The sequence below is a fragment of the Ranitomeya variabilis genome, chromosome 5 (assembly GCF_051348905.1).
Source record: "Ranitomeya variabilis isolate aRanVar5 chromosome 5, aRanVar5.hap1, whole genome shotgun sequence".
Lineage (NCBI taxonomy): Eukaryota > Metazoa > Chordata > Amphibia > Anura > Dendrobatidae > Ranitomeya > Ranitomeya variabilis.
Genome location: NC_135236.1, coordinates 362,792,207 through 362,936,385, shown reverse-complemented (window position 1 = coordinate 362,936,385; position 144,179 = coordinate 362,792,207). Strand labels below are relative to the sequence as shown.

General features: G+C 43.3%; 2 protein-coding genes across 2 annotated transcripts; one reads left to right on the top strand and one right to left on the bottom strand.

Annotated features, from left to right (window-relative positions):
- The first annotated feature begins 20,360 nt into the window (after positions 1-20,360).
- Positions 20,361-25,938, top strand: LOC143776019 (uncharacterized). Its single transcript, XM_077264900.1, has 2 exons — positions 20,361-25,601; positions 25,807-25,938. Exon 1 carries the CDS (start codon positions 20,395-20,397, stop codon positions 25,330-25,332), a length of 4,938 nt encoding a protein of 1,645 aa, XP_077121015.1. The 5' UTR covers positions 20,361-20,394; the 3' UTR covers positions 25,333-25,601; positions 25,807-25,938.
- A 28,212-nt stretch (positions 25,939-54,150) lies between these two features.
- TRABD (TraB domain containing) lies at positions 54,151-122,325 on the bottom strand. Its single transcript, XM_077264898.1, has 10 exons — positions 122,034-122,325; positions 101,918-101,992; positions 92,500-92,575; positions 84,119-84,285; positions 77,859-77,999; positions 74,095-74,205; positions 73,230-73,369; positions 71,098-71,270; positions 57,281-57,392; positions 54,151-55,506 (listed from the first exon to the last, which is right to left on the bottom strand). Exons 2-10 carry the CDS (start codon positions 101,939-101,941, stop codon positions 55,326-55,328), a joined length of 1,125 nt encoding a protein of 374 aa, XP_077121013.1. The 5' UTR covers positions 101,942-101,992; positions 122,034-122,325; the 3' UTR covers positions 54,151-55,325.
- Between the last annotated feature and the right edge of the window lie 21,854 nt (positions 122,326-144,179).

The window sequence follows — 144,179 nt, the reverse complement described above, 5'->3', positions numbered from 1 at the left end:
TATAAGGGCTGATTTTTTTGCTTGGCAAACTGACAATTATATAAATATCAAATTGGTGTAGACACAACATTTTGAATGCTTTTTAATGATTTTTAGGGAGGTGTGGTGACCAAAATAACTACCATTTTGATATTTTTGTCTTTACTTAATTTATCGTATGGGTTAATTCATTTTTTATTTTGATGGATCAGAGTTTTATGAATGTAAATATGTTTTTTTATTATATAATTATTTTTATCACAGAAAACTGGGTGATTTGAGTATTTATAGTAAATATAATTTATATACTTTTATTATTACTTTATGTTTTAGCTTCTTGGGGAGTTAAGTTTTTGATCGTTCGTTATATATACTGCAATACCGTAGTATTGCAGTATGTAGTGTTAACCCCTTTACCATCTTAGATGTATAGTTACGTCTGAGGTGGCCTCCGATTGCTGCATGCTCCGATGATGAGCCCTCAACTTTTCCGCCACATGTCAGCTGATTTCATTACCTAGGGACATCTCTCCTGCTAACCCTAAGTGCTGGAGTTTCTCAGTTTCACTGGGCACTGGCAAATTAAATGTCCCTTACCTCCACAATACATAAAAACGTTCCTCCACTGTCATTCCTGTACAGAAAGCATAGTGTGCTCAACCTGCATTGGTTCCGAAGGCGGTGGTGACAGTGATAAAGGAGCCTGGATGTTCAGAGCCAGCCTGGGAGGTCCTCTGGCACTTGTTCCTCTGAAGCTTGTTCCAGAGCTCGCTCATGAAAACGGAGATCAATCCTGGAGGCCAGGTGTATCATGGCATCTAGCGAGGATAGTAAACATTTACCAGCCAGCTTATTCTTAATTTGACTGGAATTACCCTACCAAAAAGTTGCCACCAAATTCTTTTTCCAAGCCAGCTCCACTGCTAAAGTATGAAAGCACAAGGAATACTTAGCTATGGAATTTGTGTTCTTCCTTAGATTCAGCAGAGATGAGGCAGCAGAGGAGGTATGGCCCGGAACCTCAAAAACCACATGGAACATCTCTAGGAACCTATCAAAATTTGGGGTCTCCGGACCACCATGCTACCAAATAGGATTTGCCCAGGCCAGGTCTTGACTAGACAGCAAAGATACCATAAATGCTATCTTAGTCTGGCTCACAGGAAAGAGATGAGTGTGGAGTGCAAAGAGGATTTTACACTGGTTAATGAAACCGAAGCTCTTATTTGGGCCTCCATCAAACTGGGACAGGAGTGGAAGCTGGACCCACCAGAAACTAGAGCAACATGCGGATCCCTCATAGAGGTTGAGAAACCAGAAGGGGGCTGGCCGGACATGTTGGCAGCAGACATAGTGGTGGACAGGCCCTGCAGCTGGGTTGCTACCACATTGATGGGCTGCATCAACTGGTCCTGATGCTCCCGCCGAGAGCTCACAAACTTCCTACAATAGCACTTGTACTGTCTTCTTGGGATCTTCTGGGTTCAGACGTGTCAACGGGGTCCATGATCCAAAGGTACTGTAACGCTGGTGGGTGAGGACCCACTGCACCATGGACCAGGCTTACCCTGGATTGGCGTGACTAATTGACTACTTGCTTTCACTAAGGCTTCTGGTGGTGAGGATAGGCTTGGCTGCAGGCAGTCACCTGGAACGACTCCATGGCAGTCTCTGGGTCTGCGTTAGCTGACCAGAGGGTCAGAGGCACTGGTGCATGGTAGAGAAGGGCAAAGACTAAACGTGACCACAGTCTGAGGTTAGGTAGAAAATCTATAAGATGCGCACTCTACGCTTAAGTGTTGGTGCTAGCTGAACTGGGATCAGGACCTGTAACTCAGAGTATTGGTTAACAGCCACACTCATGAGGATTGCCTCAAGATTTACATTTTATTCTTCTGCATAAAGTTCACCACAGTGGTAAGTACCAATACAGTGAAAAGAAAAAAACCATTTCAAGTGATTTCTTTATAACGTTTCGACCCAAGCCCGGGTCTTTCTCAAATTCGCTAGAAGTAAAAACAAAAAATTTCAGTCTAACAGATAAACACCTAGGTGTTTACAAAATCCACAGACAATATTTAAAAAAAAATGTTACAACAATAACAATCTGTACATATAAACTAATAGACATCCCCTATACCTAATAAGCAAGCATAAAAGGAAACAAAAATACTCAAAGGATAATTATGTCAGTGACAAAGGGTCAGTATGAGCAAATGTCATTAAGACAATATATATTTTTAATATATATTTTTCTCATTAAAGGAGCAAAAATGGAAAAAATGAAAAAACAAAAGAATGGAATAAGTAAAAAAAAAAATGAAAGAAAAAAATAGAAAAAATGAAAAAATAAAGTGAAAAAAAAACAGTGAAAAGTGAAAAAGGTGCAAAAATTAAAAAATGAAAAAATAATGAAAAATGGTGAAAAAATAATGAAAGAAATAATGAAAAAAATTGAAAAAATATATTGAAAAAATATTGAAAAATATTGAAAAATATATTAATAATGAAAAAATATTAACGAAAACATAAAATAAATGAAAAAAAAGTGAACAATAATAATAATATATAGAATAGAAAATGAGAATAAACCTGAAAGTACAATGAAAAAATAATAAATTAATAATAATATTAATAATAATAATAAATGATAAAAATAATAAATAATAAAAATAACATACAAATAAAAATTAAACAAAAATTAAGCAAAATTAAAAGTTGTATAACAAAACTATTTATTACAAGTGCACACAGGTAAAGTGAAAACATTTGAATAGCAAGGCACATTGACCAGTCCTGATCTCCGCTACGCATGCAGTTCTGCTCCAGGTCTGAAATGCAAAACAGGTAGATACACAGTCTTAGGGCTTGTTTCCACATGCGAGAATCACGTCCGTGTCTCGCATGTAGAAACCAAGCTCTGGCGCCGGCACTCAGGAGCGGAGCTGTGCGGCTCCATGTGTTCCTATGCGGCCGCACACTCTGCTCCGGAGTGCAGACACCAGAGCTTGGTTTCTACATGCGAGACACGGACGTGATTCTCGCATGTGGAAACAAGCCCTAACTCACGCTACCAGCGCGTGGCAATATCAATGAGGGGCACCTGAACAGGTGCCAAACTATTTATAATACAGTTTTTAGGTAACACTGTCCATTTCAACTGCAAAGAAAATATCAACATAACATATTCCCAATATTACCTTCACGCAGGTGAATGTATTTTTCATGATGCTTCCAAGAGAGGTCCTGGTGTGTACAGCTTCCTGACTGGAGAAGTTCGTAGGTGTCAACCGGTGACTCCATGGGAAACTGTTCATCATCAAAAGTCTGTGTAGCCCGGGTCTGCATTCCTCTTTCAGTGGCTACACGGGTATGAATTTGCTGTTCTAGGCACCTTTTTACATGCATGGCGTAGTATCCCCTTTCTCCATTGTGCCGGATAAAAGTCACCTTGTCTCCGGGAAACAAATCACCGTCAGGGTGTCCTCTTAGGACATGTGACTCGACATCTCTGTGGTTGACAAATAGCACTTTATGTCCTCCTTACTCTCTTATAAATCCCCATCCTCTGCCCAAATTAAAGGTTACAACAGTTCCAGATCTTATTGGTCCTCTTTCAGTCAGGTTACAGTCACGAAATCTGGCTTTAGCTATCATGTTACGTTCCTCCATTGCTTCCCATCTAGCTCTGCGTTGTCTCTCCTCTGTGGCCAGTTTCAATATCTGCTGTCTGCAGTAGTTTTCTGTTTCAGCTATTTTAAAGGGAACCTGTCACCCCCAAAATCGAAGGTGAGCTAAGCCCACCGGCATCAGGGGCTTATCTACAGCATTCTGCAATGCTGTAAATAAGCCCCCGATGTATCCTGAAAGATGAGAAATAGGTTAGATTATACTCCCGCTGCGGTCCGGTCCGATGGGCGTCGCGGTCCGGTCCAGGGCCTCCCATCTTCTTACGATGATGTCCTCTTCTTGTCTTCATGCTGCGGCTCCGGCACAGGCGTACTTTGTCTGCCCTGTTGAGGGCAGAGCAAAGTACTGCAGTGCGCAGGCGCCGGGAAAGGTCAGAGAGGCCCGGCGCCTGCGCACTGCAATATTTTGCTTTGCCCTCAACAGGGCAGACAAAGTACGCCTGCGCCAGACCCGTAGCGTGAACACAAGAAGAGGACGTCATCCTATGAAGATGGGAGGCCCCGGACCGCGACGCCCATCGGATCGTACCGCCCATCCGCCCAGGTGAGTATAACCTAACCTCTTTTTCTCATCTTTCAGGTGACATCAGGGGCTTATCTACAGCATTACAGAATGCTGTAGATAAGCCCCTGATGCTGGTGGGCTTAGCTCACCTTCGATTTTGGGGGTGACAGGTTCCCTTTAACACTATTAACTGCGGATTGGGTCTCTATTGGGAATCCCATTAAATCTGTTTTGGGGTGCCTCCAATGAATAGTCTCTTTAGGCCTGCATACTTTCAAGGGCGATGGTTCAGGTACCATTGGCTCAGTAAGTGCATCTCCCATGTCAAGCATACGATCCCAGGTTACTATGACTTATTGACTGGTCAGGTGATACAGTCGGCGGGGGTACTAGGGGTCCCACCAGGGTGTCTTCAGCTTTCGGGGCAGTTTGCATACCTGTCTCGCCAATGCTGGTGTCCTTTTCCATTTCCGCTGGGGCCTGGATCGCAGGTTGCACGGCCTGGTGCTGCGGCGTTGTCATCTCCGTTGGCAGCGTCTCGCTTTCCGGCTCCGCTAAGGTCACAGGTGCGGGCTTAAGGGGATTTGTAAAGTCTATGTTCGTGACGCCATCTGTGATTTTTGGTCAGTTGGGGCCGATGCTGCTTAAAGGGGTCCTTTCCACAGGTGAAGCGGAGTCCCCAGGGCTCCCAAGGTGTATAGCACAGATGGTGTGGTGGATGGTATAGTAAAGAACCAGGACACAGGTTTGAAGTCTTTACCTGGTTTACTGATGGTAGCAGTCAGTCTCAGTCCAGGGTACCAAGTGCAGGGGTAGCTGTGGTCCAGCCGGCTTGGAGGCAATGGAGGGTCCCTCTCCCAGGTGAGGTCTGTAAGCCTTTCCTATTTGCACTAGTTGGTGAGGTCCCTGCTGCTTGTAGCTTACTGGAAAGGTCCCCTCTCTCCTGTCCTGAGACAGATGTCTGTACGAGAGGCAGTGCGAGCCATTTTATAGGGTCTCTATCATGACCCAGGCTCTCAGGTTACTGCTTCACCTCACACTTGGTGTGGGCAATTAACATACAGTCTTATGCCCTTGGGTTCTGCCGTGCGTCCTGGAGAACAACATGACCTCGGGCTCCCGGTTTCTGCGCTCTGGCTCTGAGGGTGCCCGGTCGCAGTTCCCCTCTGAGCCGTTTTCCACTCCTTTGCTCCTTCCCTCAATAGCTCCACCACATTCCAACCCATCGAGCTCTCATCCTTCCCTGAAGCTGCATCTCAGTCCTGGCAGCACGGCTCCGTAGTCTGCTCTCTCAGACTTCCTTCTCTCTTCAGTGTCGCTCAACTACTGCCTCACTCCTCCTCCAGACCAGAATACTTAAAGCTGAGGGAAGCTCCCCTGAATCTGGGTCCTGAGCTCCCCCTTCTGGCCTGGATTCAGAACGTGTTGTGTGTGGGTGCCTTACCTGGTAAAGAGAATCCCCCTTGCCTCCAAGCATGGTATTACCCTCCCCGAAAGGATAGCAACATCACTGTAACAACCGGTTACCTGGGGTGTTACAATAGCAATTCCTGAGCTGTCCCTATTCAAAGATGCTGCTTCTTTGACAACGGCAGCAGAGGCAGCAGCTCCCACTCAGCTCTCCTAAGCCAAAAGTCCATAGGTGGGCACCTGTGAAGTCCTTATACCCCTTACTGCTGCCCGACAGTTCACTGACAGTTCTATTCCCCTCCAGGTGAATAGCATGCACCCAACAGGGGAGCACCTCCTGCCATGGGCAAACCTGCCTGGACACTGCCCTGGGGACAGAAACGTCATGTCCCTTTGAGGCTGCTGACCCAGTCTGTTTAGTTAACCACTTCTATACCTACCCTAACAATACAACAGGGGGAATACAATACAGGTTATACATTAAGATAACATGTTATCACAATACAAACAGCACATGAATTCAATATACACAGATGACATAAAACATGACAGGCAAATCACCCAGAGTAAAAAAAAGAGGGGAGGTAAATGAGGTTCCCCGCCACTTCCTTACACCACTGCAGCACACTGAGTCTGTTAATTGCATGCCACTGGAGAATGCTGTGTCTGTCCGACAAATATGTGTGTGGCAAATGTTTGTCTATCTGATAATTGCAATGTAATGTACACGGCACTTCTGAGATTGGTTGCCTAAATTCAATCCTGTCCCGTAATTGAATGCATTATTTTGAAGTGCCAAATATATTTTTCAAACAGTGAAACTTAATTCCAATGGGCAGTCCAGAGAGGCAAAATGTTTTGGTCTATAGGTCAAACCTTCATCAGTCAAATGGAAAGTAAATACAGTCATGGACGAAAGTGTTGCCACCTTTGAAATTGTTCCAGAAAATTGAGTATTTCTTCTAGAAAATTATTGCAATTATACTTTTTATTATACGCATGTTTATTTCCTTTGAGTATATTGGGGAAAAAATAGAGACAAAAAGACAAATTTGATATAATTTTACAAACCCCCTAAAATGGGACTGACAAAAATATTGACACCCTCAACTTAATATTTGGTTGCACACCCTTTAGAATTAACAACTTCAATCAAACGCATCCTATAACTATCAACAATTTTTTTTCAACTGTCAACTGGAATTTTGGACCACTCCTCTTTTGCAAACTGCTCCAGGTCTCTCGTATTTGAAGGGAGGGCACCTTCTCCAAACAGCAATTTTAAGATCTCTCCACAGGTGTTCAATAAGATTTAGATCTGGACTCTTTTCTGGCTACTTCAGAAATCTCCAGTGATCTGTTTCCATCCATTTATGCTTGCGAGCAGGGACCTCACTCCTAATGTCACTGTTTAAATTGTCTTAACTCGTACCGAATTTATTGTTTGTACATGTCCCCGCTTAATTGTAAAGTGCTGCGAAATATGTTGGTGCTATATAAATAAAAATTATTATTATTATTTATGGGTCCTTCTTGAAGTATGTTTGGGGTCACTGTCCTGCTAAAAGACCCTTGACCCAGGATGCAAATCCAGCTTTCTGACGCTGGGCACTACATTGCAACCCAAAATCTGTTTATAATTTTCAGATTTCATGATGTCTTGCAAAAACAGCAAAACAACTCCAAAAAATCTTTGAACTTCGACTATATTTGACTGTAGGTGCTGTGTTCCTTTCTTTATAGGCCTCGTTTCATTTTCAGTAAACAGTAGAATCATGCGCTTTACCGAAAAACTCTATCTTGGTCTCATCTGTCCACAAGACAAGTATTTTCAGGACTTTTGCTACAATAATAGTGGTGTATCATGAGCGTGGGGCACGTGTTTGATGAGGGGAGGCAGTTTGTAGAGCGCGGCGTGCTTGTAAACAGTAATTTTTTTTTCTCTAATTTTTAGTGTGCACATTGCGGCTAGCCAATCAGGGCACAGGAAACATCCACAATGTCCTGACACAATGGCTTGTGTCATTAGCTGTGGAAATCACATGTCCCTCTCCATATAAAGAGCGGACATCTTGTTTTAGTGCCACTTTGACACTAGCAGCGCAGAGAGGCTGCTCCTCACACTGGCGTTGTTAGCAGCTAGATTTTAGATAGTTAGCTAGGCGGTTGTTTCTTACTCAGATAGTTTAGCTAGGTTTTGCCCTGTGTGGCTGTGAAATCAACCTTCCAGCAATATTTGTTTTGTCATTACTGAGGTCTATAGACAGACAGCAGGGCACGTCATTAAAGTGTTTTGTGCTCCGTGCATGAGTAGACCATTCTAAATCTTATTTTTTTCACTAGCTAAATGTGAAACAGCATGCCATATCCCACTTTGTCATTTAGTACGGTGACATTGTTTTGTGATTTGAGCTGTTGTGCGTGAAGAAATATTTTTGAGGGTCAGTTGCTCCCGCGATTCACCATGCCGTATCTCATCTTGTTATTTAGTGGCAGTGAAATTCCACAGTGTGCGTAGCTCATGCATATTAAACAAATATTATTTTTTTTCTGTTGCTAAATGTGATACAGATCGCCTTATGCCACGTTGTCATTTTGTGGCGGTGATATGAAGCTGTCCGCAGACGTAATGCACATTTTAAAAAATTATTTTCTTCTATTGCAAAACGTTATACAGACTTCCGTATTCCACGTTGACATTTTGTTGCAGTGATATGAAGCTGTCTGCAGACCTCATGCACATTCATTATTTTTTCTGTTGCTAAATGTGATACAGCCCGCTATATCAACCTTGTCATTTAGTGGCGTTGAAATTGTTCTGTATGCAGAGAGGTTGCAAATTAAATTATTTTTTTTTACAAACGTGATACAGCAGCCAAGATCTGAGTTTTAAATTGTTTTGAGACAATCTTCTAGATTATGTGCATCCTTGGCAAACAATTTCTCACAGGCATCTTTTATGCCTAGCTTGAGATGCGCATCTATTACACCTATCTTCTGATGAGCATCAAACATGTTGGGTAGATGAGTAATAGTTGTAGGCTGGATCCTGGATCTCGTACTTCCCGTAGCCGCCCTGTTATTGATCCTCTTGTCAGATCAGTTCATCTAGCGACAGGCCAGCCATATTTGTCCAGCAAACCTGCACTTTACAAGCAGCAACTGTAGGAAAGAGGGCGTTCCAACGCCATGGACAATTTTCTAGATTATACAGGCCTCAACCACACTAAAAATATTTTTTTTTTTGTTACTAACGTGATACAGAAGGGGAGATCTCAGTTTGAAATTGTTTTGAGTAACTAGTCAATGTTATACAGGCCTAATCGACAGGCCAAAAGAAATTCTTCTGTTACTAACGTAATACAGTAGGAGACATCTCACTTAGAAATTGTTTGTAGCATCTAGTCAATGATAAACAGGCCTCACCCACACACCTCCCAAAATGTGTCAGTTACTAATGTCATACAGTCGGGGACATCTAATTAAAAATTTTTTTGAAGCATATCTTCTTTGTCATCCAGCCCTCATCCACACTTAACCCCTTAATGACAGCCAATACATCTTTTAACTGACCTGAGATATAAGAGAATAGCGTCCCCATACAGGTGACAAGCCAGCAGCTGTTGGCAATACACTATAGCTAACAACTTGATGTATCAGCAACGATCAGTGTTTGCACCATCCAAATCTGTTTAACCCCTTAGATGCTGCTGCCAATAGTGACTACGTCATAAATGGTTAACAGAGTGTGGGGGCTTCCTCTTTATCCACATTGGTGCCCTCAGAACATGATTTTGTGGTCCTGATGTTTGCCATGGCAATTCATGACCAAATAGTGGCCTTAGATTCTGATAGCTGTAGTATTCTGTTCAGACGTTAGAGGCATTTAGGTGGTAAAAATACACATTTTCATTTCTGTCATACCAGTTTGCATTAATTCCTGTAAAGCACCTGAAGGGTTAATAAACTACCTGACAGCAGTTTTCAATATGTCAGGGATGCTGTTTTTAAAATGGTATCACGTTTGGGGGTTTCCCAATATGTGAGACCCCTAAAGTCACTTCAAACATGGATAAGTCCCTAAAAAAATAAATTTTGTAAATTTCCTTGAAAAAATGAAAAATTGCTGCTACATTTTTAAACTTCCTAAAATGCTAACAAAATAAAATAGCATTTTACAAATGGTGCTGATGTAAAGCCAACATGTGGGAAATGTTATTTATTAATGGTTTGCTGTGGTATGACCATCTGGATTAAAGGGATAATGATTCAAATTTTTAAAATTGCTAATTTTTAACATTTTTCTAAAATTTTTGATATTTTTTATAAACACAACATATTGACCTAAATTTACCATTATCATAAAGTATAATGTGTCACGAAAAAACAATCTCAAAATCACTGGGATTTGTTGAAGCATTGCAGAGTTATTACCAGATAAAGTGACACTGGTCAGATTTTAAAAATTTGTCTCCGTCACTAAGGGGACAAATCTTTCTTCTGTTACTAACGTTAAACAGTAGGGGACATCTACCTATGAAATTGTTTGGAGTATGTAGTCAATGTTATATAGGCCTCTTCAACAGGCCAAAAAATATTCTTCTGTTACTAACATAATACAGCAGGTGACATCTCACTTAGAAATTGTTTGTAGCATCTAGTCAATGTTGTAAAGACCTCATCCACAGGCCCCCCAAAATTTAGCCGGTTACTAACATCATATAGTAGGGGACATCTCACTTTAAAATTTTTAGGAGCAGATCTAATTTGTCATAAAGGCCTCATCCACACTGATACAACTCTTTCTTCTGTGAGTAACATGATTCATCGCACCATATTTCACCTTCTAATTTTGTGCCGCTAAAATTCATCAGCTGTGTGCAGAGGTTGTGCAGAGTAAAAAATCTAATTTTTAGTAGCTAATAGTGTGCTCCTAGCATACTATCTGAGCAACATGACTGGGAAAAAGTGATGTCGTGGTGGAAGGGGGATTAGGCTTAGTGTTTGAGGTGCAAGTGTTAACAGGGTCGAACTGGCCCACCGCAACACCAGTGAAATGCCCGGTGGGCCCCTGGGCCTCAGATAGGAAGAGGAAGAAAACATTTTTTTAGGGACGCAGGCCCTTTAAAACGAAAGGAGGCAGAGGCACACGCAGGCGCATGCACACAGTCCCGACCCCCCGCCAGGACCAGGGCCCATGGCACCACACAGCGAACCCAGGTAAGCACTGGGGGCCCTGGGCGAATGGGACAGGACACAGCATGGGGTCAGCGAGTTGGGAGAGCCCGGTGCCAGCGCTGGCATCAGGGCCTCCCCTTCTAATACTCACCTCTCCTCGTTCCGGCAGCTGCAGTGCCTTCAGCGCCCTCTGACTCTGCGATGTCTCAGGGCAGAGAGTGCAATGACGTCATCACTGCATGCTCAGCCTCTCTGTCCTGAGCGTTGCAGAATTGGGAGAGATGCTGAGTGTATGGGACCTGCGGTGGGAACGGGAAAGGCAAGTACTTGATTTTTTTTTTCTTTATGTATGCAGCATTACATGGGCCCCATAATATGCTGCATGGAGGAGCATGGGGGCCCATAATATGAGAAGAAAAAAATATATATACCAGCTCACCCATCAATGCAATAGCTGAGCTTCAGGAGCACGGACCCACTGTGTCCAAGCATGTATAATCCTAAGAAGAAGAATGTCCAGCTCCACCGAATCCGTGAAGATAAAGTTTCTTTATTCACAAAACTTGTAACATAGAGGATACAAACTTCAGCACAGACCGAATAAGTGTGAATCTCAACGCGTTTCTGGACACCAAGCTCCCTTAATCATGACATTCCAAGTAACACATGTCACACTTAAATACCCCTAGACCGGTGAACACACCGGTAAAATGGGTAATTGATGTAACTAGTTTGGGGTGTGGGCGTGAACTAGACAAATATAAAATTACAAGACATGATAATCTATGCAAACAACATAGGCATAAAAAATCAGCAGCAACGAAAACAGCAATATTCCAAATACAGTAATCATTATACAATTAAAACGAGAAATTCCACAATGAAATTTGTAAAGGATAAAATGTGATGTTCAAAGATAAAAAAAAAAATTATGACTGAACAACAATTCTAGAAGAACAAGCAATTATGCCTGCCATGGATTAAAAACCAGTTATTGTAAACTAGTCGGTAACAAATATTTTAATTAACTATGAAAGTTGGAAAGTTGGAGAAATACCCTTAAAAACAACAGGAGCAAGATATTCATTTGTATTTGAAGCCACAGACAACAGGCGCAGCATATGTGCTTTTTTTAGCGCTAAAATACCAAATGCTCACCGTTTAACATATATGCCTGGCTTGTTTTTTTATATAACAAAACAGTGCAAAAATTATTTGTTACCAGAGAGAATAACGCAAGCATGTGAAAAGTAACTGAAAAGCTAGGAACGGAGAGGACATAAATGACAGCAGTATGCGAGACAACGAAGTGTTCCAAATTTGATATAGATAGAAGCCAGTGTACAACTTCTGCCTAGACCAACTTAATTAATTTACACAACTCCATATATGCAAATTGCCTCTTCTGAGAAAGAGAGGACTTAACTCTATAGCGCCACCTGTTGGAAGTAGCGATCCTACACCGTGTCTGCGAATTGAGATACTGATTTGGCTTTTATCCTAAGTCATATTGCACGACTCGTTAAAGGGTTGATTGTGACTTGTAGGATCGCTACTTCCAACAGGTGGCGCTATAGAGTTAAGTCCTCTTTTTCTCAGAAGAGGCAATTTGCATATTTAATTTCCCAGAGGAGCATTGCACGGCGAATAAGCCTCCTTACCTTGACAAGCCAGCTGGTATGTCACTCTCCATAAGGAGAAACGTCACAACTCCATACTAATGCCTGGTGAACATCACAAGAGAGAACAGAGACAAATACCAGGCTCCGAGATGGAGCCTTGTAAAAGCCGCATAGAGAAACACCGGTGCAGGAATTTTTGCTCTGGTGAGTATGTGACTTTATGATAGTTTAAGTGCCACGTTGACTAATAAAGATGTCACTGGGTTAAGCAGGGGGAAGATCTGCTATTGAAGTGGTTGGCCCGACTAGCTTGCGGTTATATACAGTTATATGAAAAAGTTTGGGCACCCCTATTAATCTTAAGCTTAATGTTTTATAAAAATAGTTTTTTTTGCAACAGCTATTTCAGTTTCATATATCTAATAACTGTTGGACACAGTAATGTTTCTGCCTTGAAATGAGGTTTATTGTACTAACAGAAAATGTGCAATCTGTATTCAAACAAAATTTGACAGGTGCATAAGTATGGGCACCCTTATTTTCTTGTTTTAAATACTTCTACCTACTTTTTACTGACTTACTAAAGCACTTTTTTTGGTTTTGTAACCTCATTGAGCTTTGAACTTCATAGCCAGGTGTATGCAATCATGAGAAAAGCTACTTAAAGTGGCCACTTGCAAGTTGTTCTCCTGCTTGAATCTCCTCTGAAGAGTGGCATCATGGGCTCCTCAAAACAACTGTCAAATGATCTGAAAACAAAGATTATTCAACATAGTTGTTCAGGGGAAGGATACAAAAAGCTGTCTCAGAGATTTAGCCTGTCAATTTCCACTGGGAGGAACATAGTAAGGAAATGGAAGAACACAGGTACAGTTCTTGTTAAGGCCAGAAGTGGCAGGCCAAGAAAAACATCAGAAAGGCAGAGAAGAAGAATGGTGAGATCAGTCAAGGACAATCCTTAGACCACCTCCAGAGAGCTGCAGCCTCAACTTGCTGCAGATGGTGTCACTGTGCATCGGTCAACTATACAACGCACTTTGCACAAGGAGAAGCTGTATGGGAGAGTGATGCGAAAGAAGCCGTTTCTGCAAGCACGCCACAAACAGAGTCGGCTGAGGTATGCAAAAGCACATTTGGAGAAGCCAATTTCTTTTTGGAAGAAGGTCCTGTGGACTCATGAAACCAAGATTGAGTTGTTTGGTCATACAAAAAGGCGTTATGCATGGCAGCAAAAAAACACAGCATTCCAAGAAAAACACTTGCTACCCACAGTAAAATTTGGTGGAGGTTCCATCATGCTTTGGGGCTGTGTGGCCAATGCGGGCACCGGGAATCTTGTTAAAGTTGAGGGATGCATGGATTCCTCTCAGTATTAGCAGATTCTTGACAATAATGTTCATGAATCAGTGATAAAGTTGAAGTTACGCAGGGGATGGATCTTTCAGCAAGACAATGATCCAAAACACCACTCCAAATCTACTCAGGCATTCATGCAGAGGAACAATTACACTGTTCTGGAATGGCCATCCCAGTCCCCAGACCTGAATATCATTGAACATCTGTGGGATCATTTGAAGAGGGCTGTCCATGCTCGGCGACCATCAAACTTAACTGAACTGGAATTGTTTTGTAAAGAGGAAAGGTCAAAAATACCTTCATCCAGGATCCAGGAACTCATTAAAAGCTACAGGAAGTGACTAGAGGCTGTTATTTTTGAAAAAGGAGGATCTACTAAATATTAATGTCACTTTTCTGGTGAGGTGCCCATACTTATGCACCTGTCAAATTTTGTTTGAATGCAGATTGCACATTTTCTGTTAGTATAGTAAACCTCAATTCAAGGCAGAAACATTACTGTGTCCAACAGTTATTAGATATATGAAACTGAAATAGCTGTTGCAAAAAAAACAATTTTTATAAAACATTAAGCTTAAGATTAATAGGGGTGCCCAAACTTTTTCATATAACTGTATGTGAACTCAATATACTGAGCAAGGCATGCCAAGTGAAAACCGGGATTTACTACTAAATGTCAGGTAAAAAACTCTCAATTTTTATGTTCTTGAAATAATATGTTGTTTTCATTCAAGATAATTCATAAGATGTGGGTGAAAAATAAGATGGAGAAATACCCATCATCAAGTATGAAAAAAGTAAAGGTTAATAAAATAACATCATATTTTTTCTTTTGTTTAAACCTGCTGGAATCCTAGTATTTAATTTTAACATCCACCAAGCTTCCCTACTTCTCAATATGGTCTCAACATCACCCCTTCTTTTTGGCTTAAATATTTTTTCTATGGCATATACTTTTAGCGATTCTAGATTACCACAATGAAAGTCTAGTCCAGTGTTTCTAAACTCCAGTCCTCAAGACCCCACAGCAGGTCATGTTTTCAGGACTTCCTTACTATTGCATAGGTGATAATTTAATCACCTGCTCAAGGATTAATTCCATCGCCTATGCAATACTAAGGAAATCCTGAAAACATGACCTGTTGTGGGGTCTTGAGGACTGGAGTTGAGAAACACTGGTCTAGGAAGTGCTTCGAAACTTGTAATATGTTCCTATCAGAGCTATCGTTTTCCACATCATGGATCTTCTTTGGACCCATAATATGTTGCATGGAGGAGCAGGGGGGCCCATAATATGCTGCATGGAAGAGCAGAGGGGCCCATAATGTGTTGTATGGAGGAGCAGGGGGCCCATAATACTGTATGGAAGAGCATTATATGGGGCTCATAATACTGTATGGCGGACTATGAGGTGTCCATAATACTGTATGAAGGACTATGAGGTGCCCATAATACTGTATGGTGGACCGTTTGGTTGCCCATAATACGGTATGGCTGACTATGTGGTGCCCACAATACTGTATAGCGAACTATGAGGTGCCCGCAATACTGTATGGGTGACTATTTGGTTGCCCATAATACTACATGGCGGACTATGAGGTGCCCATAATACTGCATGGCGGACTATGTGGTCCCCATAATACTGTGTGGCGGACTATGTGGTGCCCATAATACTGTATGGCGGACTATGTGGTGCCCATAATACTGTATGGCGGACTATGTGGTGCCCATAATACTGTATGAAGGACTATGAGGTGACCATAATACTGTATGGCGGACTATGTGGTGCCTATAATCAGGGCCGTATTTGCCACTAGGCACTTGAGGGCACGTGCCTAGGGCGGCAGGATGCGGGGGGGCGCACTTGAGCAAGGTGTTTTTTTTTTTTATAAAGTCCGGGGTCAAGCACCCGCCCCTCCCTGACGACTTCATACTCACCCTCCTCCAGCGGTGCCTGCTGCAACTCCGTCTCAGCGCCGGCAGCTCGTCCTGTCCTCAGCGGTCACGTGGTACCGCTCATTAAGGTGATGAATATGGACGCATATTCATCACCTTAATGAGCGGTACCACGTGACCGCTCATACAGGAAGGAAGACGCTACGGGGACAGAGATGCCAGGAAGTTCAGCGCCGCACGGTGAGGATAGAGGAGGATAGAGGACGGGGGGAGGATGGAAGAAGATGGAGGAGGACAGGGCAGGATGATAGAGGAGTCATGTTTACGGGGTGGGAGGATGGGGAAGCCATGCATACAGGGTGGGAGGATGGGGGAGCCATGCATACAGGGTGGGAGGATGGGGGAGCCATGCATACAGGGTGGGAGGATGGGGGGCCAAGCATACAAGGTGGGAGGATAGGGGAGCCGTGCACACAGGGTGAGAGGATGGGGGAGCCGTGCACACAGGGTGGGAGGATGGGGGAGCCGTGCACACAGGGTGGGAGGATGGGGGAGCCGTGCACACAGGGTGGGAGGATGGGGGAGCCGTGCACACAGGGTGGGAGGATGGGGGAGCTGTGCACACAGGGTGGGAGGATGGGGGGAGCCATGCACACAGGGTGGGAGGATGGGGGGAGCCATGCACACAGGGTAGGAGGATGGGGGGAGCCATGCACACAGGGTAGGAGGATGGGGGAGCCGAGCCATGCATAAAGGGTGGGGGAGCCATGCACACAGGGTGGGAGGATGGGGGAGCCGAGCCATGCATACAGGGTGGGGGAGCCATGCATACAGGATGGGAGGATGAGGGAGCCATGCATACAGGATGGGAAGATGGAGGAGCCATGCATACAGGGTGGGAGGATGGGGGAGCCATGCATACAGGATGGGAGGATGGGAGAATGGGGGAGCCATGCATACAGGGTGGGAGGATGGGGGAGCCGAGCCATGCATACAGGATGGGAGGATGGAGGAGCTGAGCCATGCATACAAGATGGTAGGATGGGGGAGCCATGCATACAGGGTGGGAGGGTAGGGGAGCCATGCATGCAGGGTGGGAGGATGGGGGAGCCATGCATACAGAATGGGGAACCATGCACACAGGGTGGGAGGATGGGGAGCCATGCACACAGGGTGGGAGGATGGGGGAGCCGAGCATACAGGATGGGAGAGCCATGCATACAGGATGGGAGAATGGGGGAGCCATGCATACAGTGTGGGAGAATGGGGGAGCTGAGCCATGCATACAGGACGGGAGGATGGAGGAGCCGAGCCATGCATACAAGATGGTAGGATGGGGGAGCCGTGCATACAGAATGGGAGGATGGGGGAGCCATGCATACAGGGTGGGAGGATGGGGGAGCTGAGCCATGCATACAGGATGGGAGGATGGGGGAGCCATGCATACAGGATGCGAGGATGGAGGAGCCATGCATACAGGATGGGAGAATGGGGGAGCCATGCATACAGGGTGGGAGGATGGGGGAGCCATGCATACAGGGTGGGAGGATGTGGGAGGATGGGGGAGCCAAGCCATGCATACATGATGGGAGGATACAGGAGCCGAGCCATGTATACAAGATGGTAGCATGGGGGAGCCATGCATACAGGGTGGAAGGATGGGGGAGCCGTGCATACAGGGTGGGAGGATGGGAGAGCCATGCACACAGGATGGGGGAGCCATGCATACAAGATGGGAGGATGGGGGAGCCATGCATACAGGATGGGGGAACCATGCATACAGAGTGGGAGGATGGGGAGCCGAGCCATGCATACAGGATGGGAGTATGGGGGAGCGGAGCCATGTATACAAGATGGGAGTATGGGGGAGCCGAGCCATGCATACAAGATGGGAGTATGGGGGAGCCGAGCCATGCATACAAGATGGGAGGATGGGGGACATGTATGAGGAAACACTACTGGGGAATGGGGGCATGTATGAGGAAACAGTATGGGGGAATAGGGGGCATGTGTGAGGAAACAATATGGGGGGATGGGTGCAGACAGTATGGAGAGCGAACGAGGGAATGTGTGTGGACACAGTATGAGTAGCGATGTGAAAAATGGATGTGGACAGAGTACGGGGAGAGAGGGTGATGGGATGTGTGCAGACAAAGTATGGGGAGTCAGGTGAGCAGGCAGTATAGAAAGTGAGGGGGTGAATATATGAGGAGACAGGATGGTGAACAGGGGGATGTGAGAGGAGACAGTATGAGGAGGGAGGGGAATACTGTGAGGAGACAGTATGGGGGAAGAAAAGTGAGTGGGCACAGAATAGAAACTGAGTAGTGGGGGCGTAGCATGGAGGGACAGTGTAAGGGCACAGCCAGGAGAGGACAGTATACCAAGGAGGGGGAGTGTGATGAGACAGTACAGTATAAATACTGAGCCCTATAGGGGGACACAGTGTGAGAGGACAATGTGAAGAGGGGGGGTCGGTATGGAAAGGAGAGGTTAGTGTGAAGAGCATGTACCATAAGAGGGACAGTGTGGGGGTCATATTTTGTGCAGACAATATAGTGAGGGGCAATTTTTTATTCAGGAGCATTATAATGACACTTGCATCTTTAAGGGCGTCATGTGGAGATTTTCTGCAAAAGAGCGGAGAAGGTGGAAGTCTGCAGAGATGGCTGTGGATGAGAAAACTCATCATGGGGTCTGGACAAGATGAAGAAAAGAAGAACGGCTCCAGAGGCAACGTCATCTATAAGGTACCTGGATGTAAATGTTATTTGTGATACTACCTAACTCATGTTTTTATTTATGTTAGGAGCATTAAAGTGGATGTTCAGGTTTGTAATGAGTCTGCAGTCATTCTTTGTGACTGCAGACTTCTGAATTCTCAGTGCGCACTGCACGCTGTCAGGATTCTCTCATGCTGGGGATTTACATTAATGTAGTCACATTGTTCTGTCCTTTCTAAAAGAAGGACACAAGGTTTAGCACTAGTTCTGGTTTTGCTGTGTTATAGCACCACCCAGTGGTGGATAAATTTATAACCTGTGTTTTTCATGTAATAATAGAGTGTTGCATTGTGGGTTTCAGCAAGGCATTCTGGGATGGGGAAATTCCCATTCTCTCTCTGTGCATCTCCCTGGACACACGCGTTATCTGCTGTTGGAACTACCTCACTTACTTCTAATCCTTGTTAAGTTTATCCGGTAAGGTCATTACCCCTGTTCCTACAATGTAGTGTAGTACAGTGTGTGATTAACTGTATAGCAGCCAGTACACAGGAAATGTGGTTACCAGGAATCTGCTGTATGTAGTTATGTAGAAGTTGCACCATACTGTATGTTTCCCTGTTAGTTGTAGTTGTGTTATCGTTTAGCCCAATACTTATACATATCATTTGTATTATTCTAGTTTTACCGCGCTCATGTTTACCAATAAACAAGTTAGACTACAGAGGACAGTCTGCTTATTTGGGAGACAGAAGTGGTTTATGCCGTATGTCGGATCACACACCGTATCAACGTGTATGAAGACAGAACAGTAAAACGGAAGCTGGGCGCCGGGATTACAGTAAAGGGAGGCTAGACGCCAGCGAAAGCAAATACCACCTACGCAGCCGCTTGTACCACACCGCACTACCTGCAGATACCGCAGCGGCCGCCATACAGTCACAAGTACCGAGAGTGCAGCCCACCAAGCACCACACGTCTCAGTCCACGCCGAAGTCACCCCTACCCGCTCTGAGACGTCCTACAGCCTGCAAACGGACATAAAATGTCTGCAAGTCAAACATCTTCACTCAAGACGAGATCCCAAACAAGCCGCTCTAGCAAGTCTTCCTCGAAAAGGTCTGCCACCCTCGCCCGAGCAGAAGCTGAGGCGGCGAAAGTGAGATCCTCCTTCGCTGCACAAGAGATGCAGTTAAAGTTAAGACAAGCAGACCAAGAAGCAGAAAGAGCCCGCCAAGAAGCAGAAAGAGCCCGCCTGCAAGCAGAGCAAGAAGCAGAAAGCCCGCCAAGAAGCAGAGCAAGAAGCAGAAAGAGCCCGCCTGCAAGCGACCTTAGAAAGGCTTTCCGCTGAAAAAGAAGCAGCAGCCGCAATAGCCAAAGCTGAGTTTTTAGAAGCCGTGGAGTTTCCTGAATCCGAGCGAGGCAGCGACATACGCGGACCAGACCTTGATCATCAGGACCCTGCTCAACGCGTCTCAGAATATGTCCGCCAACATTCCAAAGTGGAAGACAACTCTGATCCGTTACACCAACCAGCCTATACAGATTACCAGAGATCCTTCCTCCGAACACCGTACTGGAAGCAGGAAAGTATACTGCGAAACGACATTGATCACCACTACCGTCCTACGGAACAGAAGGTACGGCCTCCGCCCAGACTGACAGGGACACCCTTCGCCACTGAACGGGTTTATACAGACTTTCCTATGCCAGAAGCTCCTACCAGGTATGAGGATGCACCACAAACACCGCATAACAACAGCACACCAGCTCACGTCGGCACAGACTCAGCCACTATGAACTTTGCAAGGTTCTTTACCCGCCGGGAGCTGGTGACCAAGGGACTTGTAAAGTTCACTGATCGAGCTGAAAGCTACAGAGCATGGCGAGCCTCTTTTCAGAATGCCATCAGAGACTTGCATCTTTCCAGTAGTGAAGAGTTAGATCTACTGTTTAAGTGGCTTGGGAGCGAGTCAGCTGAACATGCCAAAAGAATCAGGAACATTAACATAAAGTACCCACACACAGGACTTCGTATGGTGTGGGAGAGACTCGAAGAATGTTATGGGTCAATAGAAGCTATAGAAAATGCTTTGTATAAAAGAATTGATGATTTCCCCAAGATAGCAAATAAGGGTTATCAAAAGCTCAGGGAACTGAGCGACTTGTTAATGGAGGTACATGCTGCTCAGGCAGAAGGTGATCTACCAGGGTTGGCATTCCTGGACACTGCCAGAGGTGTCAACCCGATTGTCCAAAAGCTCCCTTACAACTTACAAGAAAAGTGGGTCAGTCACGGGTCCCGTTACAAACAGGCTCATAAGGTACCATTTCCTCCCTTTGGGGTGTTTGTAGACTTTGTCGCTCAGCAGGCTAAAGTTAGAAATGACCCTAGTTTCGATTTCACTATGTCATGTACCGCTGCCTCTGGTGTAAAACCCAGTAAAACACCAGTGGCAGTCCACAAAACTAATGTTACCTCCACAGGTTTTCATTACAGGGCAAGTAAGTCCTCTCCAGAAGAGGACAAACCGCAGGATCTCAGCAAATACTGCCCCCTACACAAGAAACCTCATCCTCTACTAAAATGTAGAGCCTTCAGGGAGAAGTCTCTAGAAGACCGTAAGAGTTTCCTAAAGGAAAACAAGATATGCTTCAGATGCTGCGCGACAACCTCACACTTCGCCAAGAACTGTGAATCCAGTGTGAAATGCACAGAATGTAGTAGTGTGGAACACAACACGGCCTTACATCCTGGACCACCCTCAGGGGTATCGTCGCAAGTAGAAGAGTCTGCCGAAAAACAGATGGACACTGACATGGACACCCCAGTGGTCACTTCTCGGTGCACAGAGATCTGCAAGGAACTCGTAGCAGGAAGATCCTGCTCAAAGATCTGTCTTGTCAGAGTATTCCCAGCGAGCCAACGGGATAAGGCGATCAAGGTATATGCAATCTTGGATGATCAGAGCAACAGGTCTCTAGCTAAGTCCTTTCTCTTCGACACCTTCAACATTGCTGGTCCCGGCTCTCCGTACTCCTTGAAGACATGTGCAGGTACTGTCGAGACGGCGGGGAGGAGAGCAACTGGATTCAAAGTAGAGTCTATAGACGGTCAAACCTGCTTATCCTTGCCATCAATACTGGAGTGCAACCAGATTCCAGACAACAGGTCTGAGATACCTACACCAGAGGTAGCAGCTCATCACACCCACTTGAGATGTATAGCTCACCTGATACCAGAGCTTGACCAAGGAGCTCCTATCGTCTTACTTCTCGGAAGAGACATACTACGGGTCCACAAGGCTAGAGGGCAGATCAACGGCCCACAAAACGCCCCATATGCTCAGAGACTTGACCTAGGATGGGTCATTGTGGGAGATGTCTGTTTGGGTGGAGCACACAGGCCGACATCAGTCAATAGCATGCTCACCAATACCCTCGAGAATGGACGCCCATCTCTCTTCCAGCCATGCGAGAACAGTTTCCTGATTAAAGAATTGCCACACCACACCCCTCCACCTTGTCCGTTAGCTGATCCTTCCTGTGAAGACCATGCGTGCGACGGTGAGCAAGATCATATAGGGTGCACAGTTTTCCACAGAACAAGAGAAGACAACCAGGTAGCAATGTCCATAGAGGACAGACTGTTCTTGGATATCATGGAGCGAGAGATAGTAAGAGATGAATCAAAGAGTTGGGTCGCACCTTTACCATTCAAACCACAGAGGCAACGCTTACCCAACAACAGAGAACTTGTCTACAGTCGATTTGTCTCCCTTACGCGCAAACTGCAGAAGGCACCAGAAACAAAACAACACTTCTTTACCTTCATGGAGAGAATATTCCAGAGTGGCCACGCGGAAATTGCACCTATACTTCAAGATTCCGAGGAATGTTGGTACTTACCTATTTTCGGCGTGTATCATCCGAAGAAACCAGGTCAGATAAGAGTGGTATTTGACTCAAGTGCCAGATACGAAGGTGTTTCTTTAAACGACGTCTTCCTGTCCTGTCCAGACCTCAACAACAGACTTCTGGGAGTACTTCTTCGTTTCCGCAAAGACGCAGTAGCATTTATGGCTGACATACAACAGATGTTTCACTGCTTCCTTGTTAAAGAAGAACACAGAAACTACTTGAGGTTCTTCTGGTACCACAATAATGACCCCTACAAGGACATCGTGGAATATCGTATGAAGGTTCACATTTTCGGGAACAGCCCTTCCCCTGCTGTCGCTATCTATGGCCTTAGACATTCAGCCAGAGAAGGTGAAGCGAAGTATGGATCGGATGTAAGATCTTTTGTGGAAAAGGATTTCTACGTAGATGACTGCCTGAAATCCACACCCACAGAGGAGTCGGCAGTCAGCCTCCTGAAAAGGGCACAAGAAATGCTCGCTTCATCCAATTTGAGGTTGCACAAAATTGCTTCCAACAGCCAGAAACTAATGGCAGCTTTTCCCTCTCAAGATTACTCAACCGATTTAAAAGACTTGGATTTAAGCACGGATTCCCTTCCCATGCAGCGGAGCCTGGGTCTACTCTGGGATTTAAAAAAGGATGCATTCACCTTCCAGATCAGCGAAGAAGAGAAACCCTTCACGCGTAGAGGCGTCCTGTCCGTTGTGAACAGCTTGTACGATCCTCTGGGATTTGTAACCCCTGTAACTATCCAAGGTAAAATGATGTTGAGAGACTTCACCCAAGAGACATCCGATTGGGATGATCCGCTTCCCAGCGATAAAAGAGAACTGTGGGAAAGATGGAAAAATTCTTTAGAAGCCCTGTCGAGTCTCTACGTGGCACGGCCATATGCTTCTGTGCCTTCATCAGAAATCGAGGTGCAAAGGCTTTGTATCTTCTGCGATGCTTCAACCAAGGCAATTGCAGCAGTGGCGTATTTGAAAACAACTGACATCAACGTACAATGCCACGTAAGGCTTGTTATGAGCCGGACAAAATTGGCCCCACTCCGTGAACACACAGTACCCAGACTGGAACTCTGTGCAGCTGTGCTGGCAGTAGAGTTAGCTGAGCTTATCTCAACAGAAATGGACCTGGAAATCAAAGAAGTTGAGTTCTACACTGACAGCAAGGTAGTGCTGGGGTACATTTGTAATGAAACTCGTCGCTTCTATGTCTATGTCAGCAATCGGGTGCTAAGGATCAGGAGATCCACCGAACCTAAACAGTGGCACTATGTGTCCACGCACCACAATCCGGCGGACCACGCAACCAGATCCGTTGAAGCAAGACAACTTAAGGACACAACCTGGTTCACCGGTCCTACATTCTTATACCGTTCGACGCCATATGTGGACGAGTCAAACATCTTTGAATTGGTGGATCCAGAGGCAGATGAGGAAATCCGTCCTCAGGTATCCGTTCTACGTACGGTGACTAAAGACAATCACCTCAAATCCCACCGCTTCAACAGGTTCTCAACTTGGGACTCACTTGTTCGTGCCCTTGTTTGTTTAATTCATGTGGCTCGATCCTACAAGTCAACGTCACCCGCCATCCAGAAACCTTGCAAAGGTTGGCACCACTGCAAGTGTGCCTTTACCGTTCCAAGCATGGAAAATGCCAAGAACGTCATAATTCGTACCATACAACGTGAATGTTACGCCAAAGAAATAGATAACCTCAATAAAAGCCAACCCGTTTCCAGAGATAGTGTCTTGAAGAAGCTTGATCCAATCATTGACCAGGATGGGCTGTTAAGAATTGGAGGTCGTCTTCAAGAAGCTGAAGTGGAATTTGGGGAGAAGCACCCTATAATAATTCCTGGACATCATCATGTCACGACCCTGCTTGTGCAACACCACCACGTCTTGGTGAAACATCAGGGACGACTGTTTACTGAAGGAAATCTACGAACTGCTGGACTATGGATAGTCGGAGCAAAGCGATGCGTGAGTAAACTCATTTACAATTGTGTGATTTGTCGCAAACTCCGTGGCGGGACTCAAAAGCCGAAGATGGCCAATCTCCCACCAGACAGACTTAGTACAGAACCTCCCTTTACCAACGTCGGACTGGACGTATTCGGACCATGGTCTGTGGTTGCACGGAACACTAGAAGAGTCCAGGCCAATGCCAAACGTTGGGCTGTTATGTTCACCTGTATGTCCATTAGAGCAGTCCACATTGAAGTAATTGAGTCCATGGACACTTCAGGGTTTATAAATGCACTCCGACGTTTCATCGCCATCAGAGGTCCCGTGAAGCACATACGCTCCGATAGAGGTACCAACTTTGTAGGAGCAGTGAAAGAACTTCAAATTCCTTCCAACCTAGACACCACCGGTGTGGAAAGATACCTGAGTGAGCAGGGATGTACCTGGACTTTCAATCTACCACACTCTTCTCACATGGGAGGTGCTTGGGAGAGGATGATAGGAATAGCACGCAGAATCCTTGACTCCATTTTCTTGCAGGCAGGTAGTGCAAGACTCACACATGAAAGTTTGACCACATTCCTAGCAGAAGTTTCGGCCATCATTAATGCCAGACCGTTGACTTCACTTTCTAGTGACTCTGAGGATCCGACCATTCTCACTCCTGCCATGTTACTTACTCAGAAAGCCAGCGTTCTCAGCGCTCCACCTGGAGAATTTAGCAACAAGGACCTCTACAGACGACAATGGAGACAAGTCCAAAGTCTCTCCAATACCTTCTGGGACAGATGGAGGAAGCAGTACCTCTCCACCTTACAACCAAGGAAGAAGTGGCAGACCGACAAACCAAACATCAAAACTGGTGATGTCGTTCTCATGAAAGACAGCCAGTCACACCGTAATGAGTGGCCACTAGGCCTCATCACTAAAGTATTCCCAAGCAAAGATGGGAAGATCCGCAAGGTCGAGGTCAAAGTAGGCAAGTCTGGGGAAAGCAAACTATTCCTCAGACCAGTGGCGGAACTTGTCTTACTGTTTTCGCCAAAAGAACCTGTAGGTGGCATCGGTTGATGCCAAGCGGGGAGTGTTCTGTCCTTTCTAAAAGAAGGACACAAGGTTTAGCACTAGTTCTGGTTTTGCTGTGTTATAGCACCACCCAGTGGTGGATAAATTTATAACCTGTGTTTTTCATGTAATAATAGAGTGTTGCATTGTGGGTTTCAGCAAGGCATTCTGGGATGGGGAAATTCCCATTCTCTCTCTGTGCATCTCCCTGGACACACGCGTTATCTGCTGTTGGAACTACCTCACTTACTTCTAATCCTTGTTAAGTTTATCCGGTAAGGTCATTACCCCTGTTCCTACAATGTAGTGTAGTACAGTGTGTGATTAACTGTATAGCAGCCAGTACACAGGAAATGTGGTTACCAGGAATCTGCTGTATGTAGTTATGTAGAAGTTGCACCATACTGTATGTTTCCCTGTTAGTTGTAGTTGTGTTATCGTTTAGCCCAATACTTATACATATCATTTGTATTATTCTAGTTTTACCGCGCTCATGTTTACCAATAAACAAGTTAGACTACAGAGGACAGTCTGCTTATTTGGGAGACAGAAGTGGTTTATGCCGTATGTCGGATCACACACCGTATCAACGTGTATGAAGACAGAACACACATGCTGACTGTTCATTTTCATTTACGGAGGCCACATATGTCTAGAGTGAGGCCGGGCACATCTAGTCAGAATGTGGTGAGAAGTATACAAATCACATGCTTGTGCTAACATGACTGTCCACCGGCAAGGGAGAATCCTAAAAGTGTGCAGTGCATGCGTTGAGAATTCAGAAGCTGCGATGTCAGGATTCAGCGCTGCAGGTTCCAGTAGTCGTCACATGGACACTTCACTCATATGCGATTTTCATACTTGTGGTCCTGTGACAACGAGCTTCTCTTCTGCTTCTCTCTGTTTTTCACTGATCATTGAGAGCATTAGGGAGAGGAGCTCGTTGGTACATGACTAAGTGTGCAAATCACATATGTCCTGTGGGGGGGAGGGCACCAAAATGAATTCTTGCCCCTGGTGCCAGAAACCCTAGATACACCTCTGCCAGTATGCCACTGCGAGCGGTGATTACTAGTGTTGAGCATTCCGATGCTGCAAGTATCGGGTATCGGCCGATACTTGCTGTATCGGAATTCCGATACCGGGATTCCGATACTCTTGTGGTATCGGGTATCGGGTATCGCAACAACATTAATGTTAAAATGTGTAAAAGAGAGAATTAAAATAAAAAATATCGCTATACTCACCTCTCCGACGCAGCCGGGACTTCAGCGAGGGAACCGGCAGCGTTGTTTGTTTAAAATTCGCGCTATTACTTGGTTACATGAATTCCCGGCTTGTGATTGGTCAGGTCGGCCATGTTGCCGGGACGCGGACCAATCACAGCAAGCCGTGACGAAATTACGTCACGGCTTGCTGTGATTGGTCCGCGTCCCGGCAATATGGCCGCCCTGACCAATCACAAGCCGTGACGTCACGGGAGGCTGGACACGCGCCCATTTTAAAGTGAGCGCGTGTCCAGCCTCCCGTGACGTCACGGCTTGTGATTGGTCAGGGCGGCCATATTGCCGGGACGCGGACCAATCACAGCAAGCCGTGACGTAATTTCGTCACGGCTTGCTGTGATTGGTCCGCGTCCCGGCAACATGGCCGACCTGACCAATCACAAGCCGGGAATTCACGTAACCAAGTAATAGCGCGAATTTTAAACAAACAACGCTGCCGGTTCCCTCGCTGAAGTCCCGGCTGCGTCGGACAGGTGAGTATAGCGATATTTTTTATTTTAATTCTTTCTTTTACACATTTATATGGTTCCCAGGGCCTGAAGGAGAGTTTCCTCTCCTTCAGACCCTGGGAACCATCAGGAATACCGTCCGATACATGAGTCCCATTGACTTGTATTGGTATCGGGTATCGGTATCGGATTGGATCCGATATTTTGCCGGTATCGGCCGATACTTTCCGATACCGATACTTTCAAGTATCGGACGGTATCGCTCAACACTAGTGATTACCGTGTCCGGTGGAGGGAGGTCTGTGCACAGGGAGTGAGGCAGGGAGTGAGGGTGTGCACAGAGAGAATGGAAACCCTGAGACTGCCCGTCCAAGTCTACGCCGTAGCCTGGAGCCTCATTATCATAGGAATATGTCAGTTAATAAATTGTTTTCCTAAAGCTTTATAGTGTAGTTTTAAATCAGAGAGGGATGGTTAGGGATAAGCTAGGAAGGTGCAGGGACAGGTAGTGATGGCTACTTGCGAACATGTGCGGCACTTGTGGTTTTGCACTTGCGGTGATACAAAAAAGACTGTTGGCAGGGTTTTTTTTCCATTGCTGCTAGTACCGCATTTGCCGGATCGCGGCAAAACCACAAGTGCCGCACATGTCCGCAAGTCCCATAGGGAATGAATGAGGCTGAACACAGTGTTGCCGTAAGTGATCCGTTACATGGCAGATGCGGAAAAACTGCTGGATCTGCTGCAAAAGGCGACTTTCACATCAGCGATTTATGGCAAAGTCACTGCCGATAGTGTCATACTCACCAAAGGGGGAGGCAGCACAAAGTGCCTAGGGCAGCAGAAACTATAAGTACGGCCCTGCCTATAATACTGTATGGCGGACTATGTGGTTGCCTATAATACTGAAAGGCAGACTATGTGGTGCCCATAATACTGTATGGCGGACTATTTGGTTACCTATAATACTGTATGGCGGACTATGTGGTGCCCATAATACTGTATGGCGGACTATGTGGTGCCCATAATACTGTATGGCGGACTATGTGGTGCCCATAATATTGTATGGCGGACTATGTGGTGCCCATAATACTGTATGGCGGACTATGTGGTTGCCCATAATACTGTATGGCGGACTATGAGGTGCCCACAATACTGTATGGCGGACTATTTGGTTGCCCATAATACTGTATGGAGAACTGTGTGGTTGCCCATAATACTGTATGGCGGACTATGAGGTGCCCACAATACTGTATGGCGGACTATTTGGTTACCTATAATACTGTATGGAGGACTATGAGGTGCCCATAATACTGTATGGCGGACTATGTGGTGCCCATAATACTGTATGGCGGACTATGTGGTGCCCATAATATTGTATGGCGGACTATGTGGTGCCCATAATACTGTATGGCAGACTGTGTGGTTGCCCATAATACTGTATGGCGGACTATGAGGTGCCCACAATACTGTATGGCGGACTATTTGGTTGCCCATAATACTGTATGGAGAACTGTGTGGTTGCCCATAATACTGTATGGCGGACTATGAGGTGCCCACAATACTGTATGGCGGACTATTTGGTTACCTATAATACTGTATGGAGGACTATGAGGTGCCCATAATACTGTATGGCGGACTATGTGGTGCCCATAATACTGTATGGCGGACTATGTGGTGCCCATAATATTGTATGGCGGACTATGAGGTGCCCACAATACTGTATGGCGGACTATTTGGTTGCCCATAATACTGTATGGAGAACTGTGTGGTTGCCCATAATACTGTATGGCGGACTATGAGGTGCCCACAATACTGTATGGCGGACTATTTGGTTGCCCATAATACTGTATGGAGAACTGTGTGGTTGCCCATAATACTGTATGGAGGACTATGTGGTGCTCATAATACTGTATGGCGGATTATGTGGTGCCCATACAGTTAGGTCCATATATATTTGGACAGAGACAACATTATTCTAATTTTGGTTCTAGACATTACCACAATAAATTTTAAACAAAACGATTCAGATGCAGTTGAAGTTCAGACTTTCAGCTTTCATTTGAGGGTATCCACATTAAAATTGGATGAAGGGTTTAGGAGTTTCAGCTCCTTAATATGTGCCACCCTGTTTTTAAAGGGACCAAAAGTAATTGGACAGATTAAATAATTGTAAATAAAATGTTCATTTCTAGTACTTGGTTGAAAATCCTTTGTTGGCAATGACTGCCTGAAGTCTTGAACTCATGGACATCACCAGACGCTGTGTTTCCTCCTTTTTGATGCTCGTCCAGGCCTTCACTGCAGTGGTTTTCAGTTGCTGTTTGTTTATGGGCCTTTCTGTCTGAAGTTTAGTCTATAACAAGTGAAATGCATGCTCAATTGGGTTCAGATCAGGTGACTGACTTGGCCATTCAAGAATATTCCACTTCTTTGCTTTAATAAACTCCTGAGTTGCTTTGGCTTTATGTTTTGGGCCATTGTCCATCTGTAGTATGAAACGACGACCAACCAGTTTGGCTGCATTTGGCTGGATCTGAGCACACAGTATGGCTCTGAATACCTCAGAATTCATTCGGCTGCTTCTGTCCTGTGTCACATCATCAATAAACACTAGTGACCCAGTGCCACTGGCAGCCATGCATGCCCAAGCCATCACATTGCCTCTGCAGTGTTTTACAGATGATGTGGTATGCTTTGGATCATGAGCTGTACCACGCCTTTGCCATACTTTTCTCTTTCCATCATTCTGGTAGAGGTTGATCTTGGTTTCATCTGTCCAAAGAATGTTCTTCCAGAACTGTGCCGGCTTTTTTAGATGTTTTTTAGCAAAGTCCAGTATAGCCTTTTTATTCTTGATGCTTATGAGTGGCTTGCACCGTGCAGTGAACCCTCTGTATTTACTTTCATGCAGTCTTCTCTTTATGGTAGATTTGGATATTGATACGCCAACCTCCTGGAGAGTGTTGATCTCTTGGTTGGCTGTTGTGAAGGGGTTTCTCTTCACCATGGAGATTATTCTGCGATCATCCACCACTGTTGTCTTCTGTGGGCGCCCAGGTCTTTTTGCATTGATGAGTTCACCAGTGCTTTCTTTCTTTCTCAGGATGTATCAAACTGTAGATTTTGCCACTCCTAATATTGTAGCAATTTCTCGGATGGGTTTTTTCTGTTTTCACAGCAAAACCTTCCAAATGCAAGCACCACACCTCAAATCAACTCCAGGCCTTTTATCTGCTTAATTCAGAATGACATAATGAAGGGATTGCCCACAACTGTCCATGAAATAGCCTTGGAGTCAATTGTCCAATTACTTTTGGTCCCTTTAAAAACAGGGTGGCACATTTTAAGGAGCTGAAACTCCTAAACCCTTCATCCAATTTTAATGTGGATACCCTCAAATGAAAGCTGAAAGTCTGAACTTCAACTGCATCTGAATTGTTTTGTTTAAAATTCATTGTGGTAATGTCTATAACCAAAATTAGAAAAAGGTTGTCTCTGTCCAAATATATATGGACCTAACTGTATATTGTACTATACCTGTATTTTTATCTGTGCATCAGGAATCGTGGCATGTGTTAAAGGGGCCCATTGATACGCTGTCGCCCGAGGTCTACAAAAACCTGAAGCTGACCCTGGTGACAACACACATCAAGATGAATGTTGGCTGCAGCTGTGACAGGGCGCTCTGCTCTGTGACAGGCCATGTGTCAACGTCACATAGCAGTTTTGTTAAAGGACTCCTGCAGCCTTTGGTCCTTCAATGTTAATACTATGTGACGTCAGCACGCGGCCTGTAGGAGCAGAATGCCCTGTCACAGCGGCAATCGGCAGTCATTTTAATGACCACGCTGGAAATGAAACCACAAGAGGACGCTGGGGAGCGCAAGAAGATGAAAATCCCCCTCTGTGATTGGGCAAGGTAGTGGCCATAGGGGTGGATATAGGGGCCCAGGGAGGGGACATGATTAAAGTGGATTAAAGGGGCTCACGATGAGGGCATTATTGCTGGAAGAGGCCCAGGATAGGGACCTTTCTTATTAAAGTGGACCTTGGGGTCCAGAATGGGGACATTAAATAACGGGGTGACATAATTACTGTATGGAGGTCAGGATGAGGAACATACATTATTAGTTTATGGTGGCAAGTGGGGACAATTACTGTAGGGGCCAATCAGGGGACATTATTACTGCTGTAATTTACTTTTCAGGTTACAGTCTTCCATGGGGGTGAACAAATGGGGGTCCTGTTGTTTTCTGCAGAGACGAGTTCTTCCTGGAAGAAGTGATGACAGTCTGCACTGGACTTCAACTACAAACGTCACCGGTGAGTGTTATTTGTACACTTACACCAGTGTTCCCCAACTCCGGTCCTCAAGAGCCACCAACAGGTCATGTTTTGAGGATTTCCTTAGTATTGCTCAGGTCATTGAATGCTTTCCTGTCCAGGTGATGCAGTTATCACCTGAGCAACACTAAGGAAATCCTGAAAACATGACCTGTTGGTGGCTCTTGAGTACTGGACTTGGGGAACACTGACTTACACTATATACTGTGTACAGAGCTCCTGTGTATAATGTCACTAGTGATCACCAGTGGCGTAACTACAAAGTTATGGGCCCCGGTGCGAACTTCCAAATGGGGCCCCCCCGCCATAAAATTCAATGTAACCCCCATAGAATACAATGCAGCCCCCCTCATAGTATAATGCAGCCCCTCCATACAGGGGCAGTGAGAAAGACACGAGCAAATGGTGACGAGGGGGCAGGGGAGAGGGCACAAGGGGGCAAGGAAGACAGGCACAAGGGGACACATGGGGGCTAGGAGGCAGGGGAGAAGGTTACAAGGGGACTAGTGGGCAAGGGAGAATGACACAAAGGGACAATTAAGACTGACACAAGGGGCACACGGGGACAAGTGGACAAGGGAGACTGGCACACGGGGACACAGGGACTAGTGGGCAAGGGAGACTGACACACGGGGAATAGTGGGCAAGGGAGACTGATACAAGGGGACACACGGGGACAAGCACAAGGGGACAAGGGAGACAGGCACAAGGGGACACACAGGGACTAGTGGGCAAGAGACTGACACAAGGGGACAAGGGATACAAGCACAAGGGGACACACAGGGACAAGTGGGAAAGGGAGACTGACACACAGGGACTAGTGGGCAAAGGAGACTGACAAGCACAAGGGGACAAAGGAGACAGGCACAAGCACAAGGGGACATAGGAGACAGGCACATGGGGACACACAGGGACTAATGGGCAAGGGAGACTGGCACATGGGGACACAAGCATAAGGGAGACAGGCTCAAGGGGACACACGGCCCCCTGACCTGCCAGAGCCGCTTGCAGCTGTGACCGTGGTAGTTACGCCGCTGCCTCACACACACACATACTACAGATATCACACACACACTACAGATATCACACACACACACACACCATACTACAGATATCACACACACACATCAGTTATCACACACACACACACACACACACACACTACAGATATCACACACACACACACACACACACTACAGATATCACACACACACTACAGATATCACACACACACACTACAGATATCACACACACACAGACATACTACATATATCACACACACTACAGATATCACACACACACACACACACACACACACACACATCATACTACAGATATCACACACACATACTACAGTTATCACACACACACACACACTACAGTTATCACACACACACACACACTACAGATATCACACACACACACACTACAGATATCACACACACACACACTACAGATATCACACACACACACACACACACACACACACCAGAGATACCAGCTCATATACACAACTCACAATCTCCTCTCTGGTACAGGGGTGGCTGATGTAAACCGGCTGCAGCTCCTCAGCTTCTCCTGACTAAAGCGGCTCTGTCCCGCGCCTCCCCCCTGCTCTCGCCTTCTGTCCCGGGGTTATTTTGGCTTTCTCTTAAATACGATCTCATTCACACGTACATGAGATGTATGAGGGGGGAAAAATACAGACTGAGAAGCTGTCTCATCGTGATGACTGGAGCTGCTTCCTGTCTCTCATGTACCCCGGATGCCCCCTTCCCCTAGATACGCCTTGGACTGTTGCCGTGCAGGAGGAATCTCCTGCACTGCAACATGGTGTTGGGTGCCAGCACAGCCCGCACAGTGGTCTATCCAGCACAGCCCGCACAGTGGTCTATCCAGCACAGCCCGCACAGTGGTATATCCAGCACAGCCCGCACAGTGGTATATACAGCACAGCCCGCACAGTGGTATATACAGCACAGCCCGCACAGTGGTATATACAGCACAGCCCGCATCTCTCGCGCCCCCCCCCCCCCGAGAATGCCCCCACAGTCCAGTAAAAAAAACAAACAACAAAACACTCTCCTTACCTTTCCTCTTGCCAGCGGTGCTTCCTGCTCCGGTCTCAGGCTCGGCTGCAGTCTGCCCGGGACACAGCAGGTGTGCGATGATATGACGTCATCGCGCACCCGCAGTGTCAGAGGCAGAGCGGGGAATGATGGGAGGGGGAGCGTCTGTAGACGCTCTCTCCTCCGTCATTGCATTCAACTGTACCGGCGTCATAGACGCCGGTATAGTTGAATGCGACGGCAGGGGGGGCGAGTCGGCGGTGGCGGATCGAGCGGCCCATGACTGGCACCGGCTCTTCTGGTATTTGCCAGAAGTGCCCGATGGCCAGTCCGGCCCTGCTCTGACCTGCCGGCCCCAGGCCCCTGACCTGGTCGCAATGGTGACCGCTGCAACCGCGGTAGTTACGCCCCTGTCCATACTGTACAATGGCCGCACATAGTGCTCCATACTGTACAATGGCCACACATAGTGCTCTATACTGTACAATGGCCACACATGATGCTCCATACTGTACAATGGCCACACATAGTGCTCTATACTGTACAATGGCCACACATGATGCTCCATACTGTACAATGGCCACACATGATATTGTCTACAGTATAATGGCCACACATAGTTACTCCTACACACGCGGCTGAGCTCCGTACACATTGCACATGCGGCTCCCCTCCGTACACCTCGTACACACCCGGCTCCGCTCCGTACACCTTGCACTCACGGCTCCGCTCCGTATACCTCGTACACACATGGCTCCGCTCCGTACACCTCATACGCACACGGCTCCGCTTCATATACCTCATACACACACGGTTCCGCTCCGTACACCTCGTACACACATGCGGCTCCGGTCCATACACCTCGTACACACCCGGCTCCGCACCATACACCTCATACACACACGGCTCTGCTCCTTACACCGCATACACACTCAGCTCCGCTCCGTACACCTCATACACACCCAGCTCCGCTCCGTACACCTCGTACACACCCAGCTCCGCTCCGTACACCTCGTACACACCCGGCTCCGCTCCGTACACCTCATACACACCCAGCTCCGCCTTGTACACCTCATACACACACGACTCCACTCCGTACACCTCATACACACATGGTTCCGCTCTGTACACCTCATACACACACTGCTCTGCTACATCCACACAAACCCCTCCTGACCTCACACAAAAGCTTACCCTCCTCCAGCACGATGACAACCAGCACTGCACTACTGTCCTGCACTACACGGAAGCCCTTGATCATGTGACCCCGACTACTCTCCTCCTGTGACCTCATCACAGGTCCTGTGTGCACAGAGCAGCTGCAGCCATAGTTGTGGTGTGCGGCTCTCTGCGGTGGAGGGGCTCTGCTGCGGGACAAGTGCAGTCCTACCCGTGATCGCGCATGCACTGAGAGAGTGCACGCGCACCAGGGCCTGTAAAGAAGATTTATTTAAAGGGCCGGCAGCCCATTTTGCAGCTCAGAGTTCTTAGGGGCCCGCCCAGTCTGCTGGACTGGGCGGGCCCCTAAGCACTGCGGGCCCCGTCGCAATTGCGACCCCTGCGACCGCGGTAGTTACGCCCCTGGTGATCACGGTATTATCTGTACACTGACACTATATACAAAGCTGCTCCTGTGTGTAATGTCACTGATGATCCCTGTATTACCTGTACACTATATACAGAGCTCCTGTGTATAAGGTCACTGGTGGTCACTGTATTGTCTGTACACTGACACCATATACAGAGCTTCTGTGTATAATGTCACTGGTGATCACTGTATTACCTGTACACTAGACTGTGTTCCAAATTATTATGCAAATTGCATTTAGGTGTCATAAAGATTTAATTGTTTTGTTTTTCAAATAAACTCATGGATGGTATGTGTCTCAGGGCTCAATGGATCACTAAGATCAATCTTAAACACGTGATAATTAGTTTTCCAGGTGATTTTAATTAAAGGAAAACTACTTAAAAATGATGTTCTACATCATAATGGCCGCATTATTAAACAGGCCACAGTTTTCAAGTAACATGGGATAGAAAAAGGATCTCTCTACTGCCGAAAAGCATCAAATAGTGTAATAGATCAAGGGATGAAAACATTAGATATTTCCCAAAAACTTAAGCGTGATCATCGTACTGTTAAGAGATTTGTGGCTGAATCTGAGCACAGACGTGTTCGTGCTGGTAAAGGCATAATGAGGAAGGTTTCTGCCAGACAAATTCATTGTATTAAGAGAGCAGCTGCCAAAATACCATTACAAAGCAGAAAACAGTTATTTAAAGCTGCTGGTGCCTCTGGAGTCCCTCAAACCTCAAGGTCTAGGATCCTTCAAAGGCTTGCTGTGGTGCTGTAATAATTATAGGGGATAACTCAGGAGACTCTTTGCGTGGAACAAGACAACTACAGGACACAGTTTTATAAGTGGTAAAGTCTATATTATCACATGGTGATTCAAACAGGTGCAGAGAGAAACTCAAGTCCACAACACTTGGTGCAAATATCAAATGCAGCTCAGCAGTCTATAGGAAACTTCAGAGGAAAGTGCAATCACGCAGAAAGTCTATAAAGCACAATTATTCTTGAGGATACTTGACATGAATAAGTCCTTGCTTAGTCCAAACACAGATAGATATGCTTATAAGGCAGTTCAAATAATATCTTAGCTCAACCAGGGAGGTCTAGGTTATAGTCTCAGGTTCTTGCAGAGCAGAAACAGCTTACATGTCCAGCAAATTCAGATGGAAGCAAACACGAGCAGCAGATGAAGGAGGATTACTGGAACTGGTGTATGCAGCAGGAACTCAGAGCAGAGTAGCAGGATAACCCCACAGGTTCACAGGAGCAGGTATATAGCCAGGGAGTCACCAGAGGTCCAGGAGCTGGATGCAAGGCAGAATACTCTAGCACAGACTGAAGGCTGGGGTGGAGTTTTATAGCAGGAAGACACAGTGCACATGAGACCAAAGACGCCATCTTGGAAAAGGGCAGTAATGCACAAAAGGTAATAAAAAATGTTCAGAGTCCTGACAGGTGCATAAACCTACTATTAGGCCACCCCTAAACATTATTCACAAGCAGAAATGGTTGGAGTGGGCCCAGACATACATGAAGACTAAATTTCAAGCAAACAGTCTTGTTTACTGATGAGTGTGAAGCAACTCTGGTCTAGATGGATGGAGTAGTGGATGGCCACTATGTCCCAACAAGGCTGCGACGTCAGCAAGGAGGTGGAGGAGTCATGTTTTGGGCCGGAATCATGGGAAAACAGCTGGTAGGGCCCTCTAAGGTTCCTGAAGGTGTGAAAATGACCTGTGCAAAGTATATAGTTTCTGACTGACAACTTTCTTCCATGGTATAAAAAGCAGAAACATGCCTTCAGGAGCAAAATCATCTTCATGCATGACAATGCACCATCTCATGCTGCAAAGAATACCTCTGAGTCATTGGCTGCTATGGACATAAAAGGAGATAAACTCATTGTGTGGCCACCATCTTCCCCTGACCTCAACCCTATAGAGAACCTTTGGAGGATCATCAAGCAAAAGATCTATGAGGGTGGGAGGCAGTTCACATCAAAACAGCAGCCTTGGCAGGCTATTCTGATTTCATGCAAAAAAATACAAGCAGAAACTCTCCAAAAACTTACAAGTTCAATGGATGCAAGATTTGCGATGGTGATATCAAAGAAGGGTTCCTATGTTAATATGTAATTTGGCCTGTTAGGATGTTTTGGAGTTAGCTTTTTTTGTTCAGTGAATGTGACCTCCTAATGCTGCAAACTCCACAAATGAACATTTCCAGTTCTTTAAAACATATCAAATGTTTAGAAATTCTACTGTGCCTAATAATTTGGAACAGTGCATTTTGAGTTTTTATTCATTTTGGAGATTATACTGTTATCATTGGGAGGTTTCTTCAATAAAAGTCGATGTATACTCTAAAGGTGATGACTTTTATTAGACTGACTGTCATTTGTACTGACCATTGAGGAACATCCGAGAAAAATTTTATTTGGATAATAATTTGGAACATGGTGTACACACTATATACAGAGCTCCTGTGTATAATGTCACTGGTGATCCCTGTATTATCTGTACCCTGACACTATATACAGAACTCCTGTATATAATATCAATGGTAATCCCTGTATTACCTACAGGGCCGTATTTAGAGTTTCTGCTGCCCTAGGCACTTTTCGTGCTGCCTCCCCCTTTGGTGAGTATGACACTATCGGCAGTGACTTTGCCATGATGTGAAAGTCGCCTTTTGCAGCAGATCCGGCAGTTTTTCCGCATCTGCCATGTAACGGATCACTGACGGCAACACTGCGTTCAGCCTCATTCATTCCCTATGGGACTTGCGGACATGTGCGGCACTTGCGGTTTTGCCGCGATCCGGCAAATGCGGTACTTGCAGCAATGGAAAAAAACCCTGCCAGCAGTGTTTTTTGTATCACCGCAAGTGCAAAACCACAAGTGCCGCACATGTTCGCAAGTAGCCATCACTACCTGTCCCTGCACCTTCCTAGCTTATCCCTAACCATCTCTCTCTGACCTAAAACTACACTATAAAGCTTTAGGAAAACAATTTATTAACTGATATATTCCTATGATAATGAGGCTCCAGGCTACGGCGTAGACTTGGACGGGCAGTCTCCGGGTCTCCATTCTCTCTGTGCACACCCTCAGTCCCTGCCTCACTCCCTGTGCACAGACCTCCCTCCACCGGACACAGTAATCACCGCTCGCAGTGGCATACTGGCAGAGGTGTATCTAGGGTTTCTGGCACCAGGGGCAAAAATTCATTTTGGTGCCCTCCCCCCCACAGGACATATGTGATTTGCACACTTAGTCATGTACCAACGAGCTCCTCTCCCTAATGTTCTCAATGATCAGTGAAAAACAGAGAGAAGCAGAAGAGAAGCTCCTTGTCACAGGACCACAAGTATGAAAATCGCATATGAGTGAAGTGTCCATGTGACGACTACTGGAACCTGCAGAGCTGAATCCTGACATCGCAGCTTCTGAATTCTCACAACGCATGCACTGCACACTTTTAGGATTCTCCCTTGCCGGTGGACAGTCGTGTCAGCACAAGCATGTGATTTGTATATTTCTGACCACATTCTGACTAGATGTGCCTGGCCTCACTCTGTTCATTTTCATTGATGGAGGCCACATATGTCTAGTCAGCATGTGACTGCGTTAATGTAAATCCCCAGCATGAGAGAATCCTGACAGCGTGCAGTGCGCACTGTGAGAATTCAGAAGTCTGCAGTCACAAAGAATGACTGCAGACTCGTTACAAACCTGGACATCCACTTTAATACTCCTAACATAAATAAAAACATGAGAGTTAGTATCACAAATAACATTTACATCCAGGTACCTTATAGATGAAGTCGCCTCTGGAGCCGTTCTTCTTTTCTTCATCTTGTCCAGACCCCATGATGAGTTCTCATCCACAGCCGTCTCTGCAGACTTCCATCTTCTCTGCTCTTTTGCAGAAAATCTCCACATGACGCCCTTAAAGATACAAGTGTCATTATAATGCTCCTGAATAAAAAAATTGCCCCTCACTATATTGTCTGCACAAAATGACCCCCACACTGTCCCTCTTATGGTACATGCTCTTCACACTGACCTCTCCTTTCCATACCGACCCCCCTCTTCACATTGCCCTCTCACACTGTGTCCCCCTATAGGGCTCAGTATTTATACTGTACTGTCTCATCACACTCCCCCTCCTTGGTATACTGTCCCCTCCTGGCTGTGCCCTTACACTGTCCCTCCATGCTACGCCCCCACTACTCAGTTTCTATTCTGTGCCCACTCACTTTTCTGCCCCCATACTGTCTCCTCACACTATTCCCCTCCCTCCTCATGCTGTCTCCTCTCAAATACCCCTGTTCACCATCCTGTCTCCTCATATATTTACCCCCTCACTTTCTATACTGCCTGCTCACCTGACTCCCCATACTTTGTCTGCACACATCCCATCACCCTCTCTCCCCGTACTGTCCACATCCATATTTCACATCGCTACTCATACTGTGTCCACACACATTCCCTCGTTCGCTCCCCATACTGTCTGCACCCATCCCCCATACTGTTTCCTCACATATGCCCCCATACATGCCCCCCACTCCCCCATACTGTTTCCTCATACATGCCCCCCATTCCCCAGTAGTTTCCTCATACATGTCCCCCATCCTCCCATCTTGTATGCGTGGCTCTGCTCCCCCATCTTGTATGCATGGCTCGGCTCCCCCATACTCCCATCTTGTATGCATGGCTCGGCTCCCCCATCCTCCCACCCTGTATGCATGGCTCGGCTCCCCCATCCTCCCACCCTGTATGGCTACGTTCACATTTGCGTTGTTGTGTGCTGCGTCGGCGACGCACAACGCACGCAAAAACGCATGCAAAACGCAGCGTTTTGTGACGCATGCGTTCATTTTTTAAGCGCCCTGACGCTTGCGCCAAAAAAACGCATGCGTCAAAAAACGCAACACAACGCATGTCCATGCGCCCCCATGTTAAATATAGGGGCGCATGACGCATGCATCGCTGCGGCTGCGCCCGACGTAACGCAAATGTGAACGTAGCCTATGCATGGCTCGGCTCCCCCATCCTCCCACCCTGTGTGCACGGCTCCATCCTCCCACCCTGTGTGCACGGCTCCCTCATCCTCCCACCCTGTGTGCACGGCTCCCTCATCCTCCCACCCTGTAAACATGACTCCTCCATCTTCCTCCCCTGTCCTCCTCTATCCTCCCCTGTCATACTCCCCTTTCTCTCACCGTGTGGTGCTGAACTTCCCGGAATCTGTCCCCGCAGCGTCTTTCTTCCTGTATGAGCGGTCACGTGGTACCGCTCATTAAAGGTGATGAATATGCATCCATGTTCATCACCTTAATGAGCGGTACCACATGACCGCTGAGGACTGGACGAGCTGCTGGCGCTGAGATGGAGTTGCAGCAGGCACCACTGGAGGAGGGTGAGTATGAAGTCTTCAGGGAAAGGGCGGAAGGGAGGGCATTTGACCCCGGACTTTAAAAAAAAAAAAAAAAGACAAAAAAAAAACATTGATCAAGTGCGCCCCCTGCATCCTGCCGCCCTAGGCACGTGCCCTCAAGTGCCTAGTGGCAAATACGGCCCTGATTACCTATACACTGACACTATATACAGAGCTCCTGTGTATAATGTTGCCAGTGATCACTGTATTACCTGTACACTGACACTATATACAGAGCTCCTGTGTATAATGACACTGGTGATCACTATATTACCTGTACACAGACACTATATACATAGGTACTGTGTATAATGTCACAGGTGGTAATAAAAGTGTTGTTAGTATTGTGGTTTGTATTCATAATGAGAAGTGTAGCATTTGGTCACTGTGTGGTGGTAATTTGTGGTCTGATCACAATGTGGCAGTATTTCTCCTTCGATGTGGTATTATTTGGTCCCTATATGCTGGTAATGTTATATTATTTGGTCACTATGTGGTGGTAATATGTGGTATTGTCATGGTGTGGCTGTATTTGTCCCTTATATTATTATTCCATCACTATGTGGTCTGGTCATGGTGTGGTGGTATTTCTTCCCTGTATGAGGTATTATTGGTCTTGGTATAGGGGATTGTGTTGTGTATGGCATCATTTGTTCTCTCTGATATTAATTAGAAGATTCTTTATTTCCATTAGTTTAAATACTTTGTACACAGAAGTGGAGGGGTGCACTCACAGGGGTTTCCTGTGGAAAAAAGTAATCACCTATCCACAGGATGTGACAATGTATTGACTGGTGGGGGTCTGACTACTGGGACTCATTCAGCATTTATCCCCATTAGACTGGAGTGGCATGTCAGACTTGACCAATGATCTATTCATTCCCTCAGTGGCTGCACTTGTTTTTTATAGAAGCCCCAAAGAGAATGAATGGACCTGCAGTCAGATATCCCACCTGCCGCTCCATTTTAAAATGGGGATAAGTGTCCTATCAATGATAAAACGTCCTCATTCTTCCGATTGGTGTAGTATCTAATGGTCGGACCTAAGCGATCACCTATCCTGTGGAGCCCATGAATCAGCGATAACTTGTTTTAACCAAAGAACCCCATTAATGTAAACTACTGTACTTATACATCTCAGTTATGGGGGCGCACAGTAGATGTGCAAGAGCCATCTGTTTTACAGCCAATGCTTCACTATAATGGAGATTACGACTGACAGATGTTTGCATATAGCTGTAGGGTGGGCCCCAGGCACCCCAGTCCGACCCTGCCTGTATGTGTCATGGTTGAACGACGTGTTTCTGCTCATCAGCATCAGAAGTAGTCACACCTGCCCCACATTCTCGGCATCTGCATGCACCATCAGCATCACTTCCACTTCCCCGTCCCTTAACTCATGTCTTATGCATTTTGTAATTACTAGGTGTCTTGAAACCAAGCTTATTTTTAATAAAAAAATATCCACAGACCACATAACACTGTATGGTTAAGAATTGGAAGCCTATAAAATTTTTAAGAGCTTTTAACCAGTTTTAGAGATCACAGAAATTTACTTCACACTACGGAATAGTGTAATGGCTGATCAATGTAGGCCAGGAAAATGTTTCAATGATTTTTGGGTGTGTAATAGAACACAAAAAAGAACCTCAAAGCACATAATATTTGATGGATCAAAATATATTACTTTTTTTCAGCACCCACAAAAAAATGCAGCTATATATTTGCCAGTAGACTGCACAGGCCGAATCCCTGTCTGTAACTCGGCCTGCTCCTACAACTCTCTCTCTCCCTAGGCTAAATGCAGATTATATATGCTACAACCAATTAGCCTGTAAAAGAGCTCTTAGTATGATGGCTCAGCTTCAGCACCAGTATCAACACTACAGCCTTCTGATTTGTTATACTGTGTACACAGGCCTTGACAAGCACCCTCTCCCTCCAATACGAAGTGTCACAGAACAGTGCTTTGCAATCAGGTACCTCGTCATGCAGGTGGTGCTCAGGTAAAGAACAGTTATGCCTCATAACCAAAAAACTTTGGTTAATTATAAAATTTATTTACTAAACTTTCACTTTTTTTGTTTAAGGGATAAACTTTGCAGGAGTTACATTTTCCAGCAAGACATACATAATGGGCTAAATACTGAAGATGAGCGTCCAGAATTTTTCTGACACTTCAAATTAGGAGTTGGAGGAACCTTTTGAAGGTACATATATAGACAACAGAGTTGGAAATAAAGACTGCCGCATTAAAAAAAAAAAAAGTGTGGCCATGTCAACCAGACTGAAAGGTTTTGCTTTTCTCAGACTGCCTTAAAAGCATTAGAATAAAACAGAGTTCGATCCAAAACTGGAGTCTTTCAAGGAAAGATTTATCAATGCAGGACATCTACAGTGGATCTTACAGTAGAGTTTACTATGGAGGGACCTAATGGAGATTATCAGGACACCAAATATGGTTACAACGTTGAAGTTATTTTTATATTGTAGCTTTAAAAAAAATGCTGTTTACTGCATCTTTACCAATTCCCTGGAAAAAAAAAATCGTCTATTGATCAAGTTTTCCTTTCTTAATATGAATACATTTACTACAGTCTTATGGTCGATAATGCATTTTGCCAACACTAATATTGGTGATTTCCTTTTTATAATTTCCAGGTTGGCCTTATTATTTTTAAATAGTCTATAATGCAGTTATTATAATTTCAGGTCCATATCAGCCACGTAGCTGATGGCCAAAAATATGACATTAATGTTGTCTCTGCAATTTTACTAGTTTGTTATACATTATATGACAACTAGCATAGTCAGGTTTTTTTTTTTGTTTTTTTTTTGTTTTTTAAAGACATGTTTATTTAATCTCCAGATTAAAGAGAAAGGCGACTTATCAAAACATGCATAATACATGGCTACCTTGGAAGAGACAGGTGAATACCTACATACACCATCCTGCGCTGTGAACATTATCAGATTCAGATGCAGTTTCCCTGACCTGGAGTACCTCTAAGTGTTTTTTTTCAAATCATTAACAATCCAGCAATGGATATGGCATTGGACATGTGAACATTTGTGGACATAGATGGCTGTTTTTTTAAATCAAATTTTTCTGAGTTACCAAAAAAAAAAAAATAATAATTCCATATAGTTAACATTCTTCTGCAAATTGATGTTTAACAAATATACAGTATTATGATTAATTCCAGGGAGATCTGGAAACCTTTATTGAAAATTATAGAATATTACAGATTATGGGCATAAGATTACTTATGATGAGGCATTGATCCTGGAAACTAGTCCAATTGCCATATGTGGAGTTGGGAAGGAATTTTTCCCCTAAAATGGAGCTATTAGCAGTCTGTCCGTTTGGGTTTTTGCCTTCCTCTGGATCAATATATAAGGCTATAAGTAGGGATAAGCGGGAACGTGCGCCATTTCTGCGCCAAATATCTATGGCCTTTCCCAGCCTATTAATATCAGCATCCAGCTGTCTGATTTGTCTTAGCTGGCTATTAAAAATAAGGGTTGACCCCGTGAAATACTTTTAGGGTCTCTTTTTAATAACCAGCAAAAGGCAAAGCAGACAGCTAGGAGCTGATATTAATAGACTGAAGGTCCATGGATATTGGCCCCTTCCCAGCATAAGACCAGCTCACAGCTGTCTGCTTTCCCTTAAGCTGGTTATAAAAAGTAGGGGAAACAACACGTAGTCATTTTCTTTAAAATTATTTCACAGTATGTCAGGTCACGTAATGCGCTGGCATATCACAGCTATGCCATTGCTTGGCATGGTTGTGATGGGGCCAGTAGTGCCCACAGCCTTAACTCATTAATTGGCTGCGCTGCAGCCTTTCAACAAACTACATTAGGCTCCCTAACCCAAACAGAAACACAGATGTACAGCAAAAAGTTAGGGTTCGGTATCAGACAGTTATAGAATGTCAAAAAGAATGTAAATATTTTAAAAAAGCAGTTCAGAATACCCAGAGAACACCGCCCAATCTTTGCGAACTACACAATACAACTCTAACCGATTCTTTTCCAATAGTATCTTGAAAATGTGTATATTGTGTAATGAAAAAGTATTATATTTCACAATTGTATTTTTGCTACTTTCTTGGGCAGCTCTGGTATGCATGATAACGCTCTTCATCTCGGTCATTACTGTTATTTTCTTTGCAACTTGCTCTTTGCTAGCTATTGGAGCCTCAAGAAAAAGGTCTGAAAACTCACTTTTCATGCAAGTAAACAAGCCCACACATAAAACCCAAATATGGGGTGTTCAATGTAACTTTGATTGACCAGAAAGGTAAATTGTTGAAGAATTATTTAAAACATAACTGTTAATTTTAATAGTAAAATCCTGGGGCTCATAGCTATGAGCCCCAGGATTTTAATATTTAAATTAAAAGTTATGTTTTAAATAATTCTTCAACAATTTACCTTGCTGTTTAAACACTTTTGGATTGATTGGTAAATCTTATAGTATTGCTTGAATAACTTTGATTGACAATTCAGAATAGGAGAATTAAAGTCTAATTTAACAGGCTAATGCAGCGAGTAAACGGTATTGAAATGGTAATTTTACAATGAGCGACTTGGGCCATGTGCACATGTTCAGTATTTTTCGTGGTTTTTTCGCTATAAAAACGCAAAAAAACGCTTACATATGCCTCCCATTATTTTCAGTGTATTCCGTATATTTTGTGCACATGCTGCATTTTTTTCCGCAAAAAAAAATCGCATCGCGGAAAAAAAAGCAACATGTTCATTAAATTTGCGGAATTGCGGGGATTCCGCACACCTAGGAGTGCATTGATCTGCTTACTTCCCACACGGGGCTATGCACACCATGCGGGAAGTAAGCAGATTATATGCGGTTGGTACCCAGGGTGGAGGAGAGGAGACTCTCCTCCACGGACTGGGCACCATATAATTGGTAAAAAAAAAAAAAAAGAATTAAAATAAAAAATAGTCATATACTCACCTTCGATGGCCCCGGAGTCTTCCCCCCTCTCAGCGGTGCATGCTGCCGCTTCGGTTCCTATAGCTGGTGTGTGGTGAAGGACCTGCGATGACGTCGCGGTCTTGTGATTGGTCGCGAGACCGGTCATGTGACCGCTCACGTGACCGCAACGTCATCGAAGGTCCTGCACACACACACCATCTATAGGAACGGACGCCGCTGAGGAGATCGGCTGTCTGCAGAAGGTGAGTATAACCATTTTTTTTTATTACTTTTAAACATTCTATCTTTTACTATTGATGCTGCATAGGCTGCATCTATAGTAAAAAGTTGGTCACACTTGTCAAACACTGTTTGACAAGTGTGACCAACCTGTCAGTCAGTTTTCCAAGCGATGCTACAGATTACTTGAAAAACTTTAGCATTCTGCAAGCTAATTACGCTTGCAAAATGCTGAAAAAAAAAAAAACGGGAAAAAAACGCAAAAAATAATAAATGCGGATTTCTTGCAGAAAATCTCCGGTTTTCTTCAGGAAATTTCTGCAAGAAATCCTGACGTGTGCACATACCCTTGTAGTCTTATGTGACTGCCAACCAGTAACATGCTTGTTGATCCGAGTATTAGCGCATTCAGACAGCCTGACAACATATCCATAGGCACAGAACAAGATCTTTCTGTGAGTATAGAATGTCATTGTTCTTGGCAGTTAATTGGTTTTCACAATGTAATGCACTCCTGAGAATACTTGCTTGAAGATAATCATGCAGTCTAAACAGGCTAATAACACCTGACGAAGCTAGGTGCGAAACACACACAAAAAAACACAATACTGATGCCTCATGCATAATACACAAACAATGTTCGTGTTACCTGATGCAATTAATCACATTTTCATGTCAGATCCAAAAATAATCTCTTTGGTTTCTATACACTTGTTAGAAAAGAATACTTTGGAAGAAAAATTCAGTATGAGCTTTTGTAACAATAAGCTGCCTAGTACAATCAATAAATTCAATTTTTCCTGTTCCATGTTAAAATAGAAGAACTGTGAACTGATGTGTTTGATGTATAGTGTGGTCTGTCCACTATTAGCCCATGTTCATACGTTCAGTATGCAAAGTATGTCCTACGAGGAACGATCAAAGGATCTGGGAATGTGTAGCTTGCAAAAAAGAATGCTAAGAGGAGACTTAATAGCGCTCTACAACTGCTGCCACAAGAGGAGGCGAGTTCTCTTTCAACGGAAATATTTCAACAAAGGCTGGACAGACATCTGTCTGAGATGGTTTATTGAATCCTGCATTGAGCAGGGGGTTGGACCAGATGACCCAGGTGGTCCCTTCCAGCTAACATTCTATGATTATTTCATATCACTATTTTTAAGCCACAATCAGGAGGGGGTCAGACTGTAGAACTCCTGGTTTTGGCTTACAAATACTGGTGTGAATGTGGTCTTCAGAGGAAATAAAGGGTTTATTTTTTTTAACTTACAATCATGAAGTTGCAGTGTTGCATTTGCATGTCTGCAATGTATATATCTGTAAAATGTTTAACATAAATGTTATGAAACTTTTTGTTGTAATTCTTTATTTTAATAATATAAAATCACAATGTTCCCCTAAAACCTTTAAAAAAGGCACACTGCAATTGCAAAAAAAATAAAAATTTATACAGATGTTCCACAGCAAATGTACACCTATTAGAAATCTCGGGCAAACAAACATTATGGCTTTACACTTTTAAAGACATTGAGGCCAAATAGTTTCAGCCATTTGAAAAAGAAAAAAAAAAAAAAACACCCACCAGAATAAGTATCAAAGGAATAGACCAACACACTAGGAACAACTTCTAGAGATTTACGAGGCCCCCAACATATCAACGGTAGTACCATTCATTTTATATGTCATTCTGTATCTGTTTACAGAAATAAGGCAAGAGAGAACCATAGGGGAAATGGACATTTATATGTAAGCGGTGCCTGTACATGTAGCTTTTTTGTACCATGTAGATTTAGAGACAAGTACCATATTTTAATTCCCTGACGTGCAGCTTTAATGTCCCCCGGAGCTTCACCTGTAAATGCAGACCATCTGATAACCGCTTTGTAGAATCAGGCAGTTTATGATAAAACTGCATCTCAGCCAAATGGCGCAAATCATTATGGGCACAAATCACCAGGTCAGATGTGCCCCCATTTCCAAACTTTCAATTAGGTGAAATTATTGCTCATTAACTTCAAAGATAAAATTGTGAAGATAGTTTGATTGCATATGACAATTTTACTGTAAACGATTCCTACTGAGCCGACAGTCCCTTCTAGCTTGTAGAAAAGCCAAAAAAAGAGTAAATTTGCAAAATGTGAATCAGGTGACAATATTGCTTATACTAACCTGACGAGAATTCTTATACATTATGGCCCTTTTCAAAACATACAGTCTTGGCCAAAAGTGTTGGCACCCTTGAAATTGTTTGAATAAAAGGAAGTATTTCTGCCAGAAAATGATTGCAATTACACGTTTTGTTATACACGTTTATTTCCTTTGTGTGTATTGGCACAACATAAACAAAAGGCAAAGTGGACTTCGTTTTAGACAAAACCCCCAAAAATGGTCAGGACAAAAAATTGTTGGCACCTTTCCAAAATTGGGGGTAAACAACTTTGTTTCAAGCATGTGATTTTTGTTCAAATTCACCTGTGGAAAGTAAGGTGTGGACAATATGAAAATCAGATAAAGAGGAGACGTTGACTCAATCTTTGCATTGTGTGAACGTATGCCACACTGAGCATGGAGAACAGAAAGAAGAGAACTGCCTGTTGATATTTTTTAACTATTTTGATTCTCAAATCCTCAATCTCAATGTTACAAGTCCATCTTGATGTGGACGGCAGAGAATTTAATGACAGGCTGCAACACAGGATAGTCTGGATGATGGATAAGCAGTCTCAATCAAGAAATTCAAGCTGTCCTGCTGGCTCAGGGTGCAGTGTCAGTGCACACTATCCATAAACTTTTGAATGGAATACTATGGCAGGGGACCCAGAAGGACCCCACTGCTGACACAAATATATCACAGCTAGACTGCAGTTTACCAAAATATATTCACGCCAAAATCCTCCTGGGAAAGAGTCTTGTGAATAGATGAGATGAGGAATATTTTGCTGTGTCCTGACCAACTCTGTGGTTCGTTATATTTATAGCACAGGCACTTCATTTATAATTGTATTGACACCTGATATACATAGGCACGTTACATCCCTTTGGAAGTAGATAACTTATACTAGTATTGTACTGTTGTTTACATACAACTTTGCCATTTCCAGGTGTTACCACCTCTATTTCTGTCCCTGTTTTTATGTATCCCCTTTTGTGCCATATTTGACTATTTATATGACTATTATTGTTTATTTTTGAAATTGTTTAATAAAAATATATTTTTAACTCATTTGGGAATATCTGTCCTTTTTCAGTGTATGCAAACATTCTATAAGAAACACCCATAAATGGAAAAGCACTGGAGAGTTCTGAAGTGGCCAGCAATGACTCCATATCTAAATCCCATTGAAAACCTGTGGAGAGATCTTAAAATTGGTGTTTGTAGAAGGCGCATTTCAAATATGAGACCTGGAGCAGTTTGCAAAAGAAGAATGGTCCAAAATTCCAGTTGAGAGCGGTGTAAGACTCTTGCCGATGGTTATAGAAGCAATTGATTGCAGTTATTTATTTCAAAAGGGTGTGCAGCAAAATATTAATTTGAGGGGTTTAACAATTTTGTCTGGACCATTTTGAGGGTTTTCTGTGAAATTGTGAATTGGGGCCATGGTGCATTACACAAAATGTAATGTTCAAAACTAGCAGTCAGCTGTAGCCTGTAGTCATGGCTGAAAAACAAGAAGTCATGAAGAGATTGCCTAAGAGTGCTTTCACATTGCGTTCTGTGTCACCGTCGGGGCATAAGTCCAAAATCCCCAGCAAAACAGGGTTTGAACACATGAGCCGATGGGGCCAATAGACTGCAACAGTAAAGGGAGAGCGAATGTGCACTCTCCCGGAAAAAGTGCATGGCAGTGTACGCCTGCAGGAGGCAGACCCTTAGATATACGCTCCAGAAAAAAAAGTGCATGACAAAGCTCATGTTCACTCTGCCGACCCCATTTCAGTCTATTGGTCACGTCGGCTCGTGCATCCGGACCCAGTTTCACGGGCGATTACGGATGTACCCCCCCGACAGGGACAATGCAATGTTAAACTCAGAAGCTCAGCCATCTTGAGGTGCTCTATGGATTGTTAGTGTGGACCATGAGTGAGTGTGATAATGCTGCAAGTTCTTAAACGTACAGTGAGCATCAGTTTTCATGAAATCACATCCACTTTGCCTCAACTCTTAAAAGCAGCAGATTTTCTGAGAAAAAAACCCAGTGTTCACACTACGCTGGGAATATGGTTTAATTCAGAAAATTATGCTGCTACATTTCTTCCAATCACCAGTCTTTCTTTAACAAAGGACCGAACGCGGAGTAACCTGTTAGGCCAAGAAAGAGCAGTTCAGTCAGACAGTAAGTTCAGTGTCACACAAGAGTCAATATGAAGTCGTTTTTGAGAACTTACATGCTAAGTTGTACAATGCATGGTCATGCTACCTTTGTATAATGCATGGTCAGCGAAGCCCATCGGACCGGACCGCGCAGTGGATGAGTATAATAAAGACTATTTTTTTGTGTTATACAGAGCGTATTTTGGACACAGAGATGACGCTAGAACACTGTATTAGAGGACGTACAGGTGCTACACTTTTATGGGGCAAAAACCTGGTGACAGGTTCCCTTTAATAGATAATGCTTCAACTACTATGGAATTATGTAAATTCGTGCCAATCAGCCTAGCACCACTATACTAATGAGGATAAGCAGCGATATAAGCAACATGTATAATATTCAATACTTGGCAGCTATGCGGGTTTGCATGTTTGTGTCGTGTAGAGCTGTAAAAACCCACTATGGCGGATATTACAAAGAAAGGAAAAACAGTTACACAAGGCATTTGTCATTCACAGAGTTAAGAAATTCCTGAGCCAGAAGAAGCATGTGTTAAAAAAGTTAAAATAACTATATATACACAGTAACCAGCTGTCCTTCATGCCGGTGAACTTTTCAACACACATTTAGGCATCCTTCGCACATCGTGGCCTCATTGCAGTTGAAGTGGCCCACAACACGGCTGCAAAGTGTGAACACAATCTTACACTTCTTAAAATTGGCTGGATAAAAACAGGAAACTGTAAGTGACATTCTTGATCTCATGATTGCACAAGGAACATCAATAAACATGCACACTGTAGGTAGTACAAAACTAAGTAGCCATGCACCCATCATTAGTCCAGTTCACTTACATGGTGCAGATTGAAATCAAATATTTTAATTTTTAAATGTAAATTTGGACCACAATTTTAAAGGCCAAGATTCTATAGCACAGTTATCGCATATAGCCAATAGCTATGTCCACGAATTAATGCATGAGTTATTGGGTAACACCTGCAAACACATGCATTTATCCACCACTGCAGATGAATTTAGCCTATACGCGCCATGTCATCACATGCGGTAGCGTAGCCAACATTATTGCTACCAAGTCTCAAGGTTTTTGGTATTTCAGAACAAGGCTTTACAAACAGAAATTAGGGATCAGAGCAGAAAATGTAGGTGTTCGAGAGAGGTGTTTCTTATTGCATGAAACGCTTCTGCAATCAAAGAAAACAAGATCTTTTGTATCAGGACAGTTCAACAAGAGTCAAAAGCAGGACCTGAAAATGGCCTAAGGCAACTCAAGAGCTGCGACCTACCAGATTTCGCCTTATTTTAGAATTTAGCTTGATATGCTATGCACTTAACAATTGCTGTGCATTAGACGGGACGAATGACGCGTTAGCATTGAATTCCCACTTTAATTCCATTATGAATGATTTACTTAAAGTTATTATATTGGAGAAGAATTTTAAGATATGGACACACTTGGGTTGGGCATTGTTCATTTTATGTAAAAGGGTAATGTCAAGTACTTTAAATAATTGGTAAACTGCAATGTGCTTGTTAGCGACTTTGCAACTTACTGTCTATTAAAAATTTTCTCCAGTCTCAAGAACGGAGTAATTTTTATTATTTACGACAGGATGTGTAGGTAACCGGCCACCACAGACGTCTCAGCAGCAGTGCATGGAAATAGCACACTGACTACAAGCCTTTTGCGAGTGTTATTTTGATGCTGGTTGGAATACTGAATCCTAGATACCTTCAGTACCCCTGATCAATGATACTGGTGGTCCAAACTGCAAATTATCAGTGAACCCCCATTTCCTGGCAAGCAAGTGCGCTTCTGAAAAACAAATGAAAAAAAACCCTTTTTATTGCATGCATTTTGGATTTTTTTTTGCAATCAAAAGGTTATTAAAATTGTTGAATGATAAAAAAAAAAAAAATAAATAAAGCCAAACACATCAGTGAGTTAATCTGATAGCTGGGTTTGTAAGCTTTATCCCTCTGAAGGATATCATTGAGGGCTTGCTCACAAATTAGCATATACATTCAAGGAGTGCTATCCGATGTTTTACATAATAATAAATCCGATTCTCTTTCATGAGAGAATATACCGCTTGTGTGACCCCGGCCTGCAGGCTATTCTAGGGATGATTCATGACCATATCAAAAGTTCAACTTCCATTTGGTCATAATTCAGAGAAGACAAGAGGTTACCAAACTTAATACAGGCAAAAAGACATAAACAGCACCAGGTGATTTCCATAGAAATTAATATTGTTTCTTTATTTAATCCATTGCTTGCAAAATGTTAAAAACATAAGCGTCATTAAATATCAAGGGGCAAAACATCTCCCACACGCTTGATGCTGTTTGTTTCTCTTTGCCTGCATTTACAAGTGGACTCCAGCCACATTGAACCTGGCACCCGTGGTCCTGTGATACTCTAGTGACCACTGAGTAAATCCTTTTCCCCCCCTTTACCTATGTTGATTTACCAAACTTACTACTGTATACAGTGGCTGCAGATGCTAAAAATTTTAAAAAAATTTTCTTGAAACCCCTGAGGCAGAAATGCCTTTTAGCCAAAAAACAAAAAAACAAACAAAAAAACAACAACATATAAATGCAAAAAAAAAAAAAGAAAATAAACATCAGCAAAGTGTCCATAACTTAAAATGGTGTACATTAATAAGATGAGGAGGAAAATGGATGAAATGGTCAATGCATAACTTTAATTTCTTACGGTAACCCTGAAGTGAAAGCGACGATGTGATTAGTTGCTACCGGCTACAAAAACAGAGGGTTGCTATGGGACATGTTCAAACCAACTTTTCCATGGGGACAAGAAGATATCTTTATAATACTCGATTTTTTCATTTTACAATAATAATAATTACAAATCAAACTGACTAGCCATCCTCTTCTATCATGATTTCAAACAATGAGCTTCTCCAATAAATCTGACTTGATGTCAGGAAGGACAGAATGCTTCACTACATACCGGGCCAGAAGTGCCTTCCACACTTTGGGAAAGCTTGGCTGCAACCTCTAACTTCATGTACTTTACTACACACACTGCCCTTACAATACGAGCAAACATATTTCCACAAAGAGCAACTCGCTTGCCACAATGTGCCTTAAAGGTAACCTGACAGCTTCTCCAAGCTCCCCATACTGTCACTATGCATTTATTGCTACCCTGTACCCTTTCTAACAAGACTATACCTTATTAATTACTGCATACATCCCTAAAACCCCACAAAAATATAAATGAAGTGGTAATATGCCAATTAGCCGGTGACTAGTTGTGGGGACATAGTTTTCCCCTAGTTTTCCCCTAGTCATCCCCCTAACCGCATTAGCTGATTACCAAGCTCAGTGTCAATTTTGCAAATCTCTCCTTCCCCGACAATGCGGCCCATTAAACCCAGCTTCATCGTTGCACTTCGCCAGCCCAAGGAAGCAGCGGTAATAAAGGACAGAGCAAGCAGAGACAATGGTATCGGCTGCCTCCCTGGGCATGTTCAGTGCACCAATAAAGTCGGGGAATGTACACCAGGGTTACTGCACATTGGGAGGGAGGCAGAGATTTGCAAAGCGCAAACAGCGATGTCACTCTTACAAATCATATCAGTCACGCCCACAGGGGCATTAAAGATTAGCGGGATGAATGAATGGGGAAAATATCACTAATTAACATATCAGTTATAAAATGGATTTTTGGTATATACAGTAATCAATAAGACTATAAAATGGCCTTAATAGGAAGGATAAAATATATCAAAAAATAGATGGTGGAAGTTTGGGGGGGGGGGGCTGAGAAAGCCTTCAGGTTCCCTTCGACAGTGCCACTTTAAGAAAGCCTACACTATGTACAGATTACAAAGAAAGAACGGTTAATAAGTTGTCTACTTGGTCCAAGAACAACAAGTCTAATCTCCATTAAAATATGGCTACCGCTAATGCAAATTAATGAAGATTATTACTTTTTGGGGTAGAGGTAGACTAAAAATAGTTAAATAGAAAGTGCAGATGTAAAGCCTGTAATACACCCTGTTGTGTATCCATGTAAAATGTTGATTCTCATTTTTAGAAGGGAGTCGTGCTGCAATAGAAACAATTTTTTTTAAACACCTGGGCATATGACATAGAAGTGGAAAGGTGATTTGGTTTAATACAAATTTGGTTTCAGAAGTTAAACAATATATTTGTATAATACAAGTGAATAATTTAAATGTGAATAAGAAGCTACTATATCTATGAACATTGTTCACTCCATTCCTAAATTCTGTGACCCTGATACACAAAGAAACAGTAAATAGGTCAGCAAACCTATGTGGGTGGTTAGTCCATAGAGCCAATAAACTCATTTATGAAATAAATCAGGTAAGAGAAAGGTGGAAGCACTGCACCATAAAAGCATTGTGTGAGTCAATCTTTAAAAAAGTTATAGCCCTCAAAAATGACCAAAAGATACGATTTTTCCTATAGCGTTGGGGTTATATGTAATACTTGTAAACATATTTTGGGCCTTTGAAACATTGTATTTAAAGAGGTTCTCTCCTAGTTCTCATGGTTGCTGGAGATGGGGTATGCTCCTGAAGACTGACAGTCCAGATCAGCGACATGGTCGTGCTGCTGGTCCAAACCGAGTGCTCTCACGGGCTGACAGCTGAGACCGTTTCTGCAGCACGGGAGAAGCACAATGGAGTGAAACCACTAGATCCAGCCAGCATCAGAGAAGTACGAGCAGGCCCTATAGCAGTGTTTCCTAAACTCCAGTATTATTTCCCCCCCAGATCATGTTTTCAGGGTTCTCTTAGTATTGCACAGGTGATGGAATTATCAAAGAATCAAAAGCTGCCCCAGGTTGTTTCGCTTCCACAATACTAAGAAAATCCTGAAAACATGATCTGTTGGGGGGGTCTTTGACAATCTGGGAAACCCTACTCTAAAGCATAAAGTCTGGAAACTGTGCATGCTCCTAGTCAATCGGCGACTCAGACCGTAGGGTGGCCAGTAACTTTGGCAACAGGCTGTACACTACAAAATTAAAAATCCCTCTCAACAACGGAGAGGATTTCTAAATGAGCTACATTGCAAACTAGCTCGTTTTTAGAAGCACTTTGCAGTTTTACCCATATAAGAACTTGAGACAACCTCTTTAAAAAATTCTTGATCTCAAAGAACAGCAGTTCCTGCAGAGGCTACAGTAGCTGCCATTTACTCTAACCAGAGAACGTTTTCTTAGATATTCCTTGGATAGATACCCAGGGCAGGTGGAGTAATCTGTCACGTAGAAAGATAATTAGCATTCATTAGCTGCAGTCTAAAAATTCCAGATTTTCATTCGGTTCAGTCTTTGAAGGCAATACTGTGTGGCTGGCACTGAGAGGATAAACTGGACTGTCCTTCTGCTAACACAAAAACAACCGTAACCGACAAGTCCAAAAAACGTCACTTTTGCAGTAAAAGTAATAATCCTATTCAGTGCTGAGGGAGGAGGCACGCTGTAAGAAAAGAGAAAAAAAACAGCATTTATACAGATTAGCATAGACTAAGGTTATTACAAAAAACAAAAACTGGCCGCAGTCACAACCCATCCTAGTTACTTGTCAGGATGGGTTGCGCCCCAAGAGACATGTCAATGGTCAGGCTGAGGACCAGTTTTGTAACTGATCTGCTCTCAACCATTAGGCAGGAAAAATAAAAAAATTTTTGTCTCCCTGAGCAAAATTGGCTTTTTTCGCCACCTTCTGTACTGCTCCATGCTCCTTTATTTTTTTTTTTCCTTCTTTCTTATTTATTTTAATATAGCGCTAACATATTCCGCAGCGCTTTAGAGTTTGCACACATTATCATCGCCGCCCCCTATGGGGCTCACAATCTAAATTCCCTATCAGTATGTCATTTGTAAACCTGTTCTGCTCAAACTGTACAGTAATGACATGAAGAGTCGCTTGACAAGGGGCAGGACTAAAGCAGAAGAAAAAAAAAAAGTCAGCACTATCAAATGAGAATTCGTTTTCCTTTTTCTCTCCTACTGTGAGCCGATTGGTTATGTTTGTTCGCAGTGCAGCTCCCCTGACATTAAAAACACACATTTTGAGCGGTGTGTGGAGTTTCTTCAGACGCAACCCATCCTGACAAGGCTCAGATGGGTTACAGCTAGTGATGAGCGAATATACTCGTTACTTGAGAGTTCCCGAGCATGCTCGGGTGTCCTCCGAGTATTTGTAAGTGCTCGGAGATTTAGTTTTCATCACCTCAGCTGAATGATTTACATCTGTTAGCCAGCTTGATTACATGTGGCGATTCCCTAGCAACCAGGCAACCATCACATGTACTTATGCTCGCTAACAGATGTAAATCATTCAGCTGCAGCAAGAAAAACTAAAACTCTGAGCACTAAAAAAAATACTCGGAGGACCCCCGAGCACGCTCGAGAAATCTCGAGTAACGAGTATATTCGCTCATCACTAGTTACAGCTTTAAATATGTTACGGCGGCCATTTTTATGACATTCTCAGAATAAAAATTAAAGTTAAAAGGAAACGCAGCTGACTAACTTATTATGTGAGGTGATGTATTGCTGAGGGTGAGATGCAGCTGGTAGATCTGACCGAAGTGATAAGCCACACAGTCCTTTGTCTAACAGCAGCACATTTAGTTTATGTGGATTTAGTTGACAAATGAGTGTTAAACTAAGCTTATTTTTATATTTTATAAAAAGCCACACATTTTACGAATTGTTCGAATACTTCGTCTAACTACACATCTAGAAACCATGAAATAATGTGTAACACCAAGGAGATGATGAAGAAAAAAAAATAAACGGTTTCATGCATGCCTGCATGACAAAACATCTGTGCAACATACACGAGATGCAATCCATGACTCTACTACTACGAATATATTCATATCTGCATCTCAGCCTCTAGATTTTGTGATTTGACAGGAAAAATATTTGACACATTGGTAAAATGTGTCTGAACCTCTTGTACCCTATTGTAGGTCACTGGTGTGATGTCACGCTACAGCTCCACCACCTTAAGAGAGAAACTACGAAAGACTTGAACAGAATCTCCATCTTTCTGCCAATCTAGAGCCATCCAATTTGGCTATGGCTAAAGAAACATTTTCTGCAGTTACTACCAGCTATCACCATATATGCTTATTTCCATGGTGGTGGTGGAAAATGGTGGGAGTGCAAGAACTGACCCTGCTGAGGTTCGCCACGTTCCTATAAGTTTGTATGTAGAAGAACACACATTTTCTTTTTACCTCATGATTTCTTGAATATTTACATCACTATTCCAGTTCTTCTCAATACCAGGTACATGTCCCATCCCGACAACACCAACAACAATAGATGGCACACTTTTTCTAGACTCCGCTAAAAAGAAAAAAAAAAAAAAAAGTGAATAATATGCAATTAAAATTTGAGCATCACTAATAATTAAATATAAGCCTATTCACATTTATAGTAAAAAACAAAAAAACAAAAACAAACACAGAATGCGGCTTAAATAAAATGCAAGCATTGGACATTAGAGAATTAGGGTGGAGGAAGACAAATTGACTAAATATTACAATTCCCCGTTTGCTCACATCTCCGAGCTATTGCACATGTGGTATGGTGTCCCCTGCTGTACTTTCGATCCCTTCTTAGAACATGCACCTAATATTTTCAGTGATGATGGGAAGAAGCCACTTAGTGCTCAGATTCTTGGATATGCGCACAATTTTCTTAAGGCAGGTCAAAAACAATGCGCTTTAGTGGAAACCGCTTCCAGAAACGCTCCTTCTGTGGGGAGTTTCATGAGTTTTTCATTTCATGAAAGGTCTTTAAATTTTTTTTCTCCTACAGCATAATTTTCTTCTTTCATCAAAACCTGACATGGAAGAAAAATACTCAATAGACTTAAAAACACAGGAACAGCAAGTGGTTTTAGAATGGAAATTAATAGAAAGACTGTCTGGTTTGTTTTTTGTTTGAAAATTGCTAAAAAAAAAAAAAAAAGCCAGTCATTTTTTGAACCACTACAAAAGACTTCCCAAAAAACTATATGGTCATAGCCTTATTGGCCATGTTTTGCTTTCCCCTTTCTTGTAGCACATAGTTTTATTGGCTGCACTGCATGATAGCAGAAGCCAGTCCACTGCTCATAAGCTAAAGGTAGATTTTTTTAGTTCGCTTTTTGTCACCTACACAAAAATAGGTCATCTTGCCTGAATTTGTTAACAGTATTTAGCGATATCCTCTAAAGAAATCATTTTAACCATAGGTAACAGATTGAAAAGTTTAGCATTGACTGATGGGAAAGTGTTTCAGACATGCTCTGTAATCTGTGCAGAGATCACTGTGCAGGGATGGAGAAAACGCGAGCGGTGATCATCTCCTATTATAAATATTGGATAATGTGTTACCCATATGTAGAGGTCATCTTTCATTGTACGGTAATTGTGTTTTTGATGATAATGAGATGACTACTGAAAAGTGATCGCTACACAACAGGAACAGTCAGTCTATTGAGGCTCAGTGCGGAGTGAAAACTGCAATACATTTTAATATTGATAGCAATATAGAAAATGTAATAAAACCATCACCAGAAGATCATAAAATGAGTAAGATTTGTAGATCAGTGGTAGTTCTGTTTAGCAATATTGCCAGTAGTACATTCATATAGATAATATACTCAAATATGGTTGCGTGTTTTTTTTTTCCTTTGGCCTCCTTCACACATCAGTATTTCCAATACATATGCAGACACTTACACTAGCATACCATGATCTATGGGGCTGCGCACATGTACATGTGTTCACACGGACAGAGTGTCCATGTGGCAACCATCTGCTACAATTGGAGACATTTTGTGGTCAGACCACGCTCCAGTTATTTTTTTTATCTCTTCCATATCTTACCAGATGCTCCTGTGCATGGAGATTGAATGATAACCTTCTCAAAGATAGCCTATGCCCCACTTTTCAGCTTTTGATTTTCCACAAAAATGTAAAAATAACCAATATATTTCATTCAACTTCACAATTGTTTTCCACTTGTTGATTCTTCACCAAAAATTTACATTTGGTATCTTTATGTTTGAAGCATGATATGTGGGAAAAGGTTGAAAAGTTCCAGGGAGCTGAATACTTTAGCAAGGCACTGTAGGTTCTGTAAACTATAAAAGAGCACTCTATGCAGATGATCTACATATATGTCTTAACCTCGAATGTCCGTACCCTCCTTAATAAAAGAGTTTGAGTAGTTTACTTTTGATAATTAGCTTCCTACGTAATTTCAAAGTCTGAAGCCCTAAATAGATCACTTTCTCATGAAGAGGTTAACAATGTGATGGACAGCTTGCCTGTCAAATGGGAATTGGACACAATATTTTGGAGTGTTCATCCCTTATGATTGATTCTTCTAAACTTTTTGCTCTTAATTATCAAATACTCCTGGATCGATCGCTTAAAGACCACGTGTCCTATGGTAAACTGAAATCTTGGTCCAGAAGAATGAATGTTATCAAAATGGATATCGTACCTCGCTTCCTATATATTTTTCAAACCACCCCCCATCTCTCCCTCCCCGTACATTTTTCTATAAGCTTCATCCCGATTAGGTTTGTTTGCGATAGATCTAGACCCAGAATTGGCATGCAAACATTAGCCCGTACCAAATCTATTGGTGGAGCTGGTCTCCCCAATTTCAAAACCTATTTCAAAGCTTCCATCCTAGTTTGTTTCTTAGACTTGCATTTTCACTCTTCTTGTTCAAGCCTAACCCACTGCTTGGTTGAAGGTTTACCTATCCATTTGAACCATCTCCCCTTTAATACATATTCCTTTGTCAGACTGCTTAATAGACTTAACCAAGGAGGCACTTAACCCCTCAAGCCTGTTTCAACCTTCATGACCCAGTAACATTTTAAAATTCAGACCAGTGTCACTTTATGTGGTAATAACTCGAACGCAGCAAATGTTTTTTTCGACACATTGGAATTCATGATCGCGGTAAAATTTGTTTGCTATGACTTATGTTTTTTTTACACATGTAAAAAAAAAAAAAAAAAAAAAAAAAAAACACGGAAATGCTTTTGAGGCACAGTGGAAAACTCAGAGAATGGTGTGCAATAATTTAGTGCAGATTTTACGGTTATGGTTTCCGGGTGCAACGACCCAAATGGGAGTCAAAATAGCAGAAACCCCATTTTACAAACTACACTGCTCAATGAATTTATCTAGGGGTGCATTTATCATACTGACACCACAGGTGTGTCATAATTTAATACCATTGGGCGGTGAAGAACAAATAAAACAACATTTTGGTGGTAAAAGTGTAATTAAACCCAGATTTTACATTTTCACAAGGGGAAATGGGTAAAAATTGCACCAAAACGTGTCACACAATTTCTGCTGAACGTGGAAATAACCCATATGTGGCTGTACGGTACTATTTAACCACACAGCAAGACTAGGGAGGGAGCGCTCTTTGCCTCTCCATACATAGAGCCCAAAGTGCTAGAAGAGCCCAAAGTGCTAGAAGAGCAAAAAAGCAAGATACTCCCTCAAGTGACCCCATTTTGGAAATTGTGCCCCTTTGAGAATTTATCTACAGGTGTAGTGAATTTTTTTTTCTCCTTTTTTTGGGGGGGTGGGGAGTTGGGGGTGAAGCATAAGAGTATACAGATATTACAGCAGGGGATCACAGCTAATTCTGTGAGATAAAGCATTTCACTGCCTGTATGTAAACAATGTTTTACCTCAAAGAATCAGCTGTGATCCCCTGCTGTAATATCTGTATATACTCTTTCTTCCTTCCCAGCCCAGGGGCTGTGGTATGGTCAGACCATGTCCCTGTCCGGTTAGACACAGCAAATATACAGTACACAGCAGGGGCACATTTATAAGATGATCTCAGCACAGAAACATTTTATTTAAAGTACATCCAATTGTGGAACTTTATTATTCCAAGATCTACTGAAACATATACGGCGCTGTGGGAGCTGCGTTCTCGCAAACCTTCGTGTATGTAAGACGCTGCAATCGCGGGGGCTCACACTGATCGCCGCCAATCGGGTGCGGGTGTCAGCTCTATGCGAGAGCCGACACCCTGCAGTAAACGCCCACGATCAGTGTTAGCTTTAACCCTTCTGATGCCACTGTCAATAGAGACAGCGACATTGAGGAGCATTGCACAGGGAGTTAGCTCCCTATGCGCTTCCATCGACAACGCGATAGAAAAAAAAAAAAAAAAAGGTTGTGTGCCCGAAAATGGTACCGATAAACAACTCGTCTTGCAAAACAAGAAGCTGCTAGATGACTGTCTGCCGAAATATAGAAGAAAAAAAAAAAAAAAAAACTATAGCTGTCTAAATACGGTGATGCAAAAAACTATGTTGTATTTCTGTAATAGCACCAACAAGAAGAATAAAGTCGCCTAATCACTTATACCGCACAAGGAACGGTGCAAAAGAAATAAATAGAACCAATTCTCCTGCTGCTGATTCGTTCATTCTGCCTGCCCAAGATCCCAGTAAGGCTCAGCTCACATTTATCCTGCGCGCTGCGCTGAGCACTTGCACCTGGATTTCCATGTAAATCTCTGAAATACATGAATCAGAGAGAACCCCCAGCGGAAGATTCCCTATAATGAGGCTCTTCTGAAAAGGACAACGTTGAACAAAGGCCAGACGGAGTCCAGAGTAACTCTGCTGCCTCATTATAGTAAATGGATCCATTAGGTGTTTCATCTTTTACGTCACGAAGATTTAGATGGAAACCCCGATGTAAGTGCTCAGCATAGAGCACTGGACAAATGTGATCTTAAATGTTATGCAAAATGTTCTCAACTCAATCCACAAAAAAAAAAAAAGCAAGTTTCCACCCAGTTCTGTAGTCTGTCCATGGAAATATAGGGGGCTTCCACGTTACTGGTAGTGCAAAGGCTCTGGCAAAAGCGAAATGGCTCCTCGCCCATCAAAAAAATTCAGCAAATTCTGCAATCTCAAATCCAAATGCCCCCCTCCCTTCTGAGCCCCAGTGTGCCTAAACCACATTTAGCACCAACATGTTTGGCATTTTTGAAGTGATGAGACACGCACCCGTAAATTAGGTGGGCTCTCCAGAAGCATGAGCAGGTCATAATGTACTGGTCACTGCAATGGAAGTTTGCAATTTTCACACAGCAACATCCACTATTGCTTGTTTCTGGAAAACACTCATAGTCAAAATAGTCACTACAAGGGGTATAATTTACAAAATGGGGTCACTTGAAGGAGAATTCTGCTTTTCTAACTTAGAGGCTCTGTATATGGAGTCCGCAAATTATTCTAGGAAAATCTGCGCTCCAGGAGGCAAATAGCGCTCCGTCCCTCCAGTGTCTCACCGTGTGGCTAATCAGTACTGTACAGCCATAGATTGGATATTTCTACATTTGGAAGATATTGTGGGCAAAATTTTGGTGCCATTTTTACCCATTTCCCACTATGAAAATGTAAAATCTGGGGCCAACACACAATCTTGGTGGTAAAAATGTAATTATTTGTTCTTCACTGCCCAAAGGTATAAAATTCTGTGCTAAACCTGTGGTGTCAATATAATTACTGCACCCCTCTCTTATGGGGAGATGGGGGGGGGAGAGATCTGCTGTTCTGCCACCTCAGGAGTTCTGCCAAAGTGACATGACACCCTCAAGCCTGGCGCTCCTTCCCTTCTGAACTTTGGACTGTGCTCAAAAGTGGTTTTCGACCACATGCCCATACTCTGCGTACTCAGGAAAAATTGCTCAACACATTTTGGGGTCCATTTTCTCCTGTTACCCTTACGAAAATGCAAAATTTGAAGCTAAAGATTTTTTATTATTATTTTTTATTTTCACAGTTCAACATTATAAACTTCTGGGAAGCACCTGGGGTTTCAAGGCGCTCACCACACATCTAGATAAGTTTTCTGAGGGGTCTAGTTTACAAAATGATGTCACTTGTGGGGGGTTTCCTCTGTTTAGGCACATCAGGGGGCTCTCCAAACATGACATGGCGTCCGCTTATACCAGCAAATTTTACATTCAAAAAGTCAAATGGCGCTCCTTCCCTTCCAAGCCCTGCTGTGCGCCCTAACAATGGGTTTTTTCCTCACATATGGGGTATCCGCATGCTCAGGAGAAATTGCACAACAAATTGTATGGTCCTTTTTCTCCTTTTACCCTAGCCAAAGTAAAAAATATTCGGTCTAAACTAAAATTTTGGTGAAGTTAAAAAGTTCATTTTTTCATTCCACATTCCATTAATTCATGTAAAGCACCTGAAGGGTTAATAAACTTCTCAAATGTGGTTTTGAGCACCTTGAGGGGTGCAGTTTTTAGAATGGTGTCACTTTTGGGTATTTGTCATATAGACCTCTCAAAAAAAAAAAAAAAAAAAAGTTTTGTAAATTTTGTTGTAAAAATGAGAAATCACTGGTCTACTTTTAACCCTTATAACCTCCGTTGATGTAAAGTAGACATGTGGGAAAAGTTAGGTATTAACTATGATGTGTGACATGACTGACTTAGGGGAATAAAAATTAAAAAGTTTGAAAATTGCTAAATTTTCAACATTTTTGCCAAATTTCTTTCACAAATAAATGCAAGTCATATCAAAGAAATGCTACCACTATCATGAAGTACAATATGTCATGGAAAAGCAAAACAAACAAAAAAAATCTCAGAATCGGTGGAATACACTGAAGCGTTTAAGAATTAAGACCTCAAAATGACAGTGGTCAGAATTAAAAAAAATAGGCCTGGTCAGGAAGGTGAAAACAGGCTTTGGCGTGAACAGGTTAAAATGAACTTTTGTTTGTGGGAAAGTCTTAGTTACTCACCGGTTAACGGTGTTTTTCGGAGTCCATGACAGCACTACGGAGAGAGGGGATCCGCCCTTCAGGAACAGGAAACCTACAGATACATAAGGGCGGCACCTCTCCCACGCATCAGTTGGTTTACAGAGCACAAGAGGACCACCAAGGTTAATAGCATACATAATAAACAATGATACAAATAACTAACTATTCACTACCCGTGAATTATATAAATAAAGGAAGAGGTGTACACCCAGAACTTAAGAAGACGGGAGGGTATGTACAGGTGCTGTCATGGACTCCGAAAAACACCGTTAACCGGTGAGTAACTAAGACTTTATCGGTCGTCCATGACAGCACTACGGAGAGAATTACAGAGAGTAACTAACTAGGGAGGGACTACAGCTTGCAGCACCCTTACACCAAACGAAAGGTCAGAAGAGGCACCCAAGTTCAATCTATAATGGTTATAGAATGTGTGTGGAGAAGACCAAGTAGCAGCCTTACAAATTTGGTCGATCGACACCTCCAATCTTTCTGCCCACGAAGCCGCCATAGCTCTAGTGGAATGCGCTTTTAGACCTTCAGGCGCCGGCTTGCCCTTTGAGATGTATGCCAGCGAGATAGCCTCCCTGATCCATCTAGCTAAAGTAGATTTTGATGCCCTGTGACCCTTCCTACTACCCTGATAGGACACGAATAGGGCGTTATCTATCTTCCAGGGATCAGTTACTGCCAGATATTCCAGGATACATCTTTTTACATCTAAAGTGTGTAGCTTCCTTTCCTTATCGTTAGTAGGATTGGGGAGGAAGGATGGAAGAACTATTTCCTGTGTTCTGTGGAACCTGGACACTACTTTAGGAAGATATGCTGGATCAGGGGATAGTATCACTCTATCATCCCTAAGCTGCATGTAAGGGGGAACCCTGGATAATGCTTGGATGTCGCCTATCCTACGCGCCGATGTTAGGGCCACCAGGAAGGCTACTTTAAGGGATACATTTTTAATAGAGGCTGATGCAATTGGCTCAAATGGGGCCTCTGTCATGGCTGAGAGGACTAGGTTCAGGTCCCATGGCATGACCCTATTCTTCACCATTGGCCTGGACCGTTTTGTCGCTCTGATGAATCTGCTGACCCAGTGATTCTCAGCAATGTTGCAGCCAAAGAGGGCCCCTAAGGCTGATACCTGCACTTTAAGTGTATTTGGGGATAACCCCATATCTAACCCTTTCTGTAAGAATTCTAAAATCTGGTCTATTGGTATTGACTGACCAGCTATTACCCCCGAGTTTTGAAGGAACCTCTTCCAGATCCTAACATAAATCTTTGTGGTGATTATTTTTCTGCTCTTCAGCAGAGTGTTAATGAGGCCCGGAGAGAACCCCCTATCCTTTAACAGCGCCCGCTCAAAATCCACGCCGTCAGATGAAGGCCAACCGCCCGAGGATGGTAGACTGGGCCCTGGGACAGGAGATCCGGGATGTCTGGCAAGACCCATGGGTCGGATATCGACATAGCCCTCAGGCATGGAAACCACGTCCTTCTGGGCCAGAAGGGGGCAATTATTATCACTGTGGCTTTGTCCTTCCTGATTTTCCTCACCACCAGAGGAAGTAGAGACAGGGGAGGAAAGGCGTAGGCTAGCCTGAAGTTCCAGTCTATGAGGAGGGCGTCTACTGACAGAGGATTTTCTCTGGGGTTGAGAGAGCAGAATTGTGCCACTTTCCTGTTTTCTTTTGTGGCAAACAGGTCTATTTCTGGTTGACCCCATCTTTCCACGATGAGGTTGAAGATGGAGTCGTTCAGGGACCACTCCCCCTGCCTCAATGTGTTGCGGCTTAAGAAATCCGCTGTAGTGTTTTCTGCCCCTCTTATGTGAAGAGCCGTCAATGAGAGAAGATGTTGCTCTGCTAGATGGAATAGACGATCTGCTACGCACATTAGGGATTTGGAACGAGTCCCGCCTTGGTGATTTATGTATGCCACGGCGACCCGATTGTCCGAGAATACCCGCACGTGGTGGCCCTGTAGATAGACAAGGAGTGATTTAACTGCCTGTTCCACAGCCGTTAACTCCTTTAGGTTGGAAGACATTTCTATCTGATCCCGATCCCAAAGCCCCTGGATCAATGTATCCCCCATGTGAGCCCCCCATCCAGAAGGGCTAGCGTCCGAGGTGACTATACGAGTTACATTATATTCCCAGGGGACCCCTGTGGACAGGTTCTCTTGGACTAGCCACCATCCGAGGGATATAATAGCGTCTTGGGATAGGGTCATCAGGCTCTCCAGACATCCCCCCAACCTTTTTTGTTGTAACAGCACCTCGCCCTGAAGTATCCTCGTATGATACTGGGCCCATCGGACCGCTGGAATACAGGACGAGAGAGAGCCCAACAGAGACATGGCTCTTCTAAGGGACATGGTGGGGTTTTTAGAGGCATTCAGCACCTGAAGGTGCAAGCGATCAATTTTCTCTTGAGGCAAACGGCATTCCTGAACCTGGGAATCCAGGGTCAGGCCTAAAAATCGCTGCACCGTCATGGGCTGTAAGCGTGATTTTTTGACATTTAGCATCCACCCCAGACGCTCCAGAGCAGACATCACTTTATGTAACTGTTCCAGACAGTGATCCGCCGTTTTACCTACGATAAGGAGATCGTCCAGGTAGGGGATTATTAGAATGTTGGACTCATGCAAGTGAGCCATAACCTCCGCCATAACTTTGGTAAACACTCGAGGGGCGACCGATATACCAAAGGGGAGGGCCCTATACTGGAAGTGTCTGATTACCCCATCCAACCTTACCGCCACCCTCAGGTATCGTTGGTGACCTGCATAAATGGGGATATGGTAATAGGCGTCCTTCAAATCCAATACTACCATAAAGCAGTTTTTAAACAGCAGCTTTATTGCGGTGTTAATAGTTTCCATCTTAAATGATTGGACGGTCAGGAAATTATTAAGAGCCCTAAGGTTAATAATTGTTCTGAAGGAGCCATCAGGTTTACTTATTAGAAATAGAGGAGAGTAGAATCCTCTACCCTGTTCTCCTTCCGGAACCTCTGACAGGACATTCTTACTGAGCAGGTCGTGAACTTCTGCTTCCAGGGCCGCCTGTTCTGCTGGAGAGGACCTGAGTGGGGTAACTCTGAAGAAGTTCTGAGGGATGGAGGAGAACTCTAGCCGCAGACCCGTAGCTATTAACCCCAAAATCCAATCACTACTGGAGATTTTGGACCAGGCCGGGTAGAAGGCAGATAGTCTACCTCCCACCGGGGCGACTAGTCATTGGGGTGGTTTTTTGACCTCACGGGATGGCTCCTGACGTCCTCCACCTCCAAACATAAATCCAGTACCTTTCTTCTTTTTCTCATCCCATCTGCTCTGGTCTCTGGCTGGTCTCCTCCGAAAGAATCTTTTCCCTGTGAAGGGACGCCTGTAAGAGGTAGCTGGTAGATTGGGAAACTTTTTCTTCTCGTCCCCAGCTTTCTCCAGCAGTTCGTCTAGGACTGGACCAAACAGGTATTCCCCTTCGCATGGGATAGAGCACAGACGGGATCTGGATTGAAGGTCACCTGGCCAACATTTCAGCCACAGGGCCCTGCGTGCTGCGTTTGATAGTCCGGCCGCCCTAGCCGCCATTCTTGCCGAATCCGCAGATGCGTCCGCGAGAAAGGCAGTGGCATTCTGAATTGTTGGCAGGAATTTCAACATAGAGTCTCTGGAAACACCGCCTTCCAACTTAGACCCTAGCTGATCCAGCCAGACCATCATCGATCTGGCTGCACATGTCGCAGCTACAGCAGGTCTCAGGGCACCCGCCGACATCTCCCATGTCCCTTTAAGGAATGAGTCAGCCTTCTTATCGAGAGGGTCCTTTAGGGAAGCCATGTCGTCGAAGGGGATAGATGATTTTTTAGACGCCTTAGACACCGCTGCGTCCAATTTCGGCGCCTTATCCCATGTATTCACCATGGGGTCCTCAAAGGGATATCTGCGTTTAAAGGCAGGTGGAAAAGAGCCTTTCTTCTCCGGTTTTTTCCATTCCCTTTTGATGAGGTTCTGGACCTTGTCATTGAGCGGAAAAGACCTACGTTTTTTAGGGTCTAGACCGCCAAACATTAGGTCCTGTGTAGAGAGTTCTGGCCTTTCATCAGCCACCCCCATGGTGGATCTAACTGACTTAATAAGTTTGTCCATTTGGTCCAATGGGAAACAGAACCGGTTAGACTCCTCTTCCGAAGAGGACGCTGAGGAGACAGAGGCGTCTGACTCATTCTCCCTACTAGGGCCAGCGGACAAATCCGACTCTGAGGCGCTAGGCTCCCTTCTTCTTTTGGAAGACTCCCCCCGGGACAGGGATTTCAGGGAATCTTTCACCTCCTTCCTGATAATCTCCCTAAGGCTTGATGTGAAATCAGGAGACTCTTCCGCCACCTATGGGAGCGGAGAAAAAGGCTATGTAATTTATCTGGCGCTACCGCTATCAGTGTTCCCATCAATTTATTTCCTACCGTCTGCCGTACACACGACTGACAAAGTCTCTTAGGGTAGGCGTCTGGCAAAGGGCAAGCGCATAGCGCGCACTCCTTGTTTTTTGATTTACCAGCGCTTTTTTTCCCCTACGGAAATAAACATAGGAAAAGACTGCATCAGGGTACATTCACGAAGATCTCTTACCCAGGCAGTAGCGGTAGGTACCGGATTACTGGGGGGTCGGTCCAGATCCTTCTGCTTAGATCTGCGACTGGTCTGGTTACTGCGTCCGCGGGTCTTCAGCTGGGGGTTCGCATGGGACTTCTCCGAGGATCCATCCTGCTCCTGCTCCAGCAGACCGACGGCAGCTTCCGGCTCATCCATAGCTGCAGATGGGCTCACAAGCAGTGCTGCAGCATTTTGTTTGGCTATAAATAGCCCTCCCCCGGATCCGGAATCAGTGCAGGTGTGTGGCCAAATCCACCCCCCCGACTTGCAGGTGACTGCTCCACCCCCCCCTGCACCCAAACGCCCCCCCCCCGCCCCCGCCGCATGCAGGACAGCGGCGTTTTTAGAAAAAAACCGGCCGGCGTTTGACTTCCGGTTTTGGCCCCGCCCCCTGCGCGTCACTTCCGGTTTCGGGCAGAACGCTCAGAAACGTGCCCGGAAGCCTGGGAACGGCGCCGCCGGACCCCCCAGCCGCCCCCCCGCTACGCCACCGCCGCTTCCACGGCCGCAGCCCAGCGGTGACCGCGGCAGAGGCCGGCGTCCGACCCCCAGCTCCGGTCCCGAATCGAAAGGAGCACACAGGACGCCGCGCTGCACCGCACCGACGGGGAGAGTGGGGAAGACCTAGGCCCAGGGGGGAGAGCGGACCCCGGGGGGGGACATACTCACCTGCTGACCACTGGGGATGGACCTCCTCCGGACGTCGCTCCACACTGCACCGCTCACTGTTGTGGAGCCCTACCCGGACCCACCGTGGCGCTTCCAGGGACCCGCACTGCCCGAGGTAGGAGACCCCCTCGCTACCTGGGTCGGACAGCCGGCCTGGGTATTGATAGGAGAAACGAAGTCGTATCTGCAGGGAATCCTGTCCTCCAGGAACAGGAAACCAACTGATGCGTGGGAGAGGTGCCGCCCTTATGTATCTGTAGGTTTCCTGTTCCTGAAGGGCGGATCCCCTCTCTCCGTAGTGCTGTCATGGACGACCGATAAAAACCCTTTGAGTTATTCTCATTTAATACACTACAGGATAGGTTCACATCCAGGACACTTCTATGGTTTGAATATTTACAATCATGTTCCTTTTCATCCTCTTTGGGATCATGGTCCATTCCAGTCTGCCCTCACCATTTTTTCAAAATTTGTTCTTGAAGGATTCTCCACCTGGTCATTCAATCTCTTTGATGTACAATGGTTTGATCAGAGAAAAATGAAAAAAAATTGGGATTTCAACGGGCTTGGGAGTGGGATCTGGGTATGGGAATACCTTCAGGAGTCTGGGAGAAAGTATAATTATTCACTCAAACTTTCTGCTGCTTGCCTTGCTCAGGAAAAACCTAAAAAGATCCTTACAAGGTGGAACCATTACCTACCAACATTACATGCCAGAGACATGCTGGCATTGTGAACTTGAATAAAAGGCAACTATACTTCACATATGGTGGGAATGTAATAGGACTAAACCCTTCTGGGAGGAAAAAGTGTTCTTAAACTATTATTTAGCAACTGGGTGTAGGGTGGAGAACAGCAATCTTGTTGCTTTTCTTTCCATTCTACCCTCTCGAATAAGCTATCAAAAGAAAGACATACTTAGCTTCTGCTTAACAGCAGCACGTTCAGTGATTCCTCGGCACTGGAAGTCATCTCAAATAGTTACTAAAACCGAACGTTACACTGAAAGATGAACATTTGCCGAGTGGAAGTACTTGACAAGAACTGACAAATTTCTAAAACACTTTTCCTTATGAGGACTTTAAGGGTTCCTCTTGTTCTTTTTATGGTTGAGAATGTCATAACTTATTTTGCCTACTTCTCCCACGTAGGACATTTGCCTCTCTATTTCAGGTTTGTCCTGCATGATCCAACTATTTAATGCAATACGTTCTAATTTCTGGTTTCTTATTTGTAAAAATTGACCTTTAATAAAAACAGATTAAACATTAAATCAAAATTTTTTGTGTGTTAAACATATTTAAAGGATTCCCTTTAAACATGGCACATCTTCAAGGGAATCTGTCAACAGTTTTTTTGCTATGTTATCTGAGAGCTCCATAATCTAAGAGTAGAGAGCGCGATTACAGAGATGTGTCACTTATTAAAACAGCAAACCTCAACCTACTAAGTACTTTAATCATCAGGAGACAACAGTCCTCATGCCTCCTAGTCCAACCAAGCCTACAGCACTGATTAGCAGCTTTCTGTCACTACATAACGCACACAGAAAGCTGTCGTGTCGGCGGGTTATACACAGCTAAACATCTGAGGTCTGCTAGATCTACAACAGATTCTATTATAACTGCTGCACCTAGTGAACTAAGTGATAATTAGATATCATTACCATGGATGTCACTCCATTCCTCCTATACATAGCGCCTTACCTAATACTCCTCAGGTAAGCAGCAGTGATAAATGTGAAAGATAATGATGGCTTGTGGCGGTTATCGGACTCATTGTGAATGCAGATTTATATGGATATCCCTGATCAGGTTTATGACGCCATAAGCAACAGATCAAGAGTCAGCGATTAAGAGAATAAGACTAGTAATTACTTTCAGAGGCACGAGGTAGTTCGGTTTTTCTAGCCGCTTGCTTCAACATATAGGTGAGATAAAGGTCTCTCTCCGAGACTATAGTACGGTGGAGATCAGGAAATTCACCAATCATTTCGGCCATCATCTGCTCCAACAAATCCTTCTGTTTGCATTTCTCCACGTCATCCTCACTAAAACAACAATCAAAATTCCAATATAAAAATACATACATACATACATACATACATACATACATACATACATACATACATACATACATACATACATACATACATACATACATACATACATACATACATACATACATACATACATACATACATACATACAGCTCTGGCAAAAATTAAGAGACTGCTGCACAGTTTTATAAAAATCAGCTTCTCTACATGTCTGACTTCCATTCCAGTGTCAGTTGAATTCCAACCAGAGGACACCTCATTTTACTTAATGTGCTTCTGATTAGGTGATCACCTGAACCAAATCTTATTCAACAAAGGAAACTATACAAAACACTGCTGTGGTGTTCACAATCCTCTTGCAATAGGACAAGCTGGATGGCAAAACAAGTGCTAGTAATATCCCAAAAGTAAAAGGAATGAAAAAATAACAACCATGCCAAAGGAGTTAAAAAGAAAAGTCTTGAGTGAGGAAAAGGGCTCAATTCTGGCTTTACTAGCAGAGGGACACAGTGAGCGTCATGTTGCCTCCATCCTTAAAATTTCTAAGACGGCAATCCATTACATCAAGGTCAAGCAGCAGACATTGGGGACAACAAAGCTATAGACCGGCAGAGGGCAAAAGTGACTCTCCACTGACCGGGATGACCGCCTTCTTATTTGAAAGTCACTCAGCAACCGCAGGATGACATCAAGTGACCTACAAAAGGAATGGCAAATGGCAGCTGGGGTGAAGAGCACGGCAAGAACAGTTCGTAATAGGCTCCTAGAGGCAGGACCGAAGTCCTGTAAAGCTAGAAAAAAAGCCTTTCATCAATGAGAAGCAAAGGAGAGCCAGGCTGAAGTTTGCCAAAGACCATAAGGATTGGACCATAGAGGACTGGAGTAAGATCATCTTCTCTGCTGAGTCTAATTTTCAGCTTTGCCCAACACCTGGTCATCTAATGGTTAGACGGAGACCTGGAGATGCGTACAAGCCACAGTGTCTTGCACCCACTGTGAAATTTGGTGGAGGATCGGTGATCTGAGGATGCTTCAGCTGTAATTGGGCAGGTTAATCTTTGCGAAAGACAAATGAATCCAGCCGCCTACAAGGTTATCCTGGAAAAACAGTTGATTCCTTCTGCTCAAGCAATGTTCCCCAACTCTTGAGGACTGGTTTTTCCAGCAGGACAATGCGCCATGCCACACAGCTAGGTCAATCAAGGTGTGGATGAAGGGCCACCATATCAAATCCTTGTCATGGGCAGCCTAAACTCCAGACCTGAACCCCATTGAAAACCTCTGGAATGTAATCAAGAGGAAGATGGATAGTCACAAGCCATCAAACAAAGAACTGTTTACATTTTTGTACCAGGAGTGGCATAAAGTTACCCAAAAGCAGTGTGAAAGACTGGTGGCAAGTATGCCAAGACGCATGAAAGCTGTGATTAAAAATCATGGTTATTACACAAAATATTGATTTCTGAACTCTTCCCGAGTTAAAACATTAGTATTGTGGTTTCTATATAATTATGAACTTGTTTTCTTAGCATTATTTGAGGTCTGCGAGAGCTGCATTTTTTTTGTTCTTTTGACCATTTCTCACTTTCTGAAAATAATGTATTGCTTGGAAATTCGGAGACATGTTGTCAGTAGTTTATAGAATAAAAGAACAATTTACATTTTACTCAAAAATATACCTATAAAGAGAAAAATCAGACAAAATGAAAATTTTGCAGTGGTCTCTTCATTTTTGCCAGAGCAGTGTATAGCTTTTTCTCTTGTAGGATAGAGAGATAGAGATATAGAGATATATATATATATAATATATATTATATATATATATATATATATATATATATATATATTATATATATATATATATATATATATATATATCTCAATTTATTTATTTAACACACACACACACACACACACACACTCTTCAAAAAGTAAGCCAGTCTTCTGTACCTGATGGGATCCGATAATGAACACAGACCCCATGCGAGCTTGACCTTCTGCCAGAATGACAGTGCAGCAATGGCTCTCTTGAATGTTACTGGGATAGGTCGGTCTCCGAGGTGAAATTTGCAGAAAGGCACTTTGCTGGCCTGCAATGTTACCGATATAAATAAATGTTAGTACCATATTTAGGACAACTGATTTTAGGGCAATATGCATATGCTAGGATTTTAGAAGGCTCTTTACAGGAGTCAAATTGAGTTAACTTATGTATCAGTATGGCTAACACATCGATGTTTAACAACAGGATATACAATGAAAACAAAATCAGTATACAAAGCGCATACATCAAAAAGCAATACAAACAGAGAAGATTCTCACAGATATATATTTTGAGATATATTTTACACACACATTTACACTTTAAAAGCAATCTGTTAGCAGGTTTTAACTATGAAATCCCAGAGTGACATGATGCAAGTTCAGAGACCCAGATTCCAGCGATGTGTCACTTACTTGAATATGTATTGCATTTAAAAAAAAATAATAATAATCAGTGTTTTATCAGCAGGATGTTATCACTAGACGAATAGTTGCCTCATGCAAATTAGCTGACTGGCAGCCCACAGCCAATCAGTAGTATGGGGTGCTGTTATACAGAACTCAGCATTCTGAATAGTAGTAGATCTGCAGCAGAGAAAACTGAATTTAAAAACAAAAAACAAAAACAAACACCCAGTAAGTGATAAATCACTGGAATCAGGGTCTCTGTCCTTACATCATGCCACTCTCGGATTACATAGCGAAAACCTGCTATGATTACACTTAAAACAGCTTTATATTCCTACATTCTAGCAGTATGTAACAGACTCACCTCTTTAAAAGCCTCTCTGAACTCCCCACCAGGAGCCATTCCTAGCTGTTCCGTGATGTGAGCAGACACCTTCAGTAGAAGCATTTGCATGAGGCCGGACATGACTCCGTTCTGGCACAAATATAAAGACATGTGGGGGGGAACCATGAAGCAGGCAGCACTATACATACTATGTAGAATGATAATGCTAAGCAGCACATTATTTATAACTAGATGGTGGCCCGATTCTAACGCATCGGGTATTCTAGAATATGCATGTCCACGTAGTATATTGCCCAGCCACGTAGTATACAGCACAGAGCCACATAGTATATTGCCCAGACACGTAGTATATTGGGCAGTCACGTAGTATATAGCCCAGCCATGTAGTATATTTAACAGCCCATGAAGTATATTTCCCAGTCACGTAGTATATTGCCCAGCCACGTAGTATATTGCCCAGCCACGTAGTATACAGCACAGAGCCACATAGTATATTGCCCAGCCACGTAGTATATTGCCCAGCCATGTCGTATACAGTACAGAGCCACATAGTATATTGCCCAGACACGTAGTATATTGGCTCAATATAAAATCGTAACAACTCTTTATTTGAGAATATATATAACATAGAAATAAAACACTTGACAGACAGGTTACATTAATAGTACGTGTATGGCGTGCCACAACTGGGTTCAACGGACATACCTACAGCTGTCCATCAGTGGCAGGGCAGGAAATGACGTCACGAGGGAGATTTTCCCCGCCTGCCTTGTCCACCGGAAATGCTGGGAGTGATGTCTATAGTGCGCTCAGTGATGGCGGTGCGCATGCGCCAATTATGGCGGTTCCTTCTATACAGCTGCCATCTAGCTTTAAAACACAGGCCCGGGCATACACACAAATACGACCCCCCGAGGAAGCCTAACGCGAAACGCGCGTCGGGGCCGCCGGACTGACACCAGCACCGAGATATTCGGGTAAGACGGGCTAAGCCTTCTTTTGTTACTGTGTACTGACCTCTATGGCAAACAATTAGGTATGGCAGTATACTTGGCTGGCTACTTGTGCCATACACATCCATATGACTGCCTGCTATTAAACTACATGTATATGGAGGTATATTAATACATTTAGTGATTTACCAGGTAGTGGTGGTGTCCATCTGCACTATGCACTTTAAATGATACATGATATACCTCATGATGGTTCTCACCTGCCCTGGTCAATCACTGGCTTTTTCTGTCTCCCTGGTGCTACTGTGAGTGTCCTTTTGTCCGCCATACACGTACTATTAATGTAACCTGTCTGTCAAGTGTTTTATTTCTATGTTATATATATTCTCAAATAAAGAGTTGTTACGATTTTATATTGAGTCTTTTGGGTGGATTTATACTCCGTGGTTTGCTATAGGAAATTATTAATAGTGGAGTCTTGCCCTGTTATTTATTAATTGTCCCTGATAGGGTGCAACCCTATGGTAGGTCTGCACTGATATGCATCAGTGGTGTCTGTATTTACGTAGTATATTGCCCAGCCACGTATGTCACAGGTTAAAAAAAATTACAAATCTATATATATAATTGTCTAAGGGGTACTTCCGTCTGTCTGTCCCGGATATTCATTGGTCAAGGCCTCTGTCTGTCACGGAATCCAAGTCGCTAATTGGTCGCGCCAGCTGCCTGTCATGGCTGCCGTGACCAATCGGCGACGGCCACAGTCCGATTAGTCCCTCCCCTGCAGTCACTGACCTGCGCCCGCTCCATAATCCCCTTCCCCTCCAGTCACCGCTCACACAGGGTTAATGGCAGCGGTAACAGGCCATGGTGTAACGCACTCCATTACGGCTGCTATTAACCCTGTGTGTCCCCAACTATTTACTATCGATGCTGCCTATGCAGAATCAATAGTAAAAATATGTCATGTTAATAAAAAAGAAAAAAAACTGCTATACTCACCATCCGCCGCCTTTCGCGCTCCTAGCGACGCTACGGTGACCGCTCCATGCAAGCGGCAGGTTCCGGTCCCAGGATGGTATGCCCGAAGGACCTTCCATGACGTCACGGTCATGTGACCGCGACGTGATCACAGGCCCTGCGAGGACCTTCCATGACGTCGCTGTCACATGACCGTGACGACCGCAGGCGGCAGCTTCCGGTCCCAGGATGGTATGCCAGAAGGACCTTCCATGACGTCATGGAAGGTCCTTCTGGCATACCATCCTGGGACCGGAAGCTGCCGCCTGCGGTCGTCACGGTCATGTGACCGCGACGTCATCACAGGTCCTGCGCGCCTGCGCGAGAAAGACCTACCATGACGTCAAGGTCATGTGACCGCGACGTCATCACACCCTGGGACCGGAAGCTGACGCCTGCACCGCGCACAGGGCCAGGACTTCAACGGGCCTTCGGAGGGTGAGTATATGTTTATTTTTTATTTTAACTCTGTATACTACGTGGCTCTGTGCTGTATACTCCGTTGCGGTGCAATATACTACGTGGCTGGGCAATATACTACGTACATGGCTGGCCAATATACTACAATATACAAGAAGGACCTTCCATGACGTCATGGTCATGTGACAGCGACGTCATGGAAGGTCCTCGCAGGGACTTACAGCACGTGAAATGAGTACTGAGCACGACACCAATTTTCTAAATATATATCTAAAGGTGCTATTGACACAAAGTTCTCACCAGGTGTCTGCAACAACCCATTCAATCCACACAGGCAAATAATTTATGGACAGGTATGATTTAATTTAAGTCATGTGCAATAATGAAAAATGACACAGGAAAAAAAAAAAAAAGGATTAACAAAGAAAGGAGGTGCAGAAAGCAATAGCACTATCAATAATTAGAAAGCAATCCCGCCACTAAAGCTGTGCCCACGTTGCGTTTTTTTATGCATTTCCCCCGCGTTTTTGCAGCAGCAGAAATGCTTAAAAAAACGCATTCCCATGCAATCCTATGGGATTCCGCAGTTGCTGTGCCAAGCTGCGGATTTTCCGTCATTTACAGACATGCATGGTTGATTTATGTACCTTTGTGGGTTGTTACAGACATCTTTTGAGAATTGCATGTCAATAGCACCTTTAGAAATAAATTTACTTAGAAAATTGGTGACAAGTTCAATACTTTTTTCACCCCTTGCATTCCTACTTTCAACCTTAACTATAACACTAAGTCCACATAACACAAAAGTATAATTTTTATAGAAAGAAATAGCATTTTAGAGAGCAGCATTCCCCTGGAGAAAGTAAACTTTTGGAAAGCGGCAAATGGCTTAGAAATACTTACAAGAAGATGTAATTGAACATGTTACTAATTCTAAAGACGGCCATACAATTCAAATAGCTGTTGGCAGAACAAGCATGTGTTCTCAGTATATAGAGCCGCTGTCTCTCCCTTCTCTAACATCTGCTGCAGTGAGACAAGCTAGACACCAACATACACATTAGATGTCTACATTTGTCCTATTGGGTTTGGGCGCTATTCTACTACTGTGTTGGCCTCCTTAAAGGGAATATGGCCATCTCAAAAATTTGGGTTTAACACTTTCATGAGTATTTATGTAATGCTCATAAAAGTGACCAGAAAACTATGCACCAATGTACGGCACAGCCATTTAAGGGACTGCAAGAGAGCTCCGACTTTCACAAAATTACTGAGAAGAGAGATCACCTTTGAGATAGAACAGGTTCTATATTTTACATTTAGGATTGCACGACCTGTCACATTTCGGTATCAGATTGATATGCAGGATGTTGGATCTTTTAGAAATACCTGTTTAATTGCTTGATGAAGTTTTTCCAAGTTTATTTCTTTGGCTTCTTTGAGTAAAGTCTCTTCATCCATCTTTAACATGGATACTCTGTACTGACACAGTTCAACCACCACTACATCTGGCTGAACCTCTTGTATGGTCTAAAAAAAGAAAAATAAATATATTGGTGCATGATAAAAAGCAAAATCTTTGATTTAACATACAAAACTGTTCAATAAGAAATAGCCATTAATGCATTGTAATACAGGATAGATAGAGAGAGATAGATAGATAAAGATTTCACCCTTTTATTAAAGACCTTAAAGGGAACCTGTCACCCCCAAAATCAAATCTGAGCTAAGCCCACCGGCATCAGGGGCTTATCTACAGCATTCTGGAATGCTGTAGATAAGCCCCCGATGTATCCTAAAAGATGAGAAAAAGAAGTTATATTATACTCACCCAGTGGCGGTCTAGGGCCTCCCATCTTCTTACAATGACGCCCTCTTCTGGTCTTCACGCTGCGACTCTAGCGCAGGCATACTTTGTCTGCCATGTTGAGGGCAGAGCAAAGTACTGCAGTGCGCAGGCGCTGGGAAAGGGCAAAGACAAAGTACGCCTGCGCCGGAGCCGCAGCGTGAAGACAGGAAGAGGACATCGTGAGAAGATAGGAGGCCCTGGACCGCGACGCCCATCAGACCGGACCGCAGCGGGACCGCCCCTGGGTGAGTATAATCTAACCTCTTTTTGTCATCTTTCAGGATACTACAGAATGCTGTAGATAAGCCCCTGATGCTGGTGGGCTTAGCTCATCTTCGATTTTGGGGGTGACAGGTTCCCTTTAATGGTGACTGAAATAGCTTGAAAATTAACAAAAATTTTCAAATTTAAATTTACAAAATATAAAATAATGAAAATCAGACTTTTTTTGTCGTGCAAAGTTTAAAAAAAAACAAACAAAAAAAAAAAAAACAACCTACACGCCAAACCAACAAAAATGGCCTGGCCAAAAAGGTTACTTCTAGAAAAGACATGTGAAGCTAAAATGTGTCTTGTTATTCGCATCACTGTACACAAACTTGTAATCAGGCAGGCTGCCTGTTTAAAGAGTGAAAAGTAGTCACTGTGCAGTTTGATATCATGGTGTATAGCACTGATCATGGACCAAAGAAAGATAATGAAAAAGTTACCTCAGGAGATTGGAAAGAATTTATAGTCAAACACATCTAAAGGTAAATGTTATGTTACCATCTCCAAACAGCTTGATGTTCCTGTTACTACAGGAACATCGTGTGTGTGTGTGTGCGTGTGTGCGTGTGTGCGTGTGTGCGTGCGTGCACGCACACACTCCATAAAACAAAAAGATAGAAATAGCAACTTTTTGTGTGTCGAGTTGCATGTGACAGGTTAGTGCAGCAAGTTTTGCGCATGGTGAGTTTTGCACATGGCGAGTTTTATGTGTGGTGCGTTTTGAGTATGTGCAAGTTTTGTGTGTTGCAACTTTTGTGCATGTGGCAATTTTTCCGCGTGTGCAAGTTTTGTGTGGGGCGAGTTTTGCACGCGTGGCGAGTTTTGCACGCGTGGCGAGTTTTGCGTTTCAACTTGTGGAGAGGTTGGTGTATGTGTGGTGAAATGTGTGCTGAGGGTGGTATGTGTGTTCAAGCACGTGGTAGTGTGTGGCGCATTTTGTGTGTGTGTTCATATCCCCGTGTGTGGTGAGTATCCCATGTCGGGGCCCCACCTTGGCAACTGTACGGTATATACTCTTTGGCACCATCGCTTTCATTCTTTAAGTCCCCCTTGTTCACATCTGGCAGCTGTCAATTTGCCTCCAACACTTTTCCTTTCACTTTTTCCCCATTATGTAGATGGGGGCAAAATTGTTTCATGAATTGGAACGCACGGGGTTAAAATTTCGCCTCACAAGATAGCCTATGATGCTCTCGGGGTCCAGACATGTGACTGCAAAATTTTGTGGCTGTAGCTGCGACGGTGCAGATGCCAATACCGGACATACACACAACTTTATATATTAGATAAAATAATTAGGTCCGATTTTGTTCCTGCAAGGTTGGAAGAGTAATGCAAGTGTCATGCGAGTACAAACCGATTTTTCACACCTAGCATCCAATCTACATCTGAATGCAGTGCTATTGCAGATCGATTTTAAAATGAGCTTTTAGAGAATTGCTCTGTCATTTACACTTACTTTAAACAGCCAACAAACTTCCAGGACCTTTCTGACGGCACAATGAGCATGAGAACTTGCTCACGCTCGTGGTGCCGTCAAACAGGTAATAGGAGTTCACAGGGAGACACTTAGTACACGCTGCTCAGTGTCTCTGCTGGATGACAGGCTTTATGGTTGCATCATGCAACCATGCAGCCTGCCATCTAGACATAGTAGAGCTAGACCTGTCATGGGACAAATGGATCATCATCTTCTCTGCGGAAAGGTGAGGAATATTGCGTTTTTTTTGTATTTTAATTCTTTTGCAGGAGACCATAGCGTCTCTGGAATGGGTGAGTATGGTTTATTTAAGATTTATTAAAGGAGTGTGTCATGCTTTCAATTAAAAGGACTTTATTCTGGGTGTCTGTTTTATTACAATATGACTATGGGGTTAGTAATGAGGGCGTCTTATTGACGCTTCTCCATTACTAACCTCAGGGCTTGATGTTACCTGACAATACAAAGGTAACATGAACCCCGCCCCCCTTCCCCCTCAGCGATCACCCCACTTGCCATCGGTACAGTTCAAGCGGGAAGAGCGAGGCTATGTGCCAGAAATGGCACATCTTAGAGATGCGCCTTTTCTGGAGCGGCTGAGAGCTGATGTTTTTAGCCTGGGGGGGGGGGGGGGGGGAGAGCAGAATCCATGGCCCCTTCCTAGGCTATTAATATGAGCCCACAGCTACAGTATATGCATACACTTCGCTGGTTAATTATAGGGGGACCCTACATTTTATTTTATTTTTTTTTTTTGGGGGGGAGGGGTTCCCCATATTAAATAGCCAGTAAAGGCTAGGCAGACCGCTGTTACCTGATATTAATAGCCTAGGAAGTCCGATGGGCATTACCCCCTTCCCAGGCTATAAACAGCCACCAGCTTTCCCTCTGTTTGTTAAGAAAATTACGCATGAGCCCATGACATTTGTTTTCAGAAAAATAAACTTTTAAGAATTAAATACATGTACAGTAAGCTGCATACACACTGTACTAGTTTGCACATGTCACTGACATCTATCCAATCTATGTGTCTATACTGTATATAATCCATATATTCTATGCGATCAGCTCCTGCTGTGACTTTACAGTCCCTGGCTGCTGAATTGCCGGCTTTTCTTCTATGTAAATATTATCTTTTAATCTTTATTTCCTTAAACCAGTTAGTTAGTCATGCTGCACAAAATAGTTATTAAATAACATCTCATATGTCTACGTTAAACCTGCATCATTTTTCAAGCATTCATTTATTTTGTTAGGATGTTAAAGGGGTTCAAAGTTTAGCAGCAATTTCTTTTTTTTTTTTTTTTTTTTTTAACAAATTTACAAAACCTGTTTCTTTAGGGAACTATTCAGATTTAAATGGACTTTGAAGGAGTCTATAGATTGGAAACTCCCCAAAAGTGATACCATCTTAAAAAACAAACCCCTCAAAAACTTAATAACTGATGTCAGGACATTTTTTAATCATTCAGGTGCTGCATAGAAATTACCCCCTTAATGACCGGGGCTTTTTTCGGTTTTGCGTTTTAATTTCTCCCTCCCCTCCTTCCCAGAGCCATAACTTTTTTATTAATCCGTCAATATGGCCATGTGAGGCCTTATATTTTGCAGGACAAGGTATTCTTTTGAACGACACCATTGGTTTTACCATGTTGTGTACCAGAAAACGGGAAAAAAATTCCAAGTGCGGTGAAATTGCAAAAAAGTGCAATCAAACTCTTGGTTTTTTTTTGGCTTTCTTGCTAGGTTCATTAAATGCTAAAATTGACCTGTCATTATGATTCTCCAGGTTATTACGAGTTCATAGACACCAAACATGTCTCGGTTATTTTTTATCTAAGTGGTGAAAAAAATTCCAAACTTTGATTAAGAAAAAAATAATAAAATTGCGCCATTTTCCAATACCCGTAGCATCTCCATTTTTTGTGATCTGGGGTTGGGTGAGGGATTATTTTTTGAGTGCCGAGCTGACGTTTTTAATTATACCATATCGGTGCAGATACGTTCTTTTGATCGCTCGTTATTGCATTTTAATGCAATGTCGCAGCGACCAAAAAAAGTATTTCTGGGCTTTTGACTTTTTTTCCTCGCTATGCCGTTCAGTGATCAAATTATTATTATTATTTTTATAGAATCGGGCTAATCTGAACGCGGCAATACCAAATATGTGTACGTTTGATGATTTTTTTTATTTTTTTATTGTTTTATTTTGAATGGGGCAAAAGGAGGTGATTTGAATTTTTATATATCTTTTTATTTTTTTTCAAAACATTTTTTTTTTTTACTTTTGTCATGCTTCAATAGCCTCCTTGGGAGACTAGAAGCTGCCATAGCCTGATCGGCTCTGCTACATAGGAGCGATGCTCAGATCGCCTCTATGTGGCAAAATTACTGCATTGCTATGAGCGCCGACCACTGGGTGGTTCTCACAGCAATCCGGCATCAACAACCATAGAGGTCTGCTGGAGACCTCTGGTTGTTATACCGACGCACCGATGACCCCCAATCACGTGACGGGGCTCAGTGGTGCGCGCATTTCTGGCAGTATGTGATTGTTAAATGCCGCTGTCAGCGTTTGAAAGCGGCATTTAACTAGTTAATAGGCGTGGGCGGATCGCGATTTTGCCCGCGCCTATTGCGGGCACATGTCACCTGTTCAGAACAGCTGACATGTCCTGGCTTTGATGTGGGCTCACCACCGGAGCCCGCATCAAAGCGGGGGTTCTGCCATCGGACGTACTATTCCGTCCGATGGCAGAAAGGGGTTAATGCAAAGTTGAATGGAAAAAAATAATTTTTACATCAAAAATGTTGCTTTAGCACCAATTTTTTTACTTTTGCAAGAGGTAACACCAAAAAGTGGACCCCATAGTTTGTTCTCCCTTTCTTACAAGTGCGTAAAAACCCCACATGTAGTCAAAAAGTTGTGCTTGGACAAAAGGCAGGTCTCAGAACGGAATGGGCAATTTTGGAACACAAATTTGTCTGAAGTAGATTGTGGGCGCTATATCATATTTGCAGGGCCCTTAAGGTGCCTAAACCACAGAAACCACCCACAAGTGACCCAATTTTGTAAACTGCACCCCTCAAGGATTTTATCCTGGGCTATAGTGAGCATTTTGATCCCACAGGTACTACACTGCATTTGATAACAGGTCGTCATACTGTCGTCATTTTTTTTTCTAACTTTTGAAACAGATTTAAAAATATATATAGTACATATATTTTTACATCTATTGAGGGATAATCATGGAGGTGCACAGTGAGGCACAGCTCTAGTGCTGTCATATCTACTAATTATTGGGCTTTAATATAAGGCTTTAATATAAGGTCTATTACAGTGATAACCAATAGAAAAGAATTCCTGCGGTTGCTGGCCAGCAGTTGTCGGCGGGAGCACTGTGCATTCCTCCACCATTTTGCTTTGGGAACAGGAGGAGGAGGATGGGGAGGGATGGTGCTTCCAGTACCAAGGTACAGCGGGGAAACTGGGGACCCCATTTTTTTTTTTTTTTTAACGCGATGGCCGTTGATAGTTGAATTCCAACAATCAAGTGATAGTGTTTTCCAGGGTCTCAACTGCCCCCGGTATCTGAAACAGAGATTTTCCAAGACTAGGAAGCGCTATTCTCTTATTCCCAATCACAATTTTAAAATGAAGAAGAGGGAATAAAGCCCCTTAGCAGCCACTGTTTTTATGCGTTTCGGTGGTTGTTAAGGGATTAACAGAAGGGTACCAACAATTGTGTCCTCATATAAATGTATCAGAATTTGGAAATCAAAACTAGGGCTGAGAAAAAAAAAAAAAAAACACACAAGAGCTATAAATTAATCCTTTTACATAAAAGTTCTCACTAAAAAGGTTGCATTGTTGGCTTACAAACACTGAAGTAAAACAATGAGAAAATTACTGCCATGTGGAAGCGGCCACAAGATTATCTGAAATTCTCTGATAAAAATAAAACCAAAGCGCGAGTCCCTAGATTTAAAAATAAAAATCAGAAAATGAGGAAGCTGTAGTTCCTCTGTAAAAACTGGTCCGACAATTACCTTTACTACATCTTGTTTACTGCTGTCACTAAAGTGAGCGGTGCCCACGATGTACACTTTACTTCCCTCCTCTGTGCTGAGTACAGTCACAGTTTCCGGAAGAGATGGACTTCTCTGTCTTTTCTTCATTTTCATCTCCCAAAGAATCCGGAAGGCATCAGCATCCGCTAAGAGGGGGGGAAAAAAAAAAATACAAAAAGGAACATGAGAGAAAGGACCACGAGGTATGTGACAGGATGAAGACAGCATGCACCTTAAAGAGAATTATTTAGATTCTTCCAGCATGAAGGTCAAACATTACGGTAAGTCTCTGCAGGTGTCAAAACTGCAAAGATCAATGGAGGACTGTCACAAATCTACTAAATAAGGTTTCCATGTTTTTACCAAGTCTTAAAGAAGCGCTCCCATCAAAGTTTTCATCCTTTGAATATATGGCAATCATATTATGTAGCACTTTGCACTTACAATTGCTCATTTCGCTTTCTATCCAGGTAATTTGTCTTCTTTTTTTCCTCTGTTCCAAGTAGAAGAAGTAAGTCTCTTGTCCCTTGCATTTATCATTCCCCTTTTCCACTCCTGACCCTGCCAAGCATACTGCTAATAAAGAGGTTTTATTTCTTTGATACGTGGCCTCCAGGGTACATGGCATATGGCCGTTTAAAATTCATTGACTCTCTAATTATTCTCCATATGCTCTCACACAGCTAGTAGATCTTAACACTTCTCTAGTGGCTCATGGCCACGTCTCCGACTTGGGTATACCAGGGATCAAGTCGTTACAGGATCGGATCCGATTTGTTAAAAAAAATAAATAAATAATTCAGACATGTAACCCAGTTTCTCCTTTTTAAATGAATTTTGTTGTTATTTTTAAGATTTTATTATTGTAGGCACGTCCTGTTTTTGCAGAAAACAGAGAAGGATAGTGCCAGCTCACCGTTAAAGTTTATAGGGGTCCAGCGTGCACGGAACCACAAGCTGACCACTCACGTATAGCAATTGCGGGAAAAAAGAAGAAATGTTCCAGCTTCTAGTAAAATTTTCAGAGTAATCTTTATTCCATCAAAAAAAACAAAAAAAAAAAAACAATTAAAAAATGTAGTTGACAGGAACAGGAGCAAGTGAAGCATTCCTGTCCACTATATTTTTTAATTGCTTTTTAGTTACATAGTTACATAGTTATTAAGGTTGAAGGAAGACTTTAAGTCCATCTAGTTCAACCCATAGCCTAACCTAACATGCCCTAACATGTTGAAAAAACATGTGGCAAAGAGTAAGCTCCACATTGGGGAAAAAAATTCCTTCCCGACTCCACATACGGCAATCAGACTAGTTCCCTGGATGAACGCCCTATCAAGGAATCTAGTGTATATACCCTGTAACATTATACTTTACCAGAAAGGCATCCAGTCCCCTCTTAAATTTAAGTAATGAATCACTCATTACAACATCATGCGGCAGAGAGTTCCATAGTCTCACTGCTCTTACAGTAAAGAATCTGCGTCTGTTATTATGCTTAAACCTTCTTTCCTCCAGACGTAGAGGATGCCCCCTTGTCCCTGTCTCAGGTCTATGATTAAAAAGATCATCAGAAAGGTCTTTGTACTGTCCCCTCATATTTATACATTAAAATAAGATCACCCCTTAGTCTTCGTTTTTCCAAACTAAATAGCCCCAAGTGTAATAACCTATCTTGGTATGGCAGACCCCCCAGTCCTCTAATAACCTTGGTCGCTCTTCTCTGCACCCGCTCTAGTTCAGCTATGTCTTTCTTATACACTGGAGACCAGAACTGTGCACAGTATTCTAAGTGTGGTCGCACTAGTGACTTGTATAGAGGTAAAATTATGTTCTCCTCATGAGCATCTATGCCTCTTTTAATGCATCCCATTATTTTATTTGCCTTTGTAGCAGCTGCCTGACACTGGCCACTGAATATGAGTTTGTCATCCACCCATACACCCAGGTCTTTCTCATTGACGGTTTTGCCAAGAGTTTTAGAATTAAGCACATAGTTATACAGCTTATTACTTCTACCCAAGTGCATGACCTTACATTTATCCCCATTAAAGCTCATTTGCCATTTATCAGCCCAAGCTTCTAGTTTACATAAATCATCCTGTAATATAAAATTGTCCTCCCCTGTATTGATTACCCTACAGAGTTTAGTGTCATCTGCAAATATTGATACAGGAAAGAAATATATCTTGGTACCGTGTAAAGGTACCTTCACACTGAACAACTTAACAACGATAACGATAGCGATCCGTGACGTTGCAGCGTCCTGGATAGCGATATCGTTGTGTTTGACACGCAGCAGCGATCAGGATCCTGCTGTGATATCGTTGGTCGGAGCTAGAAGGCCAGAACCTTATTTCGTCGCTGGATCTCCCGCAGACATCGCTGAGTCGGTGTGTGTGACGCTGATTCAGCGATGTCTTCACTGGTAACCTTAGCGCCTCCAGATTAGGATTGTAGGTAACTACTAGAGGTACCCGGTTATTTTCTTCTTTAGTTTTGTAATGTAGCAGGTGATTCCTTGATATTCTGGTGGCTCTTGTGATCTGATACATTTCTGTCTCCCAAATCATAACATTATGGACATGAAATTACTTGTACTAAAAGGTAACTTCAAATCACAGAAAGACAGGAGAGTCTGGGAATATAAACTGATGACGACCTTTGACACTAACTGCAGGAATGAATGTGTCACATGGATTTATGTCTTTTTACATCAACTAATGAACTTGCCCATCAGACCATGTGGGGTCATCACAACAGAGACCCTAATCACAGGACAATAAAACAATCCTTATCTAAGAATTGGCCCAATATTTATGGACGTAACTGTTTATCACCCATGGTAATTCTGCTTCATGTCACCTGGCTTATCCATGGTTTTTTCCCCTCTTTTTTTTTTTTCTATACTATGTTGTGCATAAATATGTGATTCTTCAGAATTTGTTTTAGTCTTTGCCTGATGGAGACCTATGTAGTCTCGAAAGCTTGCAATTTGTTACCATCTTTTCAGTTAGCCATTAAAAGGTATCAACCACTGAGGACTCTCAATTCTAAATATTTTTCTATCTGCAAATATTGAAATTCTACTCTGAATGCCCCCTACAAGGTCATTAATAAATATGTTAAAAAGAAGAGGGTCCAATACTGACCCCTGTGGTATCCCACTGCTAACCGCGACCCAGTCCGAGTGTGCTCCATTAATAAGCACCCTTTGTTTCCTATCCCTGAGCCAGCTCTCAACCCACTTACACATATTTCACCCTATCCCCATTATTCTCATTTTATGTATCAACCTTTTGTGTGGCACCGTATCAAAAGCTTTTGAAAAGTCCATATACACTACATCTACTGGGTTCCCTTGGTCCAGTCCGGAACTTACCACTTCATAGAAGCTGATCAAATTAGTCTGACATGAACGGTCCCTAGTAAACCCATGCTGATATTGGGTCATGAGGTTATTCCTCTTCAGATACTCCAGTATAGCATCCCTTAGAATTCCCCCCAGGATTTTACCCACAGTAGAGGTTTACTATACGCCAGTCCTGTGGTACAGACCCTGTTATTATGGACTCTTTAAAGATTAAAAATAATGGTCTATCAATGACTGTACTTAATTCCTGCAGTACTCGAGGGTGTATCCCATCCGGGCCCGGAGATTTGTCAATTTTAGTGATTTTTAGACGCCGCCGTACTTCCTGCTGGGTTAAGCAGGTGACACTTAATGGGGAATTTTTGTTATCACTAATCATATTGTCTGCCATGGGATTTTCTTTTGTAAATACTGATGAAAAAGTGTCATTTAGTATATTGGCTTTTTCCTCATCCTCATCCATCATTTCACCCAGACTATTTTTAAGGGGGCCAACACTATCATTTTTTAGTTTCTTACTATTTATGTAGTTAAAGAATATTTTGGGATTATTTTTACTCTCTCTGGCAATGAGTCTCTCTGTCTCAATTTTTGCTGCCTTGATTTGCTTTTTACAGAATTTATTTAATTTTCTGTATTTATTTAATGCCTCATCACTACCTACTTCCTTTAACCCCTTACTGACCTCGGACGGGATAGTACGTCCGAGGTCAGCTCCCCTGCTTTCATGCATGGCTCCGCGGTGAGCCCGCATCAAAGCCGGGACATGTCAGCTGTTTTGAACAGCTGACATGTGCCCGCAATAGCGGTGGGTGAAATCGCGATTCACCCGCCGCTATTAACTAGTTAAATGCCGCTGTCAAACGCAGACAGCGGCATTTAACTACCGCATCCGGCCGGGCGGCCGGATATGAGCGCATCGCCGACCCCCGTAACATGATCGGAGGTCGGCGATGCTTCTCCATTGTAACCAGAGAGGTCCTTGAGACCTCTATGGTTACTGATCGCCGGTGGCTGTGAGCGCCACCCCATGGTCGGCGCTCACAGCACACCTGATTTTCTACTACATAGCAGCGAACAGCAGATCGCTGCTATGTAGCAGAGGCGATCGTGCTGTGCCTGCTTCTAGCCTCCCACGGAGGCTATTGAAGCATGGCAAAATTTAAAAAAAAAAAAAAATTAAAAAAAATATAAAAGTTTAAATCACCCCCCCCTTTCGCCCCAATCAAAATGAATCAATAAAAAAAAATAAAAAAAAAATAAAACCTACACATATTTTGTATCGCCACGTTCAGAATCGCCCGATCTATCAATAAAAAAAAAAGCATTAACCTGATCGCTAAACGGCGTAACGAGAAAAAAAATCGAAATGCCAGAATTACGTTTTATTGGTCGCCGCGACATTGCATTAAAATGCAATAACGGGCGATCAAAAGAACGTATCTGCACCGAATTGGAATCATTAAAAACGCCGGCTCGGCACGCACAAAATAAGCCCTCATCCGACCCCAGATCATGAAAAATGGAGACGCTACGAGTATCGGAAAATGGCGCAATTTTTTTTTTTTTAGCAAAGTTTGGAATTTTTTTTTCACCACTTAGGTAAAAAATAACCTAGTCATGTTAGGTGTCTATAAACTCGTAGTGACCTGGAGAATCATAATGGCAGGTCAGTTTTAGCATTTAGTGAACCTAGCAAAAAAGCCAAGCAAAAAAAGTGTGGGATTGCACTTTTTTTGCAATTTCACCGCACTTGGAATTTTTTTCCCGTTTTCTAGTACACGACATGGTAAAACCAATGATGTCGTTCAAAAGTACAACTCGTTCCGCAAAAAATAAGCCCTCACATCGCCAAATTGACGGAAAAATAAAAAAGTTATGGCTCTGGGAAGGAGGGGAGTGAAAAACGAACACGGAAAAACGAAAAATCCCAAGGTCATGAAGGGGTTAATTCTCTATATGCTTTCTTTTTGTCACTTATTGCGCCCCTTACAGCTCTATTTAGCCATATTGGTTTCCTCCTATTTCTAGTATGTTTATTCCCATACGGTATATACTGTGCACAGGTCCTATCCAGGATGCTAATAAACGTCTCCCATTTTCTTTGCGTCTTTTTATGTCTCAGGATATCGTCCCAGTTAATTGCACCAAGATCATCTCTCATCCGTTGGAAATCTGCCCTCCTGAAGTTTAGTGTCCTTGTAACCCCCCTACTACCCATCTTATTAAAAGGATACATGAAAACTTATTATTTTGTGATCAACATTCCCCAAGTGAGCCCCAACCCTTATATTTGATATGCGGTCTGGCCTGTTGGTTAATATTAGGTCTAGCAGTGCCCCCCTTCTTGTTGGGTCCTGAACCAGTTGTGAAAGGTAATTGTCTCTCATAGTTGTCAAAAACCGATTACCTTTGCTGGAACTGCAGGTTTCTGTTCCCCAATCTATTTCAGGGTAGTTGAAGTCCCCCATAATAATGACTTCTCCTTGAGTCGCATCTTCATCTATTTGCTTTACGAGGATATTCTCCGTTGCTTCCATTATTTTTGGAGATTTATAACAAACCTCTATCAGTAATTTATTATTTTTTCCCCCTCCCCTTATCTCCACCCACAGGGACTCTACATTTTCATTAAATTCACCTATATTATCACGCAGGATGGGTTTTAAGGACGATTTTACATATAGACACACCCCTCCCCCTCGCTTATCTGTACGGTCATTTCTGAACAGACTATAGCCCTGCAAGTTAACAGCCCAGTCATGGCTCTCATCCAGCCATGTTTCAGATATCCCCACAATGTCATAATTATGCTCCAACAACATTAGTTCTAATTCGTCCATTTTGTTGGCGAGGCTTCTGGCATTAGTATACATGCACTTGATGTTCCTCTCTGTACCTCTATTCTTTCTTAAATTATCTGTTCTAACCCCACCCCCATGCCACCGCCACCTCCAACTTCCTTATTTGTGCCCAGGTCTCTATCTGCACTATCTTCCCCTCCTATAAATTGAATACCCTCCCCCCCAATCCCTAGTTTAAACACTCCTCCAACCTTCTAGCCATTTTCTCCCCCAGCACAGCTGCACCTTCCCCATTGAGGTGCAGCCCGTCCCTAGCATAGAACCTGTAGCCAACTGAGAAGTCGGCCCAGTTCTGCAGGAACCCAAACCCCTCCTTCCTACACCAATTCTTGAGCCACTTATTAACCTCCCTAATCTCCCGTTGCCTCTCTGGCGTGGCACGTGGTACAGGCAGTATTTCGGAAAATACCATGTTGGAGGTCCTTACGCTCAGGTCACACTCAACTCGCTCACACTCGCTAAGCTAAAGATTTAAAGATTTTTTTTCCCCCCCTCAGCAACAATCCACATTGCTGTTCAATGCTCTACCAAAAAAATAAAAAGAAATTTTGATGGAATAAATATTACTCTGAAATTTTTACCAGAAGCTGGAACATTTCTTTTTTCCTGCACGTCCTGTTTTTATTGGTCAGTAGAAATCTCAGCTTTTAACCTTGTATCCTGCTGTTAACTAATCATGTCTTATTTTCATTGTGATGAACTTGGACATTATCATGTGCCCTGTTTGGCTTTTTTTTTTTCTTTTGAAAAAGACCACATAAGAAAACCAGTTCTGATGGTTGCCATAGGTTGTCCTGATGAAGAGATCCTGTCCTAACTTCGAAACGCGTTGACCTAAAACCTGTTCAATAAAGCTTTCAAAAGTATACCGACTAGTTGTCAATGTTCATCAGCAGCCCATGTAGTGACACTTCACCCGTTTTCCGTGCTACTTAACCCTTATGGACCTGTGTCTTGCAGTAGCTGATATGTGCTAAACACGTTGCTTAGGTGCCACTTTATCAGGTGAGCGGGTTTACTTTCCTTGAACCTTCTTAGTTACCAGTTAATATCCCATAGCGCTTTTTTGTTCCTAGTTTTCATACCCTAATCACACTGCATAATTCAGCACCACAGGCCAACCCAAGCCCAGGTGGCAGAAATCACAGATCTTTGCGTCCTGGAGCTCCTGGGCCAGAAGGAGGGAAGGAAGATGGGGCAGATGACTAGTAAGTATTTATTGCTAAGTGCTCTGTAAAGCTTTTACAGCACATAAACATTCCCCAATGGCTAACAGAGAATAGATATCCGAGAGGAGACTACCCATTCTGTACAATAAAACACAAGTGGGCACCTAGCCTAATGCTAGACATTAAATGTACAGAGGGCAGAAACCAGCATGTAGGGTTGGGTCCTTTTGAAGCCTCTCATTTTCTTCTCAGTCTCAGAGTCACTAGATGTACTAGTTATGTATTTGGGCTCTGACTGCATCTGATAAATGCTTTTTTTCTCCTGTATAGTTTGCAGCAACGTTATCACTGATTGGCTTTTAATTAATGCCGTTCTCAACTGATTCAAGATTGGACATGCAATCTGCCTGGGACACCAATGTTCTCGCCAGGTCTATAAATGACATCAGATCAGCCATTTCCTCCTTCCATCTGTAGCTGGACAAACTTTCCACAAAATCAAGTTTACAGTAGAACCCTGCATACTGACTAATGTCGGCCAAACCAGACAATATATACTGGTTCAATCGACAGCCTAATGTGTATGGGAGCACACGACAATTTGTTAGAGGAAATATTGATCTGGCATGTAAAGTTTCGGACTGCCCATCATACTGTATCCCAGAGATACGTCTGAGGAATGGTCTCTCAGAGAACATAGGAATGCTCGGCCGAACAAGCGTTGCTGTGTATGAGAGTGGGCCAAATGGCTTACAGCCGAACAATCGGTCCACCAACAGTCATCTACTGTGCTTTGGACACAAAGTTGTCCTTGACCAAGTCCCACCCAACTGGCCATTTATAGCTGCTAAAAATGGAAGAAGCAATTATCATGTTTCCCTGTGGTTATAACAAAAGCAAAGGAAAGAAAGAAAAATAGAAAAATTGAGTGGCTGGTCAATCCTACTGTATACTGACAGATGTTGTGCGGCAAATCCGAAGAATCACTTGGTCCATCTTCCGCAGTTTCCGATGCTGCCATCTCTGCACCAACCTGGTGAAACCAATATTCATGATTAACATCGAATCTTAGACATTGCTTGGAGGTGCACCTGCTTTGTCTGGATTGGTGCAATGCCAAGCTCAAGAACTTCAAAGCCCAAAGGCACAGACAAGCCATATTTATCATATTGTGGAATTCGAGTTTTCAAATTATACAAAGCCCAAAATTCTAGATGCAATCTTCTGGATTCAGAATACTGAACAAGTAATCATTCTGCTCCCCAGCTACAGTGTTATAAGGGAGAGATGGGAGGCAAAAATTTGCAAGCAACAGCAAAAAGGAAGAACCCATACTGTTATGGACACGTTTCATCAGTACAACCTACAGTGGACCCAGGAGAAGCGCAAATACCCTCTCCCCCACGTTACTAAAATCAGGAAATAAATTTAGTTTTTCCATTAGGAGAATTTTTTGTACTAAAAAAAAAAAACAAAGCAAAAAAAAAATAAATTATGAGTAGGAAGTGATTAAAGCCATTAGAACTGTAATTGCTCATCTCTAAATCAGGATATTGGTCAGGTCTATGGCTATGTTCACATATTGCGGTTTTATGCAAATTAAAAGCAGTTTTTTTTTACAGTACCAGCAAAAACAACTTCAGAAATCTCACACTTTTTTCCTTAATGAATTGTAAAACTGCCGAGTTATTGAAAACTGTAGCATTTCAATTCTATCAGTGCTTTCTCACCCATGGAAATCAATGAGTAAAGTGCAAAAAAGCAGCAAAAACATTGCCATCAGTTTTTACAGTGTTTTTTGGTCACACACACTTAATTTTGTGATTTTCTCAAGTTTAAATCAATGTCTAAAGGCCCCGTCTCACATAGCGAGATCGCTAGCGAGATCGCTGCTGAGTCACAAGTTTTGTGACGCAACAGCGACCTCAGTAGCGATCTCGCTATGTGTGACACGTACCAGCGATCAGGCCCCTGCTGCGAGATCGCTGGTCGTGTCGGAATGGCCTGGACCTTTTTTTGGTCGTTGAGGCCCCGCTGACATCGCTGAATCGGTGTGTGTGACACCGATCCAGCGATGTCTTCACTGGTAACCAGGGTAAACATCGGGTTACTAAGCGCAGGGCCGCGCTTAGTAACCCGATGTTTACCCTGGTTACCAGCGTAAATGTAAAAAAAAACAAACAGTACATACTCGCCTTTCGGTGTCCAGGTCCCTTGCCGTCTGCTTCCTGCTCTCACTGAGCCGCCGTACAGTGAGAAGTGAGAGCACAGCAGTGACGTCACCGCTGCGCTCTGCTCTCACTGTACGGCCGGATCTCAGTCAGAGCAGGAAGCAGACGGCAAGGGACCTGGACACCGAAAGGCGAGTATGTACTGTTTGTTTTTTTTGGTAACCAGGGTAAACATCGGGTTACTAAGCGCGGCCCTGCGCTTAGTAACCCGATGTTTACCCTGGTTACCCGGGTGCTGCAGGGGGACTTCGGCATCGTTGAAGACAGTTTCAACGATGCCGAAGTCGTTCCCCTGATCGTTGGTCGCTGGAGAGAGCGGTCTGTGTGACAGCTCCCCAGCGACTTACCAACGATCACGGCCAGGTCGTATCGCTGGTCGTGATCGTTGGTAAATCGCTTAGTGAGACGGGGCCTTTAGTCTCCTCACCTGAGAATGGTTGTTCGTTTTAGAGTTTACAGTTCAATTAAAAATTAGTGATGTATAAAAGTAAACATTGCCTGACCAACTGTCTCCCTACCAATTCCAACTTTCCCCTGCTGTTTACATTTGCAACTGTGTGTGTTTCATTCTCAAGAACTCAGGGACTGCTTTGAAGAAAAAAAGAAAAAAAAAAAAAGTCATTTTTCAGACAAAACTTTTTCCACTAAATTATTTTATCAAATTGCCCTTTTTTCTCCAAAAAATGTTTTATTGGTTCACATACGGTACGTCTTGCATTGGTGGCCTAACACTATGCTTCCACCATACAAGCATGAATAATGCAAAGCAGAACTTTGGAATCTTGAAAAACGCAGCAAGAACAGTAAAAGCTACGTTTTGTCTGCAGCTTTTTTTTTTTTTTTTTTTTTACTGCAAAGATCAGATTTTTGCTGCAGAAAAAAGTAGCAAAAAAAAAAAAAACCACACATGTGAATAAAGCCTGTGACTGTTTTTACGAATGTCACAGAACATGAACAATCTCTGTATATTTAGCAAATTCATAATGAGAAATACGCAAATTCCTTCTTCAGAGTAAAAGAGGACTTGAACTCTATAGCGCCACCTGTTGGAAGTAGCGATCCTACAAGTCACAATCAACCCTTTAACGAGTCTTGCCATATGACTTAGGATAAAGTCAAATCAGAATCTCAGTTCACAGACACGGTGTTTCAGGCTATTAACCCTCGTCAGTGCAAAGTATGAGAACTGATTTGGCTAGGTGAGTGATGGTCTATAGGGTAAGGTTTCTCCTTGTGGCGAGTGACAGAGCTGTTCTGTCACTCTCCACAAGGAGAAACCTTACCCCTGATGAGAAAATCACAGCAGTCAGGCATGTAGAAGAGGAAGAGCAATAACTAGGTTCTGAAATCTCCACACACTCCAAGACTGCAGTTGATAATGTTTATTAACCTATTCTCACAACTGGATTTTTTTTTGATCCAGTCTTCAAAAAGCTGTAAATTCTTAGTTAGTTATTGTCGTCATAACTGTATGAGGGCTTTTTTTGCTGAACAATGTAGTTTTGAATGACGCCCCATCTCATTTAAGTACTAAAAACAGGGATATAAAAAGGAAAAAAAAAAACCCACACTATATCGTAATGAGGATTTTACATGCAATTTTATTATTGTTGCTCAGGTTTCATTTTTACATATTTGAAGTAAAAATGACCTAGTAACTATTGTGGACGTCAGTCTAATTACAGCAATACCAAAATAAATGTGTTATTCTTTAAATGTCTGATGTATGTGCACAAAATCAGAGGGTTGGATGCTCTGTACTTCTGCAGCGTCAAACCCACAGGATCAACATGTTACAGCATAGTGGATGGGATTTCAAGAAATCCAATGTTCACTATGCGACCTGAGGATCACCCGCGGAGACGGACGTGCGGCACGTCTTTCCAGACAGCAGCATGTCTATTTATCTTGCGGAGACTCAAGCCCCCACAAAATAAATGTCCCCGTACAATGTATTGGGTGCGTTGAATCCACATGGTTCAATGAACACATGCGGATTCACTTTCGTTCAATAGCCGGCAGTGCTTTGTACGCAGAGCATATGTCATGCGTCCAAAGCACTGCCGATTCCTGAAAGTCTACTTCTCACACTAAAGTCCTCCCTGCAAACAATGAAAACTTGGCCACACAAAAAAGTCCTTCAACAATAGTGATGCGCTATGTGAGAGCATAGCTGATTCTCCAGTCAAGAAACAAAGACCACTTGATGTGGATATCACACATAGTAGTTAATCAAAATCCACAGGGCCAATAGCTGAGTCACCACCACACCATTTCATACCAGTCCTAACACAGAAAAGAGGATGCCTTCCAATAGTGAAACCCTGTGGGGAAAAGTAAGAAGCAAAGAAGAGAAACATTGAGTCAGTAGCGTGACCTACATGTTATTTCATGTAAAATGGTACGGGAGGGTTGTGTCAGTAGAATAAATCTCTTTAGCAATGGACATTTTGCCCATAGGTCTTCACTACTGGAGAATAATACTCATCTTTTCAGTTTGAGGACTGGAGAGGATAAGTGGCGTGACGATCCAACCATTGATTGTGGATTTTAAAGGACTACTACCTTGTGTGGCTTCTCAGGCGTGAATGGGAATAGTCATCATAAAGTGGTCTCTGTTTCTCAAGTTGAAAATCAGCAGAGTTCTCATTTTCAATAGAAAAAACAAAACAAACAAAAAAAAACTACAAACTCTTCACCGTACCCATAGCAAAATAAAATTTATATATAATATGGTGCATTATACTATATGGCGGACTATGGGCTATGCATTATACTCTATGGAGGACTATGGGCTGTTCATTTTATATGAAGGACAATGGAGGGCGCATTATATTATATGGAGGTCTATGGAAGGTGCATTATATTATATGGAGGACTATGGGCTGTGCATTATACTATATGGAGAACTATTGGATGCATTATACTGTATGGATAACTATGGGGATACATTATACTATATGGAAGACTACACTGTGTGCAGAATTATTAGGCAAGTTGTATTTTGATCACAAGATACTTTTTATACATGTTGTCCTACTCCAAGCTGTTCAGGCTGGAGAGCCAACTACCAATTAAGTAAATCAGGTGATGTGCATCTCTGTAATGAGGAGGGGTGTTGTCTAAAGACATCAAAACCCTATATAAAGGTGTGCTTAATTATTAGGCAACTTCCTTTCCTCCGGCAAAATGGGTCAGAAGAGATTTGACAGGCTCTGAGAAGTCCAACATTCTGAGATGTCTTGCAGAGGGATGCAGCAGTCTTGAAATTGCCACCGAACAATCAAGTGTTTCACAGCAAATAGCCAACAGGGTCACAAGAAGCGTGTTGGGCAAAAAAGGCGCAAAATAACTGCCCATGAATTGAGGAAAATCAAGCGTGAAGCTGCCAAAATGCCATTTGCCACCAGTTTTGCCATATTTCAGAGCTGCAACGTTACTGGAGTAACAAAAAGCACAAGGTGTGCGATACTCAGGGACATGGCCAAGGTAAGGAAGGCTGAAAAACGACCACCTTTGAACAAGAAACATAACATAAGATATTTGTTGGCCCAGTCTTGACTTTTTAAGACTGACTTTTCAAAGGTTTTATGGACTGATGAAATGAGAGTGACTCTTGATGGTCCAGAGGCTGGACCAGTAAAGGGCAAAGAGCTCCACTCTGACTCAGACGCCAGCAAGGTGGAGGTGGGGTACTGGAATGGGCTGGTATCAAAGACAAACTTGTGGGACCTTTTCGGGTTGAGGATGGCGTGAAGCTCAACTCCAAGACCTGCTGCCAGTTTCTGGAAGACAACTTCAAGTAGTGGTACAGGAAGAAGTCGGTATCGTTCAAGAAAAACATGCAGGAAAATGCTCCATCACATGCCTCCAACTACTCCACAGCGTGGCTGGCCAATAAAGGTCTCAAAAAAGAAAAAAAATAATAACATGGCCCCCTTGTTCACTTGATCTGAACCCCATAGAGAAACTGTGGTCCCTCATAAAATGTGATATCTACAGGGAGGGAAAACAGTACACCTCTCGGAACAGTGTCTGAGAGGCTGTGGTGGCTGCTGCACGCAATGTTGATCGTAAACAGATCAAGCAACTGACAGAATTTATGGATGGAAGGCTGCTGAGGGTGATCATAAAGAAGTGTGGCTATATTGGTCACTAATTTTTGGGGGTTTTGTTTTTGCATGTCAGAAATGTTTATTTCAAAATTTTGTGCAGTGATATTGGTTTACCTGGTGAAAATAAACAAGTGAGATGGGAATATATTTTGTTTTTATTAAGTTGCCTAATAATTCTGCACAGTAATAGTTACCTGCACAAACAGATATCCTCCTAAGACAGCCAAATCTAAAAAAAAACCCGACTTCAACTTCCAAAAATATTAAGCTTTGATATTTATGAGTCTTTTGGTTTGACTGAGAACATAGTTGTTGATCAATCTACTATATAATTGTCTAAGGGGTACTTCCGTCTGTCTGTCTGTCACGGATATTCATTGGTCGCGGCCTCTGTCTGTCATGGAATCCAAATCGCTGATTGGTCTCGCCAGCTGCCTGTCATGGCTGCCGCGACCAATCAGCGACGGCCACAGTCCGACTAGTCCCTCCCTACTCCCCTGCAGTCAGTGCCCGGCGCCCGCTCCATACTCCCCGCAGTCACCGCTCACACAGGGTTAATGCCAGCGGTAACGGACCGCGTTATGCCGCGGGTAACTCACTCCGTTACCGCCGCTATTAGCCCTGTGTGACCAAGTTTTTACTATTGACGCTGCCTATGCAGCGTCAATAGTAAAAACATCTGTTAAAGATAATTAAAAAAAAATTAAAAAAATTATATACTCACCTTCTGCCGCCTTTCCCGCTCCTCTCGACGCTCCGGTGACATGCAAGCGGCAGGTTCCTGTGGCAAGCATGGTATGCGAGAAGGACCTGCCATGACGTCACGGTCATGTGACCGCGATGTCATCACACCCTGGGATCGGAAGCTGCCGCCTGCACCCCACACAGGCGACAGAACTACAACGCGCCTTCGGAAGGTGAGTATATGTTTGTTTATTTTTTTAACCTGTGACATACGTGGCTGGGCAATATACTACGTAGCTGGGCTATATACTACGTGGCTCTGTGCTGTATACTAAGTCACTGGGCAATATACTACGTGGCTCTGTGCTGTATAGTACGTGCCTGGGCAATATACTACGTGGGCATGCATATTCTAGAACCCGATGCGTTAGAATCTGGCCACCATCTAGTAATACAAATAATCCTCTAAAATACAACTTGCCTAATAATTCTGCAGTATGTATGTATGTATGTATGTATGTATGTATGTATGTATGTATGTATGTATGTATATTCTAAAATCCCACATCCTAGATATCGCTGAATGAAATATTCCAGTTGTAAATCTGTGTTGAGAACAATAAAACCTAAAAATTATCAAAGTAAATCACAACTAATATCCCACGGAGGTCTGGAGTTGGAATGATGCTCAAAATCAAAGTGGAAAATGAAGTTACAGGCTGTTGCAACTTCAGTGGAAATGCCTCAAGACAAGGAAATGATGCTCAGTAGTGTGTGTGGCCTCCACGTGCCTGTATTACCTCTCTACAACGTCTGGGCATACTCCTGATGAGGCGGTGGATGGTTTCCTGAGGGATCTCCTCCCAGACCTGGACTAAAGCATCCGCCAACTCCTGGACAGTCTGTGGTGCAACGTGACGTTGGTGGATGGTGTGAGACATGATATCCCAGATGTGTTCAATTGGATTCAAGTCTGGGGAACGGGCGGCCCAATCCATAGCTTCAATGCCTTCATCTTGCAGGAACTGCTGACACACTCCAGCCACATGAGGTCTGGCATTGTCCTGCATTAGGAGGAACCCAGGGCCAACAGCACCAGCATATGGTCTCACAAGGGGTCTGAGGATCTCCTCTCGGTACCTAATGCCAGTCAGGCTACATCTGGCGAGCACATGGAGGGCTGTGCGGCCCTCCAAAGAAATGCCACCCACACCATTACTGACCCACTGCCAAACCGGTCATGCTGAAGGATATTGCAGGCAACACGTCTGCCCCATGTGCTCAGTGTGAACCTGCTTTCATCTCTGAAGAGCACAGGGCGCCAGTGGTGAATTTGCCAATCCTGGTGTTCTGTGGCAAATGCTAAGCGTCCTGCACGGTGTTGGGCTGTGAGCACAACCCCCATCTGTGGACGTTGGGCACTCAGACCATCCTCATGGAGTCTGTTTCTAACAGTTTGTGCAGACACATGCACATTTGTGGCCTGCAGGAGGTCATTTAAAGGGCTCTGCCAGTGCTCCTCCTGTTCCTCCTTACACAAAGGCTGAGGTAGCGGTCTTGCCGATGGGTTGTTGCCCTCCTATGGTCCCCTCCACGTCTCCTGGTGTACTAGTCTGTCTCCTGGTAGCGCCTCTAGCCACTACGCTGGCAGACACAGCAAACAGACACAGCAAACCTTCTTGCCACAGCTCGAATTGACGTGCTATCCTGGATGAGCTGCACTACCTGAGCCATTTGTGTGGGTTGTAGAGTCCGTCTCATGCTACCACGAGTGTGAAAGCACAACCAACATTCAAAAGTTACCAAAACATCAACCAGAAAGCATTGGCACGGAGATGTGGTCTCCCCACCTTCAGAACCACCGCTTTATTGAGTGTGTCTTGATAATTGCCAATAATTTCCATCTGTTGTCTATTCCATCTACACAACAGCATGTGAAATTGATTGTCAAACAGTGTTGCTTCCTAAGTGGACAGTTTGATTTCACAGAGGTTTAATTTACTTGGAGTTATATTCTATTGTTTAAGTCTTTATTTTTTGAATAATATAATATAACATAATATATCCATCTATATAATCGTCTAAGGGGTACTTGAGTCTGTCTGTAACGGAAATCCCGCGTCCTGCCTGCCGCGACCAATCAGCGACAGGCTTAGTCCGGCCACAAATCGACCCCTCCCTACTCTCCTCCAGTCAGTGCCAGTGTGTCGCCCCATCCCGGACAAACTTTTTACTATTGATGCTGCCTATGCAGCATCAATAGTAAAAAGATACCATGTTAAAAATTACAAAAAAAAAAAAAAAAAAAAAAATTGTGCTATTCTTACCTTCCGACGTCCACCAATGCTGCCGCCAGCTTCCGTTCTCAGAGATGAATTGCAAAATTACCCGGATGACTTCACAGTCTCGCCAGACCGCTAAGTCATCTGGGTAATTTCGCAATGCATCTCTGGGAACGGAAGCTGGCAGATCGTGCGCATTGGGACAGCTTCAGTGGACGACGGAGGGTGAGTATATAACATTTTAATTCTTTAACAGGATATGGTGCCCACACTGCTATATACTATGTGGCCTGTGCCAAGCGCGACGTACATACATATTCTAGAATACCAGATGCGTTCGAATAGGGCCACCATCTAGTAAAATATATATTCCTGAAACTGAACAAATCATTATTGAAGATGATGCTACAGTTTCAATCAAGTTGACTTCATTTTTACCTCTTTGTGGTGTTGCGGGGAGATTTTAAACATGCATCAATAAAGAAATAACATATTACAAGGATGCTGAAGCACACAATTGTTTTTGCAGGGCATTCTATAGCTTTTATTGGTACCATTTGACTTACATATGAAGAGGAGAGGTAAAAGAAGAATAGCAATTCTGGCTTTTTTTTCCCCTGACGTTTCACAGACACATAGGACAGCAAATATGTTTATTTTTATGTGTTGTACTTCACATTGAAAGGAATGGTGGAGATTTACACTTTTTTTATTCCAGGTAAAATACCCTGCAGCACACTATGTTTAGCGATCTCCTATTATCAACTGGCTGAGACAAAGCTCTATGGGAGTGCAAGGATAAGAGACACAGGGACCCTTAGGCTCTAATGAATACCCATGGGCATCCTGCAATCATTATTGATCACAGCACCTAAGCTAGCAACATTTTCAAGTGGGTGACTGGCTGTATAATCACAGCTGGCACCGGCTGCTTAAGGAGTAGGCACAGATCCTAAGCATGCTCTATACACCAGCATCCAAAATGTGATGCAGACATCATATGTTGGGAATTACTTAAAGCAAAAGTTTGCGATGCAGAGTAGATATATTTGGACCAGCTTACCTCTTGCGGTTGGCAGTCTTGCATTACAAAACAGATGATTTCTTACAAGCCAGGAGCTTCAAGTTTCACGGCTGCCTGCATGAACCATAAATCCACTAGTTAATAGATAGCATTATTACACAGAACAAATATGAATACAATACACAGCAGATAAGAATTACTGCCAGTAGGTTTCCTGACCATTCATGTTGCCCACTGGAAGAATAGCTTTTTCTCCTGCAGTCAGAAACCATCTAGGGAATATTAAAATGTGCCAATTCTGTTGCGCCTCTAACAGCTGTCAAGGACCATTTGCGTAAAAGACAACATCTAACATTCATATAGGACGACAAACAAGAGCAGTGTGCTGTAATTACATTTATTCTCGTCATGCTTTTGCTCTGGTACTCAGGATATGTTCATTGATCAATATTTAATAATTCTAGAGTTATTAGTTATAAAATGATGGTACACCACCAGACTATGCTATCACTCTCTTACCACCCATACTAGGCAGGGAACTTCCGCCAAGCCACACTTATGGGAATAGGGCTAGTGGAAGTTCCACTAAGCCAGAAACTTACACTGTAGGGCGGCAGCTCTAGTTTGGGGCAGCATTCCCTTCTAATGGAATTCTGAGGGTTCCAAGAGGTCAGCTCCACAACAAATCGTAAAGTGATGGCATATTTGGAGTAATATCCTAGGTTTTAGAATTTTAAGATGTATTCTTGGCACGAGAAGAACTGCACAGTTCAACATGAAAACCCACCCTGGCTTTACTATTGAGATAGAACGAATGTATTAGGATTCCTCCCTTGGCTAGCTTTGGAGAAGGAGTTAAAGAATCAGTGGTAATACATACAAGCTTCCACATACTGCTCAGTATGCACACCTTTTACTACCAAGCGATAACATCTCCTTAACCAAATACTTAGGAAAAGTGTTTCCCAACACTGTACATTCTAGCGCCAACACACTAGCCCGTACAGCCATCTCATAATATCTAAAATTTATTGTCTTTCACACAGCGTTTTGCAACATATACCAGATGGATACAGTCCTGAAGGCGAAAAAGAGAATCTTAGGTGAACCAGAGCAAATGGAGACGTTTGATGAATGTTTTGGACCTTTCCAGATAAGTAGAGCGAGCACGCAACGCAAAATGCAGTGTGTAAGTAGCAGAACAGATCAACGGATATGGCAGCACTAGATAAAAGTTGGCATTGCTACAGCAAGAATATATAGCTGGTACACAATATTGGTGCAATACACCTACAGCATTTTGCAGCTCACTGGTTGTATGTTTACTTTGGTACCATTACGATCTCACTATAGGTTTCAAACACTGCTGTTAATAATGGAGCCAAGTAGAACACAAATTGTTTAATAACAAAGCTGCTAAAATTGAATTAAAGTTGGAAAATGTCAGCATTTAGGATTGGCGCACAGATACAGAAAAGTCACTTGTGATCAGTCAAGAACCCAGAAACCAACACTTCAACGTAAAGATGACCTTTCACCAATTTGAGCATGTTAAACTGGCCACATCATGGAATAATGGCTGTACAGGTGAGTGAAATAGTATTTTGTAACTTTCCACCTTTGTTGCTGAGATATTACCCGAAAAAGTTTAGCTTAGACATGTATTAAGATGTGGAGTTTCTCTGAACATGATCTTTACTTGTTTGCGCTACTAGTTCTTCCATGTTATAAATACGGATAAGGTCAACCACATTCTGAGAAGTCAGGGAGCGGGAAGAGCTGTCAGTTTACAGAATCTGAGGATATATGCAGATCTCAGGCGACTCTTTGGCTTCATGGTGCAATATTCTTCTGCAGATCAAAAACAGCAATCCAAAACTAAGGGTGGATGATTGAGGATTTTCACCATATGTGTATACATGAGCCAATGGTGCATGCACAGCCCCAGCACAAGGCAGATATTGAGGGGCACATACCAAGCAGTCGGGCTACCGTACCAACTTGAAATAATTTGTAGGTCTTCTCCTTCGAAAAACAACATATACATTTTCAGAGAATAATCTCAGCCCCATCATTAGTGGATAATTTACTCAGTAAGTCTTCCTTCAATTTCTCGACGAACAGAAGATCTAAAATCAGCCCATAACACAAGAGATACAATATGACCTGAGGAGTAAATAAGAACTAATATACTGGAATAAAGTAAGTTGCCTAATAGTTTCTGAGTGTGATGCTCTGCCGTGATTAATTTAATATATAAAGCTGAATGTATGTATGTGTGTATGTCCGGGATTGGCATCTGAACCATCGCAGCTACAGCCACAAAATTTTGCACAGTCACACGTCTGGACCCCGAGAGCGTCATAGGCTATGTTTGCAAATTGCCTCTGCTGAAAAAAAAAGAGGACTTAACTCTATAGCGCCACCTATTGGAAGTAGCGATCCTACAAGTCACAATCAACCCTTTAACGAGTCGTGCAATATGACTTAGGATAAAAGCCAAATCAGTATCTCAATTCGCAGACACGGTGTTTCGGGCTGTTGGCCCTCGTCAGTGCGAAGCATGAGAACTGATTTGGCTAGGTGAGAGGCTCTGGAGTGGGGTCTAAGGGGTAACGTTTCTCCTTATGGATTTTTTCAGCAGAGGCAATTTGCAGATTTAAATTCCCAGAGGAGCATTGCACGGCGAATAAGCCTCCTTACCTTGACAAGCCAGCTGGTATGTCACTCTCCATAAGGAGAAACGTTACCCCTTAGATAGGCTATGTTGTGAGGTGAAATTTTAACCCCGCGCTTTCCAATTCACCAAACAATTTTGCCCCCATCTACATAATGGGGAAAGTGAAAGGAAAAGTGTTGGAGGCAAATTAACAGCTGCCAGATGTGAACAAGGGGGACTTAAATAATGAGAGCGATGGTGCCAAAGAGTATATACTGTACAGTTGCTAAGGTGGGGCCCCGACATGGGATAATCACCACACCACCACGGGGATATGAACACACACACAAAATGCGCCACACACTACCACGTGCTCGAACACATATACCACCCTCAGCGCACATTTCACCACACATACACCAACCTCGCCACATAAAAGTTGAAACACAAAAGTCGCCGCTCAAAACGCGCCACGCGCAAAACTCTCCACATGCAAAACTCGCCACACGTGCAAAACTCACCTCATGGAAAACTCGCCACACGCAAAACTTGCACACGCGGAAAAATTGCGACATGCACAAAAGTTGCAACACATGCAAAAGTTGCCCACACAAAACTTGCACATACTCAAAAGGCACCACACATAAAACTCGCCACGCGCAAAACTTGCTGCACACAACTTGCTACACTAACCTGTCACATGCAACTCGACACACAAAAAGTCGCTACATGCATGTCGCCACACGCAACTCAACACACACAACTTGACACACGAAACACGCCCTAAAGCACACACAAGTCTGGTATTATCCTTCAAAAATAAAAATCTGATTAATAAGCAGACAAACTACAAGAGCAACAAATGTACCATATAGGAATCCGGCAGCTGTCAGTCACATGACCAGTCTATTATGTGTAAGCTAATATATACTGCCAGGGGGTGGGCTTACTGTTGGCTGGGGCTTTATCAGGCTGCCAATTTAGCTTACAAATACTGAGGTAAAAATACTGACCAAATAACGTGTGAACGAGGTCTAATCCAGGAGGAGATGACATACAGATATATACTATATACAGGAGGAGATGACACACAGGTATATACTATATACAGGAGGAGATGACATACAGGTACATACTACATACAGGAGGAGATGACATACAGGTATATACTATATACAGGAGCAGATTACCTACAGGTTTATAGTATATACAGGAGGAGATGACATACAGGTATATACTATATACAGGGCAGATGACACAGCAGGTATATACTATATACAGGGGAGATGACACAGCAGGTATATACTATATACAGGGGAGATGACATACAGGTATAAACTATATACAGGAGATGACATACAGGTGTATACTATATATAAGGGAGATGACAAACATGTATATACGGAGGTGAAAATGAGAGGTGTGAGGTGAAAATGAAAAGGTGTGAGTGCAAAATGAGAGGAGTGAGGGAAAATAGTGGAGTGATCGGAAAATGACAGATGTGAGGTCGAAATGACAAGTGTTAGGGGGGAATGAGAGGAGTGAGGGGGAAAATGAAAGATGTGATGGGGAAAATGAGAGGCGTGATGGGAAAATAAGAGAAGTGAGGTGCTATAACTAACCACAGATATTTACTATGCCCAGGCTACGCCGGGCTCTTCAGCTAGTTGTTTATAAAGATACAAGGATGAAATGGGCATTTCTTTATTCTGGTAGATGGCTATTTATGTGTTTGGAGACTAGAAGAAGTGAGATAATTATGTAAAAAAAAAAAAAATTATATAATATATATATGAAAGTTTAAAGTCATGAAAGATACGGTAGTTTTCTGCCACATATAGCTGGATAAAATTCCCCTTTTGATAGTAAAGTAATAACGGAGAAGTACATCAGATAAATACATAGGAAAGTTGTGTAAGACCAGAAACAAAAAATACTGTATATACGCCAACATTGTCAGCAAATTTTTTTATGCTGAAAGTGCCTTTCTCGGCTTATACTCGAGTCTTTGTCCCAGGGTGGGGGAGGAGCAGCGACTGTCATATCATACTCACCCCCTCCCGGCGCGGTCTCTGAACGTTCCTGCTTCTCAAATGGTCTCTGGCACCTGCAGCTCGTTCCTGTGTTCAGTGGTCACATGGTACCAGTCATTAAAGTAATGAATATGGACGCAACTCCACTCCCATAGGCGTGGAGCACATATTCATCACTTTAATGAGCGGTACCATGTGACCGCTGAACACAGGAACGAGCTGCCGGCCCCGGGACGACGGAGGAGCAGGGAAGTGCAGAGACCGCACCAGGAGGGTGAGTATGACGGGGGAGGGCGAGTCATGCGATATTCACTTGATCCCATTCCACTGCCGGGTGCTGTCTTCCGCATCCTCTGGCTGTGACGTTCAGGTCAGAGGGCGCGATGACGTGTTTAGTGCGCGCCCTCTGCCTGAAGTTACTGCAGAGACCCGGAAGACACAGCGGCGATGGAACGGGGGACAGGTGAATATTACAAGTGCCAGGGGTCTAAGCCAGTGGCGACACCGGCACCAGGCCCCCATAGTGCGCTGTTGTCCCCGCCTGCTCAGGACACCAGCACCTGGCACCCAAAGACGAGAGGCGAGTACCTCTCTTTTTTTTTTTTTTTTTTTTTTTAAATCGCAGCAGCATATGGGGCATATTATTCTATGGCGCATCTTATGGGGCCATCATTAACCTTACATGCAGAATTATGTGGGGCATATTTTTGTATGGAGCATCTTATGGGCCCATCATGAACTTTATGGAGCATTATATGGGGCTCCTAATTCAATATGGATATTAAAAAACATTTAACCTACTGATGTCTCAATTAATTTTACTTTTATTGGTATCCATTTTTATTTTTGAAATTTACCAGTATCTGCTGCATTTCCCACCCTAGGCTTATACTCGAGTCAATAAGTTTTCCCAGTTTTTTGTGGCAAAATTATGGGACTTTGCTTATACTCGAGCATATATGGTAATTTTTTCTTCCAGTTTTGAATTTTTTATTTTTATTTCAAAGGTTTATTAGAAAATCTCATTCTTTGGAGGTCAAATGCTCTTTTAATGTCTCTTTCAGGTTATGAATATCTTTCGTAACCTCCAGGAGGATATGCTCCTCCTATATAGCAATTAGCTTCATCAGTTGAAAAGAGCATTATGTTAGTGTGTCTTGCCACTTTTGCTTAAAGGTATCTGAACATATGGTGGTAGCTATTTTTTTTTTTTTTTCAACCAGAGCACTCGTGGAATCACCTGCTTCTCTATGTAGGACTGGAGTGTGGTTTTCATCTCCTTGATTAGCAGACTCTCCAACTTAGTCATATGCGTATTTAAATCATTGTTAGGCCGCGGATAATTAAGCCTAATGAAAAAATAATGGGAGTTAGGCTTTAGTTATACTTTTTTTTTTCTTTTATTATATTAATTGCATTAACAGGTGTGTTTATAGCAGTGATATAGGATTGGTTTAATTCAATCAGCTGTTTCATACAGGAAATGGTATACAATGTCAAGGGGTAGGACAATATGGGATGCAATGGCTAAGGACCTTGAGGTCTGAAACACGTCTGCCAGTGCGAACTCCCCTGTATATGGTTAGTGGCTACTATGCTGTTATTATGGATTTTAAGAAAATTCAATAAAGATTAGATTTATGGGATTTCTGCAGCTTGATCTTTTTTTCTTCACTCGATTCATATTCCTGCTTCTCTGCTGACGTATCCGTGCATTGAATCCCTGGCCTCAGTGGGGTGAACTGACTTTTTCCTTTTTCTTCCTCTAGAGAGACATCGACCTTATCAGACCAGGAGGTTGCCACAGCCCGAGTGGAATGAGCCTTTAAACCTTCCGGCACTTCCCTGCCACTTGACGAGTAGGCTGATGCGGAGAGAGGTGCCGCCCTTTTTATCCTGTAGGTTTCCTGTCCTTGGTGGACGGATCCCCTCTCTCCTGGTGCGGTCATGGGTGATCGAATAAAATTAGGTTCTTCTGTCAGATTAAATGTCTACAAGGTCAATCATAAAATTAGGCTACTTTCAAAATGTCCAGTAATTACGGTACTTAGAATGGATCAGGCAGCAATCCATTAAACAAAAAATTGTGCAGACAACTATTAAATTTGTCCAAATTAAAAAAAAAAAAAAAAAACACAAATCCTGTTGAAAGTTTTTTTTTTTTGTTTGTTTTTTTACAATGAAGTCTATGGAAAACTGATCAGTTAAATAGCTGTCTGTTTTGTTCAAATTTAAACTGATCAAGGAAGCAAAAAACAGATCCTTTTCAAATGAAAGAAAAACTGATGGCTATTCAATGGATCAGTTTTCCCATTGACTTTACTGTTAAAAACACGGATCCAGTTGAAAGTAGTTAATTTTTTCAGAATGGACAATAAAAAAAAAAAATATTTTTGTTAACGGATTGCTGGCGGATCCATTCTAACTGATGGTTACTGGTCATGTGAACAGAGTCTCACCCCTCTCTTGCCTATAAAGGGACAAAGCCCACCTGTGGAGAGAAAGCCATATGAGGGCTTGTTTTTTTGCAGGATAAGTTGTACTTTTGATAGACACCATTTACTTGAATTTACTGTAATTCATTGGAAAGCAGGAAAATTTTTTCAAATGCTTTTTTTAACCAAACATGCAGTTTTTGGGGGTTACTTACACTTGAAATAGATCACTGTTTGTAATGACTATATAATATATGAGTTTCACTTTTTGTATTGAAGAACTGAAATAAATTAAACTTTTTGATGATATTTAGTGATGAGCGAGTTATACTCGTTGCTTGGGTTTTCCCGAGCACACTCGGGTGATCTCCGAGTATTTGTGAGTGCTCAGAGATTTAATTTTTGTTGACGCAGCTGCATGATTTACGGCTGCTAGTCAGTCTGAATACATGTGGGGGTTGCCTGATTGCTAGGGAATCCCCACATGTATTCAGGCTGCCCAGCAGCTGTAAATCATGCAGCTGAGGTGACGAAAACAAAATCTCCGAGCACTTACAAATACTCGGAGATCACCCGAGAAACGAGTATACTCGCTCATCACGAATGATATTCTCATTTTGTGAGAAGCACCTGTATGTTTAAAGAAAACCACGAACTCCTATGAACACCACCCAGCTGTCACAGGCGAGTTGTAATGACAGGCACAGGGGTCATCAGACCCCTGGCTGTCAAGACAACCCATTGTTGCAGCGCAATCACGTCACAAGTGTGCTGATGGGAGCGTGAAACGACACGCTCCCTTTTAGCATATGTTAAATCCCATGCGCGTAGCTTTATTCCTCCTGCAGCTATTGAAGACACATGATGGCTGATTAAAGTTAGCCATCATGTGCGGGGAATGATGCAAGCTCGGCGAGAGAGCCAGCATCAAAGGCAGGGACACAACTTTTTACATACACGTACGTCAAGAGTCGTGAGGAGGTTCGGCTATGCCCATAGCTGAAGTTAGGCCCTGACATTTTTTCAGCTTTTCTACACTTGTAGAACATCACTGGAGAGTTGTGGATGTGAGCCTGTAACAAACTGCTCAGCAAAGAGGAAGTCTTGGTCAATCATGTTCACTTGCAAGCCAGACAATATAAATGCAGGAGGTAAAAACCCACAACAGGAAATTGTGTGTATCACTATTAACACTCGGTGTCACAATTAGGGCGTCCACAACGGATCTGCTGCACAGGTTGTAGGAATATCATCGGTCCTTGGTACCTTCAATCCTATACATTGTTCTCCAGGCCACTTTACCATCAATGGGAGTTACAGTGTGACACCTAGCTGGTGGCTCATCAGTATAAATCAGAACCTGGGGGGGGCAATACCAAGAGAACCAGACTACTCACTAAACGGATGTCTAAGAACTCAGTTCTTTTCTGCTAAAGATCCACCTTTCCAATTCTATAAAATGAGAGTGTTAGGCCGGCGTCACACTCAGCGTATGAAAATACGGTCCGTTTTTTACGGTCGTAATACGCAGAAATGTTCCAAAAATAGTGATACGTATGTCATCCGTAGGCAGGGTGTGGCAGCGTATTTTGCGCATGTCATCCTCCGTATGTAATCCATATGGCATCCGTACTGCGAGCTTTTCTCGCAGGCTTGCAAAACCGACATCTAATGGATTTATGGGCTCAAATCTTCTTTAAAACACATATATATATACACATATATATATATATACACACACACACACACACAGGTTCCAAATTATTATGCAAATTGGATTTAAGTGTCAAAGATTTAACTGTTTTGTTTTTCAAATAAACTCGTGGATGGTATTGTGTCTCAGGGCTCAATGGATCACTGAAATCAATCTTAACCCCTTCCCGACATCGGACGTACTATACCGTCCGATGTCGGGTCCCCTGCTTTGATGTGCGCTCCGGCGGTGAGCGCACATCAAAGTCGCGACATGTCAGCTGTTTTTTACAGCTGACATGTGCGCGCAATAGCGGCGGGTGAAATCGCGATCACCCGCCGCTATTAACTAGTTAAATGCCGCTGTCAAACGCAGACAGCGGCATTTAACTACCGCATCCGGCCGGGCGGCCGGAAATGAGCGCATCGCCGACCCCCGTCACATGATCGGGGGTCGGCGATGCTTGTATATTGTAACCATAGAGGTCCTTGAGACCTCTATGGTTACTGATCGCCGGTGGCTGTGAGCGCCCCCCTGTGGTCGGCGCTCACAGCACACCTGCATTTTAGCTACATAACAGCGATCTGATGATCGCTGTTATGTAGCAGAGCCGATCGGGCTGTGCCTGCTTCTAGCCTCCCATGGAGGCTATAGAAGCATGGTAAAAGTAAAAAAAAAAGTAAAAAAAAATGTGAAAAAAATAAAAAATATATAAAAGTTTAAATCACCCCCCTTTCGCCCCAATCAAAATAAATCAATAAAAAAAATAATCAAGCCTACACATATTTGGTATCGCCGCGTTCAGAATCGCCCGATCAATAAAAAAAAAAGCATTAACCTGATCGCAAAACGGCGTAACGAGAAAAAAAATCGAAACGCCAGAATTACGTTTTTTTGGTCGCCGCGATTTGCATTAAAATGCAATAACGGGCGATCAAAAGAACGCATCTGCACCGAATTGGTATAATTAAAAACGCCGTCTCGGCATGCAAAAAATAAGCCCTCAACCGACCCCAGATCATGAAAAATGGAGACGCTACGAGTATCGGAAAATGGCGCAATTTTATTTATTTTTTTTTTTTGCAAAGTTTGGAATTTTTTTTCACCACTTAGGTGAAAAATAACCTAGTCATGTTAGGTGTCTATGAACTCGTACTGACCTGGAGAATCATAATGGCAGGTCAGTTTTAGCATTTAGTGAACCTAGCAAAAAAAACAAACAAAAAACAAGTGTGGGATTGCACTTTTTTTGCAATTTCACCGCACTTGGAATTTTTTTCCCGTTTTCTAGTACATGCCATGGTAAAACCAATGGTGTCATTCAAAAGTACAACTCGTCCCGCAAAAAATAAGCCCTCACATGGCCAAATTGATGGAAAAATAAAAAAGTTATGGCTTTGGGAAGGAGGGGAGTGAAAAACGAAAACACGAAAAATCCCACGGTCATGAAGGGGTTAAACACATGTGAATTGGTTTTCCAGGTGATTCTAATTAAAGAAAAACTACTTAAAAATGATGTTCCATATTATTAAGCAGGTCACAGTTTTCAAGTAACATGGGAAAGAAAAAGAATCTCTGCTGCTGAAAAGCATCAAATAGTGCAATGCCTTGGTGAAGGGATGAAAACATTCGAAATTTTCCAAAAACATAAGCGTGATCATCGTACTGTTAAGAGATTTGTGGCTGTATCTGAGCACAAATGTGTTTGTGCTGATAAAGGCATAATGAGGAAGATTTCTGCCAGGCAAGTTCATCGGATTAAGAGAGCAGCTGCTAAAAAGCCATTACAAAGCAGCAAACAGATACAGTGGGGCAAAAAAGTATTTAGTCAGTCAGCAATACTGCAGGTTCCACCACTTAAAAAGATGAGAGGCGTCTGTAATTTACATCATAGGTAGACCTCAACTATGGGAGACAAACTGAGAAAAAAAAAAATCCAGAAAATCACATTGTCTGTTTTTTTATCATTTTATTTGCATATTATGGTGGAAAATAAGTATTTGGTCAGAAACAAAATTTCATCTCAATACTTTGTAATATATCCTTTGTTGGCAATGACAGAGGTCAAACGTTTTCTGTAAGTCTTCACAAGGTTGCCACACACTGTTGTTGATATGTTGGCCCATTCCTCCATGCAGATCTCCTCTAGAGCAGTGATGTTTTTGGCTTTTCGCTTGGCAACACGGACTTTCAACTCCCTTCAAAGGTTTTCTATAGGGTTGAGATCTGGAGACTGGCTATGCCACTCCAGGACCTTGAAATGCTTCTTACGAAGCCACTCCTTCATTGCCCTGGCGGTGTGCTTTGGATCATTGTCATGTTGAAAGCCAGCCACGTTTCATCTTCAATGCCCTTGCTGATGGAAGGAGGTTTGCACTCAAAATCTCACGATACATGGCCCCATTCATTCTTTCATGTACCCGGATCAGTCGTCCTGGCCCCTTTGCAGAGAAACAGCCCCAAAGCATGATGTTTCCACCACCATGCTTTACAGTAGGTATGGTGTTTGATGGATGCAACTCAGTATTCTTTTTCCTCCAAACACGACAAGTTGTGTTTCTACCAAACAGTTCCAGTTTGGTTTCATCAGACCATAGGACATTCTCCCAAAACTCCTCTGGATCATCCAAATGCTCTCTAGCAAACTTCAGACGGGCCCGGACATGTACTGGCTTAAGCAGTGGGACACATCTGGCACTGCAGGATCTGAGTCCATGGTGGCGTAGTGTGTTACTTATGGTAGGCCTTGTTACATTGGTCCCAGCTCTCTGCAGTTCATTCACTAGGTCCCCCCGCGTGGTTCTGGGATTTTTGCTCACCGTTCTTGTGATCATTCTGACCCCACGGGGTGGGATTTTGCGTGGAGCCCCAGATCGAGGGAGATTATCAGTGGTCTTGAATGTCTTCCATTTTCTAATTATTGCTCCCACTGTTGATTTCTTCACTCCAAGCTGGTTGGCTATTGCAGATTCAGTCTTCCCAGCCTGGTGCAGGGCTACAATTTTGTTTCTGGTGTCCTTTGACAGCTCTTTGGTCTTCACCATAGTGGAGTTTGGAGTCAGACTGTTTGAGGGTGTGCACAGGTGTCTTTTTATACTGATAACAAGCTTAAACAGGTGCCAGTACTACAGGTAATGAGTGGAGGAAAGAGGAGACTCTTAAAGAAGAAGTTACAGGTCTGTGAGAGCCAGAAATCTTGATTGTTTGTTTCTGACCAAATACTTATTTTCCACCATAATATGCAAATAAAATGATAAAAAAACAGACAATGTGATTTTCTGGATTTTTTTTTCTCAGTTTGTCTCCCATAGTTGAGGTCTACCTATGATGTAAATTACAGACGCCTCTCATCTTTTTAAGTGGTGGAACTTGCACTATTGCTGACTGACTAAATACTTTTTTGCCCCACTGTATTTGAAGCTGCTGGTGCCTCTGGAGTCCCTCGAACCTCAAGGTGTAGGCTCCTTCAAAGGCTTGCTGTGGTGCATAAACCTACTATTCGGCCACCCTTAAACAGTGTTCACAAGCAGAAATGGTTGTATTGGGCCCACACATACATGAAGACTAATTTCCAAACAGTCTTGTTTACTGATAAGTGTTGAGCAACCCTGGATGGTCCAGATGGATGGAGCAGTGGATGGTTGGTGGATGGACACCATGTCCCAACAAGGCTGCAACGTCAGCGAGGAGGTGGAGGAGTCATGTTTTGGGCCGGAATCATGGGAAACAGCTGGTAAGGCCCTTTAAGGTTCCTGAAGGTGTGAAAATGACCTCTGCAAAGTATATAGAGTTTCTGACTGACAACTTTCTTCTATGGTCTAAAAAGCAGAAACGTGCCTTCAGGAGCAAAATCATCTTCATGCTAACAATGCCCCATCTCATGCTGCAAAGAAAACCTCTGAGTCATTGGCTGCTATGGGCATAAAAGGAGATAAACTCATGGTGTGGCCACCATCTTCCCCTGACCGCAACCCTATAGAGAACCTTTAGAGGATCATCAAGCAAAAGATCTATGAGGGTGGGAGGCAGTTCACATCCAAAACAGCAGCTCTGGGAGGCTATTCCAACTTCATGCAAAGAAAAACAAGCAGAAACTCTCCAAAAACTCACAAGTTCAATGGATGCAAGAATTGTGAAGGTGATATCAAAGAAGGGTTCCTATGTTAACATGTAACTTGGCCTGTTGGGATGTTTTGGCGTTAAATAGCTTTTTTGTTCAGTGAATGTGACCTCCTAATGCTGCAAATTCCACAAATGAGCATTTTCAGTTCTTTAAAACATATCAAATGTATAAAAATTCTACTGTGCATAATCATTTGGAACAGTGCATTTTGAGTTTTTATTCATTTTGGAGACTATACTGTTATCATTGGGAGGTTTCTTCAATAAAATTCGATGTATAATCTAACAGGTGATGACTTTTATTAGACTGACTGTCATTTGCACCGACCATTTAGGAAAATCTGATAAAAATGTAATTTGCATAATAATTTGGAACATAGTGTATATATATATATATACATATATATTTTCTACTATATAATTGTCTAAGGGTCACTTCCGTCTGTCTGTCCTTCTGTCACGGATATTCATTGGTCGCGGCCTCTGTCTGTCATGGAATCCAAGTCGCTGATTGGTCGTGGAAATGGAAATGGTCGTGGGCGTTTTGCCACGACCAATCAGCGACGCGCACAGTCCAGAAGAAAATGGCCGCTCTTTACTCCCCGCACTCACCGCCCGGCGCCCGCACACTCCCCTCCGGTCGCCGCTCACACAGGGTTAATGCTGGCGGTAACGGACCGCGATATGCCGTGGGTAACGCACTCCGTAACCGCCGCTATTAACCCTGTGTGTCCCCAATTTTTTACTATTGACGCTGCCTATGCGGCATCAATAGTAAAAAAATGTAATGTTAAAAATAAAAAAACAAAAAACCTGCTATACTCACACTCCGTAGTCCGCCGAGCCACTCGCACCGGCCGCCATCTTCCGTTCCCGGCGCTGCATTGCAAAATTACCCAGAAGACTTAGCGGTCTCGCGAGACCGCTAAGTCTACTGGGTGATTTCGCAATGCATCCTGGGAACGGAAGATGGCGGCCGGCGCGAGTAGCTCTGCGGAGCTTTGGTGGATCCCAAGCGTCGGTAACCACTTCCTGGATCCAGGCGCCAACGGAAGGGGAGTATATAACTTTTTTATTTTAATTTTTTTTTTTTTTTTTTTTTTTTTTTTAACAGGGATATCATGCCCACATTGCTATATACGTGGGCTGCTCAATATACTAAGTGGGCCGCGCAATATACTAAGTGGGCCGCGCAATATACTAAGGGGGACCCGCAATATACTAAGGGGGCCGCGCTATACACTTCGCATACATATTCTAGAATACCGATGCGTTAGAATCGGAATAATATAATATATACACTGTATTTATATTTAATTCAGCGCGAGATAGCAAAAGCCGGCAATTGAATTACCGGCTTTTAAGCTATCTCCTTCCCAAACCCGACATGATATGAGACATGGTTTACATACAGTAAGCCATCTCATATCCCTTTTATTACATATTCCTCTTTACTAATGTAACAAGTGTCTCTGTGTAAAATTTGGTGTGTGTAGCTATTAAATTAAAGGGTTAAATTGCAGAAAAAAATTGGCATGGGCTCCAGCGCAATCTTCTCCGCCAGAGTGGTAAAGCCAGTGATTGAGGGCAGATATTAATAGCCTAGAGAGAGTCCATGGTTATTGCCCCCCCCCCCCCCTCCCCCCCCCCCGGCTAAAAACCATCTGCCCCCAGCCACCCCATAAAAGGCACATCTGTAAGATGCGCCTATTCTGGCACTTGGCCACTCTCTTCCCACTCCCGTGTAGTGCGGTGGGATATGGGGTAATGAAGTGTTAATGTCACCTTGCTATTGTAAGGTGACATTAAGCCAGATTAATAATGGAGAGGCGTTAATTATGACACCTATCCATTATTAATCCAATCGTACGAAATGGTTAATAAAACACACACACACACACACATTATTACAAAGTACTTTAATGAAATAAAGACACAAGGTGTTTTAATATTTTATTATACTCGTAATCCACCTGAAGACCCTCGTTCTGTAAAAAAGGTAAAATAAAAAATCAACAATATTCCATACCTTCCGTCGTTCAGTCTTGTCCCACGATGTAAATCCATCTGAAGGAGTTAAATCATTTTACACCCAGGAGCTTTGCTAATTTATGTGTGCTCCTGTCTGTAAAATGTTGTGAATGAATGTAATGCAGGGGAATGTCCTGTAGTTACCTTGAGTTGCGGTGATGCGCTCTCTGCTGGATGTCCTCATATGAACTTGAGCCTGGGAACTTATCCCACGCTCGAGTTCATATGAGGACATCCAGCAGAGGGCGCATCACCGCGACTCAAGGTAACTACAGGACTTTCCCCTGCATTACATTCATTCCCCGGGGTTTTACATCCACGAGCACAACTGCATTAGCAGAGCTCCTGGGTGTAAAATGATTTAACCCCTTCAGATGGATTTACATTGTGGGACTGACTGAACGACGGAAGGTATGGGATATTGTTTATTTTTTATTTTACCTTTTTTACAGAACGAGGGTCTTCAGGTGGATGACGAGTATAATAAAATATTAAAACACCTTGTGTCTTTATTTCATTAAAATAATGTGTGCGTGTTTTATTAACCATTTCGAACGATTGGATTAATAATGGATAGGTGTCATAGTTGACGCCTCTCCATTATTAATCTGGCTTAATGTCACCTTACAATAGCAAAGTGACATTAACTCTTTATTACCCCACATCCCACCACTACACGGGAGTGGGAAGAGAGTGGCCAAGTGCCAGAGTAGGCGCATCTTACAGATGTGCCTTTTCTGGGGTGGCTGGAGGCAGATGTTTTTAGCCGGGGGGGGGGGGGGGCCCCCAATAACCATGGACCCTCTCTAGGCTATTAATATCTGCCCTCAGTCACTGGCTTTACCACTCTGGCGGAGAAAATTGCGGGGGAGCCCACGCCAATTTTTTCCGCCATTTAACCCTTTATTCTACCAGCTACAGCGCCCAACTTTTGCACATACACACTACTAACATTAGTAGTGTGGAATATGCAAAAAATAAGGGATATGAGATGGTTTACTGTATGTAAACCATGTCTTCTATCCTGTCGGGTTTGTGAAGGAGAAATGAAAAGCCGGCAATTCGGCTTTTCACATATCTCGCGCTGATAGAGATAATATATATATATATATATATATATATATATATATATATATATATATATATATATATATATATATATATATATATATATATATATATATATATATATATTTTCTATTTGTACACATTCATTCTACCTATACTATTCTGTCAGTGTGATTTTACTGTACACCGCACTGAATTGCCGGCTTTTCTAGAGAACACTGCTGCCTATTTCTCGCATGTCACATGCATGGTCCGTGTGTAATCTGTATTTTTCTCGCCCCCATAGACTTTCATTGGCGATTTTTTTTGCGCAATACGGTGACAAACGCAGCATGCTGCGATTTTCTACGGCCGTACAAGACTGTATAATACGGATCAGTAAAATACGGCAGATAGGAGCTGGGCCATAGAGAATCATGGTACCGTATGCAATCCGTATTTTCTGCACCTCTCATACGTCCGTAAAACTCGCTAGTGTGACGCCGGCCTCAGGCACAAAAACTACGGATTAAAAAAAAAAAAAGTTAGATTTTGTGCCAATGATCTGCTATGCTCTGACTCAGCCTATAGCAAACTCCAATAAAGCAAAATACAGTATAAAAAGGTGTTATGAAACCTACAGAGTCAATGCTTCCTAACAAAGTCTGCACCTTGTAAGGCAACATTCACATGATGAATACATGGAGCGTTTTTTGATGTTGCAGATTGTATGCACCCATTGGCTAAATTATATATATTTTTTTTCCCTTCAAACACATGTGGATTTTGTTTTTTTAACACTTGTCTATCACTCGCTCTTCTTGGCATACCATATTTAAAATAAAGCCGCTTTGTTTTTTGATAAAGGCCAAAACAGGAAGTAATAACACTATATTGATACAATCATATGAGGACTACATACATTTAGAGTGCTCATACAGTTGACATGCATACAAATGTTAGACCCTGCAGATTTTCTGCATCTAATGCAATTCTACCTGGAAAGATCTGACTACCTGCAATAAGAATTGGCATGTTGCACATTTCTAACACGCATCGCAATGGCTCACAAAGTAAACATTAAAGCAGAATACAGCAACTTTCCTAACAGTCTGCCCACTATGCAATATACCCTTCTCACAAAAAGTTAGGGATATTTGGCTTTAGGGTGAAATTTCATGAAGATCCTAAAATGCACGCTAACCTTTTCAGGTGAATATAATGTGACAGTCTCTAAACTTTTGAATGCACATATCCAAATGTTCAATGTTTCAGTACTTTTTGTACAACTCGCTGTTCTAAACAAGGGGCTTAATGGAAAAATTCACAACAGGTGTTTGATCCTCAAACAACCCAATAAATTTCAGGGTTCAATTACAATTGGTATTTAAACAGTCCTCCACATTATGCTGTTCACATTTTGTCATCATGAGACCAAGATGTCACCTAACAATTGATCAACATTACCTCACTATTGCGAGGCTTCAAGCAGAATGTTCTCAGATGGAAGTGGCCACTGAGCTTAGAGTGTCAAAGTGTCAGCAGCTTGAAAAAGAAACAAAAAGACTGGAAGAGCCACAGAAAGGCAGAGGAGTGGACGTTCTTTGGCCGCATGCCACACTGATGACCACTTCACTGTGAACAATGCCCTTCAGAACAGGATTATAAATGCCACACAACTCCAGGCACATTTACGGCAGGTGAAACGCACCCAGATGTCATGTCACACCATTTGAAACAGCTTACATCATCATGGTCTGTCTGCTAGCCGACCTGCAAGTGTACCTGACCCCACCACCATGCACAGACGTCATCGTATTGCATAGGCCAGAGAGCATCTACGCTAGATGAGGGACCAGTGGGCCTCACTGCTATTCACCGATGAAAGTAGATTCACACAGAGCAAAAATTAATGTCACCAACAATGTTGGAGACGTTAAGGACAGTGCAATGATGCAGCCACTGTTGTCACCAGATGAGCCTTTGCTGGTGGTGGTATTAGAGTGTGGGCGGGCAGGAGTGTCTAGTCAATGCAAAACTGCCCTACACTTTCTGAATGGTACAGTGGCATGTCACTACTACTTGATCATCATTAATCCAGTGATTGTGCCTCTGAATGCACAACACAGGCCTAATTTCTTCTTCATTACATTCTCCATAAATTTCACCTGAAAGCTATATATCCCTATCTTTTTGTGATTAGTGTATAATCCCTGTAATTATAATGGGTAGGTCCAGGCATGTGTACAAATATAAATACTGTGAGCGCTGCTGGGTGCGACCTGACACCTCACTGATCGCTCCCAGCAGCGGTGACCATTATTATTATTCACCATTACTTTCTACCAGAGAGCCCCAGCAGTTTCACCAACTAGGTGTCCTATACTGAGCTGCAGCTGTGAGCTGCCCCTGGCTACTTCTCCCTCTCCGCGCTACTGGAAGCAATCGCATTCTCAATGTATTGCCAAGGCTTTAAACAGAGAAGTGGCAGCTTTCATCTCAGTCTGGTACTTTTCTCTCTATCACTGACATGTGCACAGACCCATTCACTTGAAACCGGAAACACTGACGTCTGAAAGACCCCTTAATGTATTATGCAAAATTCATACATTGGGCGTAAACGTATGCTATTAATCTAGCCTGGAAATCCACCAGAATTTCTGTATGTGTTACTGTGGCTGTGTATTCCATTGCAATGGCTGAAAGCTGTAACAGAGGTGGGGAACCTCCAGCCAGCGGATCTTTCACAGATGCCCTTTACTCTGAACCCCAGGCAGATTCCTGGGGACTGCAGTGCTCAGGCCGGCAGATTCATTTTGATGGCTGCCAGCCCTTTAAATGTCTTCTTATTCTGCAAGTATCACTAATGAACATTGTGGTGCGCACAACGAATGATTACATCCTCACGCTGACCAGGGCCAGGACATACTTTGTGGGCAGAGTTAGTGTGCAATGTGCTACAGTAGAAGACCGCAGCGTCTCCCGTGATATAGGATACCCAGACTGCTGTATACCCTGCAGATCTCCCACTGCTTGAGTTCCATAAATGTAAGATGAGCAGTGATACGTTTCCCACCAAGATCTGCAGTGTAACCTACATCTGCGTTCGATACAACTTACTGCTGCGAGGTCTTCACAAAACTTATTGCGAAGAGTCGCCTGTGTTCCTGACCGACGCAGACCTGGAAAAGCAGTTGTAGCAACATCACCTAACATCACAGCCATCACTTTAGGGGTGAGTTAATTCAATGTTTGACCAAATGTATGAGGGTAATATTCAAGTTGATCATTTTGTGCAGCCCCCGAAGGATGGTATAAATATCCAAATGGCCCTTGGCAAAAAAAAAAAAAAATTCCCACACCTGCTGTAACAGATCGGACAGGAAGAATCGCAATTTAATGCTGCCAAGAAAAAGTTGTTTTTTTAAACTCATTCACTGACATTCTGCTAGTGTTTGTTGTGGCAGCTCAGTAGTGCCCAACACACGGGGTGACTCGGCCACAGAAAAGCCTGATTGTGGAACAAAGTTGTGCAGCCTAGGGTCACTATGACTTATCGGAGCGTTGGCTGCATCTCCGGCCCCACTGTCTGATCTCATAGTGTATTTGCCTTTATTCTATTTAATTGAGCCTTTCAGGTAATAAATGGCCTATTAAAATCATTCACTGTAGTTGATAGTTAGAAGACAAACTTTGTGTATGCAAACAAGTGACCCTAGGTTTCGCCATTAGAGCTTCTTCTGGGGCATGGCCTCTGCTTTTATATAACACGCCGTTTAGTGTACAAGAATAAACTTGGAGCCCTTCCTAGCCTTCCGTCACATAAGGCGGTGAATGGAGACGGTTATCCGCACTGTGCCCATCTGTCAGTGCCATGAAAGCCACAGGAGCACCAACTTCAGACAGATCTCCCCGCAGGACATCACTTCTGTACCAAAAATGGAAAAGAGGCACAGCAGAAGGGCAGAAGCTAGCCGGGTGACTCCTGTGGGCGGCCAGCATGCGAGTCTCCCCAGAGCGCCCTCAGCTCCGGACACTGCCCCTCGCCGCCCTGGTGCCAGGACACACAACACCTGTGGCCGCCAGGGTGACTGCCGCCCCGAGCCACACGGGAGCACACACAGGAAAGACTCACTGAATCAGGCGGTGGCTCCGCTCCTCTCACTCTCTGGGATCCCCGGGCAGGCACTCAGCTGGAGCTAAAGCACAGCACAACATGCTGCACTAGTCATCTCTCCGGAGGGAGCCAGGAGCGGCGCTGCACAGCTTCCTGGGGCCTGTAGTCCTTACACCACACAAGCCCTCATCCTTCTGAGGCTCATATCCTCTGGCCAGGACTTCAACACCCAGCATGCCTTGCGGCGCAGCCTCAGCTGTAGGGAGCCTCCAGTTAGAGACGGTGCTGTCAGCAGAACTTACAGCCAATCAGGAGAGGAGCTGGACTAGTAGAGTAAATAGGCGGGGAAATGAATTGCAGGGTCACGTGTGTGGTGACGCCACTGTCTGGCTGACAGCTCATGCTGGATACTAGTAGCTAAAGGACCTCTGATGATGTCATGACCATGTGATCAGTCACGTGTAGCAGGAGTCAGCAGGGGCAGCCCTGCAGCTTGTGGGAAGGTGACGTAGCACACACTGCACTCCATTGTGGCCCGTGCACATGGTGCGGTCAGGACGCTGCGCACACACCCTGGACTGGTTCTCATGGCCTGCTACTAGGCCAGAGCTGTGATGGAAGGCTGCAGCTGGTGTGGTGCACTGTCGCCCCTTACCCTATGTCCCCCTACCTGTCACTTCATGCTTGTATTACGCGGCCGTTTCCTCACTGGGTTGTGTTACACCACTTTTAGGGGCCTTCTGACCCCTCACTAATAGCCAGAATTGAAAGGGTTATTGTTTTTCCCCATAAGGTTGGAGAGATATAACTGTATATACAAGTATCAGTTACACAATCTCCCCAGGTCCAGCGCTGCTAAGATTGTCAAAGGGCAATAGTGGTGACATCATCATGACCAAAGTGCACTTGACCGCTGCAGCCAGTCACTGGGATCAGTGGTCTGCGCTGTCTAGGCACAGCCGGCTCTTCCCAGCGCTGCTAGTAGTGATTGACATTTCTCTTACCATGGAAATGCAAGGGAAAGACCTGTCAATCATCTGCAGCGCTGCTGTGAAGAACTGTCCAGGGTCAGAGCCGGACTAGTCTCCAGCTATGGTCCCTGGTCGGATCTTTACTGTACACTTGCACCTAGTTCTTGAAGCAACCCACCCGGCATAGAGGTTGTCCAAACATCTTGGAGAACTAACCACAGAACTTCTGTGAGCCTAAATTTGCACAAATCCTTCTGTCTCTTCATTTAATCCCAGACAAACTCGTTGATGTTGAGAAAAGAAATCTGTTGGGCCAGTAGCTACTGGGGGGTGGGGGGGGTATGGGAGGGCCATCGCCCCCAGCCCTGTTACTTCAAAGGACCCACCTGGATCCACGGCCGCTTCTTTCATTGGGCAGAAGGACACTGCGGCGCTCTGATGTGTTAGAGAGAGGGTGAAGATAGTGGTATTATTATACACTGCTCAAAAAAATAAAGGGAACACTAAAATCCCACATCCTAGATATCACTGAATGAAATATTCCAGTTGTAAATCTTTATTCATTACATAGTGGAATGTGTTGAGAACAATAAAGCCTAAAAATGATCACCGTAAATCACAACTAATATCCCACGGAGGTCTGGAGTTGGAATGATGCTCAAAATCAAAGTGGAAAATGAAGTTACAGGCTGATACAACTTCATTGGGAATGCCTCAAGACAAGGAAATGATGCTCAGTAGTGTGTGTGGCCTCCACGTGCCTGTATGACCTCCCTACAATGTCTTGGCATGCTCCTGATGAGGCGGCAGATGGTCTCCGGAGGGATCTCCTCCCAGACCTGGACTAAAGCATCCGCCAACTCCTGGACAGTCTGTTGCAACGTGACGTTGGTGGATGCTGCGAGACATAATGTCCCAGATGTGTTCAATCGGATTCAGGTCTGGGGAACGGGCGGGCCAGTCCATAGCTTCAATGCCTTCATCTTGCAGGAACTGCTGACACACTCCAGCAGCATGAGGTCAGGCATTGTCCTGCATTAGGAGGAACCCAGGGCCAACCGCACCAGTATATGGTCTCACAAGGGGTCTGAGGATCTCATGTCTTTACCTAATGGCAGTGAGGCTACCTCTGGTGAGCACATGGAGGGCTGTGTGGTCCTCCAAAGAAATGCCACCCCACACTATTACTGACCCACTGCCAAACCGGTCACGCTGAAGGATGTTGCAGGCAGCAGATCGCTCTCCATGGCGTCTCGTCTGTCACATGTGCTCAGTGTGAACCTGCTTTCATCTGTGAAGACACGGCGCCAGTGGCGAATTTGCCAATCCTGGTGTTCTGTGGCAAATGCCAATTGTTCTGCACGGTGTTGGGCTGTGAGCACAACCCTCATCTGTGGACGTCGGGCACTCGGACCATCCTCATGGAATCGGTTTCTAACCGTCTATATGCAGACACATGCACATTTGTGGCCTGCTGGAGGTCATTTTGCAGGGCTCTGGCAGTGCTACTCCTGTTCCTCCTTGCACAAAGGCTGAGGTAGTGGTCCTGCTGCTGGGTTGTTGCCCTCCTACGGCCCCCTCCAGGTCTCCTAGTGTACTGACTTGTCTCCTGGTAGCGCCTCCAGCCTCGGAACACTACACTGACACACAGCAAACCTTGCCACAGCTCGCATTGATGTGCCATCCTGGATGAGCTGCACTACCTGAGCCACTTGTGTGGGTTGTAGAGTCCGTCAAAGCACAACCAACATTTAAAAGTGACCAAAACATCAGCCAGAAAGCATTGGTACTGAGATGTGGTCTGTGGTCCCCACCTGCAGAACCACTCCTTTATTGAGTGTGTCTTGATAATTGCCAATAATTTCCATCTGTTGTCTATTCCATTTGCACAACAGCATGTGAAATTGATTGTCAATCAGTGTTGCTTCCTAAGTGGACAGTTTTATTTCACAGAAGTTTGATTTACTTGAAGTGTTCCCTTTATTTTTTTGAGCAGTATATTTACAGCTTAGGTATTATAAATATCCCAGCCTGTTAATATAACAAGCTCCCATACAGTCACCATGGTATGAGCTGCATTGTATTTAAAAGGGTTGTCTGGTCTAAATCTACAAGTCTGCAGTCACTCTATGTGGCTGCAGACTTGTGTATCCTCACATCTCGCGCACTAAGGATTTGCCATTGCCCGAAGTGGCGAGTATGCGTCTTGCTTCCTCCTGGCCACATTCCAGCTAGATGTGCGTGGCATCACTCAGCACAAGTGTATTGAGCAAAACTAGAAAAAGTCTAGTTGGAATGTGGCCAGGACAATGCAAAATATATGGTTGAGGTCACATGACCACCCGCTCCCTGCATCGGAGAATCTACACAGTGTGCTGTGTGCGCAATGTGAGGATTCACAAGTCTGCGGTCACATAGAGTAACTGCGGAATTGTAGTTTAAGACTAGATAATCCCTTTAATATTTACATAATAAGCAGCTTATTATTTGTAGAAAGTTATTAAAGGGATTGTCCAGGCTTGGATATAAGTCTGCAGTCACTCTATGTGGGTGAGTACGCAGCGTCAAATAGAAGCCCAGTGGCCATGGGGTTTCTATAATTGCCATTTACTGGGCTTGTATCGTAGGCATAGTTTCTTGTATTATTGATTTATGGGGATAAAATTAAAGTGACTGTTACACTTCAACCATTTCAGTACCAGGTCATTTTACTCTATTACTGATCAGGCACATTTGTGTTTTTTTTTTCATATATGTGCTTTTAACCCCTTCACGCCACGGCCATTTTTTGTTTTCATTTTTTCCTCCTCTTCTTCCCAGAGCCGTAACATTTTTATATTTCTGTCAATATGGCCATGTGAGGGATTGTTTTTTTGCCGGACGAGTTGTTCTTTTGAACAACACCATTGATTTTACCGTATAGTGTACTGGAAAACGGGGTGAAAAAAATGTGGGGCAATTGCAGAAAAAAATGAAATTCCACAATTGTTTTTTGGGTTTTTTATTTACCTTGTTCATGATATAGTAAAACTATTCTGGGAATATGATTCCCCAGGTCAGTACGAGTACACAGATACCAAACATGTATAGTTTGTTTTATGTTTAAATGGTGAGGAAGAGGAAAGACGTGCACTCTTGCTCTATGGTGGTGCTGACTGGACGTGGAAATAATCCACCAAAATGTAGTCCCAAGCATAAACAGTCGCACTCAAAGTTCCTTCAAAATTTTGCCAAGCAAGTGGTTTTTAATTTTCAAAATACCAAAATAAGCAGATCACCGCAGTGGTGTAAGGTAACGTTTCGACCCTCTGGGTCTTTATCAGACCTTACTCATGATAAAGAAACAGGTAGAGGACATGTTCCCAAGTGAAGAACTGGAGCCCCGTTAGGGGCTGCTTGTGTGCTGCATCTGGCGTCTGCGGTGGTGTGTCGAAACGTTACCTTACACCACTGCGGCGATCTGTTTATTTTGGTATTTTGAAAATTAAAAACCACTTGCTTGGCAAAATTTTGAAGGAACTTTGAGTGCGACTGTTTATGCTTATGTTTAAATGGTGACAAAAATTCAGAAATTTTTATGAAAAAAAGTTTTGTTGTCATTTTCCAATACCTGTAGCATTTCCATTTTTTGGGTTTTGGGTGAGGGCTTATTTTTTGTGGACTGAGTTGATGGTTTTATTGATACCATTTTGGGGTAGCTATGATGTTTTGATTGCTTGTTTTTGTATTTATTGCAATATTGCAGTGGCCCAAAAAAACAATTATGGCGTTTCGATTTTTTTTTCTCAGTACACTATTGATCAGATTACTGTACTTTATATTTTGCTAGATTGGATATTTCTGAATGCAGCGATATCAAATATGTGTATTTTTTTGTTAATTGTTTTATTTTCAATGGGTCAAAGTTGGGGGTGATTTGAGCTTTTGTGCTATTGTCATATTTTTAAAAACTTTTTTTTCGCACTTATTACTGACTTCAATAGTCGCCTTAGGAGACTAGAAGCTGTGATTATCCAATCTATTCTGCTTAAAATCACGATCTGTATGGGCCGGCGTTCACAGGATTATCATAATGACAGGCACGGTGTCTTCTACAGACCCCTGGCTGTCATGACAACCCATTAGCACACGTGACAATCACGCCAATAGGTGGTGGGATTAACAGCTAGATTTAACTGATTAACAACCTTAGGTGAATTGGAGCACATGACAACTGATTGAATCCATGGCTGGGTGTTTGTTAGTAGGGGTTACAGTCCTGCATGGCTCTTATTCACATTAACGTAATTTGATATATGGTAGGGTTTTAATACCAGAGGTTACGACCATCCCGAAAAGGGTCACCTTGACATGGTGGGATGGTTTCTACACCATGTTCCAAATTATTATGCAAATGACATTTTTCTCGGATTTTCCTAAATGATCGGTGCAAATGACAGTCAGTCTAATAAAAGTCATCACCCGTTAGAGTATACATCAAATTTTATTGAAGAAGCCTCCCAATGATAACAGTGTAATCTATAAAATGAATAAAAACTCAAAATGCACTGTTCCAAATTATTATGCACAGTAGAATTTCTAAACATTTGATATGTTTTAAAGAACTGAAAATATTCATTTGTGGAATTTGCAGCATTAGGAGGTCACATTCACTGAACAAAAAAGCTATTTAACTCCAAAACATCCTAACAGGCCAAGTTACATGTTAACATAGGAACCCTTCTTTGATATCACCTTCACAATTCTTGCTTCCATTGAACTTGTGAGTTTTGGGAGAGTTTCTGCTTGTATTTCTTTGCATGAATTTGGAATAGCCTCCCAGAGCTGCTGTTTGGATGTGAACTGCCTCCCACCCTCATAGATCTTTTGCTTGATGATACTCCAAAGGTTCTCTATAGGGTTGAGGTCAAGGGAAGATGGTGGCCACACCATGAGTTTCTCCTTTTATGCCCATAGCAGCCAATGACTCAGAGGTATTCTTTGCAGCATGAGGTGCTGCATTGTCATGCATGAAGATGATTTTGCTCCTGAAGGCACTTTCCTGCTTTTTAGACCATGGAAGAAAGTTGTCAGTCAGAAATTCTATTTACTTTGCAGAGGTCATTTTCACACCTTCAGGAACCTTAAAGGGCCCTACCAGCTGTTTCCCCATGATTCCGGCCCAAAACAAGACTCCTCCACCTCCTTGCTGACGTTGCAGCCTAGTTGGGACATGGTGGCCATCCACCAACCATCCACTACTCCATCCATCTGGACCATCCAGGGTTGCTCGACACTCATCAGTAAACAAGACTGTTTGAAAATTAGTCTTCATGTATGTCTGAGCCTACTGCAACCATTTCTGCTTGTGAACACTATTTAGGGGTGGCCGAATAGTAGGTTTATGCACCACAGCAAGCCTTTGAAGGATCCTGCACCTTAAGGTTCGAGGGACTCCAGAGGCACCAGCAGCTTCAAATAACTGTTTGCTGCTTTGTAATGGTATTTTGGCAGCTGCTCTCTTAATCCAATTAATTTGGCAGAAACCTTCCTCATTATGCCTTTATCTGCATGAACTCTGTCTGTGCTCTGTTTCAGTCACAAATCTCTTCACAATATGATGATCACTCTTACGTTTTCGTGAAATATCTAATGTTTTCATACCTTGTCCAAGGCATTGCACTATTTAACGCTTTTCAGCAGCAGAGAGAGCCTTTTTATTTCCCATATTGCTTGAAACCTGTGGCCTGCTTAATAATGTGGAACATCATTTTTAAGAAGTTTTCCTTTAATTAAAATCACCTGGAAAACTAATTATCACGTGTTTAAGATTGATTTCAGTGATCCATTGAGCCCTGAGACACAATACCATCCACAAGCTTATTTGAAAAACAAAACAATTACCCGTATTTTCCGGCGTATAAGACGACTGGACATATAAGACGACCCCCAACTTTTCCATATAAAATATAGAGTTTGGGATATACTCGTCGTATAAGACGGGGGTCATCTTATGCACCGGGTGTCATCTTATACGGCGTGTGCAGTCCGGATGGTTCCCAGGGTCTGGAGGAGAGGAGACTCGCCTTCAGGCCCTGGGATCCATATTCATGTAAAAAAAAGAATAAAAATAAAAAATAGGGATGTACTTACCTTCCGACGGCCCCCGGAGTTTTCCCAGCTCTCAGCGGTGCATGCGGCGGCTTCTGTTCCCAAGGATGCATTGCGTGAAGGACCGGAGATGATGTCCCGGCGTCATCTCCGGTCCTTTGCGCAATGCATCCTTGGGAACGGAAGCCGCCGCTTGCAACGCTGGGAGCCGGGGGCCGTCGGAAGGTAAGTATATCCATATTTTTTATTTTTATTCTTTTTTTTACATGAATATGGGTCCCAGGGCCTGAAGGAGAGTCTCCTCTCCTCCAGACCCTGAGAACCGTCCAGGACCCCTCCCTGCACACGCCGTACCCGGCGTATAAGGCGACCCCCAACTTTTGAGAACATTTTCAGGGGTTAAAAAGTCGTCTTATACGCCGGAAAATACGGTAAATCTTTATGAGACTTAAATCCAATTTGCATAATAATTTGGAACACAGTGTAAATTTTTTTAATCAAAATTATGTTAACTAGGCACCCTATGCACTGTTGCTATTTATTTACTGCTAGGATTGGCTCATTTTGTTTTTATCTTAGGCTTTATCTGATTAAATCAGTCATCATGTGTGAGGAAAAGCAGGGACATATGTCATATGTCATGAAGGGATTGATGTATCTAAAAGCATGTTCTCATTCAGATATTAAAATGTTTTTACCTCTTTTTGCTATACATAGTGACTTTAATGTTATGTTATTCATATACAGGTCCTTCTCAAAAAATTAGCATATAGTGTTAAATTTCATTATTTACCATAATGTAATGATTACAATTAAACTTTCATATATTATAGATTCATTATCCACCAACTGAAATTTGTCAGGTCTTTTATTGTTTTAATACTGATGATTTTGGCATACAACTCCTGATAACCCAAAAAACCTGTCTCAATAAATTAGCATATTTCACCCGTCCAATCAAATAAAAGTGTTTTTTAATAGCAAACAAAAAAACCATCAAATAATAATGTTCAGTTATGCACTCAATACTTGGTCGGGAATCCTTTGGCAGAAATGACTGCTTCAATGCGGCGTGGCATGGAGGCAATCAGCCTGTGACACTGCTGAGATGTTATGGAGGCCCAGGATGCTTCAATAGCGGCCTTAAGCTCATCCAGAGTGTTGGGTCTTGCGTCTCTCAACTTTCTCTTCACAATATCCCACAGATTCTCTATGGGGTTCAGGTCAGGAGAGTTGGCAGGCCAATTGAGCACAGTAATACCATGGTCAGTAAACCATTTACCAGTGGTTTTGGCACTGTGAGCAGGTGCCAGGTCGTGCTGAAAAATGAAATCTTCATCTCCATAAAGCATTTCAGCCGATGGAAGCATGAAGTGCTCCAAAATCTCCTGATAGCTAGCTGCATTGACCCTGCCCTTGATGAAACACAATGGACCAACACCAGCAGCTGACATGGCACCCCACACCATCACTGACTGTGGGTACTTGACACTGGACTTCAGGCATTTTGGCATTTCCTTCTCCCCAGTCTTCCTCCAGACTCTGGCACCTTGATTTCCGAATGACATGCAAAATTTGCTTTCATCAGAAAAAAGTACTTGGGACCACTTAGCAACAGTCCAGTGCTGCTTCTCTGTAGCCCAGGTCAGGCGCTTCTGCCGCTGTTTATGGTTCAAAAGTGGCTTTACCTGGGGAATGCGGCACCTGTAGCCCATTTCCTGCACACGCCTGTGCACGGTGGCTCTGGATGTTTCCACACCAGACTCAGTCCACTGCTTCCTCAGGTTCCCCAAGGTCTGGAATCGGTCCTTCTCCACAATCTTCCTCAGGGTCCGGTCACCTCTTCTCGTTGTACAGCGTTTTCTGCCACATTGTTTCCTTCCAACAGACTTACCATTGAGGTGCCTTGATACAGCACTCTGGGAACAGCCTATTTGTTGAGAAATTTCTTTCTGGGTCTTACCCTCTTGCTTGAGGGTGTCAATGATGGCCTTCTTGACATCTGTCAGGTCGCTAGTCTTACCCATGATGGGGGTTTTGAGTAATGAACCAGGCAGGGAGTTTTTAAAAGCCTCAGGTATCTTTTGCATGTGTTTAGAGTTAATTAGTTGATTCAGAAGATTAGGGTAATAGGTCGTTTAGAGAACCTTTTCTTGATATGCTAATTTATTGAGACAGGTTTTTTGGGTTATCAGGAGTTGTAGGCCAAAATCATCAGTATTAAAACAATAAAAGACCTGACAAATTTCAGTTGGTGGATAATGAATCTATAATATATGAAAGTTTAATTGTAATCATTACATTATGGTAAATAATGAAATTTAACACTATATGCTAATTTTTTGAGAAGGACCTGTATTCCTTTTTTGCTGATATCAGAGCAAGTTGTAAAGAAAAATAGCAAATAAGTGTCTTTTTTCATTGCTTTTATGATTACAAAGGATTGCTGAAAATATTTTTTATTGCATTCTCCATTCTGTAGAAATTACTTTTGTATGCTGGACATTAAAAATTGTGGAATTGCACTTTTTTTGCAATTTCACCGCACTTTGAAATTTTTTCCCATTTTCCAGTACACAATATGGTAAAACCAATGGTGTCTTTCAAAAGTTCAACTTGCCCTGGCAAAAAACAAGCCCTGACATGGCCATATTGACAGAATAATAAAAAAGTTATGGCTCTGGGAAGAATAAGAGGGAAAAACAGAAACGAAAAAAAAACAGAAAATTCCAAGTTTGTAAATGGGTTAATATATCATTACATTATTTTTTTACTGCTTTTCCTGTAACTGGGGTTGCTGTCATGGTTTCCAATGGCAAGGGAACGTAAGAAACATATAAGTAACGAACGAGCTCTCGGGTGATGGAAACTCGAGTTGACCGTGAGCTAAATCTACCACACAACTAACAGTAGCCAGGGAGCATACCTACGGCTTCCTATATGCCACGCGCCAGCCGGAGGACTAACTACGCCTGGTAGAGGAAGAAACAGACCTGGCTTACCTCTAGGGAAATACCCCAAAAGATGATAGCAGCCCCCCACATGTAATAACGGTGAATTAAGAGGAAAAGACATACACAGTATGAAAGTAGATTTAGCAAAGAGAGGTCCACTTACTAGATAGCAGAAGGATACAAAAGAGGACTTCACGGTCAACTGAAAACCCTTTCAAAAACCATCCTGAAATTACTTTAAGACTCCTGTGTCAACTCATGACACAGGAGTGGCAATTTCAGCCCACAAGAGCTTCCAGCTACAGAGAATTACAAAAACTGCAAACTGGACAAAAGGTAAAAAACAAAAGGACAAAGTCCACTTAGCTGATCAGCAGACTAGTAGCAGGAACATGCAACCGAAGGCTCTGGTTACAATGATGACCGGCAAGGAAATGACTGGAGAGCAAGGCTAAATAGGAAACTCCCAAACACTGATGGAAGCAGGTGAACAGAAGAAGCAAAGTGCAAACAAGTCACCAGTACCACCAGCAACCACCAGGGGAGCCCAAAAAGCGGATACACAACAGTACCCTCCCCTTAAGGAGGGGGCACCGAACCCTCCCAAGAACCGCCAGGGCGATCTGGATGAGCCCTATGAAAGGCACGAACCAAATCCGAGGCATGAACATCAGAGGCAGTTACCCAAGAATTATCTTCCTGACCATAGCCTTTCCATTTAACCAGATATTGAAGTCTCCGTCTGGAAATACGGGAGTCCAAGATCTTCTCTACGACGTACTCCAATTCACCCTCCACCAGCACAGGAGCAGGAGGTTCAGTAGAAGGAACCACCGGTACCTCATATCTCCGCAACAACGACCGATGGAACACATTATGGATAGCGAAAGATGCCGGGAGGTCCAAACGGAAGGAAACAGGGTTAAGAATCTCCAAAATCTTATAAGGACCGATGAACCGAGGCTTAAATTTGGGAGAAGAAACCCTCATAGGGACAAAACGGGAAGACAACCACACCAAGTCCCCAACGCGAAGGTGGGGACCAACACGACGACGACGGTTAGCAAACTGCTGAGTCCTCTCCTGGGACAATTCCAAATTATCCACCACTTGTCCCCAAATCCGATGCAACCGATCCACCACCGCATCCACTCCAGGACAATCCGAAGATTCAACCTGACCAGATGAAAAACGCGGATGAAACCCTGAATTGCAAAAGAAAGGAGAAACCAAAGTGGCAGAACTAGCCCGATTATTAAGAGCAAACTCCGCCAACGGCAGAAAGGCAACCCAATCATCCTGATCCGCAGACACAAAACACCTCAAATAAGTCTCCAAAGTTTGATTAGTTCGCTCCGTCTGGCCATTGGTCTGAGGATGGAATGCAGACGAAAAGGACAAATCAATGCCCAACCTGGCACAGACTGCCCGCCAAAATCTAGACACGAACTGGGTACCCCTGTCAGAAACGATGTTTTCCGGAATACCATGCAAGCGAACCACATTTTGAAAAAACAGAGGGACCAACTCAGATGAGGAAGGCAACTTAGGCAATGGCACCAAATGAACCATTTTAGAAAAACGGTCACACACCACCCAGATGACAGACATCTTCTGAGAAACAGGGAGATCCGAGATAAAGTCCATAGAGATGTGCGTCCAAGGCCTCTTCGGAATAGGCAAGGGCAACAACAACCCACTAGCCCTAGAACAACAAGGCTTGGCCCGAGCACACACATCGCAAGACTGCACAAAAACACGCACATCTCGAGACAGGGAAGGCCACCAGAAGGATCTAGCCACCAAATCTCTGGTGCCAAAAATTCCCGGATGACCTGCCAGAGTAGAAGAATGAACTTCCGAGATGACTCTACTGGTCCAATCGTCAGGAACAAACAGTCTACCAGACGGACAACGATCAGGTCTATCCGCCTGAAATTCTTGCAAAGCACGTCGCAGATCTGGGGAGACAGCAGACAAAACTACCCCATCCTTAAGGACACCAGCAGGTTCAGAATTCCCAGGAGAGTCAGGCTCAAAACTCCTAGAAAGAGCATCTGCCTTCACATTCCTAGAACCCGGTAAGTACGAGACCACAAAATTAAACCGAGAAAAGAACAACGACCAACGTGCCTGTCTAGGATTCAGGCGCCTGGCAGACTCCAAATAAATTAAATTCTTGTGATCAGTCAAAACTACCACCTGATGTCTGGCACCCTCAAGCCAATGACGCCACTCCTCAAATGCCCACTTCATGGCCAAAAGCTCCCAATTACCAACATCATAGTTTCGCTCGGCGGCCGAAAATTTTCGCGAAAAGAACGCACAAGGTCTCATCACTGAGCAGTCGGAACTTTTCTGCGACAAAACCGCCCCCGCTCCGATCTCGGAAGCATCGACCTCAACCTGAAAGGGAAGAGAAACATCAGGCTGGCGCAACACAGGGGCAGACAAAAAGCGGCGCTTAAGCTCCCGAAAGGCCTCCACGGCAGCAGGGGACCAATTGGCAACATCAGCACCCTTTTTAGTCAAATCCGTCAGAGGTTTAGCAACGCCAGAAAAACCAGCTATAAATCGACGATAAAAATTAGCAAAGCCCAAGAATTTCTGGAGACTCTTCAGAGAAGTAGGCTGCGTCCAGTCGTAAATAGCCCGAACCTTGACAGGGTCCATCTCAATAGAAGAAGGGGAAAAAATATACCCCAAAAATGAAATTTTTTGAACCCCAAAAACACACTTTGAACCCTTTACACACAAAGAATTCTCCCGCAAAACCTGAAAAACCCTCCTGACCTGCTGAACATGAGACTTCCAGTCATCAGAAAAAATCAAAATATCATCCAAGTACACAATCATAAATTTATCCAAATATTCACGGAAAATATCATGCATTAAGGACTGAAAGACAGAAGGTGCATTAGAAAGGCCGAAAGGCATTACCAAATACTGAAAATGGCCCTCACATGTAATAACGGTGAATTAAGAGGAAAAGACATACACAGTATGAAAGTAGATTTAGCAAAGAGAGGTCCACTTACTAGATAGCAGAAGGATACAAAAGAGGACTTCACGGTCAACTGAAAACCCTTTCAAAAACCATCCTGAAATTACTTTAAAGGGAACCTGTCACCACGTTTTTGGAAGATGGGATAAAAATAGCGTTAAATAGGGGCAGAGGTGGGCGTTACATTAGTGTGTGTGTTATGCGTTTATTACCCACCTAAGTTGCCGAAATAACTTTGCAAAGTCTCCGTTTTCGCCTGTCAATCAGGCTGGTCAGGTCGCATGGGCGTTGTCTTCCCCCAGATTTGGCGTAGTTTTCCGTTGGTGGCGTAGTGGTGTGCGCATGCCCAAAGTCCGGAATCCTCTTCCAGGGGATTTAAAATAGCGCGGTGTTCGTTATTGCATTGGTGATCGGTGGGCGCGGCCATCTTCCTTTGGCCGCGCGTGCGCAGAAGCGGCGCTCTGCTGGCCGCGGCTTCAGGAAAATGGCCGCCGCGATATCCATCTGCGCACGCGCGGCATCCCGCGGCCATTTTCCTGAAGCCGCGGCCAGCAGAGCGCCGCTTCTGCGCACGCGCGGCCAAAGGAAGATGGCCGCGCCCACCGATCACCAATGCAATAACGAACACCGCGCTATTTTAAATCCCCTGGAAGAGGATTCCGGACTTTGGGCATGCGCACACCACTACGCCACCAACGGAAAACTACGCCAAATCTGGGTGAAGACACCACGCCCATGTGACCTGACCAGCCTGATTGACAGGCGAAAACGGAGACTTTGCAAAGTTATTTCGGCAACTTAGGTGGGTAATAAACGCATAACACACACACTAATGTAACGCCCACCTCTGCCCCTATTTAACGCTATTTTTATCCCATCTTCCAAAAACGTGGTGACAGGTTCCCTTTAAGACTCCTGTGTCAACTCATGACACAGGAGTGGCAATTTCAGCCCACAAGAGCTTCCAGCTACAGAGAATTACAAAAACTGCAAACTGGACAAAAGGTACAAAACAAAAGGACAAAGTCCACTTAGCTGATCAGCAGACTAGTAGCAGGAACATGCAACCGAAGGCTCTGGTTACAATGATGACCGGCAAGGAAATGACTGGAGAGCAAGGCTAAATAGGAAACTCCCAAACACTGATGGAAGCATGTGAACAGAAGAAGCAAAGTGCAAACAAGTCACCAGTACCACAAGCAACCACCAGGGGAGCCCAAAAAGCGGATACACAACAGGTTGCTATTTTAACCCAAGCTATGGAGGAAATGTAGCATCCAGGCTACATGCCACTAGGTCCAGAGGATAAAGCATTGTCAGTGCTTATGTATACAACGTTGGAGAATGTAAACATGGTAATAAACTATGTTTATATTGTTTGTGGGGAGTCTGGCTGTGTCTGACAGCCGACTTCCTGCTCCCACAGCTGCAGAATCTTGTGCGAGCTGCTTACATTGCACTGATAATTGAAAAGTCAGTGCACACTAAAGTGTAAACCGGCTGGAGATTTATAGTGTGTCAGTGGTCCAGAAGTAGTTAATGACATTAGATGTATGTTTGGGGTCATTGTCTTACTGCAGAATAAATTTGGAGACAAATTGGATGCCTCCTTGATGGTATTACATGATGTTTATATATCTGATTGTATTTAACAGCATTGAAGATACCAAAACACAGTTAAAGTTGAGGACCGGAAATGCAGTGGTCGGCCAAAGAAAATTAGTGCAGCTGATGAAAGACACATTATGCTTTCTTTGAAAATCGGAAGATAACCAGCAATGCCATAACTTCAGAAATAGCAGCAACTAGTGGGACGAACCTACACCCACCTACCGTTCAGAGAAATCTGTCCTGAATTGGTCTTCATGGAAGAATTGAAACTAAAAGTCATACCATCCACATGGAAACAAGTGTGTTACTGCCAAAAACACTCAAAACTGGAAGCAAAGAAGAGAGATTCAGCTTAACGGACATAAAAATCTTTATTGGTACATATTAAAATTCCAATAACAACCATATCGATCTAGAACAACAAAAATCACTGGTGCGTTTCTGGTGTATCAAGCAAGGTGCTTGACATGGAGCTGGATCTTCCTTCCTTGCTTGCAGGTTTGGGGTGTTTTTGGCACTAACACTATTCATGCTCTGGACAGCTCTGGATTCAGGCATTACTGGTGAGCTGGACTTTGATTCTTCATGTGAAAACAAGGCCAAGTGATTAAACTATGCATGAAAATATGGTACCAGGGGTGCAGTAAAATGGTACCATGTGCTCTCTACTGATGTGTCAAAATATAAAATACTTGACTGTAACAGAAAGCAGTGTGTTCGCCAAAGGGCTGCAGAGCAGTACAATAATGAACATTTGTAGGAATCCGTGAAGCATGGTGGAGGTTCTTTGAGTTTTTTGGGCTGCATTTCAGCAAATGAAGTTGGGAATTTAATCAGGATTAATGCTATCCTTAATGCTGAGAATTATGAGCAGATTTTTATCCATCCTGCAGTACCATCAGAGAGCAATCTGATTGGCTCCAAATATATTCTTCAGTAGTACAATGACCCCAAACACACAGCCAATGTCAATTGAAAATATCTGTGGTATAAGGAAGAATAAGGAGTCCTAGAAGTGTTCCTGATCTCAACATCAACGAGTCAGTGTTGGATTACATGAATAGACAGTAGGATCTGCTCAAGCCTACATCCATTGAAGATCTGTGATTAGTTCTCGAAGATGTTTGGAACAATCTCCCTGCCAAGTTCCTTCACAAACTGTGAGCAAGTGTACCTAAAAGAATGGATGCTGTTTTGAAAGTAAAGGGTGGTCACAGCTACCATTGATTTGATTTAGATTTCTGTTTTAGTTAGTTCCCTTTACATTTTGTTAGTTATAACAATAATCTGTGAGCACGTCTACTTTGTAAAGTATTCTTACTTTACAGCATTTTTTTGCACACCTGCATGAAACTTTTGAACAAAACTGTACATACATATGTTGAGTGAAACTCATAAAAAAGAGAAAATGCGTATATTGAACAATTTAGTGAAAGATGATATTTATTCTTAATAAAAAATAAGGGATATAATCCCCATAGCATACATAGTACAACAAACAAAAAAAGCGAAAAGAAACACACGCCTGGTAGCCATATATGTGTGTTAATGATGAGCCAACAAAAAGATAAATGGCACCCTTCTGAGTATGTATGAATCTCGAAAAAACAAAAGCCTGGACCTAAACAACCAAATATTAAATATGAATAATAATGGCCGAACCAAAAGTACTGGAAAATATACGCATTTTCTCTTTTTTATGAGTTTAAGTATATGGCGTTGAACATGTATATATTTTCCGCTACTATAGACGCTGCAAATATCAGCCACTGATGGCTAATAGACATGTTACGTATGCGGTCTATTCGACAAAGGTAATCAATTGGTTTTCTATATGTTGAGTGAAGCTTTAAAGATCATAAAATGGGAATTCTGGGATTGTCCACTTTTGGAGAGATTTTTCTACTTTAATACATGTACCGTATATACTCGTGTATAAGCTGAGTGTTTCAGCACATTTTTTGTGCTGAAAACACCTGCCCTCGCCTTATACACGAGTCAATTGTCCCACAAAGCCGGCAGGGGAGGGGAGCGACAGAGTAACGGGTCACAAAGGCAGGAGCCAGCGGCTGCGGCTAAAGCCTGTGCCGCTGCTAAAGAGGAATTAATATTCATTTCTCTGTAATAGCGTACAGTGACACCTGCAGCCACCGGTTTCCAACACACATCCTACATACCTTCCGGTGCGCCCTCACTGCATCTCGTTCATTCTGGTCGCCAGCAGTATTTCGAGCTGAGCGATCACGTGGCCCCGCTCAATATGCACGCTTCTCCACTCCCATAGGCGTGGAGTGAATATTTATTACCTTAATAAGCGGGAACACATGTTCGGTCGGCCGGAAGAGCTGCTGGAACGAGATGCAGCGAGGGAACGCAGGCAAGGCAAATTGGATGTTTTTTTTTAATAGGAGCCATGCATACAAGGATAGGGATAAGGAGCCATGCATACAAGGATGGGAGCCATGCATACAAAGACAGGGAGGGGGGAGCCATGCATACCAGGATAGTGATGAGGGGACAATGCATACCCGGCTTATACTCGAGTCAATAAATTTACCCAGTTTTTTGTGGCAAAATTAGGTGCCTCGGCTTATACTCAGGTTGACTTATACTCGAGTATATACTGCAATTCATTTTTGTAATTAGGTTTGATTAAATATTTTTAATCATTTGACCTTTATAGGCTTTTTGTTACCCTGTACATTCAACTTTGATGTGGTCTGTGGTCATAAATCAGCTGACAAGAGCTGAGAAAAAATGATATAAATAATAGAGAGAGTTACAAACTTCTGTCAGATCGTCAGAAAGAGGTTACTGGTGGTTTCTCGGTAAAAAGAGAAGCTTCAGGCGCTTTAGAGAAAATATACTTTAAAGATGCATCTGGGAGCATAGTCAGAAACAAAGATAGTCGGGCACTGCCTCCAGCCAACTTTTCCAGTGCCATTGCAGGTGATAATGAAAGCCAGTCATCCAGAGTGGTGCTATGATAAAGCTGTTCGGGGGGTGGTCTAAGGTCTCTGGCCGGATCTTTAAAGTATACAGTAGTTTCTCTGAAACGCTTTGGCTGAAGTCATGCAGCCAGGCTGTGATATCATGCGCCCGTGGTTTGGACTGCATGAATCAGGAGACAGGCATCCTTTTAACAAATTCTGCTGCCAGCAATAGACAATGCAACACAGAGGCTATAAAAGGCAAATGTTAAATTTTTAATGAAACCCAATTGAAAAAATGATTTTTAGGCCCAAATACATTTATTAAAATGGAAAATATTTTTGCTACAGTATCAGTACAACTAAAAATGTTTGTATTAATATCTATGAAACTGGATAGCGTAGCAAAAATCTTAAGAGAGCTGGTGTGTATAGCATATGACACGAGTGAAGTGTACTATTAGTATCTTACATTCCGGTACGTCCCAAGAGATGAATGGTAATGATGCTGATTAAAAACGTCCTTCACCAGTGAGACGCATGCCAATATCTAATGCATCTTGAATACCACTATGAGAAAAAAAAGGGTTATTCTCAAAACAATCAGATTATCCCCTATACATAGAAGAGGAGATAATTTGTTGATCATGGGGGTCTCACTGCTAGGACCCCCAGCGATCCAGAGACAGGTGCTCTAAGAGCATTGAGAATAGAACTCTGCAGCACTGTCTTGACTGTCCGAAGGTGTGCAATACCGGCCTCCACTCCATTTTCTATCAGACTTCTGAAATTTAGCTAAGCGTTGTGCTCAGTAAGCCAAAAGACAGGATGGGCATGCAGAGCCCTAATCTGGGGATCGCTGGGGTCCCAGAGATCAGACCACCAGCAATCAACTACTGTAGTTAAGCCTTAGTCTAAAGATTGGGGATAACTTGATTGTAAGCTTCAGGGCAGGACCCTCATTCCTCTGTTGATTTATGTGGTTATTGTTATTCTGTAATGTCTTTTGACTGTATAAGTCCCCTCTAAAATGTAAAGTGCTGTGGAATATGTTTCAAATACATAAAAAATTAATTCACTGTCAAAATATTCCTGAATCCAACAATATATGGTTTAGGATGCAACTAGGACAAATTATTGTCTGGAGAATCTTGAATAAATTTTTCATTTCTGGCATTTTAGGTTGTTTCACATATTAACCCCTTTACCCTTTTAAAGGTGGTTTACGCGTAAATGACCAGGCCAATTTTTACAATTCTGACCAGTGTCACTTTATGGGGTAATAACTTTGGAACGATTCTATGGATCCCACTGATTCTGAGATTGTTTTTTTAAGACATAATGTATTTCATGATAGTGGTAAAATTTCTTCAATATAGCTTGCGTTTATTTGTGAAAAGAATGGAAATTTGGCGAACATTTGGCAATTTTACAATTTTGAATTCTTATACCCTTAAATCAGAGAGATGTGTCACTCAAAATATTTATAAACAACATTTCCCACATGTTTACTTTACATCAGCACAATTTTTGAAACACGCATTTTTTTTTGTTAGGAAGTTATAAGTGTTAAAAGTTGACCAGCGATTTCTTCTTTTTCCAACAAAATTTACAAAACCATTTTTTTAGGGACCCTCCCACATTTCAAGTGAATTTTTTTTGTTTGTTAGGAAGTTATAAGGCTAAAAGTTAAACAGCGATTTCTCATTTTTACAACACCATTTTTTTTAGGGACCACCTCACATTTGAAGTTACATTGAGGGGTCTATATGATAGAAAATACCCAAAAGTGACACTATTCTAAAAACGTCACCTCTAAAGGTGCTCAAAACCACATTCAAGAAGTTTATTAACCCTTCAGGTGCTTCACAGGAATTTTTGGAATGTGGGAAAAAAAATTACATTTAACTTTTTTCACAAAAAATTTACTTTAGACCCAAATTTTTTCAATTTCACAGCAGTAACAGGAAAAATGGACACCAAAATTTGTTGTGCAATTTCCCCTGAGCATACCGATACCCCATATGTGGAGGAAAACCACTGTTTGGGCACACAGCAGGGCTCGTAAGGAAAGGAGCGCCATTTGACTTTTTGAATGTAACATTTCCTGGAATCATTAGCAAATGCCATGTCCCATTTGGAGAGCCCCTGATGTGCCTAAACAGTGGAATCCCCCCACAAGTGACCCTATGTTGGAAACTAGACCCCTCAAGAAATGTATTTAGATGTGTGGCGAACACCTTGAACCCCCAGGTGCTTCACAAAAGTTTATAATATTGAGCCGTGAAAATAAAAAAATCACATTTTCCCCACAAAAATTTTATTTTAGCCTCAATTTTTTTATTTTATTATTTTCACAAGGATAAAACAGGAGAAATTGCACCATACAATTTAATGTGCAATTTCTCCTGAGTATATACCCCATATGAATACTACTTTTGAGGCACAGTACCCAGCTCAGAAGGGAACTCATTTTATAAACTACATTCCCCAATGAATTCATCTAGGGTTGCAGTAATCATATTGACACCACATGTGCCTCACATAATTTTATACCACTGAGCGATGAAGAAAGAATAAATTACATTTATACCACTAAAATGCTGTTTTAGCACCAACTTTTTAATTTTTGTAAGGGCTATTAGGAAATGTTTTATAACTGAGGTCCATTTTTTCTTGAGTGCGCCAATACCCTACATGTATTGGGAAATATTTTTCAGGCACAGTGCAAAGCTCAGAAGCAGAGGCGTAGCTAGGGTTTTGGTTCAGGGGGGGCGAAGCTGCTGAGTGGGCCCCTAACCAGGTATCCTTGATTACAACTCGGTGACGCGCCCTAATAGTGGAGGAGAACCTCAGCAGATGACCGCGCTGTTACTGAAGATAATCTCTATATAAAGACCAATATTGATATTACTGCCATAGGGTCAGTGGTAGATACCAGCCCTACAGAACATATAAGAGATCACAGTTGCAGATAATGACTTACCGCAGATAATGACGTTCTTTCTGATGGAATCGTTCACTTTTCACGTCTTTTCTATCTGGCCCAGACCGACATGACAACTTCTTCCAGCCAGGACTCGTCTGCAGAGAATACAACAAAAACACGTTTCACTTCTCACATTCCAGCCATCACCATCTATTCCCAACCTGCACAAACTCCTCATCCTGTTGATACCCCAATACTGAGCCGCTGCTGCCGTATGTGTCCCTATTACTGCACCTACTGCGTGGTTCTGTGTGCCTTCTAAATTCTAAAGCCACCCTCTATAATATGGTAATGCCGGGCGCAAGTGCCCTAGAAAACACTGCCCATATTTTGCCCCCTAGAAAGTAATATTGTCCTGTGTGCCCCTTTGACAGTCACAGTAACCTGAGTTCCCCTATAACAATAAGTGCCCACTTTACATTTAATAATGTCCTCAGTCTCCCCCCTGTACAGCTCCCCTATACATAGTATGATGCTCTTTTATACACAGTATAATGCTCCCTCACTGTATAGTACCACCCACACAGTATACTGACCCCTTATTAACCTCCAAACTGCTTGATGGCTCCAACACTGTATGATGGCCCCTTCACTGTAATCCCCACAGATAACCTCCATATAGTATAATGTGCCAGATAGTCCTCAATATAGCACAAGGCAGCACCCCATAGGCAGACCCTGTAGTATAAGACAGTACCCATATAGGCAGACCCTGCAGTATAAGGCAGCACCCCATAGACAGACCCTGTAGTATAAGACAGCACCCCTATAGGCAGGCCCTGTATAAGGCAGCACCCCTATAGGCAGACCCTGTGGTATAAGGCAGCACCCCCATAGGCAGACCCTGTAGTATAAGGAAGTAACCCATAGGCAGACCCTGTAGTATAAAGCAGCACCCTCATAAGCAGACCCTGTAGTATAAGACAGTACCTCTATTGGCAGACCCTGTAAGTATAAGACAGTACCCCTATAGGCAGACCCTGTAGTATAAGACAGTACCCCTATAGGCAGACCCTGTAGTATAAAGCAGTACCCCGATAGGCAGACCCTGTGGTATAAGACAGTACCCCTATAGGCAGACCCTGTAAATATAAGACAGTACCTGTCAGGACTCTGAACATTTTTTACCTTTTGTGCATTACTGCCCTTTTTCTAGATGGCGTCTTTGGTCTCATGTGCACTGTGTCTCCTGCTATAAAACTCCACCCCAGCCTTCAGTCTGTGCTAGAGTATTCTGCCTTGCATCCAGCTCCTGACCTCTGATTACTCCCTGGCTATACACCTGCTCCCGTGAACCTGTGTGGTGATCCTGCTACTCTGCTCTGAGTTCCTGCTGCATACACAAGTCTCCAGTAATCCTCCTTCATCTGCTGTTCGTGTTTCCTTCCATCTGCATTTGCTGGTCATGTAAGCTGTTGCTGCTTTGCAATAACCTGAGACTATTAACCAGGCCTCCCTGGTTGAGCTAAGATATGATTTGAACTGCCTAATAAGCATATCTATCTGTGCCTGGACTAACAAGGATTTATTCGTGTCAAGTATCCTCAAGAATAACTGTGCTTCATAGACTTTCTGCTTGATTGCATTTTCCTCTGAAGTTTCCTATAGACTGCTA

What these genes read in the sequence shown, in the direction of transcription:
- LOC143776019 (XM_077264900.1), top strand. Translation starts at nt 20,395, where the DNA reads ATGGTGTGGGAGAGACTCGAAGAATGTTATGGGTCAATAGAAGCTATA.
- TRABD (XM_077264898.1), bottom strand. Translation starts at nt 101,941, where the DNA reads ATGCAAGACTGCCAACCGCAAGAG. An exon ending in TCATTATCGGATCCCATCAG is followed by an intron (nt 71,271 to 73,229) that starts GTACAGAAGACT and finishes TTGTTGTTTTAG; the next exon opens with TGAGGATGACGTGGAGAAAT. An exon ending in ACTACCTCGTGCCTCTGAAA is followed by an intron (nt 57,393 to 71,097) that starts GTAATTACTAGT and finishes TTTTCTTTTTAG; the next exon opens with CGGAGTCTAGAAAAAGTGTG.